The sequence below is a fragment of the Betta splendens genome, chromosome 6, assembly GCF_900634795.4.
Source record: "Betta splendens chromosome 6, fBetSpl5.4, whole genome shotgun sequence".
Classification (NCBI taxonomy): domain Eukaryota; kingdom Metazoa; phylum Chordata; class Actinopteri; order Anabantiformes; family Osphronemidae; genus Betta; species Betta splendens.
Genome location: NC_040886.2, coordinates 9,884,968 through 10,025,966, shown reverse-complemented (window position 1 = coordinate 10,025,966; position 140,999 = coordinate 9,884,968). Strand labels below are relative to the sequence as shown.

Below are 140,999 nucleotides of genomic sequence, written 5' to 3'. Positions count from 1 at the left end.
TTTTCTGTTTTCCATGTGGATTGCCTTTGGTTATAAGTTCTTTAAGGTTGCCTATCTACTAGGAAAATAGTGATGGAAGAACATGCTGTTATGCAGCATTAGAAAGACTGTAGAGAAGACATCATGACACACTTTAGAAAGAGGAAACGCATTGTGTGTTTAATACAGTATCTTAATGCTGATAGTAATATGCTCACTAAAACAGACTCAGCTCATGTTTGTATGACTTCTATCATGCTGCCATGTGTACAAGCACACGGTGTCCTCATGCAGGGCTCTTAGGGCTCTGCATAGCCTCAAGAGAGCACATAATGTACACATGAGTAAACCAACAAACGATGAAGCAGGAGGCAGAGCAGTCCTCTGCTGGGGTCCTCTTTGCAAGCTTTTACAAACGACTAGTCAATAATACCTAACTTTGTCTCCCTCATGTACACATTTAGGTTCTATCACAAATAAGCAGTGGCACTCTGCTACTACTATGGAAGTCAAGGCAGTTGGGAAACTGTGCTTGGGTTTAACACTACATACATATATACAGGTGTAATTTATTGGTTAGAATGAAAATTAGTTAGTCATATGTTATGTCTTCCAGTCATCTGACATCATTGTAAGAAATGTGTGGACCAATAAATGAGAAAACAGCTTTGATGTTCCCTTGAGATACACTTTCCAACACCTCAATGAGCATAAAAACACAAAAAAGAAAGACGTGACAACAGTGTTAAATGTTCAGAGAGGGGGTCCTACCTTTGTGTGGAGTTTAGACAGCTGCTTTTCATCTATGTAGGTCTGAGTGTAGACACGTCTTTTATAGCGGAACTGAAACACAGAACAAATGCAGAATGAATCCGTGTAAATCTTTTTACAACATTTATTCGTGCAGACTGAAATCTGAACAAAAAAACCATAGCAAATATAATGGACATTTTGCAGCTTGTGTGTTACTGGTTGCTTCAACACCTTGAACCTGCTCCTAACTGGATGCAGGTTTGAAAAAAGTAAAAAAAAAACAAAAAACAATGAACTGTGACGATAACACATTGACGGGTTTATACCAAACCTACCAACAGAGCATAAAATGTAAACATAATAAAGCTCAAAAGGATGATGTTGTAACTAATATATCTATATTACTGTCCTGCCCACAATAACTCTATTTCTGTTTTTATGCATCTTTATCTCATGTTGGTTCTTTGTAATGGATTTTAATTCTTACAGTTTTAACCAAGTAATGCTTTGTTTCCACTGTATGTGTGTTTAAATGTGCTTAGACAAAGTTGCCATGCCGATGGCTTATGCCTAGGTAACATTACTGTGCACAAAACAAAGTCAAAAGGCACATCATCCCCTGAGACCACAGTGGTCTGCTTGTTTAACGGACAGCTTTCACTAAAACCCAACTCCCTTCTGTAGTTCCATTTGCTCTGCCAGTGGGTGAACGTTTATTTCTCTACTGATTTGCGCTGCTCACCAACAGGATAAATCAGCAAAAGGGCAGAGGGGCTTTAGTGGCTAATGCAAACCTGTCAATCATTTCTACACACTGAGGGCCTCAGGGAGTAACTGCTGGTCAATCAATGACACACACAGTAACCTCACATAGCAGGAGCAGACACTAACCCAATGTGATGAGTGCCCACAATATTATGCTAACAAAAGTTCTACTGAAGGAATATAAACAAACAGATATGATTGAGTAAGAATTATCGAGTAGAAAAGGTAAGCAATAAAAAACAACAGACATGGAATGAACATAAACAATATACTTTTACATATATTTTGCTTTCAGTATGTGTATCATACATTTATACTGTCGTTTTAAAATTGGTATATGGAAGTGTTACTGACTGGCACAATATACAGGCTGTCCATCAACATGATCCCATATGTAAACAGCCTATCACTCATGTTTCAGGCATGCAGCACTTTTGACTGGCAGGCCTCACGTAAAACCAGTTACTGAGTCCCTCAAGTCATATATTTAGCAAGTATTTGTGGAGCCTGGTGGAGACAGTAGAGGGCAAACTACCTATAGACCTCACAAACCTCAGTGAAGCAGTACAGACCTTAAAAGATAATTTTTTTTAATGTATTTTTAATGAAAGAAAATATATGGTTTAGGTGATTATCTAGATTTACTTAAAAATGCCAAATAAAAAAATCCTGTGTTTAATGGTCACATATTATAATAAAAATAGTAACACATAGGGTCAGAAATACTAGGTTGATGATGTAATGTGACTGGTCTGTTTTGACTTTCTGTACTGATGCACTCCTGTCTTTTGAGTGTGACACAATGTTCTGTTAAGGGTAACACTTCCAGATCAAATGTATCTTATGAGTTTTATAGTATGTGAAATATCTCTGATTTGGTGACAGACCATCAAGACTGATGAAATCCTGAGCAGCTTGATGGTCTACTATGTACTGATAGCAGCGGGGAGAAGAAAAAAAACAAGACAAGAGAAACAGCCAAGGCATGCTCAAAACTGATTTATTACACTACCCCAGCAAGCTGTGATTATGCTAAATAATAATTAAATTTTTTTAATAACAGTAGCTATGATTGACAGTCAACTAAAGCCTGACAGGATATAATAACTCTGAAAACAAAAGCGGCCAAACTAAAACAATACCTGACATCTTTACACCGTTCTCTGCACAGTGACACAGCTTTATATGCCTGCGATTCTCTCAGATCAAAAACCATGATGGACAAGCACTACAATTATACCAGAGAGATGACAGCCACTGCAGACAACACACTGACACTGAGAGGTGTATTATTGCTGCCAGCTTTGCCTGACATGCATACCAGAAAAAAACGTAAGCTGCCTGCACAATGAAGCCCATGTACTGTAAATGCTGTATAGCCTGCATGCTTTACACTATAGAGAACCTCATCAATATGACATAGCCGATACTGTTCAACAAAGCTTTCATATTAAAAGACAAACAATAACAGTCACTGTTTAAGTCTAAAGAACAAGAAAAAAGCTTATTCTAAATTAATTGTGTCCATTAAGAAATTTAAAAAATAGCATAACCTTTGAAAAGCATGCCTCAAATTGAAAGCAAACTTGTATAAAAAAGAAAAAGAAGTCTAATTGCATGTTTCCATAAGGACATCATTTTTGTTTTCATGTGTGTTTCTTATCTTTTCTTTTTAAATGTACAGTACTACCTACTGCTGGAACCCATCTCGGCTACCATCCTGGACAGGTTTCCAGGCCAATTTAAATAATATCCAATATCCATATTAATGTAAACAAAACTAATTTCTTACTATATTTAGAGTATAAAACTGCACTATAGTGTGTAAATGTGATAATTGATGTGGGTTGTTACCAACATGCTACACATTATATTTAGTGTTGATCATCCCACTTGTTGATTCAAACAGCATGTAAAACTGGCTGTCACTAACTGATGCTGACTGAACAACTTAATGTGAGAAAAGGTCAAAATGAAAAAGACAATGCAAAAAAAATGAAAAAGGTATCACTGTGGAACGCTCAATAATTCAGTTGTGTGAATGGACCCTTAAAGGTGAGGTGTCCACTTTGGTACAGTAATTCCACACTTTTGACATATCATTAGTTTGCATTAGCGATTTCAAATTCTTTAAATCATGAATTAAAATAAATTATTAGCTCCTGCACAGAACTGAAGCAGAACTGAAGTGACTAAAGCTAAGAGTTAACTGTAGATTTAATAATAATAATAATAAAAAGGTTTAAGAAAAGAAAATGAACCAATTCATGTTCCACATCAGCCTCATACATCCTACCTACCTCTAGGTAAGGTACAGGAGCAATCGACGGAAAGGGGTACTCCCTTAGCTGTCTCTCCTCATCCAGAAACTTGCCAGCCTTGCCATTGTAAGCCGGCTGGAATAGGCCATAGTTGAGTACATCCTTCAGGCTCTGGTTGAGATTACACAGGATCCGCTGCTTGGACAGCCAGATCGGAGCGTCCACATTGAATTTCAAACATTTCTAAGGAGACAAGGGTATAAGAAGGGAAGGGTGAAGCAATGTAAGGAAACCATGTTGTCTACATATAATATATTTCATTTAACGACTAAAATATTTAAAAGACAATATCCAATATCCATGTTTAGTTTGTGGTATTTAGTGGTTTGGGCTTGTTCATGGATTCCAGCTATGAAACAATCATTGACTTTAAAAAATGTTTTCAAAGTTACCAAAAAGAAAAAAAACTTCCAAAGTGAAAGGAGTAAAATTTAGCAACTAGCATTTCCAATAAATTATTGGTATTATGCAAATAAATTGAGGTTATGTCATGTTAAGTTCATTGATAACAACAGAATGCTGTTTTCTAGTTCTGTCCAGAGTTGTATTGTGGAAAAACAAAGTACTTCCCTCTTGCTGCCACATTGTGGAGCCTGAGGCACAGACGGTAGACAGATACAGCAAAGAGAGTGAGGGGGAGTGTGCAAAAGCCACCAGTAATAAATCAATCACTGCTGTGTGCAATATCAGTTCTGAAAATCATCTCAATCCTGTTTAGCACCGTTACAGTACGTATGTTTGTGACACTCACACAACTGTTCTTCCCACAGCTGTACAACACAGGTATCAACCACATGCACACACAGGCAGCTCAGACTGACACATTAACCGGTATACAGTATGTACTAGTAGTAGTTCTAGAGATACACCCCGCAGTAGTACTGTACTGTAGGCCCAATGAACCTAAGCACGAAGAATTAATACAGTTAACATCTGAAAATCTCTATGTGTTGCTATAAATCTGGTGCAGATACAATGAAAACCCTAATGCACTAAGGTAAACTGTATTTAACAGAGACTTTAACTAAAACGACCAGGATCACCTAAATTCCTTTGGTGTTTGTATTGTGATCTCATTGTGCATAGTAGTTTTCTCACACATTCCAAAGGCACTGGTGTAACCGTGTCTTTGTACAGGTTGTACGAAATGTAAATATGCAAAGATATAAATCTGTGTCTCCACAACAATAGCATGCTGTTATAGAACCTCAATGGCTACATTTCCAGTAGTAGAAGTAAGAAAGGTAAAGTAATACTGGCTACTTGGGATAGTCAGGTCAAATTAGTGACAACTTTACCATGTTTAAGCAGCTTTTCTGTTCTTATATGTTTTTTTTGTTCTCAGACATTTGATTTATCTGTTCGTGTGTGTTTTCAGCTCATGTGATTTTGGTTGTATAACCATTTGTTGTGTTTCATGCTGTCATCAATCTGCACCATACGTCTTGGAGGGAGCCATCGTTAATAGTTGAAAGAGTGCTGTTATGGACCAGTGCATAAAGTCTACTGAAGCAAAGATCACATTTGATAATTTGTGGTATGATTTTAACTTTATTTGATCTCAGAATACTGGCTAAATTGCTTGATGCAGGTGTGAAGCACTTAATATTACCACGGCGTGTGAAAAGTGCTTTGCAAATAAAATGGGTTTGACTCAGCTATTAAATTATTCTTGTGCATGTGTGCATTAGAGCATGTTTGTATACTCTGGATTCATGCATTGTGTTAACTCCATACAAATGCAAGAATGCAAAGAAAAATACAAAGTAGTACTGAAAGAGAAGACGTGTCCAAATATTTGACTGTGAAAGGTTGTACACGAAAAGCCTTAAGAGGAGTCTCACTTTTATCACTTGCATTGAACAAAACGTTCAAAATGTGAATTCACTAAACAGATGTTGGCAGACGTTTCTCTTACCTATGATAGACAACCATTTGTTAAGGATAATACAACATAAAGCAAAATGCGCTTTTAGGACCACTGTAACAATGAAATAGATAATGAGGGTCTCACAATGTTCCTATAAACATAATCCAGAAAGAGATAGGCAGGGGATGAACATCTAACGGTTTTCATTTTGGCTATGGGATATTCATGCATTTATTTATTGTTTTGTGAACATCTAATGTATCGCGTGTTTCTGATGTTCTGACAGCTCCATCAAAAAGCCAGTGATCACTGATATTTATTGTATACATACCTGGCTTTGTAGTCAGGGGCAACACATGGAGCTCACACTATTTAAAAAGAGAATAGATAAACAAAATGGCAAAGTTGGAAAATGAACATCCGCTGACACACCCTGTGAAGGTGGTTTATCTTACAACAGAAAAAAGAAGATACTTGGTGCATTTGTTTGTGAGTTAGGTCAGATATACTACTCTGTAAGTATGTACAGGTAAGTACTGTAACTTTTTAATTACCACTCACTGCTAACTACTTTGTTATTAGTACAGTATATGTACTATCATTGTTTAGTCGAATTATGTCTTACGTATGAAAACAAACAAACAATGCACGTGTGCACACTTAAAGTGGAAAAGTGGCAAGATTATTTAATCAGTCATTTTCACTTCATCATAGATTTTAGTTCTTATAGTGGCAGCACAAAAAATATAATACACAGTCAAGGGTCCTCGAGTCTTTTGAGTTTGCACCACTTGTCCATGTTAATTTGCATTTACTGTGTCTCCTTGTCTATGGATGGAAACTGAATTATCAGGAAACCATAGAGAAACACAAGTGGCACCTTATAGTGTACCTTGTACCTTGTACCTAGTACGAATGCACCAATACCAGTACTAGACACTGCATCTTATCAAGTGGTTTTAATGAATATCCTACAGTGAGTGATTTACTTTCTAAAGGTTGGGGGGCTGCTGGAGACAACCCTAGCTGTTACAGGGCAACATGTAGAAGTCAGCAATTTGTAGAAAGGCTATGAGTTAATTCATTAATTAATGATATTGAGGCTTACTATGACATTGACACAGTTTGAGGCTGTAGTTAACCTGCTGGGTCCGGTGAGACCCAGGGCACTTGATATAAGCTACAGATACTGTAGTACTGTATTTTCATTTAAGGACATACTCATTCTCAAAAGATGGAGATTAGAAAAATCCTTGCGACAACTCCATTAGCATCAAGACGTATTGCGCAGCTCTAACTAATTAAGGGGAAAGTTTGAGAGGAGCGGTACAGTATCACATCAAGTGGAGCACAGTCAGTACAGCCCCATCAGTTTATCAGTACTGTACTGTACTTCACACTGAGTGTTCCTGAGGCCATAAGTGTTGTGATTCAGACCTCCAGTCTGCTGGAGGGGCTTTGCTTTATCTTGTTGTGATGTCATGTGGCTTCCTGTTTTAGTCCTGTGTGCAATTAGTGTAATGTGTTTCAACTGTTTACAAGTATCCTGCATTTTTTCTCCAGATGTCTGGCAGAACTTATCGTTAGAGTCTATGAGGGAAAATTCAGGATCTCTCTGCACTCTGATGTCGATAGCGACTAAAGTATAGGTCTGATGGCTTAGCCAGACACAACATTAGAAAGAAGACAAGTATGACTACAAACGAAAGAAAAATTATGTTGATAAAATGAATACTGTGGCTATACTATAGAGACAGGTAAAAAAACATTGGCTTAAGAAAACATGCCCCCACACTCTACTGTAGCTGTGACATCATGCAATACACACTAATGGAAACGCTGAATGTATCACTAAAAACCACACGATATTTTGACACTCAGAAGTCTAAAATTATAAAAATTACAAAGACGCTGATTTACAAGGAGAAAGTTCATGAAAGAACGATGATAGACGCTTTTGAAGTTTAAATGACGTTTCTACCCAAAGTATGACGATGACAGAAGCTGATAAAACGAGGGAATTTTACCAAAAGTTGAACGATAATACCCATAGGCGACCATTATAAAAAACATTAAAAGTTTAAATGCTGAAATTGTGAAAAATAATAGCCCCCATATCCTTAAGACGACACACGTTTAGAAAGTTGGACGACGTTTCTATGATGAAGCGTTGGGACAATGAAACTGACTGAAAAACAGGGCGAAATAAAAAAAATAAAGAGCGAAGATATCAATAGTGTGAGCTGTTGCCAGCTCTCCCACTAACTACAAATTAATTGTTTTACAAAGTATCACCAGATGCTTCATTTGGTATTTAGCTGTAAAATGTCAGCAGCTGGAGAAGGACATACTGTACAACCAGTTCAGCAGAGTTGATAGAGGCAAAGTGAGACATTCCAAGCCAAAATACCAATAGGCCACATTGCATTGTGTGTACAGGGAGTACAGCAGTGGATATATATTGTATTCTTTATCCATTTACTCCGAAAAAAAACTTTTAAGTATACTGTATATTCCAGTATTTTTACTTACAGTAAGTTTTTTTTAATAAAAATTCTAATATGAAGCACAGTGAAGTACCAAATTGTGACCAGGAAAAATTATTCAATATTTAATACACATTCTCTACACATTGGTTGACCTACTGTAAACCAGTTGTTAGAGACATCAGGTTATTGCTTTTTTCTATGTTCTTTGTTTCCATCTTTTGTACACATTCAGTCATCTTGTTTATTGGAAATTATCACAGTGACAAATCTAAATTGAACATTTCACAAACCAGATATTTCACAAATAACTTTATATTTATATGTTATTAAACAATAAATATTGATTTTAATTCCCTCCTGTTACATTATTACTATACTTACTGTATAGTGCTTTCTTATCATTGCCTTATTGTTTTACTGTTCTTTCTGCCTGAGTCAATACGCCTGGGGATCATCAATTATTTTTCTCTCTTATTTATAATTTAATGGACTTGCTGTTCAATTAATCTTATTAAAATTTTACAGTGACTACACCTAACCTGTATGCTTCTATTACCAATATCAATAACATTATTAATGAAGCCATCTATTATTAACTGTATTCATTTGCCCTAGTTTCTAGCTGATGATTCTGAGGATTACCACAGTTTTAAACAAGGTGCCTTATTGCAATTACCATCTGTCAAACCTATACAACATTATATATTTCTCTAATATACTGTAAATGTATGTCTTTAAGCTACAGCCAAAAACAACAACAATACTGTATTACTGCAAGGAAAGTGTCAAATACACAGATATGTATAAATATCTGCCATACAAAACACCACTGACTGCAGCTTAGTCTAAACTTTATGTTACAGCCGAAAATGAAATAGGCTGTCACAGAATACTGCAGACGTATTTGCAGCAGCAGTACGTGTGCCATAATGGTTGCAGCCTGCTTTTCTGACTGAATAATTAGTTTTCCTTAGATCTCAAAGTCAAATGAGTCAATACCTATTAAAGTTGTCCATTTCAATATGCTTGTCAGGCACACCACAATGCCTATTAACCAGTGAAACCCAAATTTTGAAGGGTGTGATTAATAAAGACAAACAGCTGTCCTGACACTGATGACACTACTTTAAAAGTCTATTGTTGGGTCTATTTTGCCTGTGTATTTATTCTCAATCTGTTTTGTTGTCCTCCTTCTAAACAAAGGCTACAGCTGATTTCCCTATCTCACCATCCGTGACTTTGAACTGCAATGCAGAGCCAACCTGACTGGATATAGCATTCAAAGCAGGGCTTGATCTGGTTCTCACGCTTAACAGCCAGATTTTGATATGTCACCATATGTGACTGTTTTCGTTCTACTGCAACTGAAAAGGCAGCCATATGCTGACTTTGGATGTGTTGTTTAACACTTTATTTATGAACAACATGGAAAGACAGACCATGCAGCTCTAATCCCCAGATGCCAGTTGTTTCTTATTGAAGAGGAACAGACAATACTGAGGCTGATCCTGATCGTTTTATTAGTAGAAAACAGTCAGGAAAATAAAGCAGCGGCTCTTCTGATGCACATTAATTTGCCACTGCTTTCTCAGATAAGTTATGACTAAACCTTTTACCTACTGCTATAAATTATCACGTGTCAATTAGGTGATAACAATTTTAACCATCTGTGAACAACAAAAACAAGTTATGTGTCACCATAGGCCTAATATATCATATGTTTCAGTTATAATGCAGTTGTATGAGATAGAAACAAAAAGCAGCTGCATATTTTTACAACAAATTCTCATTCACTCATCTTCTGCAGCTTAGTCCTATCCCAGCTGCTATTTGGTTGAGAGGCAGGTCGAGATAGACACAGGCAATTCTGAGTCTACAGCCAACCTGACTGCATGCAGTGTGGGAGTAAAAACCATGCAGACACGATGAGAACTTTCACACTGAAAGACACCTGGGTCATCCTTGGATCAAACCCAGAACCTTCTGGCTGCGAGCTAGAGTGATAACCACTACACCGCTGTGTTGTCCTGCACTCAGCAAGGCCGGATCTGACACCAGTCCGATCACATTCTTCTCATCATTCTTCACACTCTTTCATCAAACGCCAAGCCTTCATCTTCTGTTTCTTTGTATTAAAGACATAGATAAAAAATGAGTGACTATGTGCTCAAGGGAAGAGATGGAAGATACGATGAGGCCCATGCTACTATGTTACTAAATAACTGTATTAGAGAGTCTACAGTTTACAGGCCAAGAGGCACCTGGTGATTTAATGTAAAAGGCACATGATGCATAATTTTAATGTCCCTGATCAGATTTTAGGCAGCAGAAAACTTGCAAAGACAGAATTGCTGTCTTCCAACCCGTAGCCCTACTACAGGAGCAGTGGAAGGCTGTGGGTTATATGAAAGAGAGCTAAGTTTCAAATAAGGACAAACAGGTGGAACAGTGGAAAAATACATTACATCATTCTACATTTGAATTGAAAAATTGGTCTAAGACGGCGTTAATTATTAAGATATGGTTGTGCATGTTTGTTTGGGATCATTCAAGGAGGGATGATGCAGGGAGCAGTACATGACAGTTGTATCTCTAAAGGCACAGATGGCATCCAGTCACAATAGAAAGAGACAAGACATTGTTCATCCCTTTTAGCGAGAAGTGATGCATTGACAGAGAAGAGAAGAAAGAGTGAAGCATGGTGGTGAAGTGAAGTGAAAGAAGAAAGAAGTGTTGAGATGATGGAGTGTAATGACTCTCGCACAACCCTGTCTCCATCTCCTAAGACCTCTGGCTGTCGCTGCCCAGATGACATATGCACTAATTAACAGCGGTGAGCCTGCCACTAGATGTGGAGGGAGCTAAGAGCCCTACAGTAGCAATGCTGTAAACGGATAAAAGTAATACTAGTCTACGTAACATGGATCACACAATAAATAAGCTTTTCAAACTATACATAATGTACTATGTGAGCATATTGTGGAGGAAATCAAGTTTGGACAGGCCTGGCTTATTTGACTGAGAGACTAAATAAACTGTATTCCTGAATTTGGCCGAAGTTCAGAGTAGTAACAAATGCATATAGTATGATTCTGTCTCAGTCTGAGCATCCTTCAGCGTAGTCTCTGCACAAGAATACAAACTAACACTGACTCATCTCTCATTCCTCCATATTTCATAACACAGTTAATGCAGCAATTCATAACAGACACGTTAGACAGGTACAGTAGTAAGCAAGTACCTGAAGGATGAACAACTGACCCAGTGTCTTTTTTCCACATCAAATCTAATTAAAATACTGTAGGTGTATGATGTATGTAATCCATCAATAAAAGGTAACCATGGTATCAATATGGTATCAATTTGTTTAACTGCCGGACAAGACTACCCATGGGCCATAATCACTGTATGTAGACAATGAGTATGTGACAGTGACCAGTGTAAGACACGTGTGTCTATTTGTGTGTGTGTGTGTGCGTGTGTGTGTGTGTGTGTGTGTGTGTGTGTGTGTGTGTGTGTGTGTGTGTGTGTGTGTGTGTGTGTGTGTGTGTGCGTGTGTGTGTGTGTCTGTGTGTGTGTGTGTGTATATATATATATATATATATGTAATTAAAAGCTACACAGTCCAAATGCAAATACTCTATGTTAGTGTAGACACAGTCATTTTAGGCTGGCAATACACTATGTTAATCAGTCTTGCTCTTTATATTTAGCCTAATTTTACTTTAGCTGGTTCCAAGTTCTCAGCAAAATGTGTCATATTTGTTGTAGAATAAATCATCCATACAAAAACATGCAGGACAAATGGCCTCAGTAAGACAATAGTTTTTTGAAAAATAAGTAAATGTGGTAATACTTAAGATCATACTTAAATGCGTCCACTGAATTTTGAAGACGCTTAAGAAATTGGTTGTTTTATCTGCAGAGGACCTGAATCTATCTAGAGCTAGCAGAGTATAGTCCTTGATTAGAGGATACTGGCCACTTCAAATTTAACACTTGGCTTTATTGCCCTGATAACTCGCCTTAACAAACACAAAGTGACTTAGAGAGGTTCAACTGTCCATCCAGGATCTGGTCCAATTAGATCGCTCTTTACTCTCTCCATTACTATTTGGAACAAAGTCCTGTTTTTCTCTCAGTCACTCAGTCATTTTCCACCGCTTTGTCCTCGTAACCATCCTGGGTATGCTGGGCCAAGCTGTCATTCGAGAGAGAGGTGGGGTTCACTCTGGACGGGTTGCCAGTCCATCATAAGGCCTCAAACAGACAGAAAATCACTCGCCATCTCACCTACTAGTGTAAGCTTGTCAGTTGACACTTGAAACTAAATAATTGCACACATACTGTGCAGTGCTCAGTGTAAACAGTAAACATTTAGTACTTACTTTAGTCTCTTGTGCAGAACAGTAGCACAACACAGACGACCACAGGTGAAGCACAACTGTCTGCTGTAAAACTTTTGTAGAGTACAAATATGACGATAATAAACGAAAAGAACAGACATAACCTTCTTCATTGCCTCCCTTTTTCAGTTTAGCTTCTTTTCCCTTAAATTTGCATATCATCAGCCATTACTCTCGGGGTGTGCCAAGGAGCAGTGCACCCTAACTAGTTGCCAAGGAAACTTGCTGAAATTTTTAAATTGTCTAAAAGGGTTTAGTGGTCAGAGCTTTTAGTACGTATCAATTTCTAGAACCACTACGGAGCATGAATAATAGCTTCTCACTACAGTATATCAGATGTGAAGGAATTCCTTAATTCATTTAGCATTTTCCATTATATATAGTAATATACATGTGAATATGTTCACATATGCAAAAACATCACTCACTAGCGAGATATGAAAACTCAAAAAGCTAGACCTGGGTTGTATTACTTAGAACTTTAAGAGTTAATATAAGATCAGCAAGACCTGTTACTTTGATATCCTAATATCCACAAATGAATTAAAATATTTAGAGAAAACAATCTTAAACCTTGACACCACCAATTAAAATGTAAAATTGACAAAAAAGCGAAAAACATCACCCTTGTTTTTCCCTAAAAACAATTCATTATGTGTTATCATAACGCTTGACTAATTACAAGCTCTAAAAACATGGTGTGCATTGCTGTGAACAAATCAAGATAAAGAGGCAGGTAATGAAAGTTTAAGCATTACATACACCTCTAAAAAACTGTTGATATAAGCATGTGTCGAGCCACCGATTCAGAGGGCAAGCTTTCCACAATGTGGATCACTGTAATTTAAAATGTAATAAGGACAAACCGTTTTGTGTCCTTTAAAAATACTGCTCTAGGATTTTAGCGCCAAGGCAAAAACAATTAAGTTTTAGGTAGTGTTTTATTTGTCCACATAGGACCACAGGAGTGAAAAGCAGGCATTCTACCTTTGCAGTGTACCAATTAGAATCATTTAACCATGGCAATAACAGTAGAGAATGATCTTTTCTATAGTTAAAAAGGATTTAGTGAAGCACTATTGTAGTGTGTAAATTGCCAAGGGGTCTCCTTTTCCCATTGGCAGCAAGGTAGACTATACCATTTCTGTACTGACTGTACGGGTGCTATTCAAAGGATGTCTCCTACTTTACTATTGTTTATACAGTTTTAGTATGACAGCAGATTCAGACAGCTGAAGTCCACTATAAAACTATGCATAATGTCTAGTCTGACTGGACTATTATTTTATTATATTGTCAGGGATCTCTAAAAGCAAAAAGTAGATGGATGCCACCTGGAAAACAACACAGAAGGAAATGCTAAAAAGGAAAATAAAATACTAATATACAGTATAATTAGGTTAACCTAAAAGGTGAGTAGATCGATAAAGCAATGACAAAGTTAAATAAGCACTGGCTGTCCTCTAGCAAATATTAATTGTTTCATGATTTAATTCATTAGGTTCTAAATTGACCGCCTTGAAAACAGAATTATCCCCTTAGACAAACAGCATCGCATTATTATGCTGCTACTATAGAAAGAACAAACAGGTATCAAATTGGTCTGTATTGATCCTACTGGCATTAAACACTTTGTGATCTTAACATTGTAGTTTAGCTGTTTCTTGTTTGTTATTCTCTGTTTGTCTTTGAGCAGTATTTGATAGACAGATGGGCAAGAGGTAGTCAAAACAATGGATGAATGGGACATGAGATGAGAAGAAGGGTGAAAGAAGTTACACTGGGTCAAATGTCTCCCCATCTCCCTCGCAGATGGAGGTAGGGAATGCTGGCCACATTTCCTGTTTGTGTTGTGCCAACCGTGACTAAGGCTAAAAATAGTAACACGTGTACGTGAGAGGCTTTCCAGTGAGATGCCCGTCAATCACTGATATAACCCAGCATATGTCAATCGGTGTATGTGAGATTGTGAGTGTACGATATTTAAAAGTCAAACCAGCTGTCAAAGCAAATTTACATAAACGTCCCACCTAGAAATGTGATAGAATGGTAGTAAAATGAGAAATCAAAGTAATATGTAAGAGATAAATGTAAAATAGCAACAGAAAAGTATAGAAATGCGTGCAGTGTTATTGTGTAAATGTATAATTGTGTAATCATAATTGTATCAATTATGTCATTATCCATTAAGTGTCCAGAAAGGATCTAAACAGTCCCAACTTCATCCACATCCAAGTGAACATAAGACAGACATATAGAAAAACTAAAAGGCTTAGTGCAATGGTATAGAGCTAAACGGGGCAATAAGTCTTGATTTACTTGAAAATAAATCTTCCAAAAGATTTATTTAGAAGCATTTTAGAAGCATTTTTTTAAACTGTTAGCGCAAGACTTCGATAACGCAAGACTTCTCTAATGCAAGAGTTCCATAACGCAAGACTTCATTAACGCTGACAATGCATGTTAACGCAGTGTTTTTTTTATTATTAATGTTTGGAAAGTCCGTTGCTCACTGGCTCTGAATACTTAAACAAAGGTCACAGGAGGAGCGGGCTTTTGATCAGTACTGGCCAGAGATACGCTTCTCAACTAATCAGAGCCTTTGGGGGCGGAGCCTATACCCGCTGCAGCAGAGCTGTTGGTGGCAGATAAATTAAGAAAGGTAAAGGTGTCTTACGCGGACATTATCAATTTAAATCTCTTCCGAATGGTGGAGAATAGAAACAAGTCATTTGTAAACATGGCAAAGCTGATCCTGAATCAGCTGAATCACTATAGTACTTTGAGTCTGATGTATCACTTAAATACGATACACACCGTTGATGCCAGCAAATAACCCACCTAAACAAACAGCGGAGAATGACTTCCGCAGACTACATTGCATGTAGCGTGTGGGGGAAGTATAAACAAAAACAAGGCAAGCTAACAAATGCCATAGCTAAGTGGTTAGTTTCAAACTGCTGGCACGATTAGTGTTGGAAGATAACGTTAACAGAATCGCAACTAATAACGGCACTTTAAAATTAAATACTTTTGAATTTGTTATTGAATGCTTCTCATATTGTCTCTTTCTCATATGTGTTAATCGTGATTAAACACAGAAAACTCATGCAGTTAACGTGATTAAGAACTTTAAACGCTGCCCAACACTAGTATTAGTATTTTAATTGAGAAAATTTGGAATAAGGTTTTCATAGTTTGGTTGTGTTTTAATTTTTTTTATTTTTCAGTTTCAAACTGCCTTTTTCATTTGCAAATTTATTTTGTAATTTGCAAGATTGTGGCCCTGATTTAGCTCCATACAATTGATTGACTGATGCACAGCCTTCCAATCTAACAACACAATGCTATCAGCTGTGACTTCAGAAAAAGTTTCATGTTCAACCAATCCTCGCCACTACAATAGAAAGCCGAGGGACACAGGACATGGAAGGAGCATTATCTACAGTGAACATTCTAAAATGGAAAAATAATACTCTATTTCAACTAGAAAATAACCAGAACTGAGGGCATGTCACAATTACCTCTACAACTATACAAAAAATAAATTGTCACTCCCTAGCATGGGAACATTAGATAATCAGAGTCCAACGTAGAAAAGTGAATGAACCAGACATGGCTACTAAGGAATACAATAGGATTACAATGTAGCAAGACAAGGGACGCACAGAGAAGCAAGACAAAATGATGCATTATCAGTAATGAACTCAAAGGAAACATCCGCAGTGCAAATCAACCTCCAGTAAAGTTCTGTGAGGAAGTACGTTGATGCACACATGCTCAAGAAAGAGGGCCAACTGTAATATTAATACATAATTGATGTAAGAAGCCTGATTCTCTCCTACAAATTACTGTACTTCTCTATATAAGAGGGAGCTTGATTTGAAGTTCATTGATTGGTTTGCGCTTAGTCAGTCACATCAGTCATGCACAGTATGCTCCAGGCATACAACAGCAACTTTACTTTTCATGATGTACACAATTCTATAAATATGTTGATCTTAACGGAAACATAAGCAAAATGTAGGGCAAAAACAGGGCAGTTGAGTGTAATTCTTATTTATTTGCTTTCTGATTAATTATTACTATACAACAGGAGTTTATTGCTAACATTCCAAACAATAATAAACCGTTATTGTTATTTTTTTCTTACTAAGTCTCCATGTCTCTCACATAAAACTGGTGAAATGTCTTTGCTACTAGTCACTGCCTGAGGGACTGGTCAGTCTTAGCCTTAGACTCAACAACATTTGATGTTCATTTACATACAGTATTGTAGTTCACACTAGTGCATACTGTAGTTACCATTTGTTTCTTCTCATTTGCAAAATTTTACTCCATTTAGCATAACAAGCAGTCTTTGATGCGAAGCAGGGAGCTCGAAAGGTTACCACACGCAGAGTAAATAGTTAGATTTCCACAGGCCAGTTTTGATTCAACAGGTGCTGCTTATACTGTTTTCTCTCGCTTACTGGCAGATTTGTTTACTCAAATGAAGCATCACTCTCCCCTCTGCTCTGCTGTGTGTGTCAAAAATAATTAATTGTCAATGTAAATTATATTAGCTACACTGATATATGCACTATGTTCACAAAACACACTTTCTTTTCTATAAAGATTTAGAGACAACATGCTCATTCTTTTACAGTCTTGACCACTACTCTAGAGTAAGCTACAGTAACAGTTTCAGAGATTATGGAAACACAAAAAATAACTTCGCCATAGGCAAAGTTTATAAATGAATCATTGTATTGGAACCTTGCGTAATGTGAATCAATGTTTGGTCCAATGGTTCTACATTTTGCCAGTGCCAGCATAAGACCCAATACAGACCATTTTATAAAAATCCCAACCATCTGGTGACTACATGTCAGCTCATATTTTGAATGAAACATAAATCACCCATAAATGCATCAGTTAAATGGACCTCAACCAGTGTTATACAGTACAGTAACACAGCAGAATGTGTTTTTGCTCTTTACACAGCAGCATAGGGAGAATAAGTACCGTACGAGTTCTACCAACAGTCAGACACAGAACAGCACTGGGGTAAATTCATTGCTTAAATTTAAAAAAAGTCAAAGCCTACAGTAGGAAGATCTTACAGTATATAAATAAAAGCGTAGCACACTGTACAATACTTATTGTCTTATGCTGAATATGTATATTCATCAAATCAATCTGGGTTTAAAATTTTTCTCCACACTGAACAACAAAATTCACAGAGTTCTCAGTCTTAGGGACTTTTACTGTACTGTCAAAAAGGTAATTTTTTTCCTTAATTCCCACTGTTCATTGTTTGTCTTGTTTCTTGTTTTCATTTGGTAGAGGAACCATTATAACAATTGAATTTATCTGAAAGCAAAGTACTTTTGGTGCATAAATTAAAAGATAAAATGCACTAAAAGAAACAACGCAAGAAGCAAAATGAAGAATAAAGATCTATACAGGTGGAGAATAACTGGTGCAGAGTTCCCCTTTGATCTGTTGAAAAATAATGTCTACTGTATCAGAACTATTGAAAAAACATCTCCTATCCCACCATTACTAAATTCATCAAATAATCTTCAAATAGTGGCATTGATAATGAATGCAACTGTACTCCCTCCACTACCAAATACTTATTTAAAGTTGTATCAAGGACTGAGCAACACAATTATGTTATGTTAAAACACTCCACATCACCACCAAATCCATCCTATTAATCCATGATAAAGTTAACCAACAGTTAATTACTAATGATAATTATGTAGAAGAAATATATGACTAGACATCAAACTAATCACCTACAGTAGCAAACATTAGTATTTCAACATAATGGACTGGGCACTAAAATGAAAGTGTAAGAATTAAGTCAATTTAACCTTTAGCTTTACCCCACACAAGGCCTCAGCCCTCCCCACTTTCCTGCTGAAAACGAGAAGTGCTGCCTGGTGTGATCTTTGCATGGTGCTTTATTCTCCTGATCCAGGCTTGAAACACAGCAGGAGATGTGTAATCCCACTTCAGGCAGACTATTCTGGTGTAATCTCCTGCTCACTCGGAGTACACACAAGTTACTTTTAACTGTTCCATTAAAGATTCAAACTGTCAGTCTGGCCATCTGTCATCTGCCTACAGTATGTGTTTCTCAGATGTTCAAGCATCGCATAGCACAGTATGTGTTTTTCCCTGCTTGTCTGTATATTGACCCAATGCAACTACTTGAAAGGGAAACCAAAGATCAGATGGGCATTATTACATAAGAACATTAAGGGAAGTCCCTTAGTAATAGGATTAACGTGTGATGTGTGCCTGTTTAGGTGTCCTTGGGTGTGCATGCTTACAGTATGGTGTCGTTGTGCAAGCCTGAATATGTGTGTCTGTGTAAGCGCTTAAGTCCGCGAGCCCGACTTAAAACCATTTTTGTTCACAGACAGTGATTGTGCGGCACCTTTGGGGAATTCTCTGCTTTCTTTTCAATTCCTGTCTTTTTATTTCCTGTCTTTATTCCTGGCATGCAGGACTGGAGCCTCAGAAAGATACAATGGACAATTACAGACAAGTAGCCAACAACAATGAAGTAATCAACAGTAACAAACACAAAAACAGCCTCTTGCCTTTGTCGTCAGTGTCTGAAGAAAGAATCAAAAGGACACTCAAATTAAGCCAACTACAGAAGCCAACTGAGCATGAGTGTGCAGGGTTGAAGGTGCATTAGTAATTAGTGTAGTACATTAGATACATTAGTATTAGCATGCCTATACTGTAGCTTTGCTGTCACCGAAAATGTTGTATGGTATCACTCTAATAGTATAATCTTTGGTCTGCCAGTGACAGGGAGAGGCGTAGCAGGCAGAGACAAACTATGTGCATGGCGTTTATTGATGCTGAATTAATAACAGTCCATTTCATCCCAGAGCCAATGAATGGTTTCTCCTCCTCACTTTCTTACTGGCTCAGTGTTTATCTGTTGTGCTAAGCAATTTTCTTCTGTTCAAGATTATTTTAACCTGTAATATAACATAAATGACAGTTCTGAAGAAACAACACAGGAATATATATAATTATAAAAACCTAAACAGCTATACTGTAGCTAAATCAAACACTGTTAGGACAAGTATGTGGTAGCAATATTATAGTAAGATGCGGTATTTTCATTATCATTGGAATGAATCATTGTGTTACCCACATAAAAACACTGTAGTTGTTGATGGCTTTAAGAATTCCTGAAACCAGGTAATGGATATTTGTTCTACCACCTTCTGCAGCCTAAGAAACACGGGTACAGTACACAGGTTCTGCATTGTTTCAGTGTCTGCAGTACTACATAAACACTGGCTAGCGTGCTGTATATCTACTGGGAAACCACTGGGTAAAGATTTTGGTAAGACAAAAATAAGATTGAACAGCTGTCTGTGCCCAGAGCAATGGCGGAGGGTTAAAGTTTTACAGTTCAGGTAGAACTACCTGATTGTCCACTTTGGACCTATAATCCCGCTTTCTTTATCCCTCTTGCCTTCCTACTGTCCACTCCCCTCCCCTCCTCCATCTCCCGCTCTCACTCTAAGTGGCCAGTTGTCAAAGTCAGCTGAAGCCCAGTTAATGAAGAGGTAGATTTATTAGCAAGGTAACAGTGCAATAGGCGGGAGGAGTGGAACACCCAGAAGCAAACACAGCATATCTAAGCGTGCATATCAAAAAAGGAAAAAAAGGAAAGAAAAAGATAAGACGGAGAAGACATCGAGAAAAAGAAATTAAAGCAGGAAATAGAGCCAAATCCATAAAGCAGACACCAGTGAAGTAGAAAGCACCCAGTCAGAGCGAAAGGGGGAGAGGCAGCTTCCCTCTCTTTATCCTCTCTCCAACACTGGCTACAGGACGAGCTCTTACCGTCTGTTGCAGGTCTGGGATTCCAATGCGGATGACCACGGTGTTGCCTGTCGGCTCCTCCATGGGTGCTCTTGCACTGTCGCTCCGCACTGCACCGGGATGGAAAGCCGGAACACAGACAGGAGCGGGAACGCTGCTGTCCTCTTCCTGGGAGCTGCTGCTGTCAGTGCTGGCCCCCTGGCTGCCGTTTGCTGTGTGTGTGTGAGGGTGTGTGAGTGTGTGTGAGTGTGTGTGTGTGTGCTCCTGCTGCTGCTGGTCCTGCCGTGGAGGGCTGGGTGGCTCATGTTTGCCGGCTGCCGAACGGAGAGGCATGCTCCGTGTTAGGGGCTCGGTCTGTGTTTCTCTCTCTCCACACACACACAAACACACACACTCCAATGGCTCTCACTTCACACTACACGCACACACCACTTGCTGTGTTCATCACTGGCCTGGGAGAGAGAAGAGGGATGGAGAAAGAGGCAGAGAAGGGGGGTGGCAGAGGGAATGGCAAAGAGGAGGGGGTAACAGGAGAGGAAAGATGGTGGAAAAAAAACACAAAGAGAGGATGAGTGCCTAGGGAACTTGGGAAGAAAATTCACAGATTTCCACTGAAGATAATAATAATGTAATTAGCAAAAAGTAGGAGCATTCAACGCCTAAATGAAACAAAAAGATAAAACTGAGCACAAATACTCATGTACCAGAACAAAACTAGCGAATTAATCAACACTTCTAAAGCAGCATTTGGCTCCTCACTATTAATTACAAGTGTGTCCGAATAGTGACAAAACCACCACCAGTTTATATTATATCTATGCACTCGCTAAAAGTGAAGCAACTTTACTCTGCTCACTGTGACTTAATGCAGCACTGTGTTTACATGCACTTCACCAGGCTACTCAGGTTCTCAGGGGAAAGAGTTCACATGGAATTAAGAAACCCTGTTACTGATAGCTTGTGTATACAGTACATGCAGCAGATAGTATGACTTCTCCTGTCTCAAGCTTATTTTGGAAGCATCGACTGGACAATATAATAGGCAGTTTGTGTTTGTGTACATTTTATCTAATGTACTGTATATAGTATAATACTGTATGCTTTTAGATGTGTTAATATATACAATGAAAAGCAACCTATTTACACCTAAACGGGTATCTCTGTGTTCGTGTAAGTTTTACATGAAATACAGTATAATGAATTAGTTTACTGGAGAATGCCAAGTTTAACCGGACTACTCAGGTGAGTGTAAAAATGCAGACTGTTGCTACTGTTATAGGTGCTGACACAGTGGTCATCTCAGACCATAAGAAGAGAAGGTGCTCTGCAGGGGAAGCCAGCCCCAGTCCCTGTTGATTTGTATTGACCATCTAATGTAACGTTGCCATGTTCCAAACCCAACAACCCGTATTTGGGTTACATAGCTACGTGAATATCGGCACATACATAGCCCACAATTTAAGCAAATGAAATTGTTGTGCAAATGAAACATTTGTGTCAGGTCTATAAATTATTAGTTGTGAGCTTAAGTCAGCGCTATGTGCCATGTGTTCTTATTGCCATTATTGTTCAAGTTGACCTAACAGCTCCAAGACAATAGTTTTCTATTTAATGGAATTTGAAGCAAGCAAATGATGAATAAATTGTTTAAAGCTGCTGTTACAGTAATGAGGATAATTAGGGCTAATGAGCATAATGCACATAAAACACATTTAAACTGTCATGATCCCTGCGCTGCCTCTGCTCTCTCTCTCCAGCCATGCCCCCTTGTGCCACGTTAGGTCAACTATGACATCAAAGAGAAAGTCTCTGACAAGTCTCTGAAAGGCCCTGACATGATCCATGCCTACTGGTTTGAAGAAGCTTGTTTGACGCGCTCAGTCCATAAGCGCGTGGTGGCACAAATAAACAAGCTACTACTGGATGCAATGAATGGTTAATGGAAGGCCGAACAGTCCTGATCCTGATGGACCCCCAGAAGGGAGCAGCCCCATCCAACTACTGCCCAAAAACCTGCCTCTGCACAACATGGAAGCTCCTGTCAGGCATCCTAGCAACCAAGATGAGCAGGCACATGGACCAATACAAGAGAAGTGCCCAGAAAGAAATTGGTAGTAACACCAGGTAGACAAAACACCAGCTACAGTACAAAGCACCCCTGAACCCCTGAGCCAGATCATCACCATGACTGGTTATGGGTACCGGTCACGGAATAACGCAACCATTAGCCACCTCCTCTACATGGACATCAAGCTCTATGCCAAGAGCGAACGAGACATTGTCTCGCTGATACCACCAGGATATACAGCCAAAACATCGAAATATTATTTGGACTGGATAAGTGTGGTAGGATGGTAGCAGTGAGAGGAAAGGTAGTCAGGACTAAGGGGATAGAACTACCAGAAGGTAAGATAGCAGATGTGGAGGACGGCTACAAATACCTTGGAATCACACAAGCAAATGGTAACCACAAAGAGGCCACAAGGAAAACGAAAAAAATGCAAGTCCTGAGAAGTCAGCTGAATGGGAAAAACAAAGTCCGGGCAATCAACACCTATGCCCTCCCAGTCATCAGATTGACATAATAAGCTGGCCAAAAGAGGATGGTAGCCATGGAGGGTTTCACCCCAAATTCAGCACCCTGAGACTGTACACTAAGCGGAAGGAAGGAGGCCCAGGATTAGTGAGCTTTAAAGCCACTATCTAGGATGAAACAACTAAGCTCCATGAATACATCAGGAAAATGGCCCCAACAAATGATGTGCTCAGTGAATACCTCAGGCAGCAGAAACCAGAGGAGGAGAAGAAAGAGGAGGAACCCTCACGGAAGGACAAACCCCTACACGGTATGTACCACTGGCAGATAGAAGAAGTGGCTAATATCGACAAATCCTACCAGTGGCTGGACAAAGCTAGACTGAAAGACAGCACGAAGGCACTAATCCTAGCGCCACAGGAGCAGGCTCTGAGTACCAGGTCAATAGAGACTGGGATCTACCATACTAGGCAGGACCCCTAGTGCAGGCTTTGCAAAGATGTCCCTGAAACAAACTACTGTAGCATGTAACAAGAGGATGGCATACATGGAACGCCATAACCAAGTGGCCAGTATAGTGTACAGGAAAATCTGTGCGAAGTATAAGCTGGAAGTGCCAAAGTCCAAATTGGATACACCTCCAAAGGGGGTTAAGAATGACAGAGCTAAGATCCTGTGGGACTTCCAGATACAGACTGGCAAACTGGTAATGGTCAACCAACCCGACATAGTAGTGGTGGACAAACATAAGAATAAGTCTGTAGTGATAGATGCAGCAATCCCCGGTGATAGCAACATCAGGGAGAAGGAGCACAAGAAGGTCGAGGGCTGAAAAAGAGATAGAGAGGATGTAGAGGGTAAGTGAACAATTGGTACCCCTGGTGATAGGAACACTAGGGGCTGTAACTCCCAAGCTGGGAGAGTGGCTTCAACAGATCCCAGGAACAACATCTGAGATCTCTGTCCAGAAGAGTGCAGTCGCAGGAACAGCTGATACTGCGCAAGACCCTCAAGCTCCCAGACCTCTGGTAGAGGACCCAAGCTTGTAGGAATAGGACCACTCCAAGGAAGGGGCGAGTGGGGATTTTTTTTGTTTATATACAGTATATACAGTACATACATACTGTATATACATATTTATTTCTTCTATCCCCCATTACTAGAGTAGTTCTTATCATCTAACTATAACTTCGTTAACACTGACAATGCGCGTTATAGCAGTTTATTTTTATATTACTGTAATATTTGGAAAGTCTGAATACTTATACACGCAAACAAAGGGTCACAGGAGGAGCGGGCTGTTGATCAGTATTGGCCTGAGATACGCTCACTGAACTGGAACCGAATAGAATAAAGGTGTCTCACATGGACATTATCAATTTCAATCTCTTCTGAATGGCGACATTCTATAAAATGCCTATCACTTCCTGCTTTGTTCCCTGTTTGTAATTAGGTTGATCACCTGTGTGTTTGGTTCATTATTTAAACCCTAGTTTGTGTCCAGGTTTGCTTGTTCGTGCTGTGGATTTATTTGTCTCTGTGTTCTCAATTTAGATTAATAGTTCTTACTGTAGTTCTAGTTATTTTCCCTGCTGGTGCAGTGATTTTCTGTTCCTGTTTAGCGTTTAGATATATCTTTAGGCTTATTTGTTTCCCTGCTTAGCAGCAGTTTGAATTAGTTATTATTTCTTTGTTCACTTTGGTTTATGTTTATATTTTGTTGTTTAAATAAATCTTAATTATCATTATAAACTTCATAAGTGTGTGGGTCGTTGTTTTTGGATCCTTCCCCCTTGTTAAGTTTGTAGGCCATACAGTATCCGAGATTAATTTTTCCCAAGTCGCAACAAGTATACAATGCCTGTAATTTTTAAATAGTATTAGTTTTAATTAGTTTACTTAAAAATTATTTTAGAGACTATGTTTAAAAAGCCCTGTCAGGTTGTATTTGTGGTCTTGTTTGAGAAATGAGAATTTGGGTGAGGCTACATTAGAAACGATGCCTTGTTAGAAACCACGTTTAGAATGCCATGTCCAAAGGAACCATGTATACTGTAGCAAATGCTATGTTTGAGAGGAGCCATGTTTGGGAAGAGGTACTACTGTTTACTTTAACAGCCTGGTCCACAACAGACATTTTTGTTTTAAGTGTTGTTTTAACTTTGGTAGGAGACTCGTTGAGGATGTTTCTGGTAGTCTTTTGTTCCCTTTCTTGTTACTGTACCATACTTGACTTATTGTAAGGTTTTTGCTTTCCTCGTCTTTGTTCTTGCATCTGTTGTTTGGACAATCTTTTTCATTGTTCTAGTGTTTAGCCTGTGCATTAGTCTTTTACTAAAGTGTGACCAATACTGTCCTCTATCTTTTCTGCTCTTTGTTTCCTCAACACCACTACCATTGACTCCTTCTGGCATTCACTGGCAAAGCATCACATAAACCAAAAAAATACTGGTTGCAGAAAAAATTTGCAATTACACATTTTTCATTATTCTCCCTAGAATGGAACACAGCTTCATGTTCTGCACATTCAGTACATATTTGTTTTTATCCATTAATTATAAACACACTTGTCAATCATACCAGGATGTCATTAAAGAACTGGCCAGGAAAAATAAGACTCATAAATACAAAAGAACATTTCTCCCTTCATGTTATGAGTCGATAAACTAAATTGTGTGACTGAAGAGCAAGATCAGGAAAATAGAAAAGGAGTTTCTGCCAGTGGTACTTCCTGCTTTCAGCGCGTCTCACTAAGATGACCAAAATATCACCTCATTATATCGGAAAAACCGTCTGATTTCTGTAGAAAGCCTCAGCAGAACAAAAGGGGTTTGAAAGCAAGTTTCTTCTCTACAGTATGTGAAAAAAATTGCAGATGAGATTTAGATGCCAATACCCTAAAGGTACAGTGGTACAGTAAACTGTGTATTTCTTGCAAACTAAATGGCACTGCTTCAAAAACATGTTCATGTACATGTTGTTTTGTGTAAGTAACATGTTGTATGTTACCATCAGAAGGTGAATTGCATGCATTTCCCTGCTCTAGATGTGTGGTCTGATAGCTTCAGTACATAAACCAATTAGGAACAACATATCAGACAATTAAAAGCATAAAGGTAGGGGGCTATGTATAGGGACCTAGGATGGCTTGCCAATAACGAACAATGGTTCTCGTAGATAGTGGGGAAAAGAGAGATTTCATTCTACTTGCATCACACACAAATAAACTGTGTGGGCAAAAGCACTTGAAAAGATCCAGGGTGTAGTTATCTGGTTGGACAGATGGCAAACGGAAATCTCAAGAAACAAACAATAGGGGGTAAAGCTGTAGATATTTTTATCCAACCCTAACCAGTGCAATTTTAAGGTTTTCACAGTTTCAGTTAAAATGTCTCAGGTTGAGATAAACTACAGTATGTAGTATGTTCCTAATTAGTCAAAAATGAATTCTGATTTACTGTTTGGATAAAGACAGAATTTTTTCTGGATTGTTTATGTTGAACTATGTTAAGTAATCGTTCTCAGAAACTATTAGTGAATGTGATTAATTTAAAAATCTATGTAATCATATATAATGATTCAAGGGCTAAATAAAATATCTAAATTTGGCTTTAACTGTTACTTGTTTACTAGAGGTGGATAATATTTCATTTTCCTTTTTGTGTAGTGACAATATTCATCTTGTGTTCAAGCTGTGCTTGATGGCTGTAATTAGGCACATTTCATGCCTCTAGAATGAAGCAAACCTAAAAACATAGGAGAGCTATTTACCTACAGGTTAACACTGCAGTCTAGAGGCTCTAACTCTCCCACTCATTGGGAACATTAAGAGGGTGGACTAGAATTATAAGGAGGCTAGCTCCCATGCATCAGCTAACAGCTACTGCCTATACTCTCTTCAGTTCAGATCTCTTTCACCCCACCCCCTCTCGCCCAATCTCTTGCACTCCAGCCCAGTGAAAACAAAGTGAATAATTCATGACCATACAGAGCAGTGTGCATGGATCCAGTGCGATGAATATGTGTATCTGAAACATCCACTAGGCTTTACGAGTCCTTGCCATACAGCCATACACAAGACCTTTATAAGTCCAAGTCAAATCCTCTGCAAGCCACTAGCCAGTTCTACCTGCTTCCCTCTCAGACATGCACACCGCAAAAAGGAGGCTGGGGCAGGGAGGGAGATAGATAAAAGCAAGCACTTGGCTGAGGAAGTATGAAGTAGAGTGGGTTAGAGAGGATGTGGCTAAGACATCTGCCAAAAAAATTGAAGCTGAAGAAAAGAGGAGGGTGGCAGAGTGACGACACAAAAAGATGGTAGAGGAGCCCCAGAAAGAGGGTGGGCAAGTGGGAGGGAGAGCGTTACATACAGTCTGCTTTGACAAAGCAGTCACATCGCCTGTGGCCTGGAGTAAATGCGATAACTGTTCACATCAGAGTCAGCTTCATGCTCCTCTACACCTGGTAAAGCAAATGCCATGCCCACTCACAGACTCAAGTCACTGGGGGACACATTTATTCTCACACACACACACACACACACACACACACACACACACACACACACACACACACACACACACACACACACACACACACACACAGAACATTATTGCCATTCTCGAGAATATGAATGAACGAAAAAGGAGAATGTAGTTTGCACAGACTAATTACACATCAGTCTGTTTTTAAGGAGCAGACTTAACACTTGACATCAGACAAGTCAACACCAAATCATTTTAGATACAGACACTCCGACAGACAATTTATCCAACTATTTGATGTTCTAGTGAATGCCCCCCCCCCTTCACTTTTAGTCATCACATAAAGGACAACACCAACTCTATCCACAGAAAACAAGGGCTTCCTCAATTGTTTGAGGAGTATAAAAATCATGTTACTCACTTGACATTCGCCTTACACAGATTTCAACTCTAACAAACTATGAGATTCTGAGATTTCAGACAGACATGTTAGACACATACTCTCCAACAAACAAATGCTGTTCTGTCTTTTTAGTAGAAGTCCACAGACTTGCATAATCATTGCTAATGTCTACTGAAGCTGTCCTGGTGGTGTATTCATTGGCAAATTAATGTTGGCTCTTATTTTGTGAGCTCTGATATGGTTATTATTTAGGTGTGAAATGTTTTCATATTATATGTCAAGTGATACACAACTATGATCTTACCCTCTAACTGACATGCACATATGCACTTTCAATCAGCTCACACAAATTTAGTCACTAAGTGTAAAAAAACATGGCCTGGCCCATTCAGAGCCCAAGGGCCACATTCATAGGTTCCATATGGGAAATTAGGTATGCACTAAAAGCTTTTGGAATCAATGCTCTACAGTAGCTGCATCACATCCCAAAGCTACTGTCTATCCTGTTCACACAGGCTGACACAGCAAGCAGACGTGCTTTTCTGTTGTTTCACAGACAGAGCTGATATATGTCACAAGTACACTGATATTCCTTGGCTCACAGCAGGGCACTATGTATCATAGTATCAATGTTAGTTGTGAGTGGGTTGGCAGGGAGAGACCCTTCTTGGCAAGCTCCCGCACTATGGCTTTTCAATCCATCACCTGTGCAGACAGAAGTGCAAATGAGGAACACTGAGAGAAACATTTTAAAGTTAACATATTTTCTTTTTGTTTATATTGCACACTGATTCATCTGAGGATGAAGGTAATTCTATGCTACTGTATGCACAGTATGACAGGTGTGACATTAATTAAAAAAGACAAATGATTTCACTCGTATTAATTTGAAATTCCAACCATGTGACAAATGTGAATCAGGTGACTTTGAGGTACATATAGCCCACAATAACGAGAACACTAGCTATAACATCTATCTACATAAATAATGCATTTTATGGGTTTCCTTCTTACTTTTCAAGTAATAAATAATATTAAATACATACAGTATGAGATGTTAAAGGTAGCACGAGAAACTCTGACAGGGCTTTGTACATATTAACAAAACAATCTATTTTTGACTACATGTACTTAATATATATTAAAGAAATATCTAAGCTATCCATACATTAAACATCTGACAAACATCAAACATCATTTGTGCGAGAGGTGGGAAAAACCCTGGACAGGTTACCAGGCCAAGACAGGGCCACATATACAGTAGACAGACAATTGTCTTTGTACTCTAGAGGCCAGCGATCCAACACGGACACAGAAAGGCATTTGAAATAACATTGCCCCATCAATGTTGATTCACCTTTTAATATCAACACATAAACCAATGGTCATTCAACCATGATTATGACTATGATTCAACGTTGAAATGCTTGATGGGATAATCGTTTTCTTTTGCGCCTATTAAATTCTGTTTCACTATGCTCTCTGTTTAAATATTCTCGCTTTATAACCACAGTCAGTTGTAAAAGTATCTACATTGATTAAATGGTGTTTGGTTCTTTAAAGCAGTATACCAACTAATAATTTTACAATCAACCACACAACTCTGACAAAGGTATAGGTGTGTAACTGTATATTACGGGATTGAGGGTCGCTGGGTTTGGGTTTCAGGTCCTCTGATGCCCATCTCTGTTATCATTGGCTGAGATGTGCAGTAGACCCCTCCACAGGTCTACAGTAGAGTGGCTATAGAGTACCATGTCAGCTTGACACACAGCACTGAACACAGATCTCAATATAATGTATGCAAATGCAGACTATTTCCTTCAGCATCATGTTTTGCGACAAACATAAGGGAACCAATGACATCAAAGGTGAAGCAGCCTGCTTTACTGCAAAAGACATAATGCTAGTATCTACAGTCTAAGATGAAGAAGGCCCAAGAATTTTACAAATGCCGAGAAAGAAAAAATGTTGAAAGTATTACTTTTCTCATTAAAATAGTAGAATTAAAAAAGATTAAAAAGCATTAATCTAACGACTTCATATTTGAATCCATGCTCTCTTAACGATGCAAAATTAACAAAGAAATTACAAGGAACAAACTCAAGGTGAGCCTCTATTCATAAGCTTAAATAGTCTTCAGTTCTAAGAGGTTCTGATTATTAACTATAGTAATAGTCATGAATAAAACATACTCTGGTCAAAGATGTACAGCATCTTTAAGAAGTGTCAGACTGGTATGTTGGGTATATGCACCACATGTCAAAGAAACATCACTGAAAATATTCACGCAAGTATACTTATTATACTTAAGTATAAGTATATTATACTATAAGTAAATGAAAATAAAAACACAGTCATCAAACACTATATAATACAAATAACAGCCAAATAACTTCAGTTTTCACCATAGGCTCACAGTGTGTTTAGTCTTGGAAGTTAAAAGGGAGCACTTATATAATGACTGAGCAAATATGAAGGACCACATACTATAATGAATGTGTTGCTAAGCAACATAGCTATGTTCACAGAAACATGCAATCTTGATAGGATTGCATTTTCTTTTAAAAATGTTTTTTTCTAACCCCAACAAAAAAGGGAACACAAAAAAGTGCATGAAAGAGAGATTTTAAACCTCAGGCTTTGTTTAATTTTAGTACCCTTTCAACCCATGGCCATGAAATGGTCTGAAGCTGGATCAGCTATTTTCTTTTTAGATTTTTTGTTTTAAAACTTCTCTGCTTACTACTACTACTACTTTTAAAAATTGTTAACTAACATTTGTTAAGTATAATATATAAACTTTCCATTTCTATCCATAATTTGTATGCATCATTAACCTGTTTTCAATAGGATTAAGGTACAACTCGGAAGGACCGAAACAGGCTAAGCAACCATCCACATACTGTATGTACTTGATTCACCAACAGTTATACCTGTATAAGTAATGACACACAACTGTGTGTTTTTTTGCTTCACCAACATATTTACAAAACACTTTAGTTCAAAAGTAGTGATTACTGTAGTTACATTACAATTATTTGTAGTAGTAGTAGTAGTAGTAGTAGTAGTAGTATAGTAGTATAATTATAATAAACAAACGATACAGTAGCATCAGTCAAGCAATGATGCAAGTCTATACAAAATACTGTATCCTTACTGTAGGTAAAAAAACTAAACCCATAGAGTTAGTGTTTCAAGTGGCTAACAGGTAACAGAAAAACACAGCTGCGCACTTCCCAGGTTTTGCTGATAATAAAAATGTGTGTAAACAAAAAAAACATTAGATATGTCTGGACTGCAGGATTGTGGGGAGAATCTCCTCAGATGCATTAGTTAGTCCTTGCAGTAGCTCCCTTTTTCATCATTCCTCTTTGTCATCTTAACTGATAAAAGAAATTGATAAAGGGTGTGAGGGAACAGTATTTCAGTCCATATCCTTGTGAGTTATGGAACAGAGGAGCCGAGGAGAAAACAGAAAATCATAACAGCTACACATTACTTACACATTACAAGGGAAATCCTAATTCAAGATTCTTTGTTGCAATAATTAGTAATGAATTTATGTTTTTATTATAGTTATTTTTGGCCTATTTTTATTGTGTTGGAATATTTCATCACTGGATGTCTAAAAGAAATTGTGGTTTCCTTGTGACACCTTTCCCCACCCACATTTTTGACTTTCCTTTTTCTCATCACCATCCCCAGCCCCCTCTGTTGTGGATGTGTCGTGACTCTGCCAAGTGCAGTAATTACAGTACAGCGTTAGGAGTTGAGCTGTAGAGAGAAGCATATAAAACATGACAGCATAGGGCAACTGGTGCAAAGATTCCTTCAAAGGACAAGAAGTCTAGAACTACAATTACAATATTATGTTATTTCTTCTTAACATCATGCAGACATTAAAAGCAATAATGTAGTGTATGTTGTTTAAATTGAGTAAGGTCTCTAACCATTCCACACACATGAGCTGAAATCCATTAATAAAAACATGCAGCGAAGTTCTAAACCATGAATGCAGGCGCAAAATGCTGGGATATCACACACTGACTTATACAAAGTCACTCACACACCCACATACTTGTTGATGTATTGCCTATTACACTGCAATGACAGTACTGGCATTGAGCCCAGGGCAGTGGATAGTTTATGATGTTGGGAATAATAGGCACGGTTAAAAATAACTTTATTATCAAATGCACCTCAGAGACAAAGGTGACGTAGGCAAAAGAGGCAGTGCGTGGTTCTGTCAAAGAGGGTGGGCCAGTGTGTAACCGCTACTACATAATGCACACTCACTGATTTGCCATTTGTCTCTCGAAAGCTACAGGAGAATCAGAGTCAACAACAAAGACGTCATCAAAATACTGGAAGGAAGGTATTACGTATAGGCATTGTTAAACACTTACATAGTAATATCTTAAGAAAAAGCCTGGCTATTAAGACCTGTATTCATTATTATATTACCGTTACTGTAGGGCGCCTACAGTAAATGTCACAATTCACAAATTTTTTTAAAAAGGTGCTCTTAGTAAGCCGCCACTGGTAATGACGTCGCAATTGATTCTATTACTAGACATGAAGTGCCTTCGAGACGGGCTCCGTTTGGTTCCAGTCTCTCATCATCATTGTTTAAGGTAACTGATTACTGTATAACTGTATTTAATTCTTTTATCCCTGCTAATACAAGTCTTGTGAAGAAGGTGGAGTGATTTCAATGCATAGCTAACACTACTATAGAGTAGGTCACTCATATTCTAATTCTTTAAGTATAATCAAGAGGTCCAATATATCTTGAGATTAAAAAGTAAGGGTAAGGTCAATAGCCTTTGGACTTTAGTTGGAGATTTGGGGGACTTGTGCACTTGTACATGCACATGTACAACATGTACATTTGCCCACACGCAACACTTTTTAAAAAGTCCTTCAACCCAGTGGCCAGGAAAGAAGACAATTTCTCAGGAGCAGCAAATAGAGAGCTATTGTATTCCAATGCATTTTACTGCTTCACAAAGCACTCCCACTCACAAATGTGAGTTACTGTAAATAAAGAGAAGTAAGACTACAGATAAAAAGCGAATGTGTAATGCAACAATAACACCAAGGTGTATCTCTCTGCATTCATTACAGGTTGGATGAGGGCAGCAACCCTGACTGGAGCAGTATGGATGGTTCCACTGAAGCAGTTTCATGTTTAACACATGACTGTCTCTTTGGAGGCACAAATGCACTTTTTTGATAGACAAATATTAAATTGAAGTGGTTTAAAGCTCTGGTAGTACATGACAGATTTGGCGTACTCAAAACACGGATAAAATGTATAACCCACCAAAAACAAGTTGGTAATACTGTGCACACAAACCTTTTCAGTACAGTACATTTATTATGTGTTCCATTTTTACAATTGCTTGCTGTCTGAAATTAACAAGGAAGTTGTTCATTATACTGGTATCCAGCAAGCCTATAGCACAATGGGTGAGCGTTTGTGTTTCCAATTTTGATCCAAGCATTGTATTTTCTTTTGGAGCACAGTCAGAATTATTATCCAATGGCCCTGTTTCTCACACAACATCTGCCTACCATGTTCCTCCTCAGTTACCTCCTATCCATATACACCGTTTGGTCCATCTGTTTGCCACTTTGATCACTTTATATTGTTTGGAAAATTATTATGCAAGTCTGAGGTGTTGTTATGGAAACCTAGACCCATGAGAGGTGAAGAGCTTCTGTTTCACAGTTGGTCCTAACTCTTATTATCTTAAGAAGTTGATCAAAATGAATAATAAGTGGCCCCTGCTAGTCTTGGGAATAACCTTATACACATCAAAATGTATGCAGGTTAGATTGTCTTCCCTGGATAAGGGACCTCCTCTAGTACAGGGTCATCTCCTTAGAGATTTGAGGAAGAGGAAACAGAAAAAAGCAAAATTAAGTTTTCTTAAACAAAAGAGGACATAAGAGGCTAAAAATATTTTTTTCCATTCATCCATTTTACTAAATTACTTATTGGTGCGCTAATACACTTCATGTTCAGGGTCCTTTAAAATAATCGCTACAAAGAAAGTGCTCACCCCCAACCTTCCCGAGTGAAAATATGGACCAAATCTAATTCTTGTCTAAAATTTGGAATAAACATTTTACTTTTTATGTATTGTCTTTGCTTTTTACAGTATACACATCGAAAAATCAACTGTATACCTATGTGTATTATTATAAAAGCTAAAAAAAAAGTAACCCAAAAACTGTCCCAGATTGAAGTGGCAGGTTTTCTATCAGAATGTACTTTAGTTGAATAACATCTAAGCCTTTGTAGGCTTAGTTGTAGAAATAAACAAAGACAGAGTAAGCAAAGAATCAGAGATGAGAAACAAAGAAAATAAAACAGCAGGAGAATGAATCAAGCGAGTATTTTCAAAAAACTGGCCATGTTTGCCCAATATAATGCGATAAAGATAAGGTCTTAAAAAGAGTATATTACTTTATTATTACATGCTTCCTTGAGCAAAAGAATTAATAATAAGATAATACGATTAATAATAAGATTCAGAATAATGTACACAACTGACCAGAAATTAAAAATATAGGTAAGAGCCAATATTATATCAACAGTGAAATTATTTACACACTGATAGTGACTAATAGTGACACTGGCAAGAAAAAAGACCTAAATAATTACGTATTTGCATTAAAGTCAGTAGTTTGAATTAATCACACAACATACAAAGCCCTTTATGCGGCGCATACATACATACTGTACATACAAGTGTATTCACAATTACAAACTGTAGTATAACGGATACAAAATAAATAAAGATAATACACTTCCTCCTACTGTACAATGGGGGGTGTCTGACTCTGAGGGACTCTGAGGGTGCTACACAAACCCTCATCTGCCTAATGCAGCAGGTGAGAGGTATTGTCCATATCAGATGTCAGCTTGACTCTCACCCACCACCTCAGCCAAGTCCAGTGAGTATCCCAGGACACAGCTGGCCCTGACCAGCTTATACTGTACAGTCATTTCCTGTCTCAGTCTGAAGCCACTGCCAAATATTTCTCTTTTTCTCAAACCTTTTTTTGCCAGTGGACAAATAATTTCGTAATGTTCAGGTATACTGTTTACAACTTGGTGATTGGACAACGGCTACAAAAATGTATCCACGTGGTAAAAAGATGTACTGTCGGTGTGATCCCTCAACCCCTTTGGGACAAAACATCCCTTTAACACTAAGTGTTGAGATTTGTTAATCTCGTAAACATCCTTTCACTGATCTCTCATTAATTTAGCCCAGAGGATGACAAGAAGGTAGAGATACAACGGAGAGAGGAAGAGAGAGACTGAGAGAGAAGGAAAGAGAAGTGTGTGGAACATCCATCTTGAACTGAGTCAATTAACCACTGTAAACGCCTCACTTTCCACATTTAACAAATATGTTAATCACTTGGTCAAAGGTTGCTATGGGAACAGTATGCAAAGGCATTTGATACTGTGTTTACTTGTTTCATGTCACCTTTTCGTGTAAACAAAAGAAGGTATGTGGATTTAAGCCAACCTTCAACACAAGGATGACCATGATAATCCACAATTAACCCACTAACAGTTATATTCATATACAGATACCAATGCAGCTGGCACATGAAAAGCTACTAAATGCATTTGGGGCTCACAATAGCTAATGAGAAGATGTACAGTACTGTAGTGTAGTAGGTGCAATGATCATAAAGTGTAACCACTATGCAAAAAACAAAGCCTGTGACAAACTGTCAATACAGTACAGTATGTTGCTTAATGAAATTATCTAATTTTTCAGAATTGATTCTGAAGAAAAACATGTATGCTACAAATATTGTATATGCATCCTATACAGTATGTAAAACTGTGCAAGCTACAGAATGAAGTGAGACCTCTAGGCATGCATCTGCAAGTTGGTCTGGCAGAGAAACCACTCAAATCAGAGCAGACAGTGAGACAGATGGTGATTTTACACCAGCATGAAAAAAGAAATGGCTATTTAACATCAAACCTCAGCACATTACTTTGAAACCAGCTGGACGGACACAAAAAGGGATCGTGAGTCTGTGGAAAGCAGCCAGAAATGGCAAACCAAGCAAGACAGAAAAGGCCATCCATATTATTTCTAAACTGCATAATGATTTAATTAGAATGATCTAAGTGATAATGACTAATATAAATGATTAAAGTAGGCATACACAAAAGAGACAAGTGTGCAAACTAAAGTTCAATGCCTATTTTTTTATACAATAATCCAATTATGAATAAAAAATAAGCACTGTGAAAGCTAACAGTCCATTTCCTCTTCAGTCAGTTTATTCTCAGAGTGTCCATGGTCCTTTACGACACCATATTTTATATTTATTAGTTTTATTTTCTATCACCTCAGAATCTCTCACATGCTTTGAATTAAGTAATTGCCATTAATGCCAAACGTAAATGTCAGTTCATTGTTGGAAGCTAAAAAAAATAAAAGAAGTGATGGCAAGTATGGTGAGCACTGGCTTACATTTTGCCTCAGGAGAGTGGATATTTTAGTCCTTTATGATCCGTTTAAACCTATGGGCTCCATCTGATGATTTGCAGAATTACATTGATCTTGTGCCACAAGATCTTATGATAATACACCATGACGATATTTTCCATCAAGGTGAAAAGTCCTGTTCTGTGTTATCAGCGCAGAACAGCCCGAGAAAGTTTTTTTTGGAAATTATGAAAATCTAACTTAATAATTAGAAATTCATTTAATTAAAAAGTGCTTGTTATAAAACGGCTAAAGTGTAAAAACAAACATTCATACTGTTGACTTAGGAAAAAGAGAGAGGCTATGACAGGCCATATCTATGTTATTACCATGTTAGTTACTACATTCCAAATATGCTTTACATCTGTAAAATGCATTCTCGGGAACTAAATGACACTGACTTATCTTAATGACCCATCATGCCTCATGCTCATCTGTCTTGGAATGAGGTACATTATATGGCATCTCAATAAGCATGTATTCTAAAACTACAACTGATCTGCATGTGTTTGGCTGTGAGTTCCTAAAACTACCCAAATTCTTCACCTTAAATATTAAAATCACTAGTTCAAAGTAAATTCAGAATCAGCATGTATCTATTGAATAATTATTGCTGTCACATATGTAAATATATAGGTTTTAAGTAATTGCTAAAGCAAAGCATGCATAGCAATGGGCAACACTTCCTTACAGTACCTCACTACTGCAGTCTGTCAATTCATGAACAGAGAAAATACAGCAGCTGTTAAGTGGCTACTGGGATCAATTAAAAAGAACCTGAAACAATTTCAGCTACATTAACATTTAATCTCAGCTGATAAATCAAGTGTAATTAAATCATTGTGTAGTCATATTTTTTAGTATTTTTTGGAAGCTTTAGAAATTGGGTGATGCACCAGATTAATTTAAGACACTATGCAGCAGATTAAGCTCTTAAACTCAAATTAATACATTCAACTAGTTTATGGCAGTTTATGGTGACTGTTAATGAAGCATGAATCCAAATGATCGCTTATCTGCACAGTCATGCTTTTAAACAATCTTGTGTGTCTGATTGAATTACTTTTATTGTTTTTATTTTTGATTTATGATTTATCATAAGGAGGGTACATACTTCAAAGCTCTCTCATGCCCCTACATGAAGTCTGCAAGAGTAGACATGTGCGAGAGACCTATTGCTCGATTCAAGTATAAATATCTTAGGAACTCCAAACCGTAAAAATATTTTTTACCTGAAACCTCTTAGTAAAGTTAGTAAAGACTTAAATTATCTTTCAGTTGTTTCATATACAATTCTTTTATACTAATGCATTTTATATTTTAGAAGGCTGTCTCTAACTTGTTTTTAAACAAAAGATTTCCTCAACAGGTGTTTACATTTCTAAATTATATCATTAATACATATGATTGTAAACATATATTTGAGACAAATTACAATAAGAAAACAACAAGGCAACACACAAAGACAAAAGACTAACATGAAGACACGTACCATGAACTGTGATCACTCTTGCTTTCTGAATGGATAGGCAAGGAACTCAGAGGTCTGCCGAGTTAATGAACAGAAAACCCAAAGCTGTCCATGTGTATCATCTGTGGGAATGCAGGATCTAGAGGGAGACACACTGAGAAAAGTAACAGAGGTAATAGGATCACAGTTGTCCATCTGGCCTCATCCCAATGCACGCCACAGTCTATAAATAACACCTTAATGGCTAATACTGTTGATTTACCAATTCTGTCCCCACTACAAAGGCAATTCACTGTGCTAATGCGACCCATGGAAAAATAATTGTTATTACTTGTTTTCAAGTGGAGATATTTAACACATTTGATTTAATGGTTTATACATGAAAATCGCAGACAACAATAGACAACAATAATCTTTTCGTTCTTACAAAATAAATTTGCAGGTTATTAATTTGCCAAGTGAACAGCAGTGACTCAGAGATGTTCCAAATTGGTTACAGAATGCTAATCTCATCAGTGAGTAATGAGGGAAAAATCATATTAATGTATACATGGCAGAAATATTTAAAAATATGTAAAAATAAAAAATCTTATGTATGGGATTTGGGCAGCCAAAATTCTAAACGTGAATTGCTGCTATTATGCATTTGGTGTTTCTTCTTTTACAGGGTCTGTCCATCTGATTCACATTACTGTCATCATCAGCCCTGCACACAAATACACATTAGTCTAGCTGCAACAAACAGTGATACAAGTCAAATAAAAAAAAAGCTTTAGTAAATAACAACACACTCTCTCCTTCCCATACCATTCACCTGCATTAAACCTTTAAAGAAGACAGGACAGATAAAATGAAAGAGCCACAATGACACAGACAAAAAGAATAGTATTGCGAAAGGCACTTGATCTGCAATAGTGCCAGAGTCCTTGGTGTGTGCATGTCAAATGCCAGTGCACTCCATAGGAATACGATAACAAGGGCTGCACACAGAGGGAATGCCAAATGAGAGATCAAATACAGGGTAGAACTGAGAAACACAGAGCACACCACTGATCCACTTTATGAGACATAAATGAAAAGACTTACTACCTACATTGTAGAAAACGCCTAATCACCGGTTTTGGAAAACACAAGCGGCACAGAACAGAACATATTTGATGAAAAATCAAAAAATTCAGCATTTGATGAAATTTCTAGTGATTCTGTGATGATGATTTAGCTTTGTGTCATGTAATTTATGGGACTACATCCACCAAATAATTTTTCACGTCATCATTAGGCATCTAAAAAATCTTATCTTATCTATTTGGTTGCAGTATCTTATTATTTATTATTAACTAAACCGGTTGAATTTAGGTTATTGACTGCTCACATACTATTATGACAGGTTAAAGACGTTTAACATTGCCTGATATATCGATTTACTTAATTTACTACAGAGCTAAAGCTAATGTAAATACTGCGGTTACTAATGTACAGTACTAGACCTAAGAAACTAATGGTGGTGGTTAGAACAATCCAAAGACAAAAGCACAATGTTAACAAACTTGGATGTAAACACTTCGAAACACCTTTTTAGTTGTATTGAGTCGTTTACGGATTTGGTGAGTTAGCTAACTGACCTTTGTCCTTGCTAATCGACAAGTGTAATAAAGTCAATTAACGTTTCCTTATAAAAGCTAGTGTTATCTTAATACCATTATTTACCTACAAGTTGCGAACAAATAAAAAAATATAAACATGTAGGTGAAACGTAGACAAAAAGCCAGACTAAGATAGTGGCAAACAAACCATAATTTTACCTGAAAATGTGCAGCAGAAGCAGCGAACTATGGACTATAACCGAAACCGATCAAAACTCCTCAAACAGCACGCGAGCCCCCGAAGCTGACCAATCACGTGACCTCTCCAAAATAAAGGCATCATAGGTCACTTTCACGTATCCATTCTAGCTGCGCAAGACACGGCATACTCTTATTTTGAAAATGAGACCATACAGTACAGACTGAATACAATACAAAATGACCAGATTGCGCTGAAACGGCTGAGAGGATTTTTCTATATTCTACTTTAGGATAATGGATATAAACCTGTGGATCCGTGAAAGACAATTTTAACTGGTATTATTTAAAAAAGAAACATTTTATAAATAAAGTATTTTTAAATAAAGGAAGAGGGTGAGTGAATGGATGGAATAACAACACAGATTTTAAATAGTGGTCCTCATGACCTTCATTCACACAATGTGGCAACATTTGACAATAAATCGTGTTCCCCTTGTACAGAAAGTGAGAAAAAGAAATAGGTTTGACCTGTACAAAGCCCTGACTTGAACAGCATCCTGCACCTTTATGATAATTTGAGAAACAGCTCTGTGCTTGGCCTTATAGGTTGACAGTGGCTACTTACTGTAGCTAATACAAATAGGTTGTAGGAACAAAGCTTTTCCCTCCAAAATTAAATGGGGTCCCCCTTCTTTTTACTGATCCTGACTAGTGTATTGTGTTGTGTAATTTCTGAGCTTTCCGACTTTCTTTTCACTGTCTTAGTTCTTACTGTATCTATGCTCTACTTCAGGAATAAATGATTATAGACGTTATGGGAATCCACCCATTAGCATTAGTTAAATGTATTAACTGGGAAAGACCTCAATCAAATGATGTATCTTCTGCAAAGCCTATTCCAAGATTAGCTGTTTGTTCCACCACTTTCTCCTTATAGACCGCAAAAAAGGTAGAATACAATGTTATACACTGATTTACAAGTACATGTGGGAATATGTGTACTACAGCTTTTGATTTAAGAGATAACGTTTGGATTAATTCTATATTTTTGCTGTTAATTAAGGTAATTGGATTAAAGAGGACATAGTACTTTAAAAACAAAAGCCTTGTTAGTCCACCAACAGTTCAATCAATCTTTACTTTGAACCTTCTGTCACCTGTACTGATGAGACAAAAACACAAAATAATATAAAAAATCCAATCCAATTCTGGATCCAATCAATTATAACAGTTTAGGAGTTAAGTGAGAGTGAGAATTAAAACAAAACAATCAGCATCACTAACAAGTAGGAAGGAAGTAAAGACATTAAATATTCCTTCAAACACACTCAACTTGTCTGTGTGACATATAAGCTGTGACACCAAACCTGCAAATCATGAGTTGCTCTGTATCTGAGTGTGTGTTGTGAAACTGTGTGTGAAGAGGATGTGTGTGTTGGGCTGCAAACAAAAGCTAGAGAACACATGCTGGGCAGAGGATGCAGGTTTGCATTTTAAGTTGATGGCTAAGTCAGCAAATGCCAGTCATCACCTGAGCACTGTTTTCTGTAACAATGCCTTTTAAAGGACTTTGAAAGAGCAAGGAGGAGGACACCAACACTTTATTAGTCAGTGTCCACATACTGTACAGTAACACAAAACTACTCATTTCATCTGACAGTTCTCAGTCAGCCTAAATCATCTCATCCATGTCCACAACCTGATTTTAATAGCACATTAATGATGAATTGTATTAATATCACCAGAAGTCCCACCCTGAACAAAACAATGTAACCTTGTCTGCTCACCCAAAGGGAAAGGCCAGTGCCACTCCTTCACTTCCTGCCTACCAGAGCAGGACAATAAGCATGACTGAATGTGATTAAACATGACGATGTGGACATAGGGTTACTGCAAGGTCACAAATAAAAGATGGGCTTTATGCTGCCTTTGATTATGATTCTCCTTGGGTCTGATGGCAGCCTGTAATGAGTTGGGCTATGAAAGAATATGCTGGCAATTAAATACCGATATGACAAAATGCACAATGCCCTCACAAATGTTCATAGCTATTAAAATAATGGAATGGCATTGGGTGTCATATATTAGGTCATCGTGCCTTTCGGGCTCAGTTGGACTCCATAAGGCATTAGATTAGGGAGGTTGGCTTTCTAAGTGATTAGCTGTTAACCAGTGCGTTGCATGTGGAGACAGATGGCTGTCCCCATCCCATTGCTACAGTTGGCACCACAGTCTCAACAATAGATTTGTGATGTGGCAAACTGTTCCTCTGCTGCCTGCGTAGAAACATGGGACCATTAGCACAAAAGCAGACACAAACTGTTCTCTGCGCCGCCTTGGCAGGTGCAATCCTCTGGGCAGTTCCACAGTTCACCTCCACCCCGCCACTCTCCTCCCTCCTCTCTTCAGAGCTCTTTGCCTTCCATCTCTGGAAATATCCAGCCTGTTGCCTAGCAAGCGACGGAAAAGCCCTTTTGCAGTAATAGTAGAAGGGAGAAAAACGGTGTCAACAGCATGAAGAAGAGGAGGTCGGGTGAGCCCAACAAAACAGGTCCTGAGGAGGTGCTTCTTTTGAATTAATGAAAGCAAAGTATGGACCAAATCAGAACATAGTAACACAAAAACCATCCTAATTATTAAGCATGAAACACTTTAGACAAATACATTCTGTCTTTGGAGTCACAACAACAGAACAGCTGACATTATTAACAACTTGAATTCTGGTAATCACTTTGTCTTTTCCTGGACTTAATTTTGGCTTGGACGATGCCAACTCACAAGGAAAGTCTGAGTGACATCGTGCTAATTCAAAGTTGTGTAACCGCTCCGTGAACTTGGACAAGTATTGAGAAACAGGCTTTACTGAGCTGGATTCGGGCCAGTGAAAATCATTTCCATTCGTGATCATTCCAGTTTAGAGGGGGTTTTATTGTAGAGTTTTAACAATAATGCAGGTTTACAGTGAGACCTGTTGTACCTCATACCATAGTGGCAGGAAAAGGGCATGAGCAGGATAGTGTTAGTGATGAGTGTCTCTAATAATGATAGTGATCAGCCGTTGCCAGAACCGGTAGAAGAGCATGTGCTAGATAACAAGACATATTGATCACAGGGAAAGGAGGGAAAACAACATTGAGGAAACAGGCCCAGTGAGAGAATTAATGAATAGCAAGACGGAGCAGCATGCAGATGAGCTAGAGTAGGGTCAGGGGGAGGAAGAGAGGGAGATGAAGTGCACCTGGAAGGGGGAGATTAATTTTATTTGTGGAGATGAAGAAAAATTCAACAGATAATGGAAAGGAAACAAAGGAATTAAAAGACAGATATGATAGTCACAATAAGGCTTTATTTGTGCCGGTGCAAGGTTGAGAATATTTATCAAACATTGATAAACCTTAAAATGACAGGCTGATAGGTGGAGGATTTGAGAATGAAACCAGGAGAGATAGCGAGGGATTTGAGTGGGAAGCATAATGACCCAAATCATGGAGTTCATCTCCTGGCTTTAACGTAGTCCTCGCGCCTTCCTCTGTTAATCCATCAACAACTGTTGTCGCATCTTTGCTGCCAAACTGGAGTTTGTGTAGTCCCGGGTGAATAAGCAACCTGATAAATCAAGGTCAGAAGCAGACAAAGCACCCCCTCGGCTGCTGTGGGGCCACGGAGGCCTGGTAAACCATTTACTGACCTCCACTATACGGACACGTCAGTGTTTAAACAGGCACCGTTTGTCCCTTTGTGGCATCATTTGCTTCATTTACACTTTACGGTGGATGACTGAATTAATGAATGTAAACCAGATTCAATTTTCTGTCCACCTCGTCTCAGACGCACTGCGGCGTTTACGATGCTCCGTTTTGACAGGTATGAACAGCTGGCGGTGTAAACAAATTGGACCATACTTTGTTCCGCCGCGTGTGCGTGCGCGTTCTGCACAGGAAGACGGATAGCCGGCGCTGCCGCGCGGCTCAGTGCTCGGCCGTGCGGAACGCAGCAGCGGTAATCAGACAGAAAGGCAGAAACAACCCAGTGCGACTACAACCTGGAACACCTGCTATCACGTATTTGACTGGGCTTCACCTTCTAACTAGCAAAGGATTTGCAATGTAAACAGCTTCAGCAAGCAGGGAACGTGGTCGGCCATTAGTGAAGAACGCTCATTTAAAAGGTGGCGGGTTTAGAGCCACCGAGAGGCTTTCAATTATCCGGACCTGAATTACTGTATATTCAAGACGGACAGTCAGCATTAAACTGTGGTGTTCCTCTTTTTGCTGGAGTTTATTAAAAACCAACAGAAGGACTATGAGGGAAGTGTGTTGTCCTGGACGTCTAGTCAGATTTCCTCTGTGGTGAGAAAAACTCATTTTACTTCAGCCTAAAGCTCCCTGGTTTACATCACCTTGTTTTAAACAGCAATCTGATTTTGAAAGAAGAATGAATTGAAACACGGTTTTTCCTACTTCTTTGTTCCTCCAGATGAACAATTTAGATATGCTTTACACATAACTTAGGAGCTAATTAGCGGTTTAAAGGGCATAATGGAAATGAAGCCAGTCATCTCCTAGCAGGGGACAAGCACAGCTCCTCCTGAGTCCTACCTGAATTAAAGTTTGATTCTGATTAGCACTGATGGAGATGATTATACATTATGTTTTAAATGAACCAGTTTTTGAAGGAGCTGCCGGCGCTTAATGGAGCTCTGCTTTGTGAGTCTCTACTAGTCGGAACAAACACAAGCACAACAAGGACTGAACTGAACTAAGTCTGACACGGTTGTCACAGTCGCCCATAAACAAGGGTAACATGAAGCGTAACACATATCCAGCAACACATTCACATTCACCGCCATCAGCACACATACTGTACCGACATGGAAACACACACGCACTAATTGTTGATTAGCCTCATCAGCATTAGCGAATTTCAACGGATCACTATGTGGTAGATTACACTGACAACCATACCCATGATGATGATAATGGAACTTGCAAGCACTCGTCATCAGCCGTGAAGCAGCCTCTGATAATAATCATTATGAGTTACGATGACCTGGACTGATTTATAATTTAAATAATCAAGCTGATAAGTCGACAGTAACTAGCTTCGGTACGATGCCTGGCACATTTTTCTTGTCTCATTTTTTCATTTTGTAAAATTACAATTTGGAAAAATACTCATTCTGCATTTCAATGTTATGTTTTAGCAAATTCTCTAGAGCTGCAAAAAAGATTACAGACAAACTTTTTGCTGACAATTTAATAAGACACTCATCTGTGTGGAAATTGTGTGTGTGTACTGTACAGTAAGTGTGTTTTCTTCCTCCACCCCCAAATCTCTAAACTAGCCGCGCCAAATGAGTTGCGTCCTCGTTAACCTCATTAAGCCGAACCCTTGTTTTGTTAATTGACATAAAACAAACACTTGCTCATGAAAGAGCGGCTGCCAATTATGCTCTACCTCCTCCCTGTTTCCTCTTCTGCTGTGTCTGCTTTGAGGCTCAGGACCTACACAATGATGCTTTGTGTGGATTTTTATTCCTCCCAGATTACGCAGTCACATTTCAATAAAGGTTTTATTTCATTATCATCCACTAACCCTGACCACACCACAGAGTGTAAATAATCAAATACTCTTTAAAAAATATTCTAGTGTTTATTACTCAACTTGACAGTGGGTTTTTTTACAGTAGCTGAACAAGAATCCAGGATGACATAAGCCCCAGGCAATAAAAAGCCTACACTTGTGTTTTCCAGTGACGAGAAGCCATCAACTAACACATCTATGAACGTCAGTCACTCGATGATCCAACAGTTTATTGTTGATTTACGACACACGCAATACTGAACATGTGACCCACTACACTTTAAGACGTATTTGCAGCTATCAAACTATCCAATCAATTTTTGCAACCGGAACCATGTAAAATTTTGAAAATTGCTTGAGTCAGAAATAAACGAGCTCAACTCCTGCTGTTGCCTGCAGTTGATAGTTGCGCACACACAAACACGTACACGTGTTACAACAGGCTGCATGTCTACTATGGGATTTCTAACAGCAGTGTTTGAGTTCTGTTGGTGAAAAATGCATAGGAAACAGGCCCTGGAGAGAAATGAGATTTCTGTGAGAAACCCTTAATCTCTTTCGCACATGGTGCCAGATGACATCGCACAAACAGAGACAAAATACCCACATCACCCACATACAGATCACGCTCGGAAATGGGTGTGAACAGGAAGTGAATTGGGAATCTTTTCAAGCAGGACAAGTGTGGTGATTGAACATGGGATGATTTATCTCCCGTTCGACCTTGCATGGGTAAAAAAGATGACTTTATGTTACTGGGTAGGAAAAAATGTGATAGCAGCAAGTTGCTTTGTACTAAATCGAGTTTGAGTGACATCTCTTTAGTGACTCTAGAACAAACAGACACAAAAGCCTTCAGCAATGTTGTCCAAGACAAAACACACACTATAGGCAAACACAGAGTAACACATTGGCACAATGCACCAACGTGGTGGGTGATGAGCAGGCGGAGGGAGCGGCCAAGGAATGCCTTTGCTTGACATTTGGAGAGGGTCCACAGACAGAGAGGCAGCGAGAGATCAACAAATAATACGTTCAGACAAGCTGCAGATAAACAAAAGGAGGTGAATGCGCCTCATTTAACCATCAGTTTGGGATAAAGACCCTGTCAACACATGACATTAACAGAGGTTTATCACAGGCTCGTTCTGCTTCTGATAAAGAACTTTCTTTAAATACTGTACTTTCTACTTTTACTTTTTTAATTCACAGCTACTGTTATTGTTCGGACAATTTAGCTCAGAGGGTTAAAGGATGTTACACCAGACAATGTTGATGGACCGAAATGCACTAATAACATATTTAAGGCAATTTTCCACCTCGCTACTGTTGTTATTTTTGCTGATGCTGTCGGCTGTGATGGTGTTTTATTAAACCATCAGTCTTCATAAAGGGCTTTTCTGACTTGCGGTGTCATTACGTATAGCACAGACATACATGAAGAGAATTAGAGGAATATTGGTACAATAGCTCAAATAGGGAAAGAGTCGCTGTGGCAGCTTTGCTAAGGTTTAACCTGTGTGTCCAGCTCATGTTGCATTTAAGGGGCGTTGGATATCAGGCTCTGGATATTCCCAGTAGATCCTGTTACATAGACAGATAAGCTTGTCCTCTGACTTCTCCCCTGTGTACAGTGTCTGTGGCTGTGTGTGTTTGTACTTGTGGGCTGACGTACTGAGGCACACACACTGTGCTATGTGCTCTTCTACAGTAGCTGTCATGCTTTAAACTTATCGCATGCGTTCATGCACTCTGGAGCGTTTTTTCCGTGCGTGTCTTTTATCCTGTTGATTGTCTATGGCACAAGCTTTAGCTGAATCGTCGAGCTGGTGAAGAAGCTTATTAAAGGCAGTGTTCCCAGTGGACCAGCGCATCAAAGGCTACCAATTACCGTCCACATTACAAAGATCGCGCTGATGTAAATGGAAGTGTAGCTCTAATTCATATCCTTTCAAGCAGGGACTGTCACTTTGGAGCCTAACAGGACTCTGATTAACCTGGCTGGACATTAATATTGAAGGAGTTGAAGTCACATCAGAAACAGGAGCTCCTGTGATCATTTATATAAATACTACAATGACTATGTCAGTGGCAAGTGTTCAGTTTTCACAAAGCTGATTGTGCAGTCGTGACAAGATCTTCTGTTTAAACACAGTAATTACTGTAAGCAAACAGCCTTGTCGAGAAACATTGCCTTGAATGATGGCGAGAGACACAATACCTCACGATTGGTTCTCTCCACCCTCTCAGCTCTTACTTGCTGCAGCGCTAACACCAGGTCGCTATGGTAACTCAGGTTTCCTGCCAAGATCACTTCCAATGCACCAGATTTGACATTCCTCCTCTCTCCATTTCCTTCTTCCCCTCTCCTGTCTGTCAGTTCGGCCGCCCTTCCTGTCTTTACCGCTTTGTGACCCACCTGGTTGTCAAGGAGAAGGAAGCGCATCAGTAACCCACCCTAAGCTCCAGCTGACATCAGCTGAGCTCACGTAGTGTGTGTGTGTGTGTGTGTGTGTGTGTGTGTGTGTGTGTGTGTGTGTGTGTGTGTGTGTGTGTGTGTGTGTGTGTGTGTGTGTGTGTGTGTGTGTGTGTGTGTGTGAGAGAGAGAGATTTTTTCAGTAGGAATTTTACACATAAACATAGATTAAACCCCCCTTGCTTCTAAATAAACACACTGTACTGTATATGGAGACTGAAGCTGTGGTACTGGACCAAGAATGAACCCAGGACTCAGTCAAAAAAGCTTATTCAAATAATAAATAGTTGCCGCCAAAGGCAGGTAAGGCTTTCGGGTGTCCGGTGGCCATGATGTCCAGTGATGTCACTTAGAAGAGGTGGGTCGATTGTGAATGGTTGTCCAGGTAACTGTAACCAAGACGCACCAGCACCCTCGCAACCCACACTGATACCTGATCAGTGTGGGTTGCGAGGGTGGAGGTGCACTGAAGGTCGCCTCCTCCTTAAAACATAGTGGAAACATGACATCACAGCCACAAAGAGACGTGAACCCAGCGTGTCCACATATCGCACGCTTTGTCCTTTCCCAGTACAGGACTTAAGCAAGTATTCAGCAGTGAGCTTTCAGCTGTGCTGTGACCTCACTGTCCAGTGCTGTCACTTAGGAACAACCGCCGTACAGGACAAACAGAGGGCGGAACAGGAACCCAAGGACTCACTTAGGAAAATACGCTGCAAACGCTGAGCTGCAATGTATTCAGACAGCAGATCACAGAGCGGTCAGCAGCTTATGGGCCGGGGACACGTCCACTGCATGTGTGTGTGCGCGCACACACACATGTACATTCACTTCCCTCACCGCAGCCATCACTGCTCCTGTTAACTATACTCCCACAAACACTCTGGCCGACCATTTGGGAAACCATTTTGCTAATGAGATCTGGTCCCGCTCTTTACAGTACACGCAATCACTTTCCTAAGTTCTCTATTGTTAAGGGCTGAGTGGCTCCAGGAGGATGAGTTGCTCTGCCCTCGCTTGTGTCTACCGTATCCAGCTCGCGTCCCTTTTTTCCTACCCTTTGCATACACACAAATAAAATCTCATTAAAGTATAGAGCCGGGCGCTAATCGCTCCCCCTGTTGCCTCTCATGGAGCCATGGGCCGAATATTTGGTGGTAGTGAGCAACCGAGAGCTTGGAGAAGGGGGTTGTCTGGATGCTGCCTGGCTGTGAGACAGAGGCTACGTGACCTCTGTTTACTAATGTCTGTCCGGAGCCCAGTGACAGACACAGATTAGGAAGCGAAGTAGCAGCATGTTAACTTTGCCAAAGCATACGTTACTGAGCCTAAAATCATGCCGTTGGCATACAGGCGTCAGCCTGTTGTCAGCGTGTAGATGTGATGCTTTAGGACAGCTGCTGAGGGAAATGTGCATATTCTTACTTTTTTTTAAATGCTTTGGTTGAAAATAGATGGATTTGAGGGAAATCCATATTTGGACCAGAAAAACACCAGATTCCTGAGGTCTTGATGTCCTATCAGACAGGACCAAGCATCACTGAGTCATACAAGCACGCAGACAGACACACACATGTTGTTTTTATTTCTGCAGTTATTTGCAGCTTGGGTCTTGGAAAACACACACAGCAACACACACAGCAACGCACACACACACACACACACACACACACACACACACACACACACACACACACACACACACACACACACACACACACACACACACACACACTGGAAGGCCAGAGAGAGGAGCAGTAATGAGTTTCTCTGTTTTCTGAGTCGTGATCAGAGCGAATGTGGCACAGAGCAGAAAGAAGGAACTGCTCCACAGATGAGACACATTTTTCTAACTGTATGCAGAGGGCAGGACTTCAAAGGCAAATCCTGACAATTCAGCTTCAGCTCTGCTAATTAGGTTAGAGGATTTTATATGAAAACAAAACGCCAAAATTCAATCACAATTTTAATATGGCTCAGAAAGAGACTCCACTCATCTAATTCACATTATTACTGTCATTTTCTCCCATTTGTAATGGCTAAGCATTGTTGATATTGCTGATATTGAAAGTGAAACAAGCGTATTGTTTTATACGCTCCCCTGTTGTTCCCTGTAATTGCAATCACTTCACTCGCTAAGTGTGTGTTTGCTTGCACGTCCGTGCAGCAGCGCTGTCTCCCCGCTGTTCCCCTGCCTGCACGGATACCTGGCATTCAGCACATCTGACGCTGTGTGATTACCGATGTCTGTGCTGCGAGCCGCCAGCCGCTTTGCGCTCCACGTTTGCGGCGGAGGCCGTCGCGAGCAGAAGCTCTGAGATCCAGATCTCTGCAGCATGCAAATTGCAACTCCTCAATCACTGTCCAGCTGTGCCTTTCCCCGTCTCCCAACCCAACCACAAAGAGCCCTTCCACGCGTAAACAGCAGGTCCAACTACATGCATCAGTTCTATGATAACTCAGTCTGCTGCTCCAGCTCTCACGGATTATAACGTCTTAATTGAGTTAACCACTGCTGAGTGCTAGGGGCTGCTAATAAGAGTGCAATGGATGGATGAAAATGAGGCAACTAAAACAATAGCGGTTAGAGATCGTAGCCTCAATCCTGCGCTATATGCCCAGTGTTGGCTCCTAATACACAACCCTCAGCCACTGCAGCCCATAGAGCATTAAGTCAGGCAGATGAGGACGCACACTAACACTGTTGCCGTTTGACAAATCCGAGCACAAATATTCCTCAAACAAACTACCGAGGTGTAAAATGCCGTTGCATACTGCAAAAAGGTAATAAAGCAAAAATACTGAATATTTGCATAAACCAAGATGTAACCTTACGGCACGTTATGCTGGTGTGACGGTGCCGAGTGCAAGCATCCCATGGAGCCCATTAGAGGGTGAAACCGCACCGAGCGGAGCCAAGGTTGTGAATTTTCACATTCGGCGGAGTCGTGCGCCTTGGCTGCTCCTCTGCGCAGCCTGGACTTGATGTTAATTTGCAAAACTGGTACGAGCACATGCCTATAACATGAGCGAGGGGGCTCGGGGGCCCGCGTGGATTAAAGTTGCATAAACTCCAAACTTTCGAGTGATATTCAACTTCATATTCATTTTTTTTTTCGTAACTTTGCAATCAGGGAGCTAGTTTGATAGTTGTTGTGTTTTCAGGGTTCAATAAGCCTTAATAGCACTAACATGTGAAGTTGTTTTTGTGTTGCGGCCCCCTTGGCTCTCATGCACATGTACACACAGCAACAGCCCAACAACAACAATGATTCAGCCGAGACTTCTGCGACTGGGAACATAATATTCAATTACAGTTTGAGTGTTCGCTCTTAAAACAGCCCGGACTTGCCCAATAACAACATGTAATCTTAATTCACCGAGTGTGATGAAATGAGAGACAGGCTGGGGAATTTTTAAGAGAATTACATTATGAAATAATCAATGCAATATTACACCTCTTGTTCTATTGATCTGCCAGTTCAATCATTAGTGTAAGCAAACGTCTGATTGTCCAGCAGCTACAGAATTCACCATATGTGCAGCTCTGGTGCAGGCGTTCCCAAAATAAAGCTGTGGGAAGATGAAGGAAGGTAATGAAACATCCAGAGCAGTCATGTTTTATTTGAGTGTATTTCTTAAGATCACACTAAGGTTAAATGCTGAATCAGTCTCTAAATAAAAAGCGATTGGAGGCAGACACATAAAGGCGGAGAATGAGATGGAGAGACCGAACGACGGCGAGAACGAGGGAGACAGCGGAGCTGGTGGCAAAGTCAACACTGTCATTACAGTGAGGATTGGATCAGCGGGAGGGGTGAAGCAGGGAGCAGAGACACTGAACACCTCAGGAACAGGACCTTCAGAGGTTAAGCACCGCTGCTGCCAGGCTCAAACACTAAACTAATAAAGATCAGCATTGGAGGAGGGGGGGGGGTCACAGGACAGTACCACCGTCTGAAATGACCAGCGACATTACGTGTTGCATTACAAGACAGCCAACAACATGATCTGCTCCTTATGTAAGACTTCAGTCGCCTCATTTGGGTGAAGTTTTAGGCCAGTATTCATCAGTTTACTAAAAAAAAAAAAAAAACCTAGATCAAGAAACTGGTGACACTCAGAACACTCTACACAAAACCTTATCACAAACTGCTGCTGTTTAATAATTTGTTCCATCCTTACGTGTTAAATTATTTAAATGAGTAACTCAAATACTGAACTCTAAACCCTGTGTGTGTGTGTGTGTGTGTGTGTGTGTGTGTGTGTGTGTGTGTGTGTGTGTGTGTGTGTGTGTGTGTGTGTGTGTGTGTGTGTGTGTGTGTGTGTGTGTGTGTGTGTGTGTGTGTGTGTTGTATTGTGTACTGTATATTTTAAGGAAGATCATATCAAGTCTGAAGGATGGAGGCAATTAAACGCTATCTTGTGATAGAAGGAGATAAACGCCGACTAAAGACAACGTAGCGTGTCACTGTCTTCCAGGTCAGCTGTCTGTTCACACAGTTGCTATAAAATCAACTGGAATTGAAAACGCCAGTTAAATAAGGTAGCAATAAGGCACGAACATTAAGTGTTAAATGCCCGGATCACACGCTGGCTGAAATCAGTCATGGTGGTCAGATCTACGCACCATGTTTGTAGCAACAATGAATGATGCATAGGAGCGAGCGAAAGAAGCCGGACGGTCTGAAAGTGATGGATGAGTCGTACTCTTGCCTCAAAGTGATTGTCTCATCCTTGATGAGGACGCTCCAGCAAAATAGTCAATCATTTTAGCCGTGGCTCCCCTTATAGGCATCTCTCAGCTGATGAGGGATGAAGCTGAGGCTGACTTTCAGAATTCACCTCAGGCTTCTAGAGGGAAGGCATCATCTCACATGGAGGTAATAAAAGCGTCTTCTGTGCGAAGCCTAAATGCTTATTGTTGGGGTGAGAAGAATATATAGGAAAAACCTGAAATTAGATCAAGCCCGTGTTTGTTTTTCCTGGCAATGAAATCTTCTCCAGAGAGATGAGGGTGCGTATAGGCTCAGCCACCTGGTAGGTTTCCTATGTGCATTTGTGCTTTTGTTTATTTGTTTGTTTAAGGCTTTTTTTTCTGTTGTTGCGTAACTTCCTAAGTGAGAATAACAAGGTTGTGCGAAACACAAAGTCACATGAATGCAGATGGAGGCAAAACCAGTCAGGCGGATGTTTACACAGCTCTGAAGCGCTAAGCTCTGCTACAGCACCAAGAGCCGTTTCTCTGCTACGCTCTGTAACCTTTAATGACTGAATGCTGCGTGAGAGAGCGAGCGAGCGAGCGAGCGAGCGAGAGAGAGAGACATGTTCATGTTCGTGCATCACACACTGGGGCTGGGTAATTTTCTTAATCAGGGAGGGATTCTCAGAGGAAGACGCTGTAATATAGCCAATTACTGTGCCTTCCACCATTAATAATGTCATATATTAGTTTGGGAGGCGGCTAAAGACGGAGCAACATCCTCCTCCGGTGAAACACGGGACGGTGGGAAACAGAAAACACCGCCGGCCGCTGCTGGTGTTAGACGTTGGTTTTCCTGCCGATTCTGGGCGACTGACACCATTTTCGTGGTTGCATATCCAGGCTACAGCCAGGATACGCTCAGGTAACCATGGAGGCAGAAGGACCCGCTCCGAACCACAGACGCTGCTATTTTAAACTGGACCGTGAACACATGATACAAACAAACCCGAATCTTTAGCAGTGAGCGTCGGGGCTGAGGCCACGCGGACCCTGTTACCTTCATCATAGACCCTGCTAATTGCACAAACGCTTTGTGTGGTTGCCTCCAAACATCCAGCCAAACATCTTGTTACTCTGCTGTGAGACTTAACAAGCTTGTCTGCAGGCTTACTAGTGACCAGAGGGATGGGGAGTCATTAGTGTTTCTCTCTCTATATCTCCTCAGCGCTTCAGGGACAATGTCATTAGCATCTCTCCTAGTGTCTGACAGGGAGTCAAAAGAGCATCTGCCTCTGTTCTGCTGGTATTACATCCTCTATAACTCAACCCCGGAGGCCGTGGGCGCCGCCGTTCCATTGGCCGACCTGGCTGCCATTCGTTAGGCCCCTCACCAGCACCGCGGCCGTGGGTTTTATCTCATTGGCGGAGCGCGGAGGCCAAAGAGAGCCCTTTTGTTGGTAGGAGGTTGTAACACTTGCTGTATCTGCGCAGTGCACAGATGTAGAGATCTGAAAGCTTTTGATCACCTTCAGCGCCCCTTTGCCAGCAGCCTGGGAGCCTTTGGAGAACACAGAGAAGGATTCAGGCCTGGAATGACTGGGTCGCTTGTTCCTGTGCAGGCTGGCAGAACACAGACTGCCAGACATCTGGACCTGGATGTTCAATTATAAAACCGTTCAGAGGTAACATTGGGCCATGAGTGCGACAAACATCTGACAGCAAAAATGTAGTATTTTGTAAAGTTCTGAACATTCACACTATTTGAGACGTGTTTGCATCTCGTAACATATTTGCACAACAGAGTTTCCCCTGCAGTGTTCCAGTTTGTGCAAAGGTTCTGTGCAGGGAAGTGAAGCTCCCCATGGATGTGCTTTGTGCACAACAGCAGCGAACAGGAGCACAAAGCTCACATTCACCGCTAATCTGGACAATGAGGGAAACCCAGCCTGTGCGAGCGGGACTTGGGTGCAGGACGGGTGAGGGTGGGTGAGGCTGGATCAATACTCCATTGTGTCTCAGTTTCCCTGAGGGTGCATCTCCGAGGCTCCGATTGTCACCGACTGCGTGTCTACCTGCACCAGGACAGTCACAGCAGCCCGCGGATTCTCATGGCGCGACGATAGCCTCATATTCTCACCTGTGCCAGCGTCCTGACAGGCACAGAGTGGCCCCTGTTTGACAGCTGTGTGCTACAGCACGCCATAGGTAGTACACCCGCAGCTCTGCGCCCGCGCGACCGACCCCAGCTCTCCATCCTGGACCCCGGCTAATTGAGACAGATGGAGATGTTGAGGAGGGTGAGGAGGAGTCACGAGGGCAGCGGCGATGAAAGGGGCGCGGAGCACGTCGGGGCCATCGGGGGGGGGCGATGAGGAGCGGACCCCTTCACCCATGCGGCGCATGCAAACAAACAGTCCCACCGAGCAACTTAATAAGCAACCGTCCAGTCCACGACACATCCAGACAAACACAGGGGAGCGTTTTTGGATATTCTCCCCACATCTTTTCACTAATATATATGTTTAATATTCAGCGGATTTAAATTTGTCCCTAAGCTGTTCAAGGTAATATCAAATACAGCACGGGAGGTTAAGAGAAGCCAAAGGCCCTTATTAAAGGTACCAAAGCTTGTGCTAGCAGAACTCCAAGTTCACGTCCTCAGAGCAGCTCCAGAGATTTATGGAGAGGGAAGTCGCTCCTTCCTTATCTGTGCTGCTTCCTCCTGATTCTGACTTGAATGGAACAAACATCAGTTCTTGTTCTCTTTAGGCTCCTTGATTTGATAACAGCAATTTTCTGCAAAAAAGTAGGTTTTATTATCTGCTTCTATTTTATTATTCCAGTCTTTCCATAATGAAGGTACTATACGTAAAGTCCCCGCAGTTATAATTTAGTGGAAATATAAATGGATTATATTGGATGCAGGTTATAGAGTGTAATGTATTTAAGTCCAGTTCATACTTGTTGTTAGTGATCCTTTTCTTAATTAAAACTATTAATTACATAAAATATACATTGATCATGATCATCAGTGTCTTCACTTATTGAAAAACATGAAATTAGACCCACATCATCATTCATCCTCTGTCCTACCTGAAGAGCTGGACGCCAAACAGAAGGAGGAGAGAACGACCGGATCCCACGGACTTAAAGCAGCGCAGAAGAAAATCAGAGACGGATTCGGTGATGGAAAACCAGCAAACTCCATCCACCATGAAGAAAAACACACCACATCTGTTCATCTGAAAGCCTGGGAAAGTTCTGATTTCCCTGCAGCTTTGTAGGCAAACGCCTGGGGGAAAATGTGACTGCTGCTCTCAGTCTGTCGACCCCACTACTGGGTCTGTTCCACCGCGTTTGCATGTGTGTCATCGCTCTGGGCGTGTGTGTGTGTGTGTGTGTGTGTGTGTGTGTGTGTGTGCGTGCGTGTGTGTGTGTGTGTGCCTCTCGTCATTGTCCGCCGTACTGTAGGAGGCGTAAGAGGATCCCGGCCTGTGAGACAATACCTGGCCATTCAAATGGGGATGATTTAATCGAGTCGGGCCAGAACCGAGCAGACGCAGGCCGAGCCCGTGAATAGCTCCTCTGTGAGAGGACGAAGGAGGCCCGTCGCTAACTATCAGCGTGTGTGTGTTTGTGTGGGGCCAGTTCAGAGGTCTTAGGAGTTAAAGTGGATGATACGGCTGACGGGTTCCAGCAGGGGTGGAAATAGGAATAGGAAGAGGGGCCGATAGAGTCAAACAGGCCACTTTCTTGCCTTCATGTAAACTCTCCCGCTCTGCAGAGGTAATCCACACCTGCATTAATAATGGAGGAATGCATGCGGTGTGTGCGCCTGAGAAGAATCCAGCCATTGTTTATCCCTCTGCTGTGCATATCAGCACCCCGTGTTTCCGTCCACATTCAAAGGCCCGTCTGTCTCTCTGCTCGGACGCTTGGCGGGTGTAGATTCTGGAGGCCCCCCCCCCCCCCCCCGCTTACAGTACAGTTATATTTACTATACACGCGCTCCATCAGCTGTCCTAATATTCCTCCCACTCCCCTGATGGAGGAGGCCAGCGCCCGTCACTCATGTCAATGAGGTTCCCGGGTATTTAGCAGTCTGGCCGCCCCCTCAAATTGATCTCATCTCAGACGGAGCCGGAGGAGAGCGTCTGCATATTCATGGCGGCGCCGGACAGCGGCGGCCGAGTGCGAAGCGGGTCACCTTCTGGGAACGCCATCGGCGGATCAGCGTCCGCCGCCAGAGCAGCCGGTGGGATCGCGTCAAAACGGAGCCGTCCACACGTTATTGTCCACTCCCTGGTGAAATACTGAGCAACAATGAGTTGCTAATGGAGGCTAATACAGTCATTTAGTTGTAGCTTAAGACCAGGGTATTGATAATTCTACTGTGCCCGTTCTCCTTCCTCTTTAAACCAATGCATACAGCAGCTCAGCGCGCTCAATAGGCCGCTTTGAATGTGCTCTTCTTTTGTCTGGGCTTTTATAGCATCACGACTTCATCCCTCTGTGCAGCTGTTTCCCTTTGTTAACAATTTTATTTTGCCTGACAGTTTTATTTTGTTGACAGCAAGTACTTGATGTACAAATCCATCTGTTTCACCGGGGACTGCGGAGCGCTTTGTTGTCTTCATCAGGAGCCGCGCGCCGCCGGCCGCTGTGCGGACGGACCGGCGCGCGGAGCATTTATGCTGATGCGGGTCAGAACGTGCTGGGACGTGAGCGCGAGGTGTCACGTGCAGACGCTCGGGCCCGGATCGAACCCGAACGCGGCCTGTATTTAATACAGCAGCGGACAAACGAGGGAGTCGCGGGAGCGGAAGGTGAGTTGAAGCCGTGAACGCGGCTACAACGGTTACACCTGTAGAAACAGCTTTTATTTTGACCAGGCGGCGCTTTTAAAGAGCTGGGAGACGAATGAGAAGAGGGGAGACAGACATGGTGGAAAGATGGGGAATAGCTTTTATCGAGCGTGACGCAGAAAAATGGGATCTGGGTTCGTGGGCATTGAAGTGGTAATTGATTCAAGGATCTAGATCTGCTCCGAGGCCCGTCCTCGGGAGCGCGGTTGCACTGGGAGCCGATGTGCGGCGTGATAGCTTAAACAGCCGTTTGACGGAGAACCAGATTGAGTTCGGCGAGGAGTCGCTCCTCAAACGGACGTGGCTAATGGCTCGCCATGCCAATTCACAGTCAAAGCTTTAATTAGACACTTTATATTGTTATACTTGCTAATTCATTTATGGCCTGTCCCCGCTTTTTTTCCCCCCGCCGCAAATGGATTCCACGTGATTAAAAGCGGCCCAGCGCCGGGAACGAGCGCGATGAGGAGTGTGACGTAACGGAGCCTCGTTACGCAGCTGAGCGACGCTAACGACAAACCGACACCGGCTCCGACACCGTGTTCGTCCACGCGCTGCAAAAACGGACGGCATCTAACGTGTCTGCAGATATAATCACGTACTTTGAATCCACTCCCAATGTGACAACTTTAGTGAGCAATCCTTCAAAGTTGAGGTTATATTATTTTACACTGTACGCGCGCATACTGAAACTGATTGATTGGGCTTTTTTCGCTTCTCGTCTACTTTTTTTTTCAATTTGCGTGATCGACAGAGGACGCCGCAACAGCTGATCAAGATAAGCTCGGTGAGAGCAAACCAATCATATCAGCTCGCGCGCGTTTTGCGTCCGCCGCTGTTGTTTGCGGCCCTGAAGCCATTAGGAGCGATGTGGCCGCGCGCTGAAGCAGCTAATGAAGGGTCTAACAATCTTGTTCACATCTTCCACTGTGAAATTGGCCCCGCGTGCGTTTATCTGTGCTGACAGTGTGTGGCACCGGTTTGTTCTGTGTGATGAGCAATATTTAATAGAAGCCATCTGAGTACATTCGAATATGGTTTTCCAAACGTGGGTGAGACCTGAACACAGTGCCGCTAATTTCTGTAGAATGATAATCACAGGAGAAGGAATTGTCAGTCTGAGAAGCGCAAGCCAGGGCTGATTAAAGCCAAACAGTGCTCGGTGCCACTGTTTTTAATCAATCACGAGAGGCTCGGGGAGGAGGACGATGGTGCATCCTAGTGAGTCGACGGTGTCTGCTCCCATTACAAGTGATGACAATGCAAAATTCAAATTGTGAAACGGGAGAGATTACCATTTTGTTTCCACGGCGGCGTTCGCATGAATATGGAAATGCAGATGCGAGGAAGCGGCGGGCGCGATTACAGGCGATAATAAATTCAGACAGAGTTGTTTACAATAAAAGCACGAGCGCTTTCGCTCCCCCGAGGACGAGCGGAGTCAAGGCGCATCTCAAGGTGAGCGGAGCAGCGGTTTTGGAAGGTTTTCTCCCGTAACACCAATCCGAATACGTCCAGTTTAGCTCATATCATTCGTCGTCTTCTGCAGCATCTTATACCCTGCTCTAATAAATAACGCTCAAAGTGCATTTTGAGCGCGTGAAGACCCGCTCCCATCGCCGCCATCGTCTCAGCCCAGACCGGAAGCGGACTGTGACGCGCCGTCGGCCCGTTGTCACTTTGAACTTTTGCTCTATCTTTAGCACAATAAGAGACACGGTATGTTGAGTGGAGAACGTCGACAAAAGTGCATATTACCCCGGCAGGTCGTCAAACATTTATGAGTTCTTCAGCTCATATTGCTCCACAGAGGCCTGTTAGATTTCATTGCATAATTCTGTGCTCTGTTCCAGCTTCTCGTGTTTCCAATGCACCCCTGTTTATTTGCCAGGATCTTTTCTATCACTGCTCCCTCAGCTCTGGAGGCAGAATAACAATGTCTTTTCATCCCTGGATAGACGCGTACAGTACAGTGGATGGAAACCGAATGGAAAACACGTTCAGCTTTCTTGACTGTCTGCGCCGTAATCTTTCTATTTAAGGTAAATGAAGCTGTATTTTATGCTTTTTTTGTGTAACTGTATCTAATCACATCACACTGACGCTTATTTTGTCTCTGCAGTCACAGCGTACACTAAGCAGCATATACAATTTGCTGTAAATCAGCTCTATATTTTCGGTCCCGGGCTATTTCAAAGATGTTTTCGAATGCATTTGCAGATGACAAGATAATAGCCGGCGCCTTCGTTTAGAGACGTGCTGCTATCAGGGCAGAAGCGTCTCTTATTATTACGCCCGTGTCGTTTTTTTGCTATTTTCGCTATACCTCAAAGGTGAGGGAGCACCCGATAAGTTTATTCCCTCAGCCAGAGGAACGGGAGGCAGGGACGGAGCTGACTACTGATGTGCGCCGGCTACAAGGAGACGTGAAAGTGCAGCTTTGCCCACAATGAAAATGTCAGAAAGCTTAAATGGAGATTAGCATGTGCCGCTGATACGTATCAACTCTCAATGGCTCTCTTATTGCTCGGCGCCGCCTGGATGATGAGATTTACCCGCGATCCTCGGTGCAACTAATGCTAAATGTCTAACTGAACAGTGTATTTTCCCCTCCTGTAGTATTTGTACAATGGTAATGCAGGCGATAGTGAATGGAGGTTGAAAGCGTGGAGCAATGCAGCCCCCTGGTGTTCACACACACTGTGCTTCCACGCAGACGTGTGGGCCTCAAACAATGCATCCGGCTCCTTCACAGTTTAACTCACAGGTTCCGACTGTTGATACGGTGTGAAACAACAAAAGCAGGAACAAATGTGTTCTCGGTACTGGCCCGTTGGTCGTCCCTATTGTTACCTGCTGTGCTTGTGGCCAAGCCAAGTCCAGGGAACGGGAAGCTGCGTCTTGAAAGGAGCTGGTGATGAAGATGATGATGAAGAGGCTCCACTCGTGGCTCGGGGGCTTGTTTCCCCCCGTTTCCTTGGTGGGATTGGTTTCACGCAACCTCATGCATTGCACTTGCACCAACACAGTCTCACTGCAGGCTGTGAGAACAGATGCTTGTCCTTCTCGCCCACGTACTGGAGCATCTATAAGCGCAGGAGACGGGGTGAGAGCCTCCGTGCTGCCTGGGCTCCACACCGGTTGGTTCCTCCCGGAATTTGTCACTGACTGCACTTTTCATTTACTCGCAGCGAAAGGTCAGAGCAGTCATCCTTTACTGAAACACTGCCCAGTCAGGACACACGTATTTATCACCTTCACTTAGCCACAGCAGCGCTCTTCATCGCTCCCCGTGACGCACGCCTGCCCATTAGCCGAGCTGTCTGGCAAAAAAAAAAAAAAACATGACAAATCGTTAGCGCCGGCGACACCTAAACGATCATTAGCATAAGTAACAGGCTCTAAATGAGGCTCCTGCTCCTCGGGATCCTGGCGGAAGCTGCTGGAGTCGCCATTTACAGCGCTCGAAACGAACACGGCGCCTAGAAAGCGCGCGCGGCCTCAGGTTTAAAGGAAACACCTGCCGTGGAAAAAGGCGCCCCCCCCGTCGAAGCTGGAGGCACAAATGTTCCCTGCGGAGATGTTTTAAGAGCTCTGTGTTCCAGGTGATTAAATGTAGTGAGCTCCTGCAGCGAGCCACTCTTTCAACTTCATTTTCTTTTCATTCTTTCTTGCACACGGCGGCTTCGCGTTGACTCCCACGTCACGTGAGCGTTTATTTGGGGGTTCGAACGAGCGCTCGATCCCGATGAGCTCAGACGTCGAGCCGAGCGACTAGTACCAGCGCAGCTATTTGTGAATAAAGTGTGTGCAGAACCAGTGGTGATCACAGTCATCCCTGCATAGCTGAGTGTGTGTGATACTTCCACGCGGCAAAAAAAAAAAAAGAACATGGGACAAAGTGATAAAACAGCAGAGACGAAAACCACATCTGATGGAATCGCTCCAGTAGTTTTTGGGCATCTGCCTCTTTTCATCTTTTATCTCTAGTCCCTGTCTTTTTTTTCGGTCTCTTTCTCTCGCTCGCACACAAACTCACAGCAGCTGCCGAATGTAGGTCAGTACTGCAGAGAGATGTTAAAGTGAATTGTTAATCAAAACTATCAGCCGATGCCACAGCAACGCTTCCCTGAGGCTAAAGAGTGGTGCTGGACAGCGTGCGAGCTCCAATAACACACACACACACACACACACACACACACACACACACACACACACACACACACACACACACACACACACACGTTTGCCTTTTCTTTTCTCCGTCCACCTTATTCAGCTGTGGGAATAAAGAACAATCGGGCCGAGCGCCAGACTGGACTCTTATGCTACAAAATCAGCTGTGACATCCATTTCTCCTCAGAACTGGAGGCTCCCGCAGCACTGCACCATTTATCTCTCCTCGCGTTTGCGTAATTGACCATGTGTCAGGTCGAATCAGTGGCTGAAACCAAGGTTGCCACAGAGGACGGAGCGTGCGCTGCGGGCCCTCGGAGCCGCTTCAGTCAAGAGACGAAGCACGCGACATGAAGGGTGCACAAACAGCTGGGAGCGTCCGCACAGCCTCCGTCCTGCCACTCTGTCATGGTGATGACGGACCTTTCACCTTTTCACAAGGGATTTCTGTACAAAGCCTATTGGAAGCCCTGGCTAACAAAATGTAAGGTGGAAAGAAATAGATTTCTTTCCAAATAAAGCTGCTTGTACAGTAGTTGTGCACTTCACCAGAAGCAGAAACACGTTCCCTCGAATTGACTCAACTTCCCCTCTCTGGTTACTTTCAGTTTAACCACAACATGTGAAGCTCCAATGACCTTTTGCGCATCGGTCAGTAGCCAGTAGATGGTCAACTTAGTAAAAACTAAACAGGACAAATATGAAAAATGATCTCAAGAGACTTTAGTATCCAAAACACAGCTTTTAGTCAACAAAACAGGTGAGAATAAATAATTGATTGAGAATTTCTACAAAACTCTACAATTTAAATTATGTAAATCGTAGAGTAAACAATGAAGCAACTAACCAATAACACCAGGATCAATAATGAACGACTGACACAAACAGCTGCAGATGCTTCGCAATGTTTGCGCTTCTCGCAGTTGTGTTCGCGCTATTAATAATGAAGCAGAGAGCAACGATCCGCCGACGCCGTGTAGTTCAAACGGAAGGCGCCGGACTACATTTCTGAGCCGCGCGTGACGTCACAGGCAGGCGCCCGGCTCCCGAAAACACGTGATCGGTTGCCGTCGGTTCCTCTTTTTATGGAGGTGCGCGTGAGCAGGTCGCGGGAAGCCACTCGCCATGGCCTCCTGCTGCCTGCGCGCGTGGAGCCTGTGGCTGCTCTGCAGCTGCGCGGCCTCTCCGCCGAACTTCGTGCTGCTGTTCGCCGATGACCTGGGCTTCGGGGACCTGGGCTGCTACGGGCACCCCAGCTCCCTCACGCCGAACCTGGACCGCCTGGCTGCGGCGGGGCTGCGCCTTACGGACTTCTACTGCACCAGCCCGGTGTGCAGCCCGTCCAGGTGAGCGCGGACCACTCCAGTTGCAATGTGTTATGTTCGATTACTGACGTCACCGCGTGTCGGCAGAGCGTCGCTGCTGACGGGCCGCTATCAGACCCGCTCAGGTATCTACCCAGGGGTGCTGTACCCCGGCTCTGTGGGTGGGCTTCCTCTGAATGAGACCACCATCGCCGAGGTGTTGAAGCCTCTGGGCTACGCCACCGCCGCCGTGGGGAAGTGGCACCTGGGACTCGGCGCCAACGGGACCTTTCTCCCAACTAAACAGGGCTTCGACCACTTCCTGGGCATCCCCTACTCCCACGACATGGTCAGTGATGGATTCCACCGCGGAACCCGACACCTCGACCCGCCGCTGACCCCCTCCCCCCCCCCTCCGCTTCCAGGGCCCCTGCCAAAACCTGACGTGTTTCCCCCCAGATGTGAAATGCTTCGGCGTGTGCGACGTGGGCACCGTGACCGTGCCTCTGATGTACGGCGAGGTCATCAAGCAGCAGCCGGTCAACTTCCCGGAGCTGGAGAGCGCGTACAGTGACTTCGCTGTGGATTTTATCACCGCGTCAGCCAAGAACAAGCAGCCTTTCTTCCTCTACTACCCGTCCCACGTAAGCGACACTCCTTGTTCCTAGTTTGTGTGAACTAGTGGAGCCACATTCATAACCGCGCTGTGTCGCACTTCCTCTTCCAGCATACCCACTATCCCCAGTATGCGGGTGCGGGGGCCGCTGGCAGGTCTTTAAGGGGCCCTTTCGGAGATTCTCTGTTGGAGTTTGACAACACTGTGGGAAACCTGATGACAACTCTGAAGAAGACGGGAGTTATCAACAACACACTGGTCTTCTTCACGGCTGATAATGGGTTAATTGCTTCGCGTTGTGATGCCGCAGCTCCGTGCCTCTGTGTAAAGGTCGAGTTAAATATAAACCAGCACGTGATGGTGTGTTGTCGTTGCCTCTGCAGGCCTGAACTGATGCGTATGTCTCGTGGGGGCAACTCCGGCGCTCTGAAATGCGGGAAAGGCACCACATATGAAGGGGGCATGAGGGAGCCGGCCATCGCCTATTGGCCGGGGAGGATCCAGCCAGGTCAGGAGCATGTGCAGCTGCAGTCCACAGCCCTTAATGAAACCAACTCCAATATACACGTCCAGTAATGTTTATTGTCCCGTCCACAGGTGTGACTCATGAGTTGGCCAGCACTCTAGACATCCTCCCCACTATTGCAAGTCTGGCAGGAGCCACACTGCCCAAGGTGATGCTGGATGGAGTCGACATGACAGAAATCCTTGTCAAACGAGGAAAGGTAACGGGATTCACCAATTAGACGAGTTTACTTAATATAAAGTGAGTATTAAGCATATTTTGTGTTATTTACAGAGCAAAAGGGAGGCAATGATGTTCTATCCCGTTGATCCCAGTGAAAAGTATGGCCTGTTTGCTCTCAGGCTGGGGAAATACAAGGCCCACTTCTATACACGAGGTAGAGCAGCTGGTTTATATAGTTTCTGAAGAAATCATGATCAACTGTCATAACACCATCTGTCTGTTTGCGTCAGGCTCCTCCCACAGCTCTACAGTCCCCGACCAGGACTGCTCTGTACTCACAGCCCTCAAGTTCCACGACCCGCCTCTGATTTTCGACGTGGAGGCCGACCCTTCAGAGAACTACCCCCTTTCTTTAGAGGAAAGACCCGATCTGCAAGATGTGCTGAAGAGGATCAAGGCGGTGAAAACCCAGTTCGAAGCCTCCATGGTGTTTGGAGAGAGCCAGATATCAAAAGGAAGCGACCCGAACCTGCGGCCTTGCTGCAACCCCGAGTGCAGCCCCAAGCCCAGCTGCTGCCACTGCTGACAGGCCTCCTGCTGCTCCGATGACGGCTCTGCTCACTCTCGGCACAATCAGCCTTTCTAACTATCTTTGAACCAACTCTGATTGAGTCAGATCAGGTGATTGTAGGCTCAATCAATCGCTATCTAATAACCCAGCTAATAACCCTTTCTTTCACCCAGCGGTGCATTCACTGTCCTGTTGGAAAACAAACGATGGTCCCACTAAGTGCAACCCAGATGGGATGGGACTGCATGATGCTGCTTGAGTGTGTCATCAATTTTGACCAAGTCATGAACAATGTCACCAGCGAAGCCGACCATACATCTCTATAGTAGGAACCACACACTGAGGAAGCATCAGAGGCTGGTAATTCTGATGAATCTATCCTCTGCAGCAGAGCTACTCAAACTCTTGGTCTTCCTTTGCTGTGACAGTCATGAGAGCTTGTTTCATTATTGCTTTGGAAAAAAGCTTCCATTTCCATTTTGTTCAAAGCTATGTAGATCTAAACAATAACAACAACAATGCGTGTTTTGGACATCAAGCATATATTTTATTCGTAAGACCAAACCCATGACAAGGCAGAGTGATTTTTTTTTCCTTTTTTTTCTGTTTTCCCTTGAATTTTACAAGTCCTTGAATTTAAAGATACAAGGTAGGATATGTTTGTTCTGTCACATACGGTTTTGCTCTAGGTATACAGTGAAGAATCTTGTTAATGTAATAAAGTCAAAACTGTTAATGTATGTCTCAGCGGCTATAAGGGACTAGATCATCCTCAGAGGTTTTTTGTGTAGCGGTGTGGAAAGAAGGTTTTTAACTAGACCGTAACAAGATAGAAAAAATAAGCAAATAGATACAGATCTGTGACGGATCAGACTGTTGGAGCTGGAAGGTGATTCCTAAAATTGGCAAGACAGTAATAGTTCTCCAGTGGCAGCCGACTCAGTCACTATTCAGCTCTAATAGCAGATTGGCCGGTAGTCCGTAATGAGGTCACGTCTCACAAATGTGCTGCTGAAGCCTGTCTGTGACGAACAATGGACCCACGTGTCGCCCGTGTGAGAAACACCGAGATAACAGCTGCTGCAGAAATAGAAGACACTCAAATAAAATCACAGGTGAGTATGTGACTTCTTGTCTTTTAGGGGCCTTTGTCAAGTCGTGACGTTTTTTTAAATTCTCATTTTAGTTATTGTACATCTTCATTTCAGTTAACATACTCAACATAAAGGACACGGCACTATCTTAGATTCTCTATTGTATATACATGAGCTAACTGACAGCAATACGTAAATGTAGAAAACACCCCGACTCTTTGAACACCAATCCTGCAGCTCCGCAGGTGTTTGCTCTGTCTGACTGTGGCTTAAAGCAGCAGAGCAAGATGCTAAACGGTGTCTGAGAGAACGAGGGTGTGGCAAACCTCCAAGCCTGCAATTCCTCCATCGTTCACTGGTTATGTGCACGGACGCCCCTTTACGTGTTGACAGTCTAACCTTTACATACTATGACTATAAAAACTCGCATCTAATGATTGACTAAAGGTTTGATTCCACTGTGATACCAGCACTGTAAATTACAATCTTGCTGCAGAGTAGGCACGCGGCCACGAAGCATTACTGGTCCAAGGCTACTGGTCAGTCTCGTCCCTCCTTTTCCCTCATTGAAACAGGCAAGTCAAAAGAAAACGGACAATAGGACGTCGCTGGAAACCGAAGTTGAACAGTCAGAGGTGTGAGAATATGGCTTTTCAGAGGGCCTTTACTTTCTTTACCCCGAGAGTCACATCAATCATAGCAAAGCGTACAGTGATCTAGGATTTGCTGCGTTCACAGCTGAGCGGGTTCTATTGAACGCTCCCTGCGGTGAAGGTGGGTGAGCGGTGAGTTCTGAGGGCTGCGTGGAAGTCGAACGCTTCTGTGATGTCATCCAAACGTGCTGACAGTCACTGCACCTCATCCTGAATGCACGCACACTGAATGCAGCCTCACACCACCTCCGTCAGTGTCGCCTGTGAGTGTTTTTTTAATTAGTCTGGATGAGGCGCCTGTATGTCTATTTTCTATACACGTATTTACAACACACACTACGTCTTGTACGCGACACAGGGCTAAGCTCACACCATGGACACCTCACTGTACTCCCTCTACTTTGCTCCAATGTCACTATCAGTAGAAATCAAATTAGCAGATTGTTGATAATGAACAAATACATATTTACAGTTAAGTCAACACCAACGCCTGATTCTACGTCATCCTCGCTGCTTGCCATTCACTTGGATGGGTGTATTTCTTGGTGTGTCTGTGTGCAGTAACCCTACTAGCCATGCATTGAAAAGTGGAACAGCAGTAGTAGGTACAGTATATTGTTTTCATTTCCAAAAAATGAACCTTTAAATAAATAGTTGCTCAGCGTCTTGGTTGTATATCATAAAAAAAGACGAAAGAAAACAGGCAATCGCTCCATCGAGAGAATGGAAATAAACAAAGAGAGATGAAGGAAATCAGTCAAATGCCTAGCATACTGTAGAAATGGAGATCCCAGCTTCAGCGGGACACACAGGGTTATTTTACATCGGAGAGAAGAGTCGGCTGTCAGCGCCCTCTAGAGGCTAACGCGATGAACACAGGCTGTAGAGGAACAGGTTGGTTACTCCAGGTAGATGTCCTCGGTGGGGCAGGCGTACTCCAGATGCTCCTGGTAGTATTCCTGAAAGGCTCGTCTGCAGAGGTGACACATACGGGTTAAAGCAAGCGAAAAGAGACCACATCGCTAGTGAACAGGAGAATAATTGGCCCGTCTATCCTCCGCTGGTTGACCTCATTCCATCTAGAGACGGTGAACTATCAGCATTTTTAATTATTCAAACATGGCTGAATCAGACACAATTAATGTATATTGTATGTATATTTTGGGCTCACCCGACACTCTCTGCTACAGGTCGCATGGACTCCTGGGAAACAAACACGTGGCAAGCGAATCGATTCAGCATTGGGTGCTTGGTGATGAAGCCAAAGTAGCTGCGGGAGCAGAAAACAATGTGATGCCATCAGCTCCACGTTGCACCGCTGGCTGGAAACGCAAGGGCAGGGGTTCGGAGGGAATGCTTACCAGTTGTTCCGTGGATGGCATCCACAGAAGGAGATGTTTTTCATCTGGAAGAAGTGACTACATCTGTCGAACTAGAGGCCAGAGAGGCGACACCAGAGAAAAGAAAAATACAGACTTAGTTTTATTTATTTTCTTTTTTTATTTATTCTCTCAGAAGGTTCCTTTAAGCATTTTAAGTATTAATATATAAGTAGTATTAGTAAGTAGTAAGTAGCAAGTAGTATTTTTTTTAAGTATTTAACATCTAAACTCCCTTTAGTTATGACTTTTATTTACTTACACTACACTAGGTACTAAATATTAATAACTCTTTTTATTATTATCCTATCATCTTATTTTCATAATGCTGTAAAAACTCATCAGCATAACCACAGCGCGTTATGGTAATTTGATGACTGAATAACAGCAGCGCATGCACGCGTACCTCATCAAGGGTGTCGTACTCGTCCTCCAGACTCATGATCAGTTTGACTCCCTGCAAGCTGATCTCCAGCTCGCACAGGGACGGAGGCCGCACATGCACCGTTCGCTTCCTCGATATCGCAATCTGACGGGCACAGACATTCACGTCCATCATTGTTCATGGCGCTTCACTGTCAGAATGTTCGCCATGCCTGCGCGTGTATTTACCTTTTGCATGGCTGCGCAGAGAATGCCGTTGCCTTGGTGATAAGGGACCTCCACGGAGCCCAGGAACTGGACGCTGTAGGTCTCGAGCCACGCTGGATTCCTCTTCATCCCTACAGATCCAAACGGCAGCATGACGCTCGGTCCCTTTACTGACAGATGTGCAGTACAGACGGTGGTTGCACGTGGCCACTCACCCAGCAGCTCCTTAGACTGGCCGACGACTTCGTTGGCATAAAAGGCGGGGAAGATTCCCCTCTCCCCCGTCCGCATGTTGTAGCCTCTGTACCAGTAGTCGTCCTCCTCCTCCTCCACAAACAAGGGATCGTCCACGTCCAGCTCCAGCTCGTCTGCATGTCTGGGGATGAACCTGCAGAGGGCAGCAGAGAGGGCCCATTACATGCGTGCCCAGATGGTATCGCAGCCGCTGAACAGCCCAGGAACCACAGATAATGTGATCAGGAAGCGTCTGGTTGAGCTTCATGTGACTCCCAGTGGAGAACAGAGAGTGGGGGACAAAGAAACATGGTGCGGTGGGAGGAGGTTGCCTAATGTCATTGATTCACTGTTATATGATCTCTTCTTACCACTAAAAAAATAAAACGTCTTCAGCAATGATTGCTCTGTTTCTCTACAGAAGGACTTAAGAGAAGCATAATTGTGCTTGGAGGTAAAGACATTCCCAGTTACAGTATCTCTGCTTAACAGCTGTAGAAAGAAGATGCTGCAGGCTGCTGTTACCTGTAGACTGCCCTGTGTGTCTGCTCCCTCTCCTCCCCGTTGATGGTGCAGGAGAAGAGACCGAAGGATTCTGTGCCTACGGAAGAAATCAAATTTATACTTAAACAGTAACTGAATCTCTAACCTTGCAGGGAAAACTAACTTGTAAACTTTCTAAGAGGAAGCCTGAATGAACGCTAACTAGATTAATCATAAAAGAAATGGCAGCGCAGCCTTTTTAATGAGTCTTTCATCATGCAAATCACGCTTCATTAGAGATATAAATCAAGACAGAGCCCTGATTGATGATGGACACGCTGCGAAGCTGATCCCCGCCGTAGCTCTTGTGTGGGCTCACTGCCAGATTTAGCTCACACGCTAATGCATCATGCTGACAGTAATGTGATGAACCCTAATGCACTGCGTTTGTTAAAGTGAACAGAGTTCAACATTTTTTGTAAAATCGCTAAATTACTGTCTCTGTGAGAGCTGGACGAGGAGGTCTGTTCTGGGACCTACTGGAGGAGCGGGAGGTGCTGTTGACGAACACGTTTAGGAACTTCTTGGAGAACGGAAGGTCCGCCTCAGGCGACGAGTCCTCAGACGAGCTCAGAAGTTCTGGCCTCACGTCGTCGTCGTGGTGACCGTAGCCCAGTCCACCGGTCCTCAGAGGCTCCTCGTCACATAGCGTGGAGAGCTCGCTGTCGTCACTCAGGACAGAGGTACACCTGCAGTGAGGATGAGGCGCGTGAGGGACATTAGTAGCTACTGCACCACCGGTCCGACCAACTAGCAGGAGGCATTTACCTTCTGAGGCTGACTAGTTCCAGCGTCGTGTTCTCATCCACCACCAGCGTGTACTTCATGGAGTCGTAAGCCAGCCCGTCGTCCTCATTGGGCTGTCTCTGAGCCAGCTCTTTCTCGCACAGTGGGAGGTCGTGGTCAGGCGAGGGACGGTCCAGCACACTGGAATCAATGGGTGGCGAACTGTCGAGCTCCAGCTCGCTGCCCGCGTAGGACTGCTTCCTCAGGCCGCCCAGGAACGGATAGGAGTCCACGTCGTCCTCTTCCTCGTCGTTGTCGGTGGAGTAGGTGAGGCTGAAGCAGCGGTTGGTCTGGGCAGTGGGCAGGTCCAGCGTGAGGCTGTGTTTGACCTCCGTGATGCGCTCCAGGGAGGCCGAGGACCGGCTCGTCGGCCTGGGCTCGCTCTCGCGGCCTTCGTCCTTGTCGCTGACCACGCTCTCGCTGAGGCTCGGCGAGTCCAGGTCCTTCCTCCCTTCCAGCATCATCAGGTCGTTATTTGGCTCGGCGTTGTCCACCTGCATCCTGGCGTTCTTTGACGCTTTGTCTGTGAAGCCTGTGGTGTTGTACAGTGAGTCGGTACCTGTGATTGCTCTTCCGTTGTTTGCACAGCGCTCTAAAGTCACAGGGGTTATGGTGTCACCTGTGGTGTTGCTCAAATAGAGACAGGGACTTGTCACTGCTTCTTTTGAAGAAGCCGATCTGTTTATTTCCTTTTCGTAGCTTTCACTTTTTTTGTCTTCTCTCTCTCTCTCTCTTTCCCCCATCCCCTCTTTCTTCGCTTGGTCCTCCTCACTGAAACCATCTCCGTCTCCAATGTCTGAGGACGGGGAGATGGTGTCGGACACAGACGCCTTCCTCTTGAAGCACTCCTCAGGACAGCTGATCGGGTAGGAGCCCTCTGAGATCATTCTGTTCACCAGGTTGCTGAGAAGCCAGGGCGAGTCTGAGTTCTCGCTGAGGTCGTCCTCACTTTCAGATTCGGAGTCCCCCTCGCTTGTTTCGTCGTACTCATCAGCGCTCGGCATCAACCTGGGTCCCACCGGCAGGTAGAAGGAGCGTTTGAAGCTCTCCAGGCTGTGGTCAGGCTCTATCTGCAGCACCATCTGTCTAGACAGGCTGTCCTCACAGCGTTGGGCTGGCGGCAGAGTCTCATCTGGGTCGGCCTGATGTTCGCAGGGCAGCTCGTCATCCATACCACGCAGCCCAAACAGACCTTCACCATCATCGTAGGACTCAGGGGGAAGGATGGGTGAGTCAACAGGAGAGGGTGTAGCGATAGTGGGTGAGGGTAGAGGGGAGGGAGAGGGCAGAGGAGATCGTTCTTTGATTGGGTCAGGCTGTCCTAAAAGCAGAGCCGCTTTCAGTCCAACAATACCACTGTCCTGCTCTAACTCAGTGTCTGGGTCCAGTTCCTGGTCCGATGTAGGCGAACTGGCTTCTTCTATGGAGTTAGTGAGGTGAGACGAGCGTCCGCTGCTGCTGTCGTCACTAGTAAGGTCCAACTCTGTCTCCGATATGGATGATATCATGTTAGAGACAACGGGACCGCCACAGGCGAACGCTGCCTCCAGCTCCCCTTCGATGTCGGAGTCAGAGCCCGGGGAGCTGAGGTCCTTGTCCTGGTCCGAAGTCCCGTAACCCTGCTGGTTCATATCAGCGATCCCTGGGTCCGAGGACGGAGACGTGGAGTCATTGGCCGCCGCCTCCATGGCAGAAGTCGTGTGAGCATCTGAAGTGTTGGACCGGTCGAGAGCGTCTGATCGGCTGGAGGACAAGTAGCTGGAGAAGGAGGCAGGCTCCGACGGTTCAATGGAGGGGAACTCAACGTACGCTGAGTGGTTCTCTTTACACACCATGTCGTATGTTTCCTTACACATGAACTCCACTTCAAAGTCCTTGTCCAGCTCCTCGTCTGACAGGGGCGTGTCGGCGCCATCGTTGGCCCCCATGGGAGCGGTGGACGACAAACAGCGGCTGGTTCCGTCCAGGTCCAGGTCGTTCTCCGGCTCCATACCCGACTCGCTGGTGATGGTGTAGGTGTCGGTGGCCCGTCTGTTCGAGTGTTTGTGGTTGTGGTCGCTGTTGAGGTCATGGTCCACCTCTGTGTCGGAACACTGCGAGTGCTCATCAATGGACGGCACCCTGCCCGTTTGGGCCGAAGGGTCGACCTTTGGCTCGTCGCCAGAGCAGGAGTGGGACTTATGTTGACCAAACGAGCCTGTGAGGAGATAAACGCGTGGAGAAGCAAGAAAAGGCGTGAGATAATTAAAATGGAAAGAGAATTCAACAAGGCGCAGGAGGCAGGTCAGAGGATTTACGGCGGCCAGAGCAACTTGGACAATTAAAAGGAGACGATAAAGAGAAGAACAATGAATGAAGCTCATAATCTGCTACTGAAAGAATGAGGGATGAGCAAGTTCAGCACAACTCCTCTTAAGTTGTGAAACATTCCTTGAAGCAGATTGGAGCAAAAAATGGTTTTGCGAAAAATCAACTTGACAGCGTTTTGCTGAACTTGAGCAGGTCGGAGTCACATCACAACACGACACCCATGGATGGAATGAGCGCCACGCCTGCAGGCCTGGCCTTCTCGTTACCGTATTCGGGCCTCTCTCGCCTGTTGCCCTCCATGTCGCACAGGAGGGGCCTGTGGGGGGACTGCGGGTTCCCGCCCTCCCCTGCCTGTTTTGGTGGAGTACCTTTGCTCTGAGACCCGGGCGCCTGGGGAACTGGAGAAGCTGGGCACTGGCCTGTCACGTGGCTCCCGTCGTCCAGACACGAGTGCGTTGGAGACAAACAGACTGGAGGCAGAGGAGACATTTCTGTTTAGCATGTGATGCCTACAGGTTTACATCATAATGGCGTGTTTTTGTTATTATCATGTACTTACCCTGTGAGGACGGGTTGCGCAAAGAGTCTTGCCAGCTTCCTTTCTTTGGTGACAGACTGCTGTTGTTGTTTAGAGAATCCTAATAATAATAATTATTATTATTTTTTTATCTTTAAAAATTATTATTTAAGATTTCATAAATACACAATGTTGCGACTGTTTTACATGACAACTTCTCTCTGGCTACCTGGGACACAGCGGTGGTCAGGTTCAGCGTGGTGGGTCTGCTCTTCAGAGTCCCGTGAGTGGGGGAGGGTAGGGGAGAGGCAGAAGGGGACGGCGGAGCATCCGGGTCGACGTCTTCGCCCTCTTCCTCGTCCTCCTCTTCGTCCTCATCCTCGTCGTCGATCATCTCGAACTCCTGGAAGTCGTCCTGGAAGGAGCAGACCGGGTGGTGCATGTCGCTCTTCTCCAGAATGAGGGAATCCTGGGCCCAGAGGAAAGAGATTCTGTAGTATGCTAACACATACACCAAGAACAAGCCTCAGTTCTAATAGAGAAATGAGTAGACCTGAAAGAGAACGATTGACTCAGTTCTTTGACTCTGCAGATGTGCACACTATAGAGCAGCCACGTATGGCTGTGTGTGGCTGCGGTGCAGTGGCTGCTGTGCAGCCACACACAGCCTGAGCAGCATCACTTCCTCCCAGTGAGAACGTGGGCGCCATCGGTATTTCTAAGGTTACAACGCTCCTATAGAATGTTTGCGTATGTGAAGATGAAAGGAGCCGGTAGGAGGTGCGATGGAGTGATCCGGATCCATCTGACGTCTCTCAGGTTTCGTCCGGTTTACCGGAACGTGGTGCAGCGGAGGATTTTGAGGCTTAAGCGGCCACACCTTTACATTTAGGGTAAACTAATCACATGAACTTACTCCCTCTCTCTTGTTAATAGTGGTGGTTGCTTTTCATCCCTACTTTGAGTCAAAGGATTGATTTATCTGGTTTACAGTTTGAACAGCGCAGCAGTTTCCCTGGCTCTCAGTGCAGTCTTTTTTTTTTTTTAATGGAGGAATCAAAGCTCACCCGAGCTCCTGCACATCCACCTCACACAATCCTGCTGATGCCTGACGCATCTGCTTTATGCGACAGCAACAGAAATCCTCAGCCTCAGAATGAATAAATGATTCCAGCCTAAATGCAAAATGACACTTTTGCTTCACATTCACAACAACATTCACCTATTCAGCTCTTACTGCTCTTCACCTGTAGCTCAGTGTGTCTGGATGCTGACCATCGGGTGACAAGACGTCACTGGAACCTGGGAAGACGAAGGCCAAGCACTTTTTGCTCCCTAATTAGGAGACCGGCTGCTTGTTCAGCACGGCTCGAGTCTGAAGACGGAGCTGTGGCTGCACAGTGGAGGCTGTGAGACGGCTGCACAACAGGCTGAACTGTGGGGCATGCTGAACAGCTGAATGCACCACACAGTTAAGTGAAGCTGTGGAGGAGGAGGCTCACACTGGCTGAAGGTAAAAGACGGTGATGGGAAGCGACTTTAACAACTGTTACTCTATCAAATCGCCGAGATCCAGTGAATTCAAACTAATCTGTGCGCTTTAACTACTGCATGAGATCATGTTGCAATTGGTTTTAAGTTACCAGTAATCTGAGCGAGTCTTTCGCCAGAATATGACAGCTGTATATTAGTTAGGCTTTAGTGGGGACCACCTGGTGAGCGATGGCCTTCATCTCTCAGTATTTCTTTAAATTTTTCACATTTTAATCCCGGAATAATGCCACAGCTGAGGCGCTGTGCCACTGTCACATACTGAATTATACATGTGCGCATGGTGTTTAATCAGGACTCTGGAGACAGAGATGAATATTAGAGAGACAGGAAGTGAAGAATCAGAAGCAAGCTGAGAAGGAAAGCAGCGGGGTGCAGGGACAGCAGACGAGAATAAAGGACAAAGAGACTCCTCTGATGTGGTTGTTAACTTTATGTTTTGGGATAAAAATATATTAAATATTAAAAGCTTGCACTGTCAAAACTGATTCCTGGTAATGTCACAGGTAAAGGACACGCTGAGCTTCTAAAGCATTTCACCAGTAAAAACTAAAATCTGATATAAATAACAAACCATGAGTGATCTTTAATTGCCCGTCCTCAGATTCAGACGACCGTGTTTGTACGTGTGTTTGCTCCTGTGAGGGGTTACGCAGATTAAGACCTGAACCCCATAACGAATTGGGATTAATCAGAGTTGAGGATTGGGGACGGGGGATAATCTCACTGTTTGGATTGGCTGTGTTTTCCTAAACATCAAAGCCACGCCGCCCAGTATGACCGAATCGCACTGACAGGGAAAAACCAGAGGCCGTTCCCTGCATCAGCAGCAGCAGCGCGGAGCGAAAGGGAGGGACGGCCGGTGCCGGTGGGCTGACGGCGTGTGCACCACAGGCGGCCACAGGGCACCACCAAAGGTGATTCGTCGACAGATTCGTCACAGAGGGGCTTTGCTCGCCACTCGACATGTGCCTTGTTTGCCCGGATTAAAGTGGAAGAAGCGAGAAAGTCAGCGGGGAGACGGCAGAGAGCAAAGGGAGGAGGGAGCGTGGCTTCGCTCTCTGAACAAGGCTCTGCGAGGGGGGGGGGGGGTTGTCTCTGCATAGCAGCAAACTGCACTGGGTCACCCACCCTCTGCTGCAGCTGTGGCTCCACGCCACCAGCATAAAGCATGCACAAGCCACCGGGCAGAGGGAGGAAGAAGGACGGTGAGCCAGGCCGCAGCTCTTAGAAACTGGGTAATTACAGCCTAAGCTGGTTGGACATGTGGGATGATGCAGCTAATGGTGCAATTATATAGTTATTGTACTTCACGGAACTGTCAGCTGAATAGGAAGCTTAGTGCAAGGGCAGCTTAGGACGTACTGTATATTATATACCAAGCAGTGAAGGGGCCTGTCTGCATTACGTGATGTGAATGATTCTAAGGGCAGAACACTAACAAATAGAAACAGACGAATGAAGACACGACTCACCTTCTCATATGGATCAGAGTCGTAGTTGAGGCCGATCCCGCAGTCATCTGTGATTTCAGAGAGGTCTTCGTCATCAAACTCCTCCAGGCTGATGTCGTGGGCTGGCCTGGGAATACAAGAAGGGCCGTGAGTGCTGCTGAGGGGGATCAGTCTCTGTGCAGCGCCTCTCAGCGAGGCCTCGTGAAGGGGAAGCCTGCTCTGCACCCGGCGTGTCGTGCTCCGTGGGTCAGAGGGTCTTACTATACACACAAACGCCCGCATGGACTGTCTGTTGTCAGCTCCACACGACCTGCGGCCGTTTGAGCCACACCTTGCACTAGTGAGCTGCACTCCAGCTTGCTGAACTTCCATTTACAGGAGCAGCTGCAGCAGGGAATGGCCCGTGTCTGTGCGCTGAGCATCTCAAGTATTCCTCATCTTTGCCCCATTAGTTTCAGCGGGCTCTCGCTCCTGCAGCAGCTTGCCTGTTATGTGTTGGGGAAATGCTGCATTGCAGCTTACTTACTAAGAAAAGGACACTCCACATATTATATATGCGGCCAAGCTTACGCTGCACGCGTCATGTGGGGGTCCTGTCTGCACGGTGACATTGGTGCCGCGGAGCAAATGAGGACGTGCTGATGCATTCAAAAGTCAAAAACAGGGGCGTCATGAAAAAGTCAGCGGGACCAGAGTGACCCCAACGCGGCCACTGGTTCTAGATGCTACTGAGAGAAACGATGGGAAAGGGTGATTATGATGTTGAGGTAAAAAAATGCATTTCAGTCTAACAAAGAATAAAAACAAACCTTGGTTTGAACTGTGTCCTTTCATCTGGATGGTAGGATATCAGTGGAACACTATAAACATTATGAAACTATTTGCCAGATCATGTAAGTTAGTGATAAACGTGTGTGGTTTGAGTGATACAGACGCCGGCTCCAGATTTATCGCATCCATTTCCATTTGTGGAAAACTACAGCTGGACACCTAATAAGCTAATGAGCTCTGACCTTGTTGTTATCTAATCAGATAGAATTGAGATAAAACTGCATCTTGGACGTTTCCAGCAGTGCCCAGACAGGAAAACAACAAAAAGCTTAACAAATGTTGATTGCATGAACTTTAATTACTACCAAACGTGAACATCAAGGTGAGTTAGACCACATGACACTAAAATACACCCCCCAATACATCCCATAATATGTATCATTTAGACTTGCACAGCTATGTTTGTCCAGGGTCACCTTGTCGGACCCGATATAACTGAGATTCTGATAACTGTGTGACTGGTACGGGACCAAACACGCTCAGTATAAAAACCCTGTTCGGGTCCAGACTCAGCTGTGTCCATCCAGAGCTGTTCTGATCTGCACAGGAGGGATCATGAAGTGTCTGCTCGCCGTTCTGCTCTGCGTGGTGCTCGCAGAGGGGATCGTCAAGTAAGTACGAGGACGACTACCGTGGAGGTGGCAGTGGAACCCGTCCAACCCCATGCATCTGTGCTGTCTCCTCGCTCAGGATCCCTCTGCGGAAGCACAAGTCCATGCGCCAGGCCCTGAGAGAGAAAGGGCTGCAGATCCCGTACCAGGACCCGGCTCTCAAGTACCGGCCCTACGAGTTCGCCGGCTCCGCTAACATGTACATCAACAACTACGCTGATGTAATCCTAAAGCCTATACTGCTTCAAAATACAGTATGCTGAACCTTTAAAAAACAAGTTAGTGACGGTCTTATCTCTGCTTGACGCGTTACCAAGACGACCTACTACGGGCCCATCACTGTTGGAACGCCCCCCCAGTCCTTCCAGGTGCTTTTTGACACCGGCTCCTCCAACCTGTGGGTGGACTCTGTCTACTGTAACACTCAAGCCTGCAGTGAGTACACGGGCTCTATACTATGCTATGATATGATATAGGCGCATATAGTTTTGTAATATATATGATGTATGTGATTTACAGCCTCACACACACGGTTCAACCCCCAGCAGTCCTCCACCTACTCTTCCACCAGTCAGACTTTCTACCTTCCATATGGAGCTGGAAGCCTGAACGGAGTCTTCGGCTACGACACCGTCAATGTGAGTGAAGCCACAGTGTGTACAGTAGGTGTGTCCGCGCTTGATCGGCTCTAAGAGAAGGAGGAATAGCGAGTCCCGACTTTGACTCACAGGTTGGCGGCATCGTGATCACCAACCAGGAGATTGGACTGAGCACGAATGAGCCCGGTCAGAATTTTGTGGTGGCCCAGTTTGACGGCATCCTGGGTCTGGCCTACCCATCTCTGGCCGCTGGGGGAGAGACCCCCGTCGTGGACAACATGATCTCTCAGAACCTGCTGAGTGCCGACGTGTTTGCCTTCTACCTGTCCCGGTACCGTATATAACTGACCCAAGACGACGCGGGTTCGCTGTGCTTTTACTGTAGCGTGTAGCTCAGCTCTGCTTTGCTGCGCGGTCTAGGGGCGGTCAGCAGGGCAGCGAGCTCTCCTTCGGAGGCGTGGACACCAACATGTACCAAGGCCAGATCTACTGGACCCCTGTCACCTCTGAGACCTACTGGCAGATTGGCGTTCAAGGGTCAGTGCTTTTCTACCTGTGAAGGGATGTCTTGTTTTGTCTCACGCCGTTCGCCGTGCACCCGGCAGATTCCAGATCAACGGCCAGGAGACCGGCTGGTGCTCCCAGGGCTGCCAGGCCATCGTGGACACAGGGACCTCCAGCCTGACAGCCCCAAGCCAGCTCATGAGCGGCATCATGCAGGCCATTGGAGCTCAGCAGAACCAGTATGGAGAGGTAAGACCGCAGGATATGCAGCTACACAACAAATAAGACAGCATTATAAGACTCGGCACTGCCCATATGAGCTGTGAGGAAAGTAGTGTGTGCACGAAGGCAACTGAGCACGTCCCTCATGTCTCCGTGTCTAGTATATGGTGGACTGCAGCCAGATCAACAACTTGCCAACTCTCAGCTTCGTTATCAGTGGGGTTTCCTTCCCCCTCCCTCCCTCTGCCTACATCAGTCAGGTAAGTGGTGCATGCATGCTTGGTAGAAGTGGGTCTCTGACACTTTGACTGATGTGCACCACTGCCCCGTCTCCGCCCGCAGCAAAACCAGAATGGATACGAGTACTGCTCAGTGGGCATCACCCCCACCTACCTGCCTTCTCAGAACGGCCAGCCGCTCTGGATCTTCGGAGACGTGTTCCTCAGAGAGTACTACTCCGTCTACGACCGCGCCAACAACCAAGTGGGCTTTGCTACAGCTGCCTAAATGACACCGGTCTGACGGACTGAAGTTTATGGCCACAACACACTAATAATGATCGCAAACACCAGCCATTAGTATTCAATACATGGCTTTACTTTCAATTACCAACCAAATTGTAAATTAGACTCCAAGCCAAAGTACTGTATAGTTTGAAACGTGACATTATTCCCTGTTTGAAAACTAATACTCAAACACTGCATCTAAAAAATGCAAACTGTTCCTTTAATTCATTCTGAAGCAGAATAAAGGTGAAAATATTCACTATAAGGTTTTTAATGTCTCATCTTTCTAAATTAAGCTTTTATTGAACAGGAAACACAGACCAGGAGCTGAGGGACATCAATGCAAACACTACACCCTCACAACATGACTCTTAACCTGAGTCTGACCAAAGCATCAGGACCAATTCACATAGATGCACACACAGAGTCACAAAACCTATTTTGTGATCATAAACAATCCTGGAGGAGGGAAGGATGTGACTAATGAGCGGCTCAACCAACCCAGGCTTTAGGGACATCCGTGTTTGTGAAAGTGTGTGATTAACAAAAGCAGGTAAAGAAGCTGAGGGCTAGAGGTGACAGGGAGCTAATCAAGCAAGTGACTTATAGTTAGAATTATTGCTATTGACATTTTTGGTTGTGAGGGTCCTGCACAGCTCAATATAGTGATGATGGCTTATTTACATTCACAGTACAGCAGTAAAATTCACCAAATTAATACTCAAATAGAAAAGACAATACTGTAAAGGACAACGTTAAACTGAAGGAAAAGTATCACGTCAGGAAAGTGGTGACGCTGTTGAATTACTTTTTCAACAATGTGAGTAATGGATAAAACACAAGAACAGAAGCATCAACGCAGCTTCAGACATATGACAGAAACTCTATTTTTATCCTTTCGCTGAGACGGAGCCTTTCTTATTGTCGCCTTTGCTGAGGACAACTCATTTTTATTTGATCCCTCCATTTATTAGCGTTCCACCGCTGCTGCATTTTATTTGTTTGCTCATCCGCAGTCTAAAACACAGCCACTCTCTGGCTTCACTGGACACTCCACTGCGGTTTAAAGCCACAAGACTGAACCCAGCGTCCACACCTTGATGTGTTAAACAGCAGAACAGCACCTGCTGCATCACACGGACCAGAATGTGAGGGTGTTGGAGCAGCTACACTGTGGATTAGAATCAGCAGCGCTGACATCACCTGTTTGTGGGTTCGCTCTTTTAATTCCCTGCAGCCTCCTGCTGTTGCTCTTTGTTTCTCCCTGCAATCTGCTCTTCAGCGGATGAAACGCGTGTTTGTCTGGTGATTAGCTTGTCCAGCGCAGACGCTTTCACTTCGGCCTCTGATGAAGTCCTGTGTTGATGGGCCCGTGTGCTTTGGCTTCTTTTCCCCGTGATGATGAGGCTCCTAGTTTTGTTGAGTTCATGCTCAGTGCCATGTGAATTCCACCTCTTGCTTTCATGCTCAGTCTCAGTACTGATAAACCTAAGGACTTAGCACAACATTAAGCTTGTGGCTCCAGCTTCCTGTTTCATGTCTCTGCATCTGAATCTGAATCTTTGCTGTCACAGCTGTCTCATCGTCTGTCATGGCTGTTTTGTCCTTGGCTGACCCGCGTTGTCCATGTTACGCAGTACGCCAGCTGTTTCTGGCTCTATGTGTTATAGTGGCTGTGATGACTCATCAAACAATTATCTGCAGGTTAAACCCACAAACCAAAGAATTCCTTTAAGCGTGTTCATAGTTTGAGCTGTCAGTCTCACACGACTCAACATCCAGTAATCAGGTCACAGGTCAATACTTGTGTATTGTGAATTTTACATGAAGATGCTACATCAACATATGGTGTGTGTTGTCACAGAAATGTACAAACCACCAATTAAAATGGAAACTTCAGCATCACATCCATGAAAATAGAAAACAAGGCTGTACTGAGGTCCTTTCTGTAACTAAGCCTTTTAACCACAAGCACCTGCTTTACCGTGACATCATCACCTGTAAAAGACAAGGACATCAGGATGTGGTCGCCACTGACTCATTAATAGGATCAATTTCTCAGGCTTTTCACCCCTACCCCCCCAAACACACACACACACACACACACACACACACACACACACACACACACACACACACACACACACACACACACACACACACACACACACACGACCATGAGTCATGCATTTAACCTAATTGAAGCTTCCAGAGCATCGCTTTTCAGGGATGATTTAAAGATTTCCTGGTTTTTGACTGATGAAGTCACGAAATGCATTTGTGTTCCGCTCGTTCTACAAAAATATACTGGAGAACTACCTGAGGGAAAATAGATCTCCAGCACCGCATTAGTGTGACTCAGATAACTAATGCTGGGAAAACCTTTGCTGGCAACAGGAAGACTGACAGGTGAAAACACGGGTGGAACCGTACGCAGCGCGAATGAGTGCGAAGAGGAAAACAATGGCAGATACTGAACACTTGGGCCGAAGCAAATCTGTACATAAGCCTCTTACCCCATGGTACCCGTACCCACCAGCACACGCCCTGCTCCCTCTGCCTGCTCTTCCCTAAGAGCCTTCAAAGGTTTGAAAGTAAAAGTGGAACATCGACTGCGGCACATTTTCACACTGGGCTGGAGGGAAACATCAGGAGGACGCTTGCCGAAAACTCTCCACCAGTCTAGTTCTAAATTATTGATGATCAATGACAAATACGTTGTTGAATCTCGTGCTAATGGCTAGATGGAACTAAGGAGGAGATCACATGCTGTGTGGGCTGTAGGAGAATCCAACAAATCACTAATGAATTGAGCAGATAATACAGATAGTATTTAGTCAATGAAGCCTTTGCGGGTCGTACGCTCCGCTCTGGTTTTAGGTGTCAGGGTTTAGAATGATAGAAAATTTGAAAGAAAATTCCAGACCCATTAATGTGTTTTCAACCTCACCATATTTAGTTGGAACTACATCAATTATGCTCAAGAAAAGAAATACACATATACTAAATAACATATGATACGAATGTTTGAAAGTTTGCAAATTCAGCTCCGTCCCGGAGACCAGGAGACATCTGTCATAACTGTCTGGTGCCCAGGAGAGAAAATCATGTTGCCCACTGGAAACACTGTTAGTTATGTAAGGCAGATTATACTGTACCACACCATCGCACCACTGGTGGTTTCGTCCATGAATCACGCATGCACACGAATGAGAGAAATACGCAAACGTAATTAAGAAAAAAACAAATAGGGTTCCTCGCTCACGCGCTCACGCATGTGTGTTTAATCTGTCTGTTGGTGGTTCATGGGCCACAGCTGATCCAAAGGAACAAACACTGCTCCTGCACTAACTGAAAAAAAACAATAGTATTTTGGGCTCATACATATAAATGGGTGATAGATGCTTTTGATCTTCATAGGTCTGTAACACTGACTCACACCCAGCAGGCCTCTGATAGCCGGTCTACTTCCCCAGGCTGTCGGCCAAGGCTGTAAATGTAAAGTATTGACACATTGGCCCGGCCCTGTCCTCTGAACCGAGGTCATTGTTAGTCATGCAAAATATCTGCTCTATTGATCGGCTATGATCCACCCATGAGACGAAGCTTCGCTGGGTAACTCAATCCCACCGTGCATGAGTGCACGCTCTGTGTAAAACCCACTGAGGCCCTGCTTAAAGCATGAGGCACAGGGACAATAAGATGCTCCTGATTCGCTTTTTTTTTTTTTTATTCGTCATTCGCAGGTGTTGGTTGTATTGGACTGTTCTGTTGGTAGCAGAGCGAAGTCTTACAGCAGCTGCAGCTGGCATTGACACTGAATGGGCATCGAACCAGTAACTTAACCATGCACACGTGTTTTGACGCGTGCCAGAACCTTGATGGGAATTCTGGATTCTGCGGGGATGGATCTCTGGTACCAGTAGAATCTCAATCAGGAAAGTCTAGGAGGGCATGGGGCACTATTGGCTTTTAAAGGTACATGACCATCAGACGGACTTCCGTATCTGGCTGCTCAGCCCTGTGCCCTTGCCTGGCTTGGACTCAACAGGGCGTGGGCCTCACACGGCGAATGCGCAAGGGGAGGGCGACTGTCGCAAAAACTAAATATCAATTTTGGCCATTTGCGCGTCTTCTAACTGAAAAGATAATAACGGCGTGATTTTAAAAAAACGGGCTTTTTTTGCGCATCAGTTCAAAGACGGCCCCGTTCAACCGCAGCATCCACAGGCGCAGGGAGGCAGCAGCGGGCCTGCCCGGTTATTCACGTTATCTGTTACCAGCCCGTGGCAGCGAATGTGCGCGTTAGCGCAGTCATGAAAACAGTACGGATGAATATGCGTCTAGTTTTTATCCCTTCCTCCCCATTTGCCCCGCGCATCGTTCCCCATCATCACCCCACTGCGCTATGCGTGTAAGCGCTTACCTGCAGCCGGGAGGAGAGAGAGAATGGAAAGTGGATAGGGAAAACATCTCAGCCCTGTCCGCCATCTTCTTCCACAAATGACTCAGAGCGACTGCAGAAAATCACGGAGGGAGCGCAGTCCATTCACAATCACCGGGCAGAGGACGGACGCCGCCGTGGACAGAGCTTTCTCTCTCCACGGCCCCACAGATGCCCCCCCTGGCCGCGAGCCTTCAATCAGACGAGCCTGCTCAGCACCATCAAATCTGCAGTCAAACATCCACGCAGGCGGGCTAGCGGTGGGTGTCACGCCAGGAATTAACGTCAGAGACGGCGCAACTAGAAGAGAAACAACCCCGCGTCCGCCGATGGCGCACGTCCACACGAAGCGTAAGCGCGCAGGGTGACCGCAGTCCGGGCTGTCGCTCGCCAAATGTCTGCTGCTGTGATGCTGCCTGTGACACACAACGGATACGGGCCAGCAGTGCGGAGACAGGCAGAGACAGGGGAGGAGGGGGTGCGGAGCAGAGACGGCATGACGTCAGCGCCGTCGTCGTGTGAGCGGCCGGATGCGAGCAAAGCTGAATTCCGTGGACGACACGAGCAGCGTGGAAAAAACAACGAGCATTAAGAGTTTGCGTGGAGAATGCACTCAGGGTGATATATACGAGCGGCACATTGGAAGGCCTAAATGTATGTTTTTATTTGATATATTTATATTTTTGGCTCATAAGCATCGTGTTTGGAAAAGTCCCATAAAGAAGAAATAAGAGACCAGGCGCACAAAATACCCAGAAGACAGAGGGAGAAAAGTGCTGACAACACAAAAGCAAAGAACAACAGAAAGATCCCCGAGAAGCAGACCAATAGAGAGAAGGCACAGACAGACGGGACAAAATGTATTGACAATGAATCAAACAGTTGAATTTAGCACGAATGACTGAAATGAAGTGCTGCTTAAATAAATTTAGCAACAAAGTCTCATATATAAAAAATAAACCGCAGACTGTGCATAGTGTATGGTAAACATACTCATTTATATAGTCTAATAAATGCTAGAATTTTCAATTGTTTATTTAGATGTTTAGTTTAAATTCTTCCATTCAGCCAGATGCTGAACCTGCTATGGAGTAAAGAATCATGGAAGAATCATAAGACGAGCTCTCTTCAGATTTTAAATGCATTTCAAATGATTAGTTATAATGGTGAGTTATAAGAAAGCTTCTTCACTTTACAAATCACCGACTATAAATGTTTCCTCATCAAAAATAAAGCACACCTTAGACTTTAGGCGATTTCTTGTTACTGAGCATGCGCAATACTGAGCTGTCCACTGCCGTGGTGCTGAAATTGTGTAGAGCTGCAGGTGTCCAATTGTGCCACAGGAAGGCGGTAAAGATTCACTGACTGGTTCACTGACGACGTCGATTTATGTTGGGATAAATATCTCAAAATAAACACAATTTAACGATGCTGAGATTCTGTAAGCTGTTATTATGACATACTAGCAAATTTAAAATCTCTTTATTCAACTATTAAATAGCAAACATTTATTTTTTATTTTTTCATTTCAGTATGCTTACTAGTAACTGGGTTAAATGTATTGTTGTTTATGTTAGGTAGAAAAATAGTAAAAGAAACGGATGCAGTGAAAATGAAAAGACGTTCTCTGACTTTATTGTTAATAGCACATTTTTTATTCATTATTATATTTTTAAATCAATGAACTTACATCTACATGTAGCTTAATATTACACTAATACACTAATGACATCTTCACCTACCACCTGTGCTTCTTTCAATGCTTGTACTGAATTAATACCAATACGTACAATAATAGCATATAGACAATGATCATTTCTTTTCTGATGGATGCAGATATGGCGTTACACGCCATATATAAGTTACACAGGCCGCTCTCGAATTCGTATGGGACCCATGCAGATTTGAGCTTCCCATTCAAAACCTGAGGGGAAAAATGCAGAAAACATGGCAGTGAATGACAGGAAAACTATAACTAACACTATTATTATGATAGTGACAGTATCACATCATTGCTGAGCTGAGTTTTTCTCATACAGTAGAGAATATTTTAGCTGTTCTTACCTTCATTGTGGGACACATCACGCGCCTTCCTTCCTTTAAAAAAGGGGGGGAAATTAGGGACCTTTCCAAAATTACCAAAGGATCCTGGAAAACCAGGACCTAGAAAACTGGTGGGCCCAGAACCAAGTGATTCATCAATATCTATATAAACAGTGGGTCCAGTATTTATGGGACCATATGGTCCTGTAGGAACATTGGTTCCAGGCCAATAACCTGAACCAGGTGCTCCACCACCACCACCTGTAGGAACATTAGTTCCAGGCCAATAACCTGAACCAGGTGCTCCACCACCACCACCTGTAGGAACATTAGTTCCAGGCCAATAACCTGAACCAGGTGCTCCACCACCACCACCTGTAGGAACATTAGTTCCAGGCCAATAACCTGAACCAGGTGCTCCACCACCACCAGCTGTAGGAACATTGGTTCCAGGACCATAACCTGAACCAGGTGCTCCACCACCACCACCTGTAGGAACATTGGTTCCAGGACCATAACCTGAACCAGGTGCTCCACCACCACCACCTGTAGGAACATTGGTTCCAGGACCATAACCTGAACCAGGTGCTCCACCACCACCACCTGTAGGAACATTGGTTCCAGGACCATAACCTGAACCAGGTGCTCCAAAACCACCACCTGTAGGAACATTGGGTCCAGGACCATAACCTGATCCGGGTGCTCCACCACCACCAGTTGTAGGAACATTGGTTCCAGGACCATAACCTGAACCAGGTGCTCCCCCACCACTACCTGTAGGAACATTGGTTCCAGGACCATAACCTGAACCAGGTGCTCCCCCACCACCACCTGTAGGAACATTGGTTCCAGGACCATAACCTGTACCAGGTGCTCCACCACCACCACCTGTAGGAACATTGGTTCCAGGCCAATAACCTGAACCAGGTGCTCCAAAACCACCACCTGTAGGAACATTGGGTCCAGGACCATAACCTGATCCAGGTGCTCCACCACCACCAGTTGTAGGAACATTGGTTCCAGGACCATAACCTGAACCAGGTGCTCCCCCACCACCAGTTGTAGGAACATTGGGTCCTGGACCATAACCTGATCCAGGTGCTCCACCACCACCACCTGTAGGAACATTGGTTCCAGGACCATAACCTGAACCAGGTGCTCCAGGACCAGTATTTATGGGACCAGAAGTACTGCCACCAACACCAGTAGCTGAAGAACCTGCTCCATATCCAGGTGGTGAACCTCCACCAGAGTAACAGGATGAACAAGCTGAATCAACACCACTAGCTTCTCTCCACCTGGAGAAAAATAAATGAGTGAGCAATAACCATGTGTGAGTTCTACAATCATACTCTTCCATTGATCACAAAACATGATCAGTGCGGGCTCACCCATTGATGTAGGAACAAGCTCTGTAGTTGGAATCAACGGGATCTGAACTCATTGTTGCTATCAAGTGGCAGGTGATGTAGAGCTGTTGGAATAGCATTGAGTGTTTGTTATTATCAACTGTAACTGGTGCATTTGATGTTCTGCAGAACATGTCGGATAATTGAAAGAACGTTGTACATGCTCACAGTTTCATTGGGAGCTCCCTGAAACTGAAAGGCCTCCAACTGGAACTGAAGCATGTTGTCTGCCGTGCGCGGCAAGAATTGCGAGATGGAGCCTGTGAGCAGGCCGTCCAGCATACACCTGCGCAGGAGAGAAGCGTCAGAGGTGGACACGGAGGATTCATGCACAGAATAACTTCAACAGCTGAACGAACTACCACACCCTTGGTCGATGAAGACATAGCTGGGGCTGGAGGTGGTGTCAGGTGACGTGGTAGCTATACAGCTGTCCACGTAAACGCGGAGGGGTACGTGGTAATACTGCATGACGGACACTTGGATTCGAATCATCTCGCCCATGGAGTACTGGTTGTCGGCCCTCAAATATTGCCAGTTATCTGTACAATGAAATAACAACAGTTTGGACACGAATTCCGCAAAATAGAAACATGGGAATAAATTGTTGCTTCACTCACCTGTCATGAGGTTCATGCTGAAGTATAAGAACTCCTGTGCCGCTCTAACGGCAGAGAAAGGTCTCCAGTAAGGGCTGACTGGATGGCTGCTCACATTCTGGATCCTGAATCATGAAGATGCAAATAAATGACGCAGTCCTCAGAAGAAAAAATTGTTAATTTGTTTTACTAATTTTTTTGAACATCTACACACCTTGGGTAGTGGCATTGAACAAGAACCGCAGCGCTGGAGCTCCTCACCACAGGAATATTTGGCACAGTTGGGGGAATATAGTTGAGGATGTAGGTGTAGATAATGGAATCATTTGTCATCTAGCAATTGATTAAAACAGAGAATAACTACTGTGAACATATCGCCTAAACCTAAGGAATAATTGTAATAATATTGTATAATAGCATTCTGTACATATTTTTTTCTGTTAGGTAATAACTGACTTACTGATAATGTGCTGCCGCAGGCCTGGAGTTCCACATCGAAGATCAACACGTTAGTCACATTGTCCTCTGCAGAAGGGCCACAGTTTCCCAGCGTGAGGCCCGCAGGGTTGATCAACAGGCCGTTCCCAAACAGGTTCTCCATCACCTCCACGTGAGCGCTTGTCTCATTGCATGTGACGGCAACAGAAGAAGCGGCAACGGGAATTCTCGGCGAGGAAGGCCCAACGGGTATGGTCTGGATCTGGGGGGGTCCGGGGAATTGCCAGGTGAGAGGCGTACCTGTTTGCGTCGACTGTTGGGTATCTGGGGTCGGTAGATATGGCGGCGTTAGCAGACCTCGCGGCCCGGGGAATGGATATGGCGGCGGTTGTGGACCTCCCGGCACAGGGTATGGATTTGGTGGCGGTTGTGGCCCTTGTGGTGCGGGGTTTGGATTTGGCGGCGCTAGCGGACCTCGCGGTGCGGGGTAGGCGCGTGGCGAGGGCCTGTAATAACTTCTCCACTGTCCTTCACAGAAGCTGCAAAACACGATCAGTGCCACCAGGCACGACGCCGGATATTTCATTGCCATGCCTTCCCCGGCTGTCAGCACAGTTGAGGTGCTGTGAGGAAGGCGGGAACGTCCACGTGCTTTTATAAGAGTGAACCTGTTTACTCCTATTGCTTTCCTGCCCCATTTGTTGGTCATTCCCCATCAGATTTAACAAGCATGAACCTCAGCCAATGAAAAGGCCGGAGCTGTGCACAAAAACCTATTACAGCTAAATTCCAACTTCTCTGGTGAGCTATCTCCAGCTTGGTTTTATTGATTATTTGATTGCATAAAATGGTGCTGTGCCAAAAAGAACAAAAAAAAACAACGTTCGGTTTAAATGTATTTTATCTGCCAGTACTTGGTCAGTATGAAAGCATTGTAATGGAACACAAGATCATAGCATCACAGGGGTTGCAAGTTGCTTGTTTTCTATAAGCTAGTGAAAAAGCAATATGTGTATATATTTTATAACTATGTTCTCAGGGAGCAGTGGTCACAACAGGTTACGCTGACCCTGGGTTAGGTCTACCTGCCCCTCTGCATGACACGTCAGGGTACATTATGTGACGGGCTACAGATCAATAAGGCACCAAGCAGTCAAGGAGCTTATATTCCTATTTATTTTATGTTAGTTGACTTTTATTTGGGAAAGTCAAAAGCGTTTGCCTGGAGTAGTCGTGTTAGAAAAATAGATTTACCTTATACTGTCCTTTACTTCAGCTTCTTTCACCGTCTGAAATGCCCAGTCAGCTCTGATTTCTCATCTCCCACAGACCTGAACTGGCTGCACAAGTGCAAACAAAAAAACGGTGTGAGCAGCACATTTTTTAATATATGCAATCTACGGTCAGGGAAGTAGAAGGTGTTTAAGGAACACAAGGATCCTGCTGGTAACGAGGAACCAAATGCAAACAAAAGCAAGCACATGCACCTGGAGCCATCACTGATACATGAGAGTGCATTTCAGGATTTTCAGTTCAATGTTTTACTCCTCATTTAAGTATGAAATTTAATATGAAAGTGGGTAATTACACAAGCATTATGTTTTCAGAAACCTTGCTGGTGGACAGAGGAGAAACAAATAGATGTGGAGAGCGATAACAAAGGGAACAGAGACAGAGGCATGAACATGTTTCCAAAGATTGATATATTGTTTGTGTTTTGATTTGTACAATTTTTAAAAATGTAGCCATCTTGTGCCCTTCTGATGATACTGAATTCATCAATTTGATTTATTTTAAAAACAAATATTAACCTAATTCTGCGAAAAAAGGCTTGAGCATTTGCTGTTTTTATTATTATTATTATTATTATTGCTGTTGTATTTTCATTATTAATATATAATTATTAACTATATAAATTGTAAACTATAAAAGGTTTCATAATTCTTGATTTAGAGAATACAAATGTGAATGAAAACTCTTAATAATTAGACTGAGAGAAACTAAAATCAATCTCTACAACTCATTTCAAAAGTGTAGAAACTATGATGTGCGCAGTGCTCCAGACAGTAAACAGCACTATGTTGTATTTGTTTTACAGGTACATGTGTACGTAATGACCCAGTAGAATCTCAGATAAACAACAAACTGTTTTACTGCATCATTATTTATTTAACAAAGATAAAGACAAAAAGGAAAAACTGTGGGCAATGCTCAGTGACCCTCGTGATTCTTTATCCACATTTAGCAGGTAATAGTGTGGTGAAGAGAGGGTGTTTCAACCGATACGCAACATCTGGTTTTATCAACCTCATCTATCCAAGACTTTGTTCTAGAAGTCTTGTTTAAAGGTTCTTCTAACCATACTGAAACAAATATTAACAATGTCAGTGAGCCACATGCCTAATAAACCACCCTATGATTGGCAGCGTCTGGCTTTCTTTTTTTTTACTGTGTTTTGGATAAACAACAAACTACTAGTATAATTTGATCATGTTACTACAGCATTTTTAATAGTGTGATAACCTTAGAAATTACTTTAATTTCGTTATTACAAATTCAAATTTTCATTTGTCACATACGCAACCATATACTGTACGATATGCAGTAAAATGCTTACACAACTGTCCAACTGTGCAACTATAAAGATAGATTAAAATAAGGTAAGAGTGGAGCAGAGAAACAATAATTGAGAACAAATACAGACTTTAGGTTTGCACGTTGTAACTGCAGCATTTGATTGACAGTTGTGGTCAAAGAACAAGTGAGATACTGAGAAGTTTGCATGTTTGCATCATGTTATTGTTTTACAAATACTGTGTATGTGTATATAATGTACAATGCATATATAGTGCTGTATATTTATTTATTTATTTACAAGATTAAAATACTACTGTAAAGCCACCGTTTCTCGGTAGATCGTTATAAATATCAATGTTTGTCATAGTAATAACAACATAATAATAATAATACTAATTGCAGTTCTTGTATTATTGACGTACTGTACTGTCAACATAACGGAACGTTAACACTTCATTTCCCATAAATCTTCAGGAAAACCAACGTCAAACGCTGCGCCTTTACGACGACCAATGAAACGCAAGCGGGCGTGGAGTCAAGCTGTGATTGGACGGCGACTACGCCTGTTAAGCTCAGGAAATGAGACCTCGGAATCTATGATAGTTTGTTGGTCGTTATAGATTGCCTCACATGGGATTCAGACCATCCAGCTATGTTTGGCTCTTCCGGCTAAGTAGCGTTACCGGCAAACTGCGTCTGCCCGCGGCTTCCTGCTTCCGCGTTGCGCCGACATTGCGCACTGGTTTCCCTCTGCAGTTTGCACGAAAACTCACGATGCAGCGGGGGCAAAACGTAACCAGCGGCGGCAGCTGGGGCGAGAGGGAGGCGGACAGAGCGGACGAACCCGGGCCGGTTCTCTTCAGAAACATTCCCACTATTGGCACACAAAGCGCGGGGACGCCGGTGGACAAGAAACGAGCGGCACTTAGTGTTGGTGAGAGAAGCGCGAGGACTCCCAGTCCTCTGTGCGGGGCCAACTGTGATGACGATTCGGAGGCAGAGTCCTTCCGGGATGGGAGAACGGAGGACGTGGACCGGGACACGAGGGTCAGGGCGTTTGCGTGGTGCCGAGACTTTCTGTCGGGGCGATGGAAAACTATTCAAGAGGACGAGTTTCAAATCAGCATCATCAGGTGAGTGACAGGTGGACTGTAGTACATGTCTTGTTGTACTACTGGTTTCCAGCAGTAAATACCCAATAGATTTAGCTTAAATGTTTTATTTTATTCTTATATTAACACTTTGTTTTGCTTGGCAGTGGCGGATTGAGTAATCTGCTGTACTTGTGCAGTTTGCCTGACCATGTGCAGCCTGTGGGGGAGGAACCCCACCAGGTGCTCCTCAGGATCTATGGGGCCATCCTCCAGGTTAGTGTCTCAACTAGGGCCTAAGCGGAAATGTACTATTTGGAAAATTATGTTCAGATGCATTCATGTGAGTTTACTCCATGTCCCAGGGAGTGGATTCTCTGGTGTTGGAGAGTGTGATGTTTGCAATCCTTGCAGAACGAACTCTGGGTCCAAGACTCTATGGCATCTTCCCAGAGGGACGCTTAGAGCAGTACATTACGGTATGACAGACACACACACACACACACACACACTGTAACTTTAACATTGCTGCTATAATCTGCCAAATAACAATAGTAAATGTATCTTGTAAACACAATTACACATGTCCTTTATTTTATTATTATTATGTCATAAACAGAATAAGATGCAAATATTTTGCTGAAGTTAATTACTCTATAGTGATTTTAAACTGAACAATGTGCATTAGTTGCTTAGTTTAATTCACATAAAGCACAATTTCATAATTTCCCATGTCTCTGATTTCTCAGAATACCCGTATGCACACGGAGCAACTTTCTCATCCAACAGTCTCAGCAGAAATTGCCACCAAGTTGGCACGTTTCCATGAAATGCGTATGCCCTTCAACAAAGAACCAAAGTGGCTGTTTGGAACCATTGACAAGTATGGATGCCTTGGTTCTCCTCTATTTGTGTGACTGTGTCTGAAGGTTCTAAATGTTCTGCCTGTTCATCGCTGCAGATACATGGATCAAGTGATGAAGCTGCATTTTGTGCGGGAAGCTCACCAGAAGAAATACAAAAAGCTGATGAAGTTTGACCTGCCTGCTGAGTTGGAGAGCCTGCGGTGAGTGGGGCAAACACCAACGGTTGGCTGAACACTGTGTTCAACACTTGTTTCAACATAACATAATGATTTATTAATATAAAGTCTTGAGTTTAAGGAAAAGCTCTGTTGTAGCAGCCATATTTTCTTTACCCTCTGCTCCAGGGCTGTGCAGTACTTTCATTATTACTTTGATAGCAAGTACCTGCTACATTACTCAGGTGCGAAGAATTAGTAGAGACTCACAGCAGGACAATTTTATGATTCTACGAATGTGGGCTCAATCTCTCGTTTGTTGACAAGACTCCGAAGTAACTTTTGTCAATGTATGGACTCTGAATCCATTCATCCTATTGACATTTATGAGGTTGTTATGTGGGGGTTGCCTTTGTATAATTAATGCAAGCTTAGAACAGCCACTGAGACTTACACAGTATCATTTTTGGAATCTGCTTTGCTGATAAATATTTCCTGACTGCACAGTTTGTTTTGCAGCTTTATAATCCTCACCGATGACAACCAGTACAAATATTTAGACCTGTACACTTTGTCCTCAATCAGACAAGATAAGATTATCAATAAGTTGAATCATGGTGTTGAAGTTCACACTAACAGCTACAAAATAAATCAATTCAACATAATATGTGAAGAATATCACTGTAAAAGCTGCACCTTTGACAATAATTCAGACGGGACCATCAGTGCGTGAGTGTGTTCAGTCTGACCTTTGTCCTAGTGCCTCCGTGCAGTCTAACCTTCCCAACCAAGGAGGATCAGCCCAGTATTTATTGTTTCTATTTGCCTCACACCAGTCTCACACTGACGAAGATGTGAGGTGAATGCTTGTTAGAGTATTTTTACTCTTGGACAGGTATAAAAATAGTGTTGGTGTGTCTTTTGGTTCAGTCTGTCTTGTCCATCAGCTGATCTACAGAAATGAAAAATGCTTTTGCCACTTGCTGAATAAGCAGTTCTGGAGCTGGTATTCGTACACTAAAGGGATACTGGTTAGTCTGGCTGGGAAAAACACCTAGGCTCCTTTCCTGCTACCCTTATTTTACGCAAGCCTCCATGTATCAACAGGAATCAACCACATAATGTGCAAAGTTACAATAAATACTGTGTTTATGTGACATAGTCAAAGTGATTTTTGTGTGTTTCACCCGTAGGCGTTGGGATGAATGAAAGAAATGCTTTGTGTCCATGTGAACAGGAAATGTTTTTCATTTTAGTGCAGTATTTCTGCTTTAGCATGTTGACTTATGATTCAGGACTTGATTCTTGTGAGTGGGAGTGAGGCTAAATACTGTTTTGTCAGTTGCTAAATGCTTACGCCCACATTGCCAGGAGGACAGCTAAGTCAGGGACATAACTAATGGTAAACACAAGGATGGGTTTGTCGTTGTTTTCTGTTTAGTACAAAGGATGCTGCAGAACAGTTCCACCTTATCTATATATTTTAAATGTTGGGGGTAAGGCAGCAAATGAATCAATTTATTTTTATATTGTTTTTTTAGCTCTGTATTTTTACAGCTCTCCCTGTTAAACAATATATGGGGCACTAACACTCTTTCTCCTCTTTTGATCTCAACAGTGCATTGCTGGCAGCAACTCCATCACCTGTGGTGTTTTGCCACAATGACGTCCAGGAAGGTAAAAATGTCTCCCGACCCACTGATTTAAAACATACACGATAATGTGAACTTAGACCAGGTAAAACTGGTTCCATCTGCTGTGGCCATTTAGTGTCTTAACATGCAAACATGTTTTGATTCTGATATTTGGTGTTCTTTGTAGGTAACATCCTGATCCTCGATGACAAGGACAAAACCTCAACAGACAGACTGATGCTGATTGACTTTGAATACAGCAGTTACAACTACAGGTAATATGTGAACCTTCAAGGTGATACGTGGAACATTTTGGTTCTCTGTGTTTACGGACCATAACTTATTCTGTGTAGGGGTTTTGACTTTGGCAACCATTTCTGTGAGTGGATCTATGATTACACCTACAATCAGTGGCCTTTCTACAAAGCCACACCGGAAAATTACCCCACCAGAGAGCAGCAGGTCAGTCCAAAGACAAAGTCTACAATTTACAGCATATCTGATGCATTTTGCCTGATGGAGCACTTAAGGCAGGGTTGTTAATCAGTTTCTATTGTCAGCAGTAGGACTGTCCTCCATCCTAAACCTAAGAGCGTCTTCTACAGTGCCATCTAGTGATACATTCTGTTCATGCATGTTTGGGTTGAAAACGATGATAAGCCTATGCAGAATGTCTGGTTATTAGACTAGGTGGATGCTTCCCTCTGTTCGAATGTGATGCCCCAACGCCGATACACGATGCAGGTAACTCTGCTCTTTACTAATAGTCCTGCTCTTTATTGCAGCTTCACTTCATCAGGAATTATTTGGCAGAACAGAGAAGACACTCCAACGACACAGTCGACCAGACACAGATTGAAGAGGACATGATCATTGAAGCTAACAGGTAACAAACACGCTGTTCTAAGAGTGGTTAAGTGTGATTAAACTGATTTGTTGTAATGATTGATTGATTGATTTGCAGATATGCATTGGCCTCGCACTTCCTCTGGGGTTTGTGGTCCATCATTCAAGCCAAGATATCCAAGATTGAATTTGGATACATGGTAAGACGATGATATGCTACACTCTCCACTCGCATTTAATATGAACCTCACCTGACAACAAGCTGTATTGTTTTTGCAGGACTACGCTCAGTGTCGCTTTGATGCCTACTTCAAGCAGAAAAAGCTCTTCTCCTAAAGTCCCCCCTGTCAGTCAGAATGGACTAACTTGTGTTTCTCATGATCAGTGTTTTGTCTGTTGAATGTAATTAAAGTCCAGGCCTATGCAACGCTGCTTACGATGACCAGCGCTGGGTGAAAGGTTAACATTTCTGTCGCGTACTTGCAAACATATGAATTGACCTGTCTCTGTGAGAGCAGAGTCGGCTCTACGGCACTGAAGGTTGTTAAGTAGTCGACAGCCCAGCACCGGCCAGGCTCGGCTCCTTTACTTTTTGAAGTTTATCACTTTTTCAGGCGCACCAAACTTTTATGGACCACGTGTTGACATTGTTATCTTTTACTTTTTGTAAGACGTAGCTGTATCAGGTTAAACTACTGATTAGCATCCAGACTTCAGCATCTCAAACCTGGAGCTTTTAGTTTAGCATGAAAGGCATTTGTATTACTCTCTTCTTTTATATTTTTAGTCCTGCTACCTCACGTCTAACCTCATTCTACATTTGAGTGGAGAGATTCCATAGGAGCTTGTTCTAATAGTCTTGACTGGAAAGAAGGAAACTGTTAACACAGTCATTAGCTCCTTTATCTGCTGCAAGTGAGATAAACTTACTTCCCAGTGTCAATGGTCCAGTAAAATAGAGTTACAACCATGCATACATTCAGTAAACCCTTACATAACATTATAGTGTTGATTTAATAATTAGAACACTAACAGTTTAGGTAACTTTTCTGTACTGGATTTAAGTTTAAACTGTAAATATTTGAAGCACTGTTCCGTCCTTCTCATCCGTGCATCATTCTTTTGTGTGTTAAAATGTTTTCTCTTTTGGGCTTTGCTTGTTTTTTTTTCTAATTTTAAGCACAGTAACTTTAACTCTTTGCCTGTTGTATTAGTTCAACTAAACTTTCCCAATGGCACATGTCTGTAACCATGTATTGCCTATATTACATCTAACAGTAGTTGGAATGTCTGTTATCTAAAGTTGCAATTTTCCTGAATCCATCTGAATGTGATATTTTTAACAGTATTTACTTTAATATGAATAACCTTAACATTTCATGTCTTTGTTTCATCTCAGAGGTAGAGTAAAACCTAAGCTGTGCTACTTTCTACTCTACATCTGCTGATACCCCTGCACCCTGTTGAAACTTGTTCATATGACAAAACTAAATCATAATTAAAAATAAATAAATAAATAAATAAATAAAGCTTAGGAACATGATTGGAACCTGTGCCAGTGAGTTTTTCTCCTGCTTGAATGTCTGGACTGTAAGAAATTTCAAACGTATTGATGCGTCTTGGGAATCATGCAGTTCCTCTCATATCGCCAAGTAACTTGACACTGACGTCCCACCTCCGCGTGCTAAGAATAGTGCAGCCGAGCCTACTGCTGAGCGTTTGTGGATCACCTCTGGATCGGCTGGATCTGCTGCAGAACAAACTCAAATTCTGAAGTTGGAGAACTGTCTTTTCCAGCCTGTGATTCATCTCAGCGTTTGTATAGCATGCGGTCTTACGTCTTTGCTGTCAGCTTTTCTGTTTGCCCTGTTAAAAGGCTGGAGGAAGCGGGACGAGCCAGTGGTGCATGGGCTGCACTGTCCTTTCTTATTATTTAGTAGCTGGAACTTCTTCTGGTCTGTGTTTGACCTCACATGGAGCATTTGCAGTGGTTGTGAGAGGTGCATAATATCTTTAGCCTTTTCTAGTTGTAATAATTGAAGAGAGTTTGGCATTAAAAGTAGATTCATCTCTTGGTGAAATGAATCCTTTAAAGACATTTCTTCTCATACTCCTCAAATGGATAAGTGCGTGGGTGAAAAGTGGTCTTGTGAGACTGGGGGGAGCTTTTCCAGGAGTTAATTCTTGGATAGCACCACCAGACAGAAGACCAAGCCACGTGGACTCTGAGTGGCAAACCAAAGAGCCGCTCCGGACATATCGGCTCGGCGATGGCGCAGAAACCATGGTTACGGTCCAGACCGGCACACACGCCTTCTATGTAGGTAGAAAACTAACTAAGTGATTCAAAAACGGGACAAAGGTCAAAACACGTGGCGTCTAATGGTTCATTTTGAAGGTGGACCTCAGGAGGCTTTCAGAGTGCAGCGAGTACTTCAGGGCCTTGTCCCAGTCCAGCATGAGAGAGACATCAGAGAGCCTCATCCACCTGGACCACGTGTCCTCCTCCATCTTCCACAGTCTCCTTGAGTTCTCCTTCTGCAATAGGTTTAATGTCCCTCAGGGAGAGTTGGACGCACACATACAGGTGTGCAGCCAGAGATGGACTTTTCACTGATGTCACTATGGTTTAGGTCAAAACCTCTCTCTCTCTCTCACTGAAGGTCAGCAGTTACCTCCTGGCTGAAGCCTTCCTCTCACGGTGCTTGTCCGTCCTCGCTGATGAACTCAGGCCGGATAATTGTCTGTCCTACCTGGAACTGGCTCAGGAGATCTGCTGTGCAGGCCTGAAGACGACGGTGCTCACCTACCTGTGCAGAAACATGCTGGAACTGTCTGACGTCCTCAGGTACAGGTGCAACCTTAAACGACTTCCCCTCTCACTGTCATTAGCGTTGTTCGATCCCACGCCTCAGGTGTCTGAACAACGAGGAGAAGGCGGAAGTCGTCCAAATGAGGTCACAAGGGGAGCGACTCCTCTGCAGCCTTAGGAAGGAGAACCTGACGACCTGGAAAGACCCAGAAACGGAACGTGCCCGACGCGTGTTCACCCTGACGGGGTCGGAGGGCGGCGGCGTGTGGCAGCCGGTGTCTGAGCTGCCCTTCAGGGCTGATAAGTGGTGCTTCACCACGGCCGTCCTGTATAACTACCTGTACATCATCGGAGGCTATCGGCAGCGAGTGAAGAGGGGCTGGGAGTTTAAAATGGCTTCCTTCAGGTTTAATCCTCTGACTCGTGCATGGGTCACCACTGCTCCACTAATTAAGGTAAGACAGTCATTTATTTTGTCTTTTTAATCATTTACACGACAATAATGGAAGCAGCCACCATCTGTTGTGTGTGCAGCACAGAAGGCACTTCAGTGCAGTGGCCTGTGAAGGCTGCATTTATGCTGTGGGGGGCTGGTATTTGGACTCTCTGGTCACCCCAGACTCCTGCACAGCTCTCTATACAGCTGTAGAACGCTATGATCCATGGGAGGACACGTGGAGGTCTGTGTCCAGCTGCAAACCAGCTGCTGGTTGTGTTTTGATTACATTGTGCATCGCTTGCAGAATTCCTACATATTATGGCCACAGGCCTGCTAAGTGTATTCAAAATATAGAACCTGGGCTTTGGGGTCATACAAACTATTTCCTGGTTAGTGATGTTATTCGTTAGATTATGTGATATGATCCTCAGGTTTGTCTCCTCGCTGCCGCTCACTGACTTCCAGTTCACCATGTCTCTGTCCCACGATGTGCCCCTTGCTACAAGCCTCGGACACAACATGTATGTACTGGGAAGCATCCAGAGAACGGGAGAGAAACTGCTGCTGCAGTACAACACAAGGCAAGGTAAGAGAAAACAGCACAGCCCAGAAAACCTCCATCAGTCTGCAGTTACAAAACCAGAGCCTGTGTGTTTTCTCTGTCTTTAAGACTCCTGGTCTGAGCTGCTTCCCACGCTCACGAGAGCCGATGCAGACATCCCCACACTTTACTTCCTGGGCGCCACCGACAGGCTGCACGTGATTGGTGGAAACAACTCGGAGAATCTGGTGACGTCGTTCTGCGTGCGGTCCCAGAAATGGGGGCAGGTCAATCCGAGGAGACGCTTCACTGGGTTAGGAGTCGTCAGGCGTGACGCTGTATTTTAACTCATGTCCTACTCTCCACATTTCTGCAGGTGCACAGGGCTGAGAAGGTGGGGTTTGCAGGACAGGGGACGGTTGCAGGCGATCAGGTCCTGCTGCCAAGTATTGAGCACAACACTGTTGCAAGAATGGATCTGCACACTCTGTCCCTCACAACTCTGCCTCCTCTGCCAGTCTGCACCTGCTATGAAGCCATCTTTCATCTCCATTTCTAACGATGGGTTTTGGGTCTACGATTGTTCATTAAACTTGAAAATTCATTCATTTCAGCCACTTTCATTAATTACAGAAAAGATGATCATGTCATTTCCAGGTACAGATGCTGTTATCATCAGTGATATTACAGTAACAGTAATTTTAGCTTTAACTATACACTAAATAAAATACATTTACAGCCTGATGCAGCGCTGCAGCAGGCTCAGTTACAGAGAACAGTCCTGGAACGTGAGGTTCCCTCTGTCCATGTTTGGTGTCTTGTTGCAAAAAGGAAACTTCCGCCGGTGAGGGAGGGAGGGGGAGAGGGGAGAGGGCGGGAGGCAGCGGCTCTGATCTCACTACCTGAGAAAATTCACTTGAAGGGCACTGGAGTCACACAGAGAGCACAAAGCTGCATATTTGACTGCCCCGCGGACACAGAGCAGAGTCAGAGCTTTGCCTGCGTGGATTACACTGAATCAGCTGAGGAAGGTGAAGTATGACCTCCTTTCATGTCTGTCAGTCTTATTTATGTTTATTATCAACAGGGGTTTCTCTCTGAATATTATTATAGACCCTGTGTTAATTACATATTTCTCATTTCAAACCCATTTGGATAGAAATGCTACTATTATTGACTGTTGAGTCGTTTGCTGTATAATAAAAATCAGTTGAATCATAAAACAAAAAGGAAGTTCAATAATTATAAATTGAAGCCTTTTTGCATTTTTCTGAAGAGCAGAATTAACGGTGATCCTCTGTGTTTCTGCATGTCTCGTCTTTAAAGCCCTTCTTGCACTCTTCTTGTACTTGTGTTTATATTGTCATGCCCATCTGAGGTCTGCACACATGCTCAGCCGGCGCGCTGCACGCTGCTATATCTGGCCACTGAACTTTGTCCCACTTGGTGACGGTCCCGTCATATGACATGGAAAAAGAAATCCTAGACCTGTGGCGCTGGCCGTTACATGGAGCAGTTTGTGAAATCTAAACAGATTGGCTTGACTGTCGCAGGGCCTTTGCATTAAAAGAATACAAGAATACGTCCAGCTTCCACTATGAATGCACTTTTATATTTATATCATGCTTTAACTGGGACCTTGCTTGGAGGTGAAATGTGGAGGTGAACAGTGAAACCCAGTCTGAGTTAAACCTGTGAAACTTATATTCATGTTGATGTTAATTAGAGAATGAGCTATTTTCAACAGTGAATAAACGATTCAGTCCTTATAATGAATATGTTTTCATGAATCTGTTATTAAAACGAATAAATACATAAAAGTACAACTAACACAAGTAAAGCTACTGTAGTGCTGTCAGCGCCGAGGCTTATTGGATGGTAAAGCGCCCGTCTGTTTTCCATGGCAGTGAACCACAGAGATGGCTGAGGCTCACCAGGCGGTGGGCTTCCAGTTCACCGTGCGCCCGGATGGCGTGGACCTTAAACTGAGCCAGGAGGTCATCAGGAACATTTACCTGTCTGGAGTGACCGCCTGGAAGAAGAAGGCCATTCTGTTCAAGGTGGAATAGGTCGAGTTGCTCCATAGGAGCGTCTGCAGACAGAGGTCGTACTGTGCTGGTGATGAATGCCCTTGTTTCTACCGGCAGAACGGTGTGTTGGCTGGAGTCTACCCTGCTTCTCCATCCAGCTGGCTGATCGTTGTCATTGCCATGATGAGCTCCCTGTACATCCGCGTGGACCCCTCCCTGGGAATGATAGAAGCCATCGGCGATAACCTCCCGTACAGGTCGGTTATCATTGTGGAGCAAAGCGGCTACTCCCATCATCCTTGCTGTTCGGTTCATCTCCTTTTTGCTTTTTGGAGCAGACGCTCCTTGTCGGTTCAAACTCAGGCCGTGCTGAGCGCCATCTTGTTCGCCACAGTTCTGTGGCTGTTCCTCATCTACCTGCTGAGATACTCCCTCAAGGCGCTGCTCTCCTACCATGGCTGGATCTTTGAGTCCCATGGAAGAATGAGCACTTCTACCAAAGTGTGGCTGGTATGTGCCTGAATCATTCACCACTGGCTGCTTATTGATTCCTTGCAGCTTATTGATGGTGGACTCTTGTAAGAACAGGTGTCTGAGTGTTTCTAGGTTTCCGATGCACTGACTTTGTCTGTTTGCTACCAGAGCTTGGTGAAGATGTTTTCTGGACGCAGACCGCTGCTCTACAGCTTCCAGGCCTCCTTGCCCAGACTCCCTGTGCCCAGTGTGGATGACACCATTCGCAGGGTACTGTTTCCATGTTTCTATGACAGGAGCAGAAACACTAATTAGTCCAACAGGCTTGTTTGTTGGCATGCACATTAAGTGTTGATTGCATTCACACGCTGCACATGATTGTACCAGTATGTAGGCATTTAAAACAGGACATGATTGATATGTAAACATCCGCATCATATTACAGTATATTAATAGTCAGAGTTATTAGTACTAACATGATATACAGTATGACATAGGTAAAGTCGTTGCCCTAGATCTTCCCTTTGTGACTCTGTTGTTACACTGTCATCACCGTTGTGCGTCTACATAACACAGTTCCCACGTCTTCTTTTCCCTCAGTACCTGGACTCAGTCCGTCCCCTGCTGGACAGTGAACAGTACAACCAAATGGCGACTTTGGCCAATGACTTTAAAGACTCCATAGCGTCCCAGCTGCAGAGATACTTGGTCATAAAATCCTGGTGGGCGTCAAATTACGTGAGTCGTGTCAAGTCGTACAAAAGTTGGAACTTTGCTTATGCTGTTGAACACTAATTCTAAGCTAACGTGCTGCAGGTAAGTGACTGGTGGGAGGAGTACATCTACCTGAGGAGCAGGAGTCCTATCATGGTCAACAGTAACTTCTACGTAATGGTAAGGTTTTCACAGGACCAGATAGGACAGAGGTCACAGAGAAAGCAAAACCAAAGTAAATATTTGTTTTGACGCCGCGTGATCTTTTGAAGGACCTTTTGTACCTGACCCCGACGCACCGGCAGGCTGCGCGGGCCGGTAACGTGGTGCACGCCATGCTGCAGTACAGGCGCAAGCTGGAGCGCGGCGAACACGCGCCGGTAGTCCTCGCCATGAGAAGATGCTCACGTGACACCTCTTTCCAGTTGTAAATGTGTTTTTATCGCCCAGTGATTTCACCGTTTCCCTTCTCCTTCCCAGCTGAGGGCTTTGGGGACGGTGCCCATGTGCTCCACACAGATGGAGAGGATGTTCAACACCACCCGCATCCCTGGTGTAGAAACAGGTCAGCATCTGTGCTGAGTCAGCACACGGCGCAGACAGTTCCTGAACCCTCCGGTAACTTCGGTCTTGATTTGTCCAATCTGATCTGACCAATCAGATGTCGTGCAGCACCTCCATGACCGGAAGCACCTAGTTGTCTACCACAAAGGCCGCTTCTTCCAGTTGTGGCTGTACACCGGCGGGCGCCACCTGTCGCCCAGCGAACTCGAGATGCAGTTCCAAAGGATCCTCAGCGATAATTCCGACCCGCAACCGGGAGAAGTCAAACTAGCGGCTCTCACCGCAGGACAGAGGTTCGTAGAAATGCACGCGCACTTTCACATGACACGCGCTCACTCGCTTTCATTAAAATGTCCTACTGTCACGTCTAGAGTTCCATGGGCTCGGGCTCGGATGAAGCATTTCAGTCAGGGAGTAAACAGAGTGTCCCTTGACGCCATCGAGTCAGCTGCCTTCTTCCTGGCGCTGGATGACCAGCCGCAGGGTTATGACCCAACAAAGACCAACTCGCTTGACAGTTACGCCAAGTCCCTGCTGCACGGGAAGTGTTATGACAGGTGGGCACCGAGGCCGCAGCTCAGACCCAGCTATGACTCACACGTTCCCCTGAAAGCGCCCCCTTCATTTTCCCACAGGTGGTTCGACAAGTCCTTCAACTTGATTTCTTATCCCAATGGAAAAATGGGTATAAATGTTGAGCATTCGTGGGCCGATGCACCAATTGTGGGACACATGTGGGAGGTATGAAACATATGATGTCATCAGATGTCATCATTAATTAATCATTTAGATGATTCAGTGATATCACTGTTCTGCTCTTCCTGTGTAGTATGTCCTGGCAACAGATTGCTTCCAGCTTGGCTACACAGAGGAGGGACACTGTAAGGGGGACGCGAACAAAGCCCTGCCTCATCCCACTCGACTTCAGTGGCAGCTTCCAAAGGAGGTAGAGGAAGGTTTATTTTTAACCTGTGGCCACCGATATATGTTTGTATTTTAAAACTACGGGTATCTTTCTGTTTCTACTTCCCAGTGTCAAGACATGATTGAGGCGTCGTATCAAATAGCCAAGCACATAGCTGATGACGTGGATTTCCATGGTTACCTGTTTAAAGAGTTTGGAAAAGGTCTGATCAAGAAGTGCAGGACCAGCCCTGATGCCTTCATTCAGCTGGCTCTGCAGCTGGCACAGTTCAGGGTAGGACTGTCAGGTCAACCGTCCCACAAACGCTGTATTAACCCGTCTGCCACTGTTAAATGACCTCAATCTGTTCTTTAGGACCAGGGAGGATTTTGTCTGACGTACGAGTCATCAATGACTCGCATGTTCAGGGACGGGCGGACAGAGACCGTGCGCTCCTGCACCTCTGAGGCCGTGGCCTTTGTCAGGGCCATGGAGGACACGCGTGCAACAGTAAGCTGACCCAACATTAAGCTTTCACTCAAACCCTTCAGGTGTCACACTGTAACAAGCACAAAAGGCCACGTTGTGCCGCGTGGGACCTGGTCACCAAGACCTCCAGGACATTTATCCTTGTTTGTCAATGGCCTGGACTTTAGACCGCCTGTTGTTTTGGCAAGATTTAAAATGCGAGTCATGGTAATATAATGTGACACGTTTGAGTCACATTATATGTGTCTCTTTGTCCGCTGTTTGTGTGATCAGAAAGCCCAGCGGCTCGCGCTGTTTCGGAAGGCAGCGGAAAAGCATCAGCACATGTATCGTCTGGCCATGACGGGCTCTGGAATCGACCGTCACCTCTTCTGTCTCTACATAATGTCCAAGTACCTTGGTGTCGACTCGCCGTTTCTCAAAAAGGTCAAACACGGCATCATCACAGCCTTTCTTCTTTCTAATTGGTTTCCATAAATAAAACGTATGATCCCTTTGCTTCTAGGTGCTTTCTGAGCCCTGGAAGCTGTCCACCAGCCAGACTCCACAGCAGCAACTCAATTTAGTTGACATCAACAAGTTCCCTCAATACGTGGGTGCTGGTGGAGGATTTGGCCCCGTGGGTGACATTCTATCATGATTAAATGATGGCATAAGTTTCATAATCATATGATATTTCAGGAGAGCAACAGTGCAATGATATGCCTTGTCCACCCCCAGGTGGCTGATGATGGTTATGGCGTGTCTTATATCATTGTTGGGGAAAACCTCATTACATTCCACATTTCCAGCAAGTTCTCCAGCCCTGACACAGTAAGATCAAAGTCACTTCAGACAACGCTGCAGATCCATCTGCATACAAGTTCATCTATTTTACCTTTATTCTATGGCTTTGTCAGCGTCTTTGCTTTCGCCTCTTTGTGTGACATGCAGAACTCGGACCGTTTCGGGCAGAACATTCGAGAGGCCATGCTCGATATCCAGGCGCTGTTCCGCCCTGAAAATGAGAAGATGGTGGCGAACGGCGATTACGTGCATCTGGAAAATGGGAAAAAGCACCTGTAGGACACACTGACAGAACCTCTGGACTGTCCGGCACACAGCTCGCAATCTGCTGCATTTATGAAAAGTTTGCGCTTTGGTTGGGTCATATTACAGGAAGCGGTCATTCCAATCAACCAGGCAAAAGCAGCATGTTACGCCCTATTTCTTGCTACTGATACTGTACTTTTCGAAGGCGCTGTGAAAGTTTTATCCATTTGAACGGTTGCTTGTCTTCCTGCAAAGTTTGTAGCAGCCTGTATATATATAAATCAAATGTAAAGTAAGACATATCAGTCTTGTGTATAGTGTAAGATAACTTATTAATACATCTATCTATAAATCTATCTGATGGTTTCATTGTTAATCTTAAGGGTATTGTTACAAATAAAACACTATACTACATATAATAGCTAAGTCACACGTGTGTACAAGAAATAGTACACACATTTAAAACACTGAACAAAGACACAAACAATGTTCTATAAGAGGGGTTTATTGTAGGAGGTGGGGTGGAAGTCATCTTTCTCCTGATCCACATTTAGAGCCCTTCCAGATTCCTCTTTACTAATATGGTTGCTCTCACTCTGACAATATGCAGAGAGCAAAACTAAATGCACCACATCCAGGACAAAGGCAACAAGCTCACTGATCAGGGCACCGTGTGTTTACCCACCCAGATGTCGTCACGATGCAGCGGCATCGGGTGCGTCGAGGGGAAATAGTGAGAACATCTTCCATTTGGGTTTTTTATTAGTTTAGGTGTGGGCAATACAAAAATGTCAAAGTAATAAAAAAACAAACCAGTCGGGTCTCACTCAAGGCATCAGTTACAGCAACCAACTAAAACCGGGCTTTCAAACTGTACAAAGTGAACGGACAAAGAAAATCACCATCACAATGTCTGCTTGGTTAATGAGAACCATTTTAAAAGAGGCAACACGCGTCCAAGATTCAAAATGAATCAACAGTATCAGGTTCTTGTCTCCATCACTATAACTCTCACCAGAAGCTGTCTGCCAGCCAAACACATGTAACATAGCAGAAAACAACAGACACAAAAGGCAAATGGATGTGAAGTATGTCCTCTAGCTTGCCAATTTATATCATAGGGGTACTGCAGGTTGAGTCCACTGGTTGCTGGCATGCTCCCTGGGCCACTCTATGGGGCTCATGTACATACTGTACATGCCAACCCAGTCTTTTCCGTGTACAAACTATTTTGTGTATATATTTCAACACGCTAGAATGGTTTTATAGTTTATGTGTCTAAAATCAATCTGCAGAGCTTTTGGGTTCCCGTGTATGATTCGGCAATGGAGCATTAAGAAGTTGCACCAGGAGTCGGGTTGACATTCTGTGTGGCAGCTTGTGGTGCCACTTCTATGATCCGTGGTTTGTCTATGATGCGAGCAGTGCGGTTTCCTTTCTCTACGATGCCGATGATCCATGCTTGGTGGCCCTCTCCATATTTTGGGGATTTGATCTCGGCACAGAAACGAGCGGCCTGCTCTCGGGGCAGACAGATAAGCAGCCCACCTACAAAGAAAAGAATGGATTTGTTCAAAGCATATAGGTTTTGTAAAAAAGCATTAAACAAGAAGTTAATATTGTCCAAAAAAAAATTTTGAACAAGAAAAAACTCGCACACACCTGATGTTTCAGGGCAGGTGCCATGCATGAGGCCAAACATGTTCCCACAGGCTTTGGACACAGCAGCCATTTTGGCAAGCACCGGGAGGTTGTGGATGACAAATGACACTTCACTTCGCTGTTGCCGTGCTAGTGTCTGAGCGTGGCCGAGGATGCCGAACCCTGTGATGTCGGTGGCTGCGTGAGCATTGAAGGTGTGCATGAGACCAGCCGCTACAAAGAAAAACACAAAGACTTAGGTGGTCATCTACATGGGGAATTAGCTTGTTTGCGGTCCACCCACATACTCATGCTTGAACATTTTACATAAAAAAACAATTGTTTCATTTGATATTCATTTAGATAATTTACATAGTGACTTCTTAAATGCTTCTATCACAAGGCATTTCATTAAAAGCTAAATTATTTGCTGCAGCAATTTCTCTCTTACATTGTCTTTAATATAATTATAACTGGATCCAAGCAAAATTAATACTATTATTTAGGTCAAATAGGTTTTACCTGTTCTGTTGAGTCGAGCCATGTTCATCATAGCTTCGTGGTACGCCAGCTCTACATCTTCCTGCGTTACTACCAACTTGATCTTGTTCCACTTTTCAGGCTAAGTGACACAAAAAGCCAAACAGTCAGGGGATGAGGATGGGCATCCCAGAGGTGTCTAAACAGAGCTACTGTGGACAGACAAACTTACAATATCTAGCCACTGATGTACTGCCACAGCCACTTGTGTTCCCAGGGGCTTGGTCAACACCAACACATCTCCTGGCACTGCATTGTCTGGCCTGAGAAAAGTCCAACATGGCATTATCAGGATTAGGTAGACGAGAATTATACATTTTTGAAGCAATGTCATCATAAGGATTTATGTAACACGTAATCTTTCATACATGATAAACTCATTTGGCTGACAAACTGTTGTAGCAACTCCTCCCATCACTACCCAGGGGTTCAGCACCGTCTGCCCTCCTGTTACAGATGTGCCTGCTTCCTCTGATGCATCCTTAAATCCTTGGATGATCAGTGGCATGACTTTGTCCCTCTCCTGTAAAAAATGTAAAAGATTTATGATAAAATATCCATCCATATCTTTGCTGATATTAGAGACTAGAAAGATCTAAGTGTAGGTTCATCAGCTGGCATGTCTCTTACCTTCTCTGACATTTTGTTGCTGACTCCTAGAAGCATCAACATGTTGTCACACTCTGTCACTCCCATGGCATACAGGTCACTTAAAACATTGGCACAAGCGATTCTTCCCTACAAAGCACACACACCAAATTTAATATAAACACAAGACACCCACAGGGTGTTTGTCATCATCATCAAGATCCATACCATCATGTACGGGTCATCTACAATAGGGTAGATATAATCTGTGGTCTGGACCAAGGAAAGGCCTCCATGTCTGAGGGGAATCACACAGGTGTCCATGCCTATGCCTTAAAAAAATAAAGGAACATTTAATTCAGGGTAATCAAGATTTTTTTTTAATTAGCATGGTGGCCTGTTAATAAGCAAATTGAGTGTTTTATATCCTGATCTACTTCTTGCTCACATTTATGCAAGAACTCTAACAGATTTTTGTATTTACCCAATCGAGGCATTACTGCCCCCAGGAACTGTTCATCCTCCTGATAGTGGTTCTCCTGTAGGGTTTCAAGCAGCTTCTGTAGCACATCTTGGGGAACCTGTCACAAAGAATAAATCGTCACAATTAGTTTTGCATACTATTCATCAAATGCTTATTAATTTACAAAGACATTGTTGCCTTTAATGTACATTAGGAGATCCAACCTTGCAGCCTGTGCCCTTAAGCTCAGCAAAACGTGTGAGCCTGAAGTTCTTGTCCAGCTCATAGCTTTCAGGGTTAAAAGACTCCCTCACAGACATGGCTGAAGAAACTCTGGGCCCTCACCACTAGAGCAACACCAGTAAAACAAGACAGGAGAAAAAAAATGGTGGTTAGAAACGGTCTGTTACAATATCTAAGGAAAAACAAAATCCCAGCTAATTCACAACATTATTATTATTTCAACACAGTGAGCGGATGACTTAATGCTGCAGTCTCCTTTGGAGGTGCAACTACCATCCTATTTAATAATAACTATTAAAAATAAATCGTAGGATGACTAAAATTAATTTGCATCACAACATTAATTAATTCTTCATGTATTAGGTTCAGTCAATATTTTTAATTACAAACCCCTAATAATAATAATATTACCACATACACTCTACCAGAACAAAACAACACTCCAGATGTTACAGCAACCTCTCGAATAATAAGTAACTGACTCTTTGCAGGTGTTTCACGTCCATACACATGCATGCATCAGGCAAAAATATTTTCACATTTGCATTTATTCATGTGTCAGTAATCCCGCTGTGTTGTTTAAACTGTAAACTGCTTAAGGGACCTCGGCTGCTTCACGGTGGGAGTGTTCAAGAGGCAAAATGCTGAGAAGTTCATTCATGCCTTCGGCGCACGCCAGCGATAGTAGTGCAGAGCAGAGGCACGAGCGTCTATTTAGTGCAACGCACACAACATTAGAAACTATCCGACACTCAACTGTAAAACATACATGATGCCCGTTCCATCTATAGCTTTGTTTATTTTGCTGAAATTGCAGTTTTCATTCTGCTGCTAGCTCCTCCTAGCAAACGCCGCTCCATGCGTGAGGTGAGCATTAAGCATCAACAAAAGAGCGAGAGAGCGTGCCCGGCTCAACGAGCCGTAGTACATGTACAAACTCAGTCGGTGCAAGTTGCGACTTAAACGTGAGTCAGAGACGCGAGAGACGGCGTAAACTCGATGCACATGCAAGTTAAAAAGTTGCAGCGGAGCGCCGAACAAAAATGTCGGCGGCGGAAAAAATTAACCCTTTCCTGTCCCTCGCCATGCGATGTGTGCAACATCAGCGTTAGTATCAATAGAACAACGACAGCTGCCCTAGTTGTGCAAAGTCTGTAATGATATGGTGCAACATACGTGTTTACAATAGTCCTGGATACGATTTTAGGACCAAAGTGGAGTTATATTCTTGCAACATTTCCCCTTTAATTGCCCTGACCAGTTTATCCTTACCAGCTTCACGTTAGCGGTGGATCTCGACAGAAGAGCGGGGAAGGGACCACAATGCAATGGGGCAAGAATTGGGCGTCCACCACGAACGCCTAATTAAAACTCAAATGAATTACTGTTTTTGATTCAGGACTGCTCACAAAAAAATCAAGCTGTCGCATGTACCGAAATATATTTATAAACGGATGTGTATATCTGATCGAATTCATCTTTATAGAGCAATGTACAATTTCCAATATAAGTAGGAAATTGACGGGATCTCAAAGGGTCCTCTGCCTGCACAGAGGCGGCTTCAACATCCCCTTTAATGGGCTGTGAAGTCTGGCAACAAAATCTCTATCAAGGAGTGTACCTTTAATTTACTGTTTTCCCTCCAATTGCACCTACAACAACAGAACGTTGCTTACTCCGACGTGGAAGCACTTAAAAAGCTGAGACGTATAAATTCGCATTTATAACATAAACCGATATCATTATTTGGTAACTAGTTCATATTTCTGTTGTTTTCTGTTCTGTGTTATATTAACTTAGCTCTCTATGCAAATATTCTGTAAGTGTGTCCTCAGTTTATTTTTGCCATTATACAAAACCACAAAAACGAATTTGTCGAGAAAACATATTTATTCATGGAATTGAAATGGAAGAAAAAAGCTGTAGTTCCAGCCCATATAACATCAGAAGCACTTAAAGGAATCAAGATTGTATTTAGAAAGTGAAAATAAGCATTATTCATAGAATACTGTTTGTTTTTTTCAGCCAGGTATAACTATTAACCTGGTTTTAATTAACATATGTGGCCAAAAATGTGTAAAATAATTATATTTGGATGCAATTTTTAAAAGTGATTTGGATGTTGCACTGCACATTACACCCATTGAATACAGGTCACTTAAAAGGCACAACCCACAATGGAAATCCTCCCATAAAATATCAGTGTGCAAAATAGGCAATATTAATGCTATACTGTTACAGTTCTTCATAGGCTTGCATGCCCTTCTAATAATTATATATGAAAACCAAACGTGTATGCATTTAAAGCTGTGGCCTATGATGCAAACAATAAGTCATTTCTGTGTGTCGGGAGGCGATAGAGAAAAGATATGAAGCAGGTTTGTTCTTCATTTGGTCCCAGTGTTTAACTGTTACATTCATCATCCATAACAACATAACAGTTATTTTCTGCAAATGAAATATTCATAGACGCTATGTTACTTAAGTCTGAGAAGTAATGAAGACAATCAACAAATCTGTGGTAAGGCCATGGCTGCAGCCCTTTGAATTAGCCAGTCATCTTTACTGCTGTTCCCTCTGCATTTCCATCCTTGTTGTATTTGCAACCTGTTAAAGAAGGAAAAAAAACATAAATTTTCATTTTGCAGCTTTGCACTCAATTTAAAGAATTTGCCTGTCTAGGAGCTGAGCTAACGCGACTGGAACTGAAACACTTTTGTGACAGCAAGGGTGAAAAAGAGAGGTGAACAAGGGGGGATATGGTGCATGGTGTGAAGATAATTAGCTGACATTTTATGAAGCTGTGTGAGAATGTCAAATGTCACAGCGACAGCGTGACAAAGACATATGAGCCAATGAGTGAGCCTGCGACACAGGTTTGTGTGCGCTGTGACAGCAAAGAGAAAGGAGCAAAGAACATTATGCGCTCAGACGGGGGCTGATGGGAAGATCTTGTAAGATTTACTGCTGATGTGAGCCACAAGGTGCAGACACAGAAAACAAAGGTGGACCACAGGGTGTTTCTTAGCATTTTCATACTTGAAGAAGGTCCATTTAAGGCTTCTTCTGCTTCTGCAGCATCTGAGGTACAGAAAGAAAAAATATTTACATAACGCATTATTCCTCTTCAAGGAAGCAATGAAGGAGCCAAGACTAGCAACCACAGTAGATGAGTAAGCCTTACCTTCATTCGTAATAATATAATGATAATAAAATGAGATATAACTTAAAAAAGGCTTATAAAGAAGAAATGACTACAGCAGTACAGGACCTCTTTTCAGCCTCCTCCTGGCGAGTTTGATTTGATCCTGAAGAATCTGGACCCAGTCTCGTGGCCCAGGCAACTTCTCTATTCTGTGCTCAGTGCAGTATTTCTCTGTAAACACTAGATAAAGCCACAACTAACAACTTGTGTTTCCAAAACGTGTCACTGTTTAATGCTGCTGCAGAGATACTAATTGGACCATTTGCATCTTCCTCTTACCTTTAATGGCCCCCACAATGTTCTGGTCCAAACCCTTACGGTTATCATTAAGCCCTCTCTTTCGTTTGCCATTGGGCAAGGAGTTGGCCAGGGTGGCATCGTCAAAGAAGGCACATACCTACACACAATACGACGCATGCAGTGCTTTTACTGTGTGTAAAACATAACAGTAACCTTAAACACATCTAAAGGGGAAATAAAGTGACAATGTAATGCAGATCCCCACCAGTTTCCGGAAAAGCAGGCTGCCAGAGCGTGTATAGTTGACCAGGATGGAGTCTAGCTGGGTCTTTGATATGAACACGTCATAGTCCTCTGCAAGACGCACTTCAGACTGAGAAGGTAATAAGTGAAACACAATGTGTGAATGACACATTTAAAAACAAGATTGGTTCGTGGATAAAGAGTGTAAGGTCCAGCCAAAATCACAAATGAAGGCACATATGTACATTTTTATGAACATCAAAGCACAGATTACCTCTGACGGAGCTTCCCTTAAATGGGTGAGGGTTGGACTGTCAGTGTTGTTGACAGTTACTGGGTTGTTCTGAGGTGGTGCCACAGAACCCTCAGGGGAGATGTGATGGCAGCTGGCTGAGCATGACTCTCGCTTTTTCTCCGCTTCAACCCCCTTTTTGGATTGTGCGGGTGCAGCTATTAGTGCTGCTGCCTCCAGAGGTATGAGAGCAGCTCTCCTGGCTGCTGACACAGTCAGTGGTGCAGCTTTATAGATCGGCCGCCTCTTACGGGGCCTGCGACGGGGAGCAGGGCCCGGAATGAGGCGAGGTTGGCATGGTGACACAGGCTGTTCCTGCCTTTCCAGGGATGCTAGAAGACATAGTAACACATTATGGTTTCACCTTTTCTCTCTTTTGGTTTCGGTCTCACAGTGTGTGAGTACTTCAGTTCATTCGCTGACCTTTTTGAGTCTGCATCAGCCTCCTCATAAAACGCAGTTCCTGCAAAATAGCCTGCAAGGTGCCCTTACAGTTGCACATACAGCAGGGTGTTTCTGGCACCGCAGGGGGGACTACATCTGATGGAAAGTTAGGGATGCATGGGTTAGTCAGTCTTCTCTCAAACATGTGCTTTCATGACAAAACTCAGCAGAATGTGAATGTGAAAAAACAAGAAAGCTTGTTTTTTGGTGTTCAGCGTTAATCATCTTCCATTTTACACATTTGTGTCTGTGGGAAGCTTGTGTGGTGTCTGTCTCCTCTTCAGACACACTGTGGCATCCTACCGTTAGATTCTTTAACTTTGATTAGATCCTTTTGGCCGCCGAGGACCCTCACGGTTCTGGAACGGGTGCTGTACTGGCCACAACCTGGGCCGTTGAGGACGGAGTTGGCTGTGGATGAAGGTGAAGGCCCAGGGTCTCCTGCAGGGTTCCAGCTGTTGCCGTGCTCTGATACAGCAGGGAAAGGCGTTTGCTCATGTGCCCAGACCTGATGGCCGTCATGGGGGTCCTTTGAGGAGTTGTCCTGCTCCGATCCCACACGCTGGTACGCCCTGCTGCTTTTATCACTCAGAAGCCGCATCATTCCAGTAATTTGCCTTTTTATCTCCAGGCCCTCGTCTCCCAGCCAACCTACTTTAACGGAGAAGGGTGAAAATATAGTTAGTGCAATATGCTACGGTGCCTAAGAAATGAATCCACACAAGGGCGCATACTGTACCATCAGGCACATCAGCGTCATTAGGCTCCCCATTGGCATCTTTGCAGCTTGAATTCACCAGATATGAAGGGTCAAAATCTACAAGAGAAACGGTAAGGTGCTTTAACGAAATTGTGGTTTCAACCATAACTACATGAACTTTGAAACCACAGCAACACCTGTCTGACAGGCGGTGGTTGCGAAGAGCCAAGCATGTGCTGGGTGACAGGGACAGTGATGTCAAACGAAGACCCCCCCACCTCCATCCCACGCACAAACCACCACCTGTAGGCGGTATGAAGTAGTTTGATCAGGAGAGGTCACCTACAGCCTATGGCGCGAGCACAGAAGTGACCAGCACGAGCGACGTGCCGTTTGCTCAGAGTGCGCAGCGGATTTGGAACTACTCCTTTCCTCCATTCATTCTTGAAATCTGAGCGGTCCTGCGCCGAGACCGACGTCCATAACCGCATGCTGCGTGCAGACCCGAACGCCCGCCGTGAGTGCTGTCTGACAGACCGCGGGCATTGTCGCGGCCGTCGCTTTTGTTTACAGTCGCCTCCGCGCCAGACAAACACCCAGACACAGACGCGCGTCTCACAAGGTCTCGCATTCATTCAGCAGCCTACCTTCATCCGTGACCAGCTTAAAGCTCTGGGACTTCCTTCTCCTCTTCCTTTGCCCAAACTCCATCTTCAAGAGGAATATTATTCAGTCGTGCGATCAAAAAAAAAAATCGATTTTGCAGAGAAATGCAATCAGTGAGTCGGATATCACTGTCCGTCTGCCTCATTAATCAGTTCAATTTCTCCCCAGACTGCGCTACAGATGCTGTCACTGGCACATTTCCATCGCGTTATTGTAAAATGAAGCTGATAAATAGAACTGTGTCACCTATCGCCGCTGCCAACATGATGCTGGTTGCTCCCCTTCGCCGAGTAAATAAATTAATGACTTTAATATTAAAATTCGTCACATATCCCTTTGCGCCACCTGATGGTATGCTCTCGTCTGAAAGGTCGAGTCAGACGTTTGCCACTGTAGTGTCCAGACAAGGAACTGGTGTTTCAACAGAAGCAGTATGAGACCAGATTAGGATGAAAACTTTTTTTCTAGGTTCTCCAATTCTAAGCAGACTCTCTTATTTCCCTCTTTATTCTTGTGTTCATTTGCTCTTTGGTCTCTCATAACAGATATTATTCAGAAATCTTCTTCTGCAGTCATATATTTATAATCACAGTCACAGCATCCTGTAATATTTAAATATAAATTTAAGCCTCATTCAAGCCTTAATTACAGTCTTAGTGGTTACACTTCTTGACACTGAAATGACTTAATATAAATATTTGACATTTTCTACCTTGCAATTTCTGTAATAGTGTACTTTAAAACTGTACAATCTTAACACACATTTGTCTTCACAATTCTTTTTTGTTTCTTTTTAATTTTATTCAAGATTCAAGTTTTTCAAAAAACTTTATTAATCCTACAGAGAAATTTTTTTGCACACTTTGATCCCTTTCACAGATGGAGGTACACACAAGAAGGTAAGGAGATTAAAAATAAGAATCCTAACACATCTACACTCACAAAATTCAAGTCCAATTACTATTGTACAATTACATCTAATTACTAGCTGACGTTTTATTATAGACTTTATCACACGGTAAGGGTAAGGGTTGATGAAGATCAACCCTTACAGACAGAGGAGGAGTTGCACAGACTGATGGCCACCGGTAGGAAGGCTCTCCGTTCTGGGGAGCATCTAAGACTGATCAGCTTGAAGGTGCTCCTCCGTCCAGCCACACACTGTGTAGGGGGTGGGAGGTGTTGTCTAGGATAGAGAGGAGTTGGACCAGCATCCTCCTCTCAGCTACAGCATGCAGGGGTCCAGCTCCACCCCCAGAACAGAACAGAACCAGCCCTCCTGATCAGTTTGTCCAGTCTGTTACTGTCTGCTACATTCATGCTGCTGCCCCAGAAGACCACAGCGTAGAACACACTTTTATCGGTTCTGATTGACTGTGTATTTATTAAAACTATGTTATTGGGAAATTATGTTAAAAAAAAACTATTTGTGATTAAAACTTAGATGCTGATGCTGAGTGGTACGTGGGTCAACCTCACTATGATAGGAGTTGTTAAAATCACCGGAGCTGAACTCTACCATGACAGTGAATTAATTCATGATGGAGTTCGCTTGTCACTACTCACTATAAGACATGTGTTTCTCATCTCCGTTTTTGTCATTAGGTCTTCTAGGTCTTCTACAACAACTTAACTCTTTGGAATTAATAATAAAACTAATGAACTAGTAAAATAACATGTGCATCTAAAACCGGTTTTTAGCTGAATTGTCAGTGAACACTCTTTTTTCGCTCACTGTCACTGTCTGACATCAGTTTGAATACTATATAATATATTATATATATATATATATATATATATATATATATATATATATATATATATATATATATATATATATATATATATATATATTTAAACACAGAAAGCAAACCACTTAGACTATTATACTGAAATCCAATGGCCGGATGTTTTCTCGCTAGTCTACTTCCGGTTCAAGGGTCGACGTCATCGTTTTTACAACAGCATTGTAGCTGTGGTTATTTAACTACTAGGCCAATACGACCAAAAGTAAATGTTCTAACATGGATATACTTAAAGCTGAAACCGAAAGAAAGAGGAAACTGATAGAAGAAAAACGTCTTGTTGATGTACGTAGCTGGTGAATTTATTTGTTGTTTAGTATCCTGTTAGCTCTAATGCTAATGCTATCTGAGTTATTTCAGTTACCTAACACAGGATTCCCAGAATTAACGCTTTTTTAACGTTACATGTATGTTCATTCGTACGTTGCGCTGCTAAATACGTAGCTAAGGAGTTTTTAAACGCTAGTCTTGACATCAACATCAAACGTCTGCTGCTGTCTTTTAATTTTGTCTTGCACTGTGGTTCTATTTTAGGGCTCCAAAAAGTACTTCAAAAGGAGCGAACTTGCGCGCAAGGAGCAAGAAGATTACTTCATAAGATCTGGATATAAGGTAGATTTTACGATTACTCTCTTTGTTTTCCTACAAACATCTTCGCTTCCATTCTTCAGCCGAAGTGTAGATCAGGCATTACTGCTCAGGTCCTTGTTAGTGTTTACACTTGTCTTTACTGTGCTGTTTCCCTCCAACCTGCCTCTGCTACCTGCATCTGTAGGTTCAAGGAGAGACACCTGAGAGCCAGGTATGGCTTTGCACAGTGAAACTTGCCGACAGGATGCATGATAAAAATAAAGAAAAACACTGTGTCCCAAAAGCTTCTGCTTCCTTGGTATTCGTTTTCAAAATGTACTCATTGAGCTGCAATCAGAAATACATACATAATATATTAATATGGAGCAAACTCTGATTTTAAAATGAGTTGAGTTCAATAAGGGCTGACATGTTAGGTGCAATCTGTTAAAACACATACAAATCAGCCAGTAAGCATGTATATCATGAAGCTTCCTTACTGTGCTATACAAATGTCTTGATCATTTTTTATAGCAGGCAGTCAAGAGTATTAATTAACCTTGTGTTTGATTGGACACGCATCTATTCGTGTTACTCATGTTATTGCATGTACTCTGCACGACTATGACAACTGCACTACTTTTGTGATACAAACATTTAACAGTCTTTGCAACAGTCACCCAGCAAACATATGAACATGGAAAGGAAGTCACAAAGTCAAAGTGGGACACAGCTACAGTGTGAATTTCAGCATGGAATACTGAAGTGAATTAAAACCAACCTTTGTTTGCAAGCTGTCTTTCTTAGTTGTACCTGACCAGTTCTCAGTTATGGTTTTTCTTAGTACTTTGCATTGCTTTTTCTTAGTACTTTGCATTGCTTTTAAAGGGATTTTTCATGGAAATTTTAGTTTCATTTTGTGCAAGGCCTAAGAAGTGAAAATGATTATTTAGGCTCTTTTCACACATGCAGGATGAAGTGCTTTTTGGAGCAAGTGCTGTTTTTTCACTTGAAAGGCACTTTTCAGCCGTTTTTCTATATTGTTCTGGATTGTGCGCCACAATCTAAGAAAGCCACGATGCATGTGCCTACAAAAGCATGATCCAGCAGAAAACCTTGAGTTTGCTTTTTGCCATAAAGGCTAAATATGTTTTGCGTGTGAATATGTTTAGATGGTACAAGCATCACTTGAATTCCTGTATATTTAGGATGAATGTTTTATGGTTTGGTGATTCTTTTTTTTCTTTTGGTGATTGAATCCTGTTCAGTTTGTCATGATATTCTCTGGTTCAATATGAAGGTCTCATCTCATAAAGGCTATGCAGATTTGTTTCATGTATTTACTATACCACTCTTTGTAGTAGTTTACAGACAGTGTATTGATATGTTTTATTTCCCTTCACTATGTCCTAAAGATTGATAAGCAGGAGAAAGATGAGCCATCCACATCAACTAATCCAGGATTAGAGCTGGAACTAACAGAAGAGAAGCTACCTATGACACTGTCACGACAGGAGGTAATTGTGTATGCATCATCAACATACACCTTTTTATCCACCCTAAATGTGTTAATTTTAGTGTTGTTCTGATTGTATAGGTTATTCGACGGCTTAGAGAACGAGGAGAACCGATCCGACTGTTTGGAGAGTCCGACTATGATGCCTTCCAGAGACTCCGAAAGATTGAGATCCTGACCCCAGAAGTGAACAAGGTAAGAATTATCTAAATCCAAAGAGAAGTCTTTAACTTAGTCTTTTTTGAAGAAAAGGCATTTTCATACTTATATAATTTCTAATATACAGTTTTGAATGTTTGTGTAATTATGGATGCTGTTTTATCATGACTTTTAGAAATGACTGCATTCACTTCATAACGTGCTGTGTGTTTCTACCTAGGGCTTGAGAAATGACTTGAAAGCAGCCATGGATAAAATTGATCAACAGTACTTGAATGAAATAGTTGGAGGAACGGAGTCTGGAGAAGTGGATACACAGCATGATCTGAAAGTGCATGAAGAAAATACCACAATAGAGGAACTGGAGGTATGTTGGTGTCTGTTCTGCACTGGGAAGGTCGAATAAGGCCCATCTTCTAAAGCTTCACAGATGGCACAACTAAATTTGATCAACTGGTATTTATTATAGATTTGTTTGCTCTATTGAACTTTTCCCACAGGCTCTTGGTAAAACCCTGGCCACAGGAGATGACGATAGAGATCAAGATGTTATTCACAAAGTTTTGAGGGCAAGTCAAAAAAATATTCTCTACTTTTAATCTAGAGGGAGCTGTTGTGTAAAAAATGTTAGTATCACCTCTGTGCTGGCGACAAGCATTCTTCATTCATCTTATTTGATGAAAATTGCTGTTTTCTAGTTTCTTCTTGGCGTTTGGGCCAAAGACTTAAACAGCAGAGAGGACCACGTGAAGCGAAGTGTTCAGGGCAAGTTGGCCAGTGCAACACACTCACAGACTGAGTCTTATCTTAAACCACTCTTCAGGAAACTCAGAAAGAAGGTATTTCTCATTCAGAGAACCAAATTAGCTGCAACAGAGTTTGTATTGTTTGTATTTGGGTTTAAGGCTTCCTTATTCTCTCTTTCAGAGCTTACCAGCTGACATTAAAGAATCAGTCACAGACATAATTAAATTCATGTTAGAAAGAGAATATGTCAAGGTATGTTTATATCTACCTTACAAAAAAGAGATTCATTCAATGTTAAGCCTTTGTTCATATCTGCTTAATTCTCCAATGTTTCTTACAGGCGAATGATGCCTACCTGCAAATGGCCATTGGTAATGCTCCTTGGCCTATTGGTGTGACCATGGTGGGTATCCATGCTCGTACGGGACGAGAAAAGATCTTCTCCAAACATGTGGCTCATGTTCTCAATGATGAAACGCAGAGGAAATACATTCAGGTAATTACCTAGAATTAAGAGGATTAGGATGTATGTAGTTTTCAAATCACATAACAGTTTGTATATTTGATACATTGTGTATTGAATGCGTATTGATGATCACTGCAAAGCATGTAAAGTCATGTTTACATTGGAGTCAAGGCCCATAACTATATGCAAACATCTCTATCTATCTATCTATCTATCTATCTATCTATCTATATATCTATATATCTATCTATCTATCTATCTATCTATCTATCTATCTATCTATCTATCTATCTATCTATCTATCTATCTATCTATCTATATATATATATATATATATATATATATATATATATATATATATATATATATATATATATATATAAAAACACCACATTGGAGTTAGGTTTGTGTGTTTTGACTAATAAAGGTTAGAAGAAAATTGGGACTGCTACTGACTGTTTGCAAACATCACTCTATAAGTTTAGTTAAGTTTGCATGTGTGTATCTCTAATATACTATAATCATTTGGATAAATGTCAGTATGTTTAACAATGACCTGAAGTCCAAACAGTAGCTAACTGTGTTGGTATAAAATCTACCTGAAGCCTCTGGAAAAAAATAGTTTAACCCTTTTTTTAATCTTATTGGCACTTGAATTTGAACTTTTCCTTTTGCTTTTTTTCTTTCCACAGGGACTGAAGAGACTAATGACTATTTGCCAAAAACACTTTACAACTGATCCATCAAAGTGTGTGGAGTACAACGCTCTTTAGCTTTGCCGTAACTGTGTGTAGGAATGCTGTAAATCAGTGGTAGCAGGGACATAAGCACAACCAGCAGAGCAGTGGTCCTTGAGGACCAGGATTGCCCACTCCTGCTTTAAAGAAACCTTCATTCACTGCTTCCTCTAGTTATTTACTTAATCTTCTATGTGTTTTCTATACATCTATCTCCATCGGTGAACCTGTACCATCTCTGTGAGAATTTTTTTTTGTTACACCGACTATGAAGATTCTTTGTGAATTTTTTTCTTGATAAACTTTGTCCTGTAATTGAAGAGATACTGTCTCTGTTTCATTGATCTGCTAGTTTATTAAAGGAGGCTGTGTTTAGACACTGCTTTTTTATGTAATAGATAAAAGTGTCTTAGAAGAAAACCCATCTCTTCTCAGCAAATGCACCATGACATGCTTCAGTAAAGTTTGGATTGGAATATAGCACAAATCAGGTGAAAGGCAAAGGCCGACGTGCTCGTGTGCTCCTCTAAAAGGCAATTGAAAAGCTAAATTTCCCACCGCTGATCGCTGCAGCTAAGATCGTAACAACCAGCGTCACACGCTGACCTTCCTGCACTTGGTAACCATGGTGATTGGATCTGTTCCTTGTAGCCACGGTATGTTCTCGGGTGCCTGAACTCACGTCACCACAGTTTTGGTCTGTCAGCTCTGCACACGTCACTGCTCGAGTGTCAGCTGGACACGTTGACAGTGGGCTGAGCAAAATATTGTGAAGTAGTGCTTGAATTTCCTCATTTCTTTTCTTTCCTCGTAATTTCTTATTACAGAGTCCAGAAACATGTGAAGGCTAGGGTGTAAAATAACCTGATCAGCAGTGATTACATTTGTCCTGTCATGGGGCTATTTCTCTGCCTGTCCTTGAGCAAAGGCAGCTGAGTATTTTGGCTCTTGTCCAGCCTCATCTGTTTGTTATTTCTCAGTCCAGTGGAATGATCAACAGAAAGGAAATTTATTTTAGGTGAACATCCTGGACAGCACATTCAATTTCTCTTGTGCTGTAAAAAGTCAGCGTGAGAACTCTGCAACTCCAAAGTGAAGCTTTAAAAAGGGAAATGCCACGGATGAATGGAATGGATGAACCCACCAGCACAACGGGTACAGCACTGCGGCTGATCCGTCCAGAACACACGCTGATGCTGTGGGTAGCAGCACGTGTGGCTCAGAACACGCACAGTGGGTGGTGGTGGGGGGGGTAATTGTGCTATAGGGTCTGTTGATGTGAGTAACTAAAGCCGTGGCTTTAGGCCAAAGCTGTGATGTTGATGCCTGTTTGCGTGTGTAAGGTCATAAGAAGTACAAGGAGCATGCGTGTCTGAGCTCACTCAAACTATTCATAGCTGCTTACAATGATATGATGCAGCCTCCAAACAAGCCTTTTCACCCTGTGTGTGTGACTGTGCTGACTTAATACCGCTTGAATTCCCTGACAACAATGAGGGTTTGTATTCATTATGTGCGGCCTAACTTGTTTTCCATCTAATGGCCTCAGAGCTATAGATGCTCAGCCCCATTGATGCTTGTAAGATGCGAGCAGACTGATGTAAACCGCCTGTGTGGTCTTTTTGTGTGTCAGCGTAGCATGTGTGAGGGATCCGCTCGGTGCCATTAAGGCGTCTAAATTCCCAGGCTGTGGCGGGATCATCTCCATCACCCCCGTGTAACTGCATATATTAGCATGCAAATGTGGAAATCAAAGCAAATGTGATCCAGCACATTATGTCAGCGAGTGCTGGAGCTAAACTAATTCAGCTGATCTCGTTTTAGACTGAAATCCGCCCACAAGCAAATAAGAATGGCTTTTAATGGTGCTGCAGTTGTTTCACACCCCAGTATTTACAGCGAACAGACTTTATCTTTTCAGCAAGCTGCCTTTTCGTCCCACTCTGAGAACATGAGGTTCAGCCCTTCGCTGTGGTGGAGCACATCAGAAGTTACTTCCACTTCTGATTCTGTTTCCAGGCAGCCACTCTTCCTTCATTTCCTTAAAGATTGCGAGGCTTGGCTGTAATTAGGGCTTCATTTTGCTTTTCATCTGAACAGTGGTCGTTGCCAGGCACCTGAGCAGCAGTGGAAACCAATTACCGGTGCAGGCGCCGTGTGTCACCAATGGGCGCGTTTGCCCGTCGTTACGCTCAATTGAACTGAATCGTAGATTTCCAGACTTCTCCTGCGTGATCAGTGAAGTATAGGCAACTTGCCACGCGGAACTGTGGATGTGACGAAGGAAGGAGGGGAGAGAGAGAGAGAGAGAGAGAGAGTCCACAATTCAACTTGCGGCTGAAGGACAGGACGCATGTGTGGAGCCGCAGCCGCTCAGCTGTCTGCGCGCGTGGACGTGAAGCCGGCTTCTCAGATGCCCAAACGCCATTAATTGACAAGGAAGCGAAGGCAGCCGTGGGCAAAGCCTGCGCGGCGCGCGCCTCCGTAGGATTTGCTCCGCCATGGAAGGGCTGCGGGCGGAAAACGCTGGAGTGGACGCCGCCGGGGCAAGCGCGGAGGAAAAGTACCGCGCTCTCGCCTACGACACGGCGCTGAGCACCCTGGTGGCGGTGGCCGTGTACGTGGTGGTGAAAGTGAGCGTGGACGGCATCAGGCAGTGGCGCGCCCGGATCCCGGTGCTCATCGTGGGCTCGGGACCCGTGGGGCTCGCGGCCGCCCTGGTCGCTGTCCGCTCCGGGAAGGTGCTGAAGCTGACCCTGCTGGAGGAGCGGTACCGGGCCGCGCTGCTGTGCCGGCCGCAGCAGATCGCGCTGGATCCCCGCAGCGTGAACTTCCTGCTGGGGCTCGGGGTCGACTTTGACAACATGGAGGGCTGCTGGCACAACGAGCACTTCTTCACCAGGATCGGCGTGTTCCAGGAGTATCTGCTGAGCATCCTGGAGCAGAAGAAGCACAAGGTGGACGTCAGAGTGCAGCTGGGGACCAAGGTACGAGCCTCCACTTCCATAAAGTTAACCTACTGTTTGGCAAAACTTTGATTTATAATGTCACCATTAGGGATAGAGCACGTACGATTTGTCCCTGAGCTGTCCTCCCTCAGCCTTGTAAAACGTCAGACTGCAGACAGACCTATTAGTTGAAATGACTTGTTATGTTAACTGACCTCAGACCTGTGCAGAACACACACAATTCCACAATTAGTTATACACTGGCTGCCAAAAGAGGAAAAATCCTCCCATCAGTACATAGACACGTCCAACACTCCCATATATGCTTCCACACCATAAGCAGATTAAACACAGTTATTGTATTTCACCTCCGAAGCCTGTTTACCTTTCTTTTCAACCTTCTAACTCATGCTGCCGGCTCCTTCTCGCCAGGCAGAGGCAGGTACGTATTGTTTTACTGAGGGGCAGTGATGCACAAGCAGAATAATAAATCTCTCTGACAGATGTGCTGCTGCCAAGACAAGCACAGCCCCTGGAGTCCATTTGAATAAGTTGTGTGGGTATGTTACAATACAACCCACCTGTTTTGGTAGGATTTAGATTTACATGGTATATAAGTTATTTATAAGTAATTACATAATAAGGAATTATATAAACAGAAAAAAACAAACAAAGGAGCTAATGTTTGACCTGTTTGGTGTTGCTTTGTATCAATCGGTAGCTCCTCCTTGCCGTTTCAGTTCTCGGAGGACTACCTGCGCCGCATCCCACACAACGAGTGGCCGCGGGTGATCGTCGTGGCCGACGGCTCGTGCGGCGACTCCTGCTCTGTGCTCGGCATCAGCTCCGACTTCAGCGTGGAGTCCTGCCATGCCTACGGCGCCAACGCGACCATAGAGAGACCAGACCAGAGACAAGTCAGTGCACGCAGAGGCAGTAACCAGAACCTGAGCGCTGTTTGTTCAACGAATACAGGCTGCACAAACAGGATCCGCTTCATACAGCTGATTTAGGCAAACGGTGATGTGGACCTGCCAACAGCAGCTCAACACAATATCTGACTCTAATATAAACAACCAGATTTGGTCAGACTGATTTTGTCAGCACCAAACACCGGCCCTGTTTTGATTTGATAACAGCAGCTGTTGTTTTGATTGAGCGGCGAGGGCGACGATAAAGCTTTCAATTCATTATCCATGGACAGAATCCTAAGCTCTTCCCTGCCAGGTGAATACGAATCAGGACATCAACAGTTATAGTTTTCACAAAGAGCAGCAAAGGTCACCTGCTATTTTGAAAGCAGAATTCTCCTTGAATGATTTACTAAAAGGTGGCTTGGATAAACATGGAAAACCTATAAAGCTGAGTTGTAACTAAACAGAAAACACTGTCCAGGGACACATGAAGCTGGGATTTTATACTAAACAGACGTTCACCGTTGAACATATCCACTTGCTTTGATTATTTTAGACTGCTGCACACTAATATTAGCTTTAGAGAGACATTTTAGTGCTGGGACTGTGTATTTTGTTCTCCATCACTTTATTAAGAGCTTTAGGAAAGATCTGTCTATGTTTATCTGTGTTAGGAGGAGGAATGGTTACAGCTGGAATAAACCGTTTCAGTGTTTATGTTGGCACCTGGCCACAGGATCAAGAAACTGTAAATGGATGGAGGAAGGAAGGAAGGAAGGACGGAAGGAAGGAAGGAAGGAAGGAAGGAAGGAAGGAAGGAGGGAGGGAGGGAGGGAGGGAGGGAGGGAGGGAGGGAGGGAGGAAAGTACGAAGGGAGGGAGAGATGAAGGAAGGAAGGAAGGAAGGAAGGAAGGAAGGAGGAGGAGGAGTCATATTTAGAAACAGACATTGTGGTTGAGGTCTTCACGTCACCATAACATTCACATGGAGGTTCCTTCCTGCCTAATGTTGCCTTTTCTCTAAGCTGTTTCCTGTAGTGATTGAATTTAGCTCCTCCTCCACCTCCTCGCTGCCACCGTCTGCTCCATCCTCTCCCATCTCTGCTCTGCTGTTTCATCTATTTCCCTTGGCTGCACTAAATAAAATTTGATCCCACTTGGCTGGTTTATATCGTTGAGAAGAAAACTGATCAATTCTGGCTTGAGGGAAAACAGGAAGTCGCTGCCAGAGTAAAGCACTGAATTTTTTTTTTTTATCATAGGATTTGATCTACTGCCTCTTCTTCTTTCCCTCTCTCATAACTCAGGTGCCCACTCCTGAGATTCGTGCTCACAGCCTCTACTTTGATCTGTCCGCCTATGGGGTGGAGGCGCTGCGAGAACACAGAACCCCTCCCACCAAACCCGGCTTCCACCTGAAGATCTACGGCACCTTCAGAAACCGCTACATGGCCCTGATCTGCCCCGCGTCTGACACCAAGATGGTTCGCTTCCTGAGGCACACCGCCAACGCCGCTGTGAGACTGATTCCATGTTAATGCTAGGAATAGACTGATTAAACCATCACAAGACATTGGGAAAACATGAGGAAAAGCTAGACCTGTGCGTGCGTGTGTGTGTGCGTGCGTGCGTGCGCGTGTGTGCGTGCGTGTGTGCGTGCGCGTGTGTGCGTGCGTGCGTGTGTGCGTGCGCGTGTGTGCGTGCGTGCGTGTGTGTGTGTGCGTGTGTGTGTGCGTGTGTGTGTGCGTGTGTGCGTGTGTGTGTGCGTGCGTGCGTGCGTGCGTGCGTGTGTGTGTGTGCGTGTGTGTGTGCGTGTGTGTGTGCGTGTGTGTGTGCGTGTGTGTGTGCGTGTGTGCGTGTGTGCGTGTGTGTGTGCGTGCGTGCGTGCGTGCGCGTGTGTGCGTGCGTGTGTGTGTGCGTGCGTGCGTGCGCGTGTGTGCGTGCGTGTGTGCGTGCGCGTGTGTGCGTGTGTGTGTGCGTGTGTGTGTGCGTGCGTGCGTGTGTGTGTGCGTGTGTGCGTGTGTGTGTGCGTGTGTGCGTGTGTGTGTGCGTGCGTGTGTGTGTGTGTGCGCATAGAGGCCATCTGCTCCCCGCTGTCTCTCTTTTCTTTAAGCTCCAGCTGCTGATCAGCTTATTTACGGCCTGTATCCAGTGTGTAGTGCAGCGCCCGTCCATCCTTGCGCTCGTTGCTATGTGGGTGGCCCTGAAACGCAGCGTTACTTGGTAACAGATGACTGTGCAAAGTGTGGGTCGAAGAAGAGCCGAGCCGGGCAGAGGGAGGCTCGTCACTCAACCTGCAATGACTGCAGACGTCACTTCATGGGGAGGAAAAGGAAAAACAGCAGCTTAACACAGAGAAGCTGGGGAAATCTTTGCTTATAAAACATTGTAATAAATGGTTTAAAGCAGACACAGTTTAACACACTCTCATTGTAATCGTATTGATTTTATTTAGTATTTATGCACTGTCTTACTATTTCAAATCCTCTGCAGTCGATAACAAAGTTATTCATTCTTTCTTCTTTTTCATTAAGAATATTAGTGCAACAACACATTCTGCGGTCATTTGCGTCGCTTTAACTGTCCCAGTATGATGAGAGTATGACACACGCCGTAGTTAGGATTCCACTACAGTATAAAAGTAATGACGCACAAACAGGACAGTTTTAGAGGCACCTGTGATGGAGAAATGCTACAGCTCTGTCTTTTTTCCTGTGCAGGTCATGAAGAACATTTTCCACCAGTCGTTCAACGCCTATAAGACGGACATAGAGCCCCGCCTCAGCGACGTGACGCTCCACCACATGCAGTGCAGCCGGCGCCTCTTCGAGATCCAGCTGTCGCACCGACGCATCAGCGCCGCTTACATCGAGGGGGACAACGTGGCCGTCACCGTGGAGGGGGAGGCGGCGCGTGTCCTCAACTTCGACACGGGTGAGCATGCGTCGTCATGGGCGTGCGACTCATTGGTGCACTTTGTGGCCTTTCATCTGGTTCGTCTTCGTGTACTGTCCCATGCATGTCATGCATGTCATCCAGGCTGTGGGGTAAATCTAGGAATGCGAGGCCTGGAGTCAATGGGGACCTTTATTTACCGGACAGCGACCGCCGTGGACCGGAACGACGTCCTGGAGGCGCTGTCGGCTAAGATGCAGCACTCCAGACAGGTGGCCGAGACCTTCAGGCAGACGGGCCTTACAGAATCCATATACGAATGAAACCCACGGTTGAGCAGGTGAATGCATAGTGCCACCTAGTGGAGGAAGCTGGGAAATCTGTTTACAATGAATGTTTACTATGAATCACGAATCTTTTGCTGATTGTGATTAGATCTACTCTCAGTGGACTGAGAATAACAATGTCCACATTTAGTCTGGTACATTTTTAACAATGTTTAGATTACAGACATTGACAATATCAGAAACAACAGCAGTAAGAAATACCTGATATATAATTCCAGTCAGTATAATTGTATAATTAGGATATTATTGCACTGTACATTGGAGACGTGAGAGACCAGGGAAACAAAATCTAATCTATTCTGCCTGAGAAGTAGTAGGAATGGAAGAAACCTCAATGACCTTTACAGTTTTTATGACTTTTACTTTATCATTGTATTATTAAAAATTTTTAATTAAACTACTAACTAGAGTTTATTATAGTCTTTGGTCAAAATTATTATCTACAGCTGAGGATCTATAAACATGTTTTGTAAATTAAGGGAATTAATATAATTAAGGGAAGCACATGCGCAGAATACAGTAAGATGAAGCAGAATTTAACTGCTCCAGCGTTTTCATATCAAGCCTTTCGGGTTTGTGTTCATGACTGGTGATAGTCATCGCAGAGAGGTCTATTTTTTGTGTTGGCTCATAAATAAATATTTTTGTTCATTTTGAAATTGGCTTTTGCATTTGTAATATAAGTTACTTACTCACACTTTCTATTTTACTTCTCAGTATTTTTGTATAGGCATCATAATGGTCTCACTGTAGATAGAAAAGAGTAAGTTGCTCCTGCCAACAAAATGCACTGGAGTAATAAGGCTCCTCCTCCATACGTGTAGTCACTGGCAATATGCAGTTTAACCGTGTACATGCACAACAGTTTCAGATGCTAGTCAAACAACAGGTTCGACTCCTTATGCAGAGGTAGTAGTAGTATAAGTTCATTTCCAAAACCTTTATGTGGAAGAGCTGGGAAGACGCAGTGTCGACTGGGCCGACTGAGAAAATGGAGGTGATTTTAGGTTGTAAAACATCGACCGAAGGAAGGAAGGAAGGAAGGAAGGAAGGAAGGAAGGACACTCACTTAAACTAATGCAGCCTAGAGTTCAAGGGCTCCTTTATTTATCTCATTAGCTATTTTTGCAGCGACTTCTGCGACGCACTAAACGGTGATAAGTCTTGAGCTGTAGTCAATAAAGGTGAGACACAGTGACCGGCTGAGATCTATTAAACTGCTCTACGCCAACCTGTTCCACTCTCCGTCCTAACATACGACGATGGCTCTCTTCCCCAAAGCCATTTGCTCCGTCTAATTAAAAACATCTATTCGCCAGCGGTGCCCTTCAAGGTCAATAGTCTGGACCTCTGAACTGGCCCCTGCTGTAGCACAGGACCTTTCATTAGATTAAATACAATAATGAGAAAATCTTTTATCTTTGCATATAATTAAAGCCTGGATAAAGGACAACTTAATCGATGATTTGGAATGACAAGTTCGTAAATGAATTAGTCCTGCCAATGAGGGTTTGGCTGCAATCAATGACAAATGTTAAGTAGAGGATTGTGGCAACTCCAAACATTCTAATGCTGCGAGCAAACATTTAGCTGGATTAGCACTGGTGGCCGTGAAAGTGTGCAGACACAAACCAAGAACAGCTTGACTTCTCCTTTATGCTGCATCCAAACACATGCAGTGCATCCGATATCTAAACACGGTCTGTGTGACTTCCATGATCCCATAAAGCTGCTGTCCAGCGTCAGTAACGTCATCCGGCCACATGAGGGCAGTGTTGTCTTATAAACGACAGCACTGGAGGAGATTTTGGTTACAGGCAGGGCAGATGGAGGCTGTGATTCTAGGATGTCCTGTAAAACATTTAATCATTGATTTATTTAGGATCATTTGTTTTGATAAAAACAATGGGGCTCTACAAAGTTTTAGGACAGAACAAATCTCCTCCTAAAACATTCATATTAATGTCTGGTAAACCATTGTAATAGTCCGTCACTAAATCGTCTCCGAAGCTTGTGTTCCTGACAGTCCAGCGATAAAACAAGAATGTGGTTTTCACAGTTCCCTTCTGGCCGCGCGCGTTTGTGTTTGAGCTGATGGGAACGGATGTGAGCACGAGCTCGTATTGACAAGCCTTCAGCTGCTGTCTGACGTACAGACAGGAAGTCACTGTCACATGACTGAGATATCGGCACCTTGTCCGATTGCACAGAGGGCCTCTTATGTTTGCTGCCAGCACAAATACAGGCCAAGTCATTCACACACACACACACACACACACACACACACACACACACACACACACACACACACACACACACACACACACACACACACAGGAAGAGAGAGACAGAACAAAGCTGGAAAAGGGAAATCTGGAGTTTGTTTCCCAAGAACAAGGATTCACTTAATGTCCTTTGGGTGAATCTTCTTCACGTCAGGGGGAGTAAAGTGCTGCCGCTGCCTTGCTCGCTGACTTGGCCATGGGTTGGGCATATCTCCTGTCTATTTGGTTCCTATCTGTTCCATCACACTAACGCCCAATTTCCCTAAACTGCCACAGCTAATAATTGGGCCTCTCTGTCAGTGAGGGAATCAGACCTACTGTTCTGACTAGAGCCCACATCCCCTCTCCCCTTCCTTCATCCTTCTCCCCTTCTCCATCACCCTGCTCCACTTATCCAGTGGAAATCAGCTCTCCATATAGAACATGGCCACCTCCTCCTCCAGCTCCTCTCCTTCCTCCCCCGAGTCAGTGTGTGTGTGTGTGTGTGTGTGTGTGTGTGTGTGTGTGTGTGTGTGTGTGTGTGTGTGTGCGTGCGTGCGTGCGTGCGTGCGTGTGTGTGTGTTTATGTTCAGGATGTACGCTGTGTGACAGTGGTAGCCTCGGGGCCAGGTTGCTGTTGACAGGGACGAGGGTCTCTGATTTGAGGAGAGCCGTCACCCCAGCGACTACAGCTGCCTCCCCGAGTGACACCTCCCTGTTAGTGGGAGACGTGGACACGTGTGTCACGGCGTGCGCGTGAGGCGCGCGCGCGTGTGTTAGCAGTCGGGATGGTGGGGCTGATGGACTGCCTGCCTGCCTACAGTGCTCAGGACAAACAGGGAAAGTTTCCCTGATGAGCTGACAGGCCCTCATGTTGAACACCTACTGTGACTGAGGTCCGGCTGGTGCTTGGACAAAGTGCAGAGGGGGTGAAGGCAAGAAAGGCGAAAATGAAAACACAAGTCAAGCAGGTCAGGAGAATAAAGGAGGTGGAAAAGCGGGAACTAAACCCTGCACAGTCCTAACGCGTCACCCTTATGTGCAGCGAGCATGCGTGTGTGTGTGTGTGTGTGTGTGTATCCAGTCCAGGCTGTGTAGATCACCAATCCACCTTATCTAATTTCATTAATGTGATCCCCTGTCCATCCCCTGACGGCTTAATAGCCATTATTTGTGGGTCCCTTCAAATAAAGGCTCAGCAGTAAATTGCAGTCTGTGGAAATCGAGATATAAACGCCACCCTGCATTACTGTATAATATCTTTCCCTTTAATTAACTGAAAGCCAGGCTGACATTTATTGGATTGCAAGTTACTTGTTAATGGCAATAAATTGCGAAACAAAAAAAAAAGAATCATTGCTTATTTTACATCAATAATTTGTGGACCTTTTGCTAATGATTATTCATTACTTGCCTATGGGGACTGTCGTGTTTGGTATAAGCTAAAGTGAATGAAGAATGTAAAGACTTAGGTGGGCAGCGCGTGCTTAGTGTTACGGCTTTGGAGCTCTGCGACGGATGCGTCGCTGTGTTGCCGCTGCGTTGGAAATCATACTGAAATTATTTCATCTTATGATGGCAAAAAAAATGATGAATTTCAAATCTTAAACAAACTGATGGAACAGAAATCAGTTCATTGCATGCATGTTGCCCTACATTAGTCAAGTTCATCACTTAACAGACTGGGTGCAAACGTCAGAGCTCTCCTGAATTATTTTGACAATATACAATACAATATAAAACAATATATTGTACGTATATTAATAATATATAATTATTCCAACATCGAAGCAAAAAAACTGATCCCTTTTTAGGGGGTTGGTAGTTTTCCTGATTTTAGTGATTAGTGATTGTTTTTTTTATTCATTATCTTAATTATAGTATACAGGTATGCTCTGTTAAAGAAAAATAAGCATAAGGTAAGTATAATAATAATACCTTAGTACTAATAAAGTCAACTAAATCAGCAACAGGCATGCATGTATGTACAGTGTGATGCAGTGGTGACACTTGGTCCTGGAGGCCTCGGTACCTGCTGCTCACAGCCCGGTGCCGTGAACGGGCCCTGTTCCCGCTCCGCTGCCACTCTGCGTGTGCGTCGCTCAGCCGCCACCAGCTTGCTTTTGGGAGGAACATATTCCCTGTCGTAGTGGGCGCCCGTCACGGGGGGCGGGTGGCTCTCATCAGGCGCTGCCACTTCCCCGGTGCTGGCGTTGATCTGGCGTGGCGGGAACGGAGATCTGACAGGCCTGCCACAAAAATCAGACCCTTCGGATGCTGAGGGGGGGGGGGTCCTCCCCGCCCCCCCCCGGCCCACTCCCCGCTCACTGCTGCACACACAAACACGCACAGAGTCGAAAAGAGCAGCCGGTCAGAGGGCCGGCGCGCAGCTCGGGCCTGTCGGCGCCCATCGCGTCGACGGGGCCCCTTCATGCGGGGAGGGAGTGGGGGAGGGGAGGGGGAGGGGGAGCGGCACGTGAGGAGAGGCGAGGCGCGCCGTAAATGATGGGACATGAGTGGGAGAGCCAGCTCACGCTCGGCCCGGTGACCCCCCCCCCCCCTGCATGGACGGTAACCTCCCGCCCCTGGCTGTTCGCCCGGCTCCTCCTTCTCGCTGCCTGCTCCCTCGTCTCCGGGTTGTGGATATGACCGGAGACGGGCCTCTCCGCCGATGTTGCGCCGCGTCCCTGACGCTTGTCTCACATGCCTTTTACTCATCGCTTCTGATGCCTCCCATCAACCTGCAAATGAGCAACTGTGACAAGGAGAGGGAAAGACAGAGACAGACAGAAGGGGGAGGGGGGGGGGGGGGGGGGGACAAAGAAGGGGGCATCAGAAAGAGCTGTTTGTTTTGCAAGGCCGACAGAAAACTCCACGAAACGCTGAGTTGGGATCGCGTTGAGCAACATGGACTGTGACTTTTTAGGGGAGGAACAGTCTGCTTTGGTAAACTTGGAATGACTTTGGAATAACGTGGACCCTCCTCTTCATACGCCGGACTGACAGGAGGGAAATGCAGCACTGCAGCAGTTCACGACGGCGCCAACGAAGCATCCGAAATGACGGGACGATCGCAACATCAGAGTGCGCTCTCTGTTGCCGCTTCTCGTCATCTCCGTCTCGCTGGATCGGTTTTCAACAACGCAGTGCTTCCTGTCTCTGTGCGGCTTGTATAACAGTGAGCAGGAAAACGGCTCGGTGCAAACTGATACTTCATCAAGCACTCGAATACACACACACGGCAACTGCAATAAAAAGGGAAAGTGCTGAAAACAAAAAATACAGTCTCAATGTGTGTCTCACCATCATTATGTGCAGCTTTACAGTGTTTCACCTCAAACACTGCATGTCAGCGGTGTAATATAATACCTTTGGTATTTTAATTTTGCTAATTCCAGATTTCATAAAGCTTATTTTGTCAAAAAAAGTTTTTAAACCACAAGTTAACAAGGAATCAAAAATTCTTTTATTGACCTCTTATCAGAAATCTGTGAATATGGAGGTTATTCATTTTTTGCTAATGCTCGCGTGGTGTGAGCTTTTTCCCGAGCACCTGTGTTAGTACGGAATGATTAGCTGGAGGCTGCACCCTGTGAGTAATTCATCAGCCTAGAACAAGCTTAAATAAACTCACAACAGCTTTACGTGGAATCAACGGCTTGTGGCAGACAGAGCTTTAAAAGCGGCTTTCTTCACGCAGATCTGCAGTTAATCCAGCGTTATCTGCACTTCCTTTACATAATATTAGCTCAGGCTCCTCCAGCACAAAGGGAATAAATCTTATCAGCCATCTGGACCGTGCACTTACAAAATGATCAATTTCAATCAGAGGATATTAGAAGAGAGTTTGATGTATTTGACAAATAGATCATTGCCCTGCGCCACCTCTGACCCGCGTGTGACGCTTTGTCGGACGATAATCTCTTCAGAATTATTAGAGAATTCAATTAGCCAGATTAAACGACACGGCCCAAAAACACGCCGCTAACGTGGACCGGTTCCTTGGTGAACTGTCTGCTCTTTGCGTGTGTGATTGTATGAGTCACTAAAAACTGTGCACAAATGCCGCTGAAAAAGGACTTTAATGAGAGTGCAACAGTGGCAAGGAATTGCAGAGGCTCAATGCAACGCACGCACACACACACACACACACACACACACACACACACACACACACACACACACACACACACTAAATATTTCCTTTGGTTTCACTTGAAATAAAAGTTCACAGCACCTGGAGAGGTGAAGCCCTCGCTTGTCAGCCCCTCAGTGATCCTCACTGTTGTTGGAGCAGTGTCCTGTCTGCCAGGACCTTGTCATTATCCTGCATGTGTGTGTGTGTGTGTGTGTGTGTGTGTGTGTGCATGTGTCCCACTCCAGCCTCAGCCCACAACATCACAGAGCCGCTATAAGCTCGAGTCCCAGGGGCTGTGTTACTGTGTCACTGGACCAGCTCCTCTGTGCTTCCTGCACCACCACAGAGTCTGGGCACCGTGGTCACGGGCTTATAATCAAACCTTAGGGACCTTCTCCTCACACACACACAGAGTGATGAAACAATCTTTAGTGCACAGCACATGTGGGTGTTTGCCCCGTTCTTCATTAAGAAACCACTCGTATTTATTGCTTAGGAGAACATCATTCATCAAAGTGAGCACATGGCTGGATTCACAAATACACTGAGCCTACAGTAAGTGAATGTATCTGTTTTATACCCCGCAAATCAACCAGAGCTGCACATGTAACATTCTGGAAGGGCGTGCTGTGTGTTTATTTTAAATAATTCATGTTCCAAAAAGCGATTCATGTGAGGTTTTTTTTTTATAATTAATATTATTTCAATTTGTGTCCTGTCCAGGAGTTCAACAAGCAGCATGTATTAGGCTGAATGTCGTATTGTGATAGACAGTCAGCAGACGGTGAGCTTTATTTTTTATTTCTTTATTACATATAGATAATCTCAAATGTCTAGTGTTTAGACAAACCACCCGGCGATGCAGGACCACAGCGCATGGGTAAAAAAAAAGTCTTTGTTTATCTTAAAGTCACCCACTGGACCCACACAGTAGATTTCCTGCAAGATCTCCATTAACAATAGACTGAAACAGGTGCTAAACTTCCTGCTTCCCATTAATTATTGGGCTTTAATTTCACAGGCTTAGATGTGGCGTCCACAAACACACACACACACACACACACACACACACACACACACACACACACACACACACACACACACACACACACACACACACACACACACACACACACACACATGCACAGTTTGAGCCATAAACCCCTTTCTGCCAGCGGCTGATGCATGGCACCCTGTTGACACACACTAACAGTGATATATACCAGTGGATGAATCTCTAATTAAGCTTTGGCAGGGACTCTGCAGTTACTTAGTGCCACACTTCATTATCTGCACATACTCCTGCTCCACTGCTACAGGCCTATCGCTGATTTAAGGTAACAGAAAATCTTCTCACCCCACTGCATCTGTTTCCAGTCTGACAACATTTTTCTGTCTGTGGTTTAAATAACATTTATTTTCAGCGAGGAAAAAAAAAGTGTATTAATAAATGTATGCAACTATTTAAACTGTATATTGCATGTTTTCAAAAAGCACTAACTTGCACACTAGAGCTTTTAAAAATGGTCAGACTGTCTCTTTTTTTTTTTGAGGAAACACACACACCAGCCAATTTGCAGCATCTGAAAAAAACATGTCTGACACAATAGACAGCATTATGAAACAGCTTTAGCTCCTGGGCTCCACAGCCAATCAGCGGGCAGCGCTACCTCCGATCACTACATGTACTGTGACAGGGAGAGGTCAAGAGTCCTGACCTGTGATGATGGCTGAGGTGACAGATGTCATGTCAAGTTTATAATGGCTTTGTTTTAATGACAGAGTGAGTCACTGCTCGTGTACACACAGGGTCACTGTTCAACACATACTGGATCACTGTCACAAAATTTCCGTGTTTCTCTGACGCAATATAGTGTAACAGCTTCTGATCTGTCTGTCAGTCAACATAACAATGTGCTGTCCCTGCCGCACGAGGCGGTGAAAAACACAAACACAGGGAAAAATATAAAGTGTGTAACTACTGCCCAGTGTGATCATTAATGGGGAATGATAACACCTCTCTGTTAACGGTGATCTCTTGTTACGCAGCATTTTCCCGACGCCGTGCATTCACTGGCTGATGCAACCATTCGCTGATTAGCTGTGTCAAAGTTCTGCAACCTTCCTTCCTCACGCTCACTTTCACCACTTTCTACACAGCACAGCCCGTCCCGGTCTAACTTTCATTCTCTCTTCGCGCTGATTGTGTCTATTGTGCTCTCTCGCTTCGGGCCCGTTTCTGTCTCAAGCGCGGCCTTTTTTTACATCATTGTTTGACCAGTGCCGAGGCCTCCGTGTGTCTACAGCATAAAACAAAGCAAACAATGAATCACAGGGGTGTGAAATTCCTTAAGAAGTGTTAAATGCTGAGTCGTGTTAAATTACAACCAAAGAAAGAGACTCTCCAAAGAATTAGCACTTAATTAGGTCTTAATTAGCATAATTATGCATGCTAACAGTGTCTCGACAGAATAGCAGTTGTCAGGAGGGTTGAACCATCTGTAACAGCAGAGGATTAATACATCATCTTTTATATCCAACAACGCTTTACCTCTTCTATCGGAAAGTGCTTTTCATTAATCAATTTCACTTTTATTGGAGGGGAAATTTGGCATTTTTCATTAAGTGCCATTACACCACTCCCTTTGCTGCTATAACACTTCTAATTAGGCCTCGAGTGTGCGCTCAAACACAAACACTCGAAAAGACAGACATAGAGGCGTGTTTGCGCGCAGCGATAAAAACACACACGTGTGCAGTCACATCGATTGGCAGCTCCGTGGTGTGTGGACCGCGCTGAACACGGGTGACGTGTGTGGACCAGGGGAAGGGGAGGTGGGGGAGAGAGAGAGTAGGATGAAGAGAGAGATAGAAGGAGCGAAAGAGAGAGAGTAGGAGAAGATAGAGCGACAGGGTATAGAGCTCAGCGAGACTCTGATCTCTCTCGGGGTGACTCTCTCTCTCTCCTCTCCTCTTATGTCTCTCTCTCTCCTCTTTTTTTCTCTCTCTCCTCTCCCTCCTCTCTTCTCTTCTTTCTCCTCTCTTTCTCTCTCTTTCTCTCTTCTATCCTCTCTCTCCCTCTCTCCCTCTTCCCTCTCTCTCTCTCTCTCTCTCTCCCTCTTTCTGCCCTCTCTCTCTCTCTCTCTCTCTTCTCTCTCCTCATGCTCTCTCTCTTCTCCCTCTCTTTCTCTTCTCTTCCTCTTCTATCCTCCTTCTCCCTCTCTCTCTCTTCCTCTCTTACTCTTTCATCTTCTCTCTCCTCCTCTCTCTCTCTCTCTCATTTCTGTATCTATCGCATATAGGTCGATAGACGATATATCGATGCTGCAGGTGGAACTTTACCTGTATCACCTCCAGACGCTGGAGAGGAAAAATAGGAGTCTGTTGGAGGAGAAGCACAGGTGAGGTTTACATGAAGAAGGATTTAGAGTGAAACTGTACTGAGCACACTGTCATTTTTGGATTCCACAGTTGTCACTGTAAAAAAAATACAATACTTTCAAGAAACACGTAACTTGTTTTACCAGCGCACAGCAGATAGAGCAAAGATGCACTATTTTAGCATGAACTCTTCTTCAGAGTGCAACACTGCAGAATGTAGAAGAGTGTTCTGTTTTAAGTTACTGCTTGACCTTAGAATTAATAGTTGGAGAAAACAATCCCAGAAAATAAAAATAAATGTTTATGCTTAGTTCAATATCAAACTTTGTGACAAAGACATGGCAGCACTTTCTCTCTGCGTTTCCAGCTCTTTCCTCTTTCATATGTTACATCTGAGGAATCGATGCCTTGATGGGAACAAACCTGGCACATCTCACCTTCCTCTTCAGAAAAGGGGGACGCAATCACTCCCAGTGCTGCCGTTTCCATCTACCAGATCTCCAATACACATGCTCACGTGCACCGGTGTGGGCAGGGCACACACACACACACACACACACACACACACACACACACACACACACACACACACACACACACACACACACACACACACCATAGCCGCAATCTATAAGAGCCCTGAGCCTAAGGCGACCTTGAGACACTCCCCTCACGCTGGCCTTGCCAGCAGCATTAGTGTGTGTGTGTGTGTGTGTGTGTGTGTGTGTGTGTGTGTGTGCATTCACTGTGTCTAATCCATGTGCGCTCATTTCACCTGAGCTCGTCCGAAGTCCCCCGCACTCATTGATATAAAACTCATCTAGCTAATGTACATGCTAATTCTTTTCATATGGTATTTAAAGTGGGAGTTGAGCACTTGTACAAGGTCTCCCGCTCTCCATTTCTTCCTCGTCTCTTCCCTCTTCGCATTCCTCTCCCAGGCCCACAGGGACATTAGCATTATCGATGAGCTCACCCCGTCACCTCAGACACAGGCTCTTAAAAGAGAATAATTTCATGCAAATGAGATATTGATGAGCTAATGATTAATTGGCTGCCCGACTGTGTTAATATGCAATAGCTGTCGTGTAATATGCATTTCTAATGACTCTGTCTCTGTGTGTTCAAACAAATGGGCGACTTTGATCATTGGGGTACTCAGAGGCTTTCCAGCATGTTAGCTCGGGGATAAAGCTTTGCCTGAGGGGTTTGTGCAAACTACCATGGGAGTGTAACCACAGAGAAAGGAGAACTTACCCTTTCGCTCTGTGTGTGTGTGTGTGTGTGTGTGTGTGTGTGTGTGTGTGTGTGTGTGTGTGTGTGTGTGTGTTTGCGCGCGTGCGTGTGAGTGTGTGTGTGTGTTTGTTTGTTACAAAGAGAAAAATCTAAGAGCATTTCTACGTGAATTATATGATTTTGTTGCTCAGTGTGGATCTACATTCAACCCAAAGTTCAAAAGGCCTTGACCTTTGAGTTATTTCTGGACTGCAGATATTCCACTTTCATCAATTCACCGTATGAACACATCATTGCCAGAAATGCAGGGAAACACCTGCATTTGACTAATTCACATTGTTCTTTTTTTGTTCTATCCAACATTTACTAGTCAACTAAAATCTCCGTCTGCAGGAATAGTGCAGTACCTGCAAGGACTAGGAAGAATCCAGCAGAATAATCTACCCTCGCCACCGATGGGGAGCTCTGAACTCACCAACGCATTCTGTGGTCCCATCTTTGAACCAATCACATGAGTTATTTGAGCCGGAAATAACCTTAACCCGAGTTAACTACCAATCAATAAACATTCACCAGACCCATCTTCAGACACAAAGACTGCTCGATTCCAATACCTCATATAAATTCACACCTTTCACCATAGATCACCTGCACACTGCACACATTTAGGGACAAAAAGCGTAGTTTGATGGCTGTAACAGCTCCCATTGAGCTAATATCTTGTGATTTGACACACATAACATGATGGCTGGCACCAGGCTAATCCTAACCTGGGTCATTCCTACCATGATGGTCCTCTTCCGCCAAATGCTCTGATAACAGCAGGTCTGGTTTAACAAAATGGAGATCATGTGTGAGGTGGAGATTTTTAGCCTTCCCATAGGAGGTGACATAGTTGCTGGGCAAGATGACGCCAGGTCAATTTGGTGTGTGTGTGTGTGTGTGTGTGTGTGTGTGTGTGTGTGTGTGTGTGTGTGTGTGTGTGTGTGTGTGTGTGTGTGTGTGTGTGTGTGTGTGTGTGTGTGCGTCTGCACTGGCTATGGGTGCACCTAATCAGACTGACTGCAGCAGCCCTTGGGGACTTTCATGGATCTTCCCATGTGCCATTCAGTCTGTCCTTGTGTCTGTGGCACCGGTGGTAATACATGCAACCGGGATTTTGGTGTGTGGCTTGAAGACAGATGGATGAACAGACAGGAGCGGACAGGGCGGGCAAAGCTGTGGCCAGACATGTCAGCAGAGATCGGCCCGCTGACACCTGCGAGCGTGTGCGCGCACGCGTGCATGTAGACATGGCAGGCGATGGCTGCCACTCAGACGCCTAATCTGCCATCAGGTGAGTGACAGGGAAATGTACTGTTGCCCTGACCTGCTCATTTAGCGCCCGATGAGACTTCCCACACTGTCTGCTGCAAACTGGTTGTAAATGGCTCCAGTTCAGGGCATTGTGTTCAAACTTTAGCCAGTTGAGCTTCACTCATTTTGTTTATATGCTTTTGTTGTGATGTTTATTTCTACTAATTATTTTAATGCAATAAATTTCTTTACCAACAATAGGTTCATATTTTGTCAAATTATACGTAGTATCAGCTTTTACTACAGCAGCAGCTATGTGTGCGGGGTCTATACTGTATTAATAGTCAATGGTCTGTCTGTCTGTCGCTGAGCTGTGCATGATCAGCAGTGAAGGACTGGAGCAGTGCTGGACAGATAAGAGCAACAGTGAGTTTCCCAGCAGTGATAAATCCCCCAGTCAGACACCACTGCTGTTTCCCCTCTTTCATATATGGGTTGTTTTATTGAATTTAGCCCCTGATAAATAAATGGAGTGCCACACACCCGTTTAAGCTGCCCTGAGGAGGATGCTTGGCAGGAGTTTACACAGTCGGTCTTCTCTCTCGCGCCCTCTCTCTTGTGATAATGATTATGTTGGAGATCAGAGACAGACAGTGATATATTGAGAAAGGCAAACAGAAAAAAGTACAGATACGATCACATACACAGATCCTGGGTGTGAAGTAAGTCAAAAAGCATTACAGCACAAACCCTATGTAAGATACTATACATAAAGTATGTGGAATATGCGTATGTATGTAAATAGATTGATGGATGGAAATTTAAATCTGAACAAACTAAATATCTACTGACTGTTCATGTAGGAATGTGTTTAGGGGTTAATTGTAGTGAACTTGATTAGTCCTGGCCATGCTGGAGCCTCTCCCACCTGTCCTTTGGATGGGACACACCCTGGACAGGTCATCACACCCTCACAGGGCCACAGAGACAGACGCTCACCCCTATGAGAGGAGAAGAATCTAAAATCAGCCCAGCTGCACGTCTTCAGGGTAAACTGGAGGAGCACCTTTTGAAGCAGACAATGCCTTCGGGGGTGCCGTGTAGTCCAGTCAGACTAACTGTTACGCCAGTGAATGTGCTGGTCAGCTCTGATTAGGCTAAAGATCCATTAGGTTAGTATGCAAATGTATGTAT

At 43.6% G+C, this 140,999-nt stretch overlaps 12 protein-coding genes across 28 annotated transcripts in view; 7 read left to right on the top strand and 5 right to left on the bottom strand.

Moving 5' to 3' along the window:
• The window catches only part of shank3a (SH3 and multiple ankyrin repeat domains 3a), a 116,742-nt gene extending 76,973 nt beyond the window's left edge, over positions 1-39,769 (bottom strand). For 3 of the 9 annotated variants that reach the window (XR_005897851.2, XM_041071340.2, XM_041071341.2), the window contains exons 1-4: positions 37,887-39,000; positions 20,456-20,886; positions 3,798-4,001; positions 751-822 (exon numbers count right to left, since the gene is read on the bottom strand). Coding sequence is in view for 8 of the 9 variants with exons in the window: in XM_041071340.2 (XP_040927274.1) it covers positions 751-822; positions 3,798-4,001; positions 20,456-20,767 (588 nt within the window). In the remaining variant the exon portion in view is untranslated. Of the gene's footprint in view, positions 1-750; positions 823-3,797; positions 4,002-20,455; positions 20,887-37,886; positions 39,001-39,667 lie in introns of those variants that run through there. The other 6 variants (XM_041071337.2, XM_041071338.2, XM_041071339.2 and 3 more) reach the window with 4 other exon arrangements.
• A 21,791-nt stretch (positions 39,770-61,560) lies between these two features.
• arsa (arylsulfatase A) lies at positions 61,561-65,369 on the top strand. The gene is made up of 8 exons (XM_029153040.3): positions 61,561-62,800; positions 62,867-63,107; positions 63,184-63,402; positions 63,486-63,655; positions 63,758-63,882; positions 63,972-64,099; positions 64,174-64,276; positions 64,353-65,369. Exons 1-8 carry the CDS (start codon positions 62,580-62,582, stop codon positions 64,646-64,648), a joined length of 1,503 nt encoding a protein of 500 aa, XP_029008873.1. The 5' UTR covers positions 61,561-62,579; the 3' UTR covers positions 64,649-65,369.
• On the bottom strand, positions 65,159-83,983 carry mapk8ip2 (mitogen-activated protein kinase 8 interacting protein 2). Of its 2 annotated transcripts, none has more exons than XM_029153036.3 (14): positions 83,445-83,983; positions 75,767-75,872; positions 72,970-73,209; positions 72,783-72,861; positions 72,490-72,693; positions 69,896-72,110; positions 69,608-69,816; positions 69,110-69,185; positions 68,566-68,738; positions 68,372-68,481; positions 68,166-68,288; positions 67,742-67,812; positions 67,552-67,650; positions 65,159-67,352 (listed from the first exon to the last, which is right to left on the bottom strand). In XM_029153036.3, exons 1-14 carry the CDS (start codon positions 83,507-83,509, stop codon positions 67,280-67,282), a joined length of 3,843 nt encoding a protein of 1,280 aa, XP_029008869.1. In that variant the 5' UTR covers positions 83,510-83,983; the 3' UTR covers positions 65,159-67,279. The 2 variants fall into 2 exon arrangements, with proteins under 2 accessions (XP_029008869.1, XP_029008870.1); XM_029153037.3 differs by having other exon boundaries at positions 72,592-72,693.
• LOC114857009 (gastricsin-like) lies at positions 77,043-79,283 on the top strand. The gene is made up of 9 exons (XM_029153042.2): positions 77,043-77,187; positions 77,267-77,408; positions 77,505-77,622; positions 77,707-77,825; positions 77,918-78,117; positions 78,207-78,323; positions 78,392-78,539; positions 78,674-78,772; positions 78,855-79,283. Exons 1-9 carry the CDS (start codon positions 77,132-77,134, stop codon positions 79,017-79,019), a joined length of 1,164 nt encoding a protein of 387 aa, XP_029008875.1. The 5' UTR covers positions 77,043-77,131; the 3' UTR covers positions 79,020-79,283.
• A 1,092-nt stretch (positions 83,984-85,075) lies between the features above and the next one.
• On the bottom strand, positions 85,076-88,599 carry LOC114857007 (uncharacterized). Its single transcript, XM_029153038.3, has 8 exons — positions 87,977-88,599; positions 87,731-87,849; positions 87,538-87,641; positions 87,285-87,459; positions 87,086-87,203; positions 86,900-86,982; positions 85,530-86,806; positions 85,076-85,389 (listed from the first exon to the last, which is right to left on the bottom strand). The coding sequence occupies exons 1-8, from the start codon at positions 88,544-88,546 to the stop codon at positions 85,328-85,330; spliced, it is 2,508 nt and encodes an 835-aa protein (XP_029008871.1). The 5' UTR covers positions 88,547-88,599; the 3' UTR covers positions 85,076-85,327.
• A 2,489-nt stretch (positions 88,600-91,088) lies between these two features.
• Positions 91,089-96,666, top strand: chkb (choline kinase beta). Its single transcript, XM_029154521.3, has 11 exons — positions 91,089-91,664; positions 91,790-91,898; positions 91,988-92,101; positions 92,372-92,505; positions 92,584-92,688; positions 94,262-94,320; positions 94,465-94,552; positions 94,631-94,739; positions 95,063-95,163; positions 95,242-95,323; positions 95,403-96,666. Exons 1-11 carry the CDS (start codon positions 91,162-91,164, stop codon positions 95,457-95,459), a joined length of 1,461 nt encoding a protein of 486 aa, XP_029010354.1. The 5' UTR covers positions 91,089-91,161; the 3' UTR covers positions 95,460-96,666.
• Positions 96,667-96,797: 131 nt separating this feature from the next.
• On the top strand, positions 96,798-98,948 carry LOC114857745 (kelch-like protein 42). Of its 3 annotated transcripts, none has more exons than XM_055509585.1 (5): positions 96,798-97,443; positions 97,522-97,710; positions 97,787-97,971; positions 98,039-98,390; positions 98,475-98,948. In XM_055509585.1, exons 1-5 carry the CDS (start codon positions 97,204-97,206, stop codon positions 98,499-98,501), a joined length of 993 nt encoding a protein of 330 aa, XP_055365560.1. In that variant the 5' UTR covers positions 96,798-97,203; the 3' UTR covers positions 98,502-98,948. The 3 variants fall into 3 exon arrangements, with proteins under 3 accessions (XP_055365560.1, XP_055365559.1, XP_055365561.1); XM_055509584.1 differs by having other exon boundaries at positions 98,470-98,948; XM_055509586.1 differs by having other exon boundaries at positions 98,806-98,942.
• Positions 98,949-99,795: 847 nt separating this feature from the next.
• Positions 99,796-105,478, top strand: cpt1b (carnitine palmitoyltransferase 1B (muscle)). Its single transcript, XM_029154249.3, has 19 exons — positions 99,796-99,946; positions 100,823-100,975; positions 101,063-101,202; positions 101,284-101,455; positions 101,588-101,689; positions 102,020-102,157; positions 102,236-102,313; positions 102,406-102,513; positions 102,614-102,698; positions 102,795-102,990; positions 103,069-103,254; positions 103,333-103,438; positions 103,527-103,643; positions 103,731-103,895; positions 103,977-104,111; positions 104,364-104,516; positions 104,596-104,709; positions 104,811-104,903; positions 105,024-105,478. The coding sequence occupies exons 2-19, from the start codon at positions 100,835-100,837 to the stop codon at positions 105,153-105,155; spliced, it is 2,361 nt and encodes a 786-aa protein (XP_029010082.1). The 5' UTR covers positions 99,796-99,946; positions 100,823-100,834; the 3' UTR covers positions 105,156-105,478.
• A 131-nt stretch (positions 105,479-105,609) lies between these two features.
• sephs1 (selenophosphate synthetase 1) lies at positions 105,610-110,009 on the bottom strand. Of its 4 annotated transcripts, none has more exons than XM_029154252.3 (10): positions 109,870-110,009; positions 108,579-108,701; positions 108,376-108,472; positions 108,120-108,223; positions 107,934-108,041; positions 107,672-107,826; positions 107,476-107,566; positions 107,286-107,385; positions 106,785-106,997; positions 105,610-106,670 (listed from the first exon to the last, which is right to left on the bottom strand). In XM_029154252.3, exons 2-10 carry the CDS (start codon positions 108,672-108,674, stop codon positions 106,456-106,458), a joined length of 1,179 nt encoding a protein of 392 aa, XP_029010085.1. In that variant the 5' UTR covers positions 108,675-108,701; positions 109,870-110,009; the 3' UTR covers positions 105,610-106,455. The 4 variants fall into 4 exon arrangements, with proteins under 4 accessions (XP_029010085.1, XP_029010083.1, XP_029010087.1 ...); XM_029154250.3 differs by having other exon boundaries at positions 109,774-109,886; XM_029154254.3 differs by lacking the exon at positions 109,870-110,009 and adding an exon at positions 109,355-109,677.
• Positions 110,010-111,210: 1,201 nt separating this feature from the next.
• Positions 111,211-114,806, bottom strand: bend7 (BEN domain containing 7). Its single transcript, XM_029154816.3, is given in 10 exon segments — positions 111,211-111,628; positions 111,631-111,678; positions 111,869-111,982; positions 112,082-112,199; positions 112,308-112,415; positions 112,560-112,909; positions 113,001-113,117; positions 113,325-113,675; positions 113,761-113,838; positions 114,369-114,806. Coding segments are annotated over 10 exon segments (1,452 nt in total). The 5' UTR covers positions 114,433-114,806; the 3' UTR covers positions 111,211-111,524.
• A 1,494-nt stretch (positions 114,807-116,300) lies between these two features.
• Positions 116,301-120,707, top strand: prpf18 (PRP18 pre-mRNA processing factor 18 homolog (yeast)). 2 transcript variants are annotated; one of them, XM_029154320.3, is made up of 11 exons: positions 116,301-116,477; positions 116,727-116,804; positions 116,968-116,994; positions 118,178-118,279; positions 118,360-118,473; positions 118,658-118,804; positions 118,938-119,006; positions 119,136-119,276; positions 119,365-119,436; positions 119,525-119,680; positions 120,343-120,707. In XM_029154320.3, exons 1-11 carry the CDS (start codon positions 116,412-116,414, stop codon positions 120,421-120,423), a joined length of 1,053 nt encoding a protein of 350 aa, XP_029010153.1. In that variant the 5' UTR covers positions 116,301-116,411; the 3' UTR covers positions 120,424-120,707. The 2 variants fall into 2 exon arrangements, with proteins under 2 accessions (XP_029010153.1, XP_029010154.1); XM_029154321.3 differs by lacking the exon at positions 116,968-116,994 and having other exon boundaries at positions 116,302-116,477.
• Positions 120,708-122,295: 1,588 nt separating this feature from the next.
• si:dkey-234i14.6 (uncharacterized) lies at positions 122,296-128,149 on the top strand. 2 transcript variants are annotated; one of them, XM_029154319.3, is made up of 5 exons: positions 122,304-123,374; positions 124,076-124,252; positions 125,556-125,765; positions 126,969-127,182; positions 127,288-128,149. In XM_029154319.3, exons 1-5 carry the CDS (start codon positions 122,889-122,891, stop codon positions 127,464-127,466), a joined length of 1,266 nt encoding a protein of 421 aa, XP_029010152.1. In that variant the 5' UTR covers positions 122,304-122,888; the 3' UTR covers positions 127,467-128,149. The 2 variants fall into 2 exon arrangements, with proteins under 2 accessions (XP_029010151.1, XP_029010152.1); XM_029154318.3 differs by having other exon boundaries at positions 122,296-123,374; positions 126,969-128,149.
• Positions 128,150-140,999: the final 12,850 nt, after the last annotated feature.

Coding starts and splice junctions, on each gene's coding strand:
- arsa (XM_029153040.3), top strand. CDS start 62,580: ATGGCCTCCTGCTGCCTGCGCGCGTGGAGCCTGTGGCTGCTCTGCAGC. Junction 63,403..63,485: donor TCCTCTACTACCCGTCCCAC/GTAAGCGACACT, acceptor TTCCTCTTCCAG/CATACCCACTATCCCCAGTA. Junction 63,656..63,757: donor TTCTTCACGGCTGATAATGG/GTTAATTGCTTC, acceptor TTGCCTCTGCAG/GCCTGAACTGATGCGTATGT.
- LOC114857009 (XM_029153042.2), top strand. CDS start 77,132: ATGAAGTGTCTGCTCGCCGTTCTGCTCTGCGTGGTGCTCGCAGAGGGG. Junction 78,118..78,206: donor TTTGCCTTCTACCTGTCCCG/GTACCGTATATA, acceptor TGCGCGGTCTAG/GGGCGGTCAGCAGGGCAGCG. Junction 78,324..78,391: donor TGGCAGATTGGCGTTCAAGG/GTCAGTGCTTTT, acceptor TGCACCCGGCAG/ATTCCAGATCAACGGCCAGG.
- mapk8ip2 (XM_029153036.3), bottom strand. CDS start 83,509: ATGGCGGACAGGGCTGAGATGTTTTCCCTATCCACTTTCCATTCTCTC. Junction 75,873..83,444: donor CTCTCTCCTCCCGGCTGCAG/GTAAGCGCTTAC, acceptor TTGTATTCCCAG/GCCAGCCCACGACATCAGCC. Junction 69,186..69,607: donor CAGCACCTCCCGCTCCTCCA/GTAGGTCCCAGA, acceptor TTTCTTCCGTAG/GCACAGAATCCTTCGGTCTC.
- LOC114857007 (XM_029153038.3), bottom strand. CDS start 88,546: ATGGCAATGAAATATCCGGCGTCGTGCCTGGTGGCACTGATCGTGTTT. Junction 87,460..87,537: donor CAGCATGAACCTCATGACAG/GTGAGTGAAGCA, acceptor TTCATTGTACAG/ATAACTGGCAATATTTGAGG. Junction 87,204..87,284: donor TATGTCTTCATCGACCAAGG/GTGTGGTAGTTC, acceptor TCTCCTGCGCAG/GTGTATGCTGGACGGCCTGC.
- chkb (XM_029154521.3), top strand. CDS start 91,162: ATGGGATTCAGACCATCCAGCTATGTTTGGCTCTTCCGGCTAAGTAGC. Junction 92,102..92,371: donor GCTTAGAGCAGTACATTACG/GTATGACAGACA, acceptor CTGATTTCTCAG/AATACCCGTATGCACACGGA. Junction 95,324..95,402: donor AGATTGAATTTGGATACATG/GTAAGACGATGA, acceptor TTGTTTTTGCAG/GACTACGCTCAGTGTCGCTT.
- LOC114857745 (XM_055509584.1), top strand. CDS start 97,204: ATGAATCCTTTAAAGACATTTCTTCTCATACTCCTCAAATGGATAAGT. Junction 97,711..97,786: donor AGTTGGACGCACACATACAG/GTGTGCAGCCAG, acceptor CTCTCACTGAAG/GTCAGCAGTTACCTCCTGGC. Junction 98,391..98,469: donor CCACTGCTCCACTAATTAAG/GTAAGACAGTCA, acceptor TTGTGTGTGCAG/CACAGAAGGCACTTCAGTGC.
- cpt1b (XM_029154249.3), top strand. CDS start 100,835: ATGGCTGAGGCTCACCAGGCGGTGGGCTTCCAGTTCACCGTGCGCCCG. Junction 103,255..103,332: donor CACGGGAAGTGTTATGACAG/GTGGGCACCGAG, acceptor ATTTTCCCACAG/GTGGTTCGACAAGTCCTTCA. Junction 103,644..103,730: donor AGTGGCAGCTTCCAAAGGAG/GTAGAGGAAGGT, acceptor TCTACTTCCCAG/TGTCAAGACATGATTGAGGC.
- sephs1 (XM_029154252.3), bottom strand. CDS start 108,674: ATGTCTGTGAGGGAGTCTTTTAACCCTGAAAGCTATGAGCTGGACAAG. Junction 108,224..108,375: donor GGCAGTAATGCCTCGATTGG/GTAAATACAAAA, acceptor TATTTTTTTAAG/GCATAGGCATGGACACCTGT. Junction 107,827..107,933: donor GCAACAAAATGTCAGAGAAG/GTAAGAGACATG, acceptor CATTTTTTACAG/GAGAGGGACAAAGTCATGCC.
- prpf18 (XM_029154320.3), top strand. CDS start 116,412: ATGGATATACTTAAAGCTGAAACCGAAAGAAAGAGGAAACTGATAGAA. Junction 116,478..116,726: donor AAGAAAAACGTCTTGTTGAT/GTACGTAGCTGG, acceptor GTTCTATTTTAG/GGCTCCAAAAAGTACTTCAA. Junction 119,277..119,364: donor TCAGGAAACTCAGAAAGAAG/GTATTTCTCATT, acceptor TCTCTCTTTCAG/AGCTTACCAGCTGACATTAA.
- si:dkey-234i14.6 (XM_029154318.3), top strand. CDS start 122,889: ATGGAAGGGCTGCGGGCGGAAAACGCTGGAGTGGACGCCGCCGGGGCA. Junction 123,375..124,075: donor GAGTGCAGCTGGGGACCAAG/GTACGAGCCTCC, acceptor TTGCCGTTTCAG/TTCTCGGAGGACTACCTGCG. Junction 125,766..126,968: donor GGCACACCGCCAACGCCGCT/GTGAGACTGATT, acceptor TTTCCTGTGCAG/GTCATGAAGAACATTTTCCA.